The 144,179-nt window shown below is 39.4% G+C and overlaps 2 protein-coding genes, 1 long non-coding RNA gene and 2 pseudogenes across 14 annotated transcripts; 4 read left to right on the plus strand and 1 right to left on the minus strand.

Annotated features, from left to right (window-relative positions):
* The first annotated feature begins 491 nt into the window (after positions 1 to 491).
* Positions 492 to 1,372, plus strand: LOC103235865 (small ribosomal subunit protein uS2 pseudogene; annotated as a pseudogene).
* Positions 1,373 to 23,554: 22,182 nt separating this feature from the next.
* On the plus strand, positions 23,555 to 44,056 carry PRDM8 (PR/SET domain 8). Of its 10 annotated transcripts, none has more exons than XM_037989211.2 (12): positions 23,849 to 23,955; positions 24,270 to 24,373; positions 25,000 to 25,159; positions 31,102 to 31,199; positions 33,722 to 33,848; positions 35,620 to 35,731; positions 35,969 to 36,491; positions 36,585 to 36,838; positions 37,262 to 37,400; positions 39,690 to 39,910; positions 40,898 to 41,129; positions 41,522 to 44,056. In XM_037989211.2, exons 10-12 carry the CDS (start codon positions 39,692 to 39,694, stop codon positions 43,132 to 43,134), a joined length of 2,064 nt encoding a protein of 687 aa, XP_037845139.2. In that variant the 5' UTR covers positions 23,849 to 23,955; positions 24,270 to 24,373; positions 25,000 to 25,159; positions 31,102 to 31,199; positions 33,722 to 33,848; positions 35,620 to 35,731; positions 35,969 to 36,491; positions 36,585 to 36,838; positions 37,262 to 37,400; positions 39,690 to 39,691; the 3' UTR covers positions 43,135 to 44,056. The 10 variants fall into 10 exon arrangements, with proteins under 10 accessions (XP_037845120.2, XP_037845108.2, XP_037845139.2 ...); XM_037989207.2 differs by having other exon boundaries at positions 35,969 to 36,468; XM_073017429.1 differs by having other exon boundaries at positions 35,969 to 36,838.
* A 4,832-nt stretch (positions 44,057 to 48,888) lies between these two features.
* Positions 48,889 to 66,475, minus strand: LOC140712079 (uncharacterized). Its single transcript, XR_012093534.1, has 3 exons — positions 66,316 to 66,475; positions 57,910 to 57,982; positions 48,889 to 49,026 (listed from the first exon to the last, which is right to left on the minus strand). It is a non-coding gene; the product is annotated as an uncharacterized lncRNA (long non-coding RNA).
* Positions 54,476 to 54,962, plus strand: LOC103235868 (thioredoxin pseudogene; annotated as a pseudogene).
* Positions 66,476 to 105,961: 39,486 nt separating the features above from the next.
* On the plus strand, positions 105,962 to 126,669 carry FGF5 (fibroblast growth factor 5). 3 transcript variants are annotated; one of them, XM_007999015.3, is made up of 3 exons: positions 105,962 to 106,615; positions 114,220 to 114,323; positions 125,460 to 126,470. In XM_007999015.3, the coding sequence occupies exons 1-3, from the start codon at positions 106,261 to 106,263 to the stop codon at positions 125,805 to 125,807; spliced, it is 807 nt and encodes a 268-aa protein (XP_007997206.2). In that variant the 5' UTR covers positions 105,962 to 106,260; the 3' UTR covers positions 125,808 to 126,470. The 3 variants fall into 3 exon arrangements, with proteins under 3 accessions (XP_007997206.2, XP_007997207.2, XP_037845160.1); XM_037989232.2 differs by lacking the exon at positions 105,962 to 106,615 and adding an exon at positions 107,925 to 108,048; XM_007999016.3 differs by lacking the exon at positions 114,220 to 114,323 and having other exon boundaries at positions 105,986 to 106,615; positions 125,460 to 126,669.
* Positions 126,670 to 144,179: the final 17,510 nt, after the last annotated feature.

Below are 144,179 nucleotides of genomic sequence, written 5' to 3' on the forward strand. Positions count from 1 at the left end.
TATATTATATATCATTTTATGGGGTTATTTGTATCCATATATCCTCATTGTTGAGTATCTGCTCAAATCATTTACCTATATTTTAATTGAGCTTTTTATTTTCTTACTGTTGAGTTTTGAGAGTTTTTTTTCTATTTTGGACAGAAGTCCTTTGTTGGATATATATTGAAAATATTTTATCCTAGTACATAGCTTATCTTTTCATTTTCTTAACAGTGTCCTTCTGAGAGCAAAAAGTTTAAATTTTTATTAAAATCCAATTTATCATTTTATAAAAGAATAGCGTTTTTGATATCTGTCTGATAACTCTTTGATATCTTGCCTAACTCCAACTCATGTGTTCTTCTAAAAGCTTTATAGTTTTAGGTTTTACATTTAGAACTATGATCTACTTTGCATTAATAGTGATACAGCCTTTCCACGCTACCTACAGGAGGGTCCATACAGCCTAGTTGTGGATTGCCGTCATAACTTAAAGGGAAACTTTCACAATGTCTGGAGCCCTTGATGTTCTGCAAATGAAGGAGAATGTTCTTAAGTTCCTTGCAGCAGGAACCCACTTAGTTGGCGCCAATCTTGACTTCCAAATGGAACGGTACATCTGTAAAAGGAAAAGTGATACCATCTACATCGTAAATCTGAAGAGGACCTGGGAGACTTCTGCTGGCAGCTGGTGCCATTGTTGCTGTTGAAAACCCTGCTGATGTCAGTGTTATATCCTCTAGGAATACCGGCCAGAGGGCCGTGCTGAAGTTTGCTGCTGCCACTGGAGCCACTCCAATTGCTGGCTGCTTCACTCCTGGAACCTTCACTAACCAGATCCAGGCAGCCTTCCGGGAGCCACGGCTTCCTGTGGTTACTGAGCCCAGGGCTGATCACCAGCCTCTCACAGAGGCATCTTATGTTAACCTACCTACAATTGCTCTATGTAACACAGATACTCCTCTGCACTATGTGGACATTGCCATTCCATGCAACAACAAGGGAGCTCACTCAGTGGGTTTGATGTGATAGATACCGGTCTGGGAAGTTCTGCCCATGCGTGGCACCAATTCCCATACACACCCATCCCATCATGCCTGATCTCTACTTCTACAGAAATTCTGAAGAGATTGAAAAAGAAGAGCAGGCTGCTGCTGAAAAAGCTGTGACCAAGGAGGATTTTCCATGTGAATGGACTGCTCCAGCTCCTGAGTTCACTGCTACTCAGTCTGATATTGCAGACTGGTCTAAAGATGTGCAGGTGCCCTCTGTGCCTATTCAGCAGTTCGCTGCTGAAGACTGGAGCACTCAGCCTACCACAGAAGACTGATCCGCAGCTCCCACCACTCAGGCCACTGAATGGGTAGGAGCAACCACCGAATGGTCTTAAGCTGTTCTTGCACAGATCCTTAAGCAACCTGGAAATAAGATTGATGAAAAATAAAAATCAGTTTCTAAAAAAAGAAAAAAGATATAAGTGTACAGTTTAACTTTTCCTTTTGTTATGCTTTGTTTGCATGTGGATGTTCAATTGTTCCAACATCATTTATTTTTTCAAAGAAACCAAACCTATTCTTTCTCTATTTACTTATTTTGCAAGTTTGCCAAAAATCAAATAGTTATACCTCTACTGGTTTATTTCTGGATTGGCTATCCTGTTCCAAGACTACTCTAGACTGACTTATGAGTCTGTTTCTTTGCTAATACCCATTTTCTTGATTACTGTAGTTTTTTGGTATATCTAAAAGTCAGGTGCTATTAATTCTCTAATTTTTAAGACTGCTTTAGTCATTTTTATTTATTTGGCTCTCTAGATAAATTTTAGAATCAGTTTGTCTACATCTACAAAGAAACTCACAAAAATTTCGTTAGAATATTGCATAAAATTATAAGTTTACCAGAATTAACAACTTTCCATTATTCAGATTTTCTTTGATTTCCTTTATCAGTATTTTGTAGTTTTCAGCACACAGATATTGCAGTTTGGTTAGGTTTATTACTACCTATTTCTTCTCTGTAGGGAGTTTTGTAATTTTTTAAAAAACATTGTGTTATCAAATTGTTCATTGCTGGTGTGCATAATAATGATTGTTTTGAGTTTTGACCTTGTAAACAACAAGGTCTGTGTTCTGTGTTCTGTTACCCTGCTTAACTTACATATTCATCCTTGGATTTAAAAAATAAATTCCCGGGAATTTTTATGTTGGAAATCATGTCATATACAAATAAGGACAATTTCTTCCTTCCTTCTCATCTCATACATCTTTTATTGTTTTTCTTGATTTATTGCAATGGCTAGGTTTTCCAGGATGATGTTCAGTAATTTTGGTGAGAATGAGCATTCTTGCCTTTTTTTTTTTTTTTTTTTTTTTTTTTTTTTTTTTTTTTTTTAAGATGGAGTCTCCCTCTGTCGCACAGGCTGAAGTGCAGTGGCCGGATCTCAGCTCACTGCAAGCTCCGCCTCCCGGGTTTACGCCATTCTCCTGCCTCAGCCTCCCGAGTAGCTGGGACTACAGGCGTCCGCCACCTCGCCGGGCTAGTTTTTTTGTATTTTTTAGTAGAGACGGGGTTTCACCGTGTTAGCCAGAATGGTCTCGATCTCCTGACCTCGTGATCGGCCCGTCTCGGCCTCCCAAAGTGCTGGGATTACAGGCTTGAGCCACCGCGCCCGGCCGGGATTCTTGCCTTTTTTAGGAGAAAAACTTTTTTAGGAGAGAAGCTTTCATTCTATTACCAGTAAATAAAATGTTAGCATAGATTATGGTAGAAATTCTTTGTCAGATTGAAGAAGTCACCCTCTATTCCTAGCTTGCTGAAATTCTTTTTTTTTTTTTTTTTTTCCTGGAGTGCAGTGGCATGATCTCTGCTCACTGCAATCTTCACCTCCTGGGTTCAAGCGATTCTCTTGCCTCAGCCTCCCAAGTAGCTGGGACTACAAGTGTGTGCCACCCCGCCCAGCTAATTATTGTATTTTTAGTAGAGACAGGGTTTCACCATGTTGGCCAGAATGGTCTCTATCTCTCGACCTCGTGATCTGCCCGCCTCAGCCTCCCAAAGTGTTGGGATTACAGACGTGAGCCACTGCACCCAGCCTGAAATTCTTTATCAAGAATGGGATACAGACCATATGCAGAATAATAAAATTAGACCCTTATATCATCCCATATACATACATCACCTGAAATTACAAAACTACTAGAATAAAACATAGAGGAAAAAGCTTCTTGACATGGGTCTTGGCAAAGACTTCTTGAACACGACCCCAAAGTCACTGACAATAAAAACAAAAATAGACAAACTGGATTTTATCAAACTAAAGAGGGTCTGTACAGCAAAGAAAACAACTAACAGAGTTAAAAGACAACCTATGAAACAAGATAAGATACTTGCAAACTATATGTCTAATGAGAGGATAATATCCAAAATATGTAAGGAACTCAAACAACTCAATAACAAGAAAACAAATAACGTGATTTTTAAATGGGCAAAGGACCCAAATAGACATTTCTCAAAAGACATTCAAAGGGCTAACAGGCCGACATAGGTTTATGAAACTAATCACCAGGAAAAATGCAAATTAAAGTCACAATGATATATCACTTCACATCTATTATAATGCCTCTTATGTTTAAAAAAAGATAGAAGATGTTGGTGAAGATGCAGAGAAAAAGGAATTCTTGTACATTGCTGGTGAGAATGTAAATTAGTATAGCAATTATGGAAAACAATATGGAGGTTTTTCAAAAAATTAAAAATAGAACTACCATATGATCCAGCAATTCCACTTCTGGGTATATATCCAAACGAAATGAAATCAGTGTGTGGAAGAGATATCTGCACTCTCGTGTTTATTGCAGCATTATTCACAATAGCCAAGACACGGAATAAACTTAAGTGTGCATCAGCAGATGAATAAATAAAATGTGGTACATATGCACAATGGAATACTATTCAGCCTTAAAAAAGAAGAAAATTCTGTGATTTGCAACAACATGAATGGAACTCGAAGACATTATTCTAAGTAAAATTAGACCAGCACAGAAAGACAAATACTGTATGATCTCACTTATATGTGGAATCTTTAAAAGTTGAATTAAAAGATGTAGAAAGTAGAATGGTAGTTACTAGGGGCTGGCTGGGGACAGAGAGAGTATAGGAAGATGCTGGCCAAAAGGTTTAAAGTTGCAGTTAGACAGCAGAAAGAAGTTCTGAAGATCTATTGTATAGAATGGTAACTATAGTTAATAATAGTGTACTTGAGAATTGCTAAGAGAGTAGATTTTAAATATTCTCACCACAAAAAACAAGTATTTTAGGTGATGTACATGCTAAGTATCTTGATTTAATTATTCCAAATGTATACATATATTAAAGCATTATGTTGCATTGCATACATGTAAACAATACAACTTTTTAAAAATATAAACCAGTGCAGTAGCTCATGCCTATAATCCAAGCACTTTGGGAGGCTGAAGCAAGAGGATGGCTTGAGCTGAGCTGTTCAAGACCAGCCCTGGCAACATAGTGAGACCCTATCACTACAAAACATAAAATAAAAAACAGGCATGGTGGCACACACTTGTAGTTCCACCTACTCAGGAGGCTGATGTGGGAGATCACTTGAGCCTGGGAGGTGGAGGCTGCAGTGAGTTGTAGTCACACCACTGCACTCCAGCCTGGGTAACAGAGCAAGACTGTCTGAAAAAAATTATATGTCTATTTCTGTATCAAATGTACATCAATTATTGCCAAATGCTATTTCAGGATCACTTGATATAATGTGGGCTTTTCTTCTTTAGATTGTCAATATGATGAGTTACACAGATTACTTTTCAATTATTGAACCAACCTTGCATTATTTGAGTAAATTGCATTTTTCATTAGTGCTGTTTTCCTATTTTCCTTTTATATAATGCTGTGTCCAATTTACTAATATTTTACCAGGGATTTTGTGTCTATGTTCATGAGGAATATATTGGTCTTTGGAATTTTTTTCCTGTATCATGTTTGTTTGAATTTTATTCCTGGCTTCATAAAATAAATTATGAAACATCTCCTTTCTTCCATTTTCTGGAAGAAAATATGTGGCATTAGTGTTATATCTCCTTTAAACATTTAGTAGAATTTAACTAGCATTCGTGTTATATCTCCTTTAAAAATTTAGTAGAATTTAACTAGCATTAGTGTTATATCTCCTTTAAACATTTAGTGAAATTTAACAGTTAAGACACCTAAGCATAAAGATTTCTTTTTCAGAAAGATTTTTTTTGTTTAACTTTGAGTTCAAGTTTTTAATAGCTGTAGCACTGCTCAGCTATGTATTTCATCTTGGGTAAGTATTGGGAATTTGAGATTTTTCAAGGAATTTGATTTTCCATAATTTGTCAGATTTGTTGCATTTATCATAGTATTAACTTAGTATCCTCTTAAAGCCTGCAAAGTCAGTCATGATGTCTCTTCTTTTATTCCTGATATTGGAAATTTGTGTCTTATCTCTTTTTTCTTTGTAAATCTTGCTAGAGCTTTCTAAATTATATCAATCTTTTAAAGGAATCAGCTTGTGTTTTCATTGATTATTGTGTTTCTGCTTTTTATTCATTGAATTCATGTGGTTATTTTTACTATTTCTTTCTTTCTGTTTTGTGGTTTTTTTTCTTGTTTCTAGTTTAAGGTGGGAGATTAGATTTTTTTTTTTTTTTTTGAGAATGTCCTTTTTTCTCCTCTTTCTCTCTCTCTCTCTGTCCTTCTTTCTCTCTCTTTCTTTCAGAGAGTCTCACTTTGTCACCCAGGCTGGAGTGCGGCACAAACAGGGCTCACTGCACCCTCCGTCTCCCAAGCTCAAGCAATCCTCCTGCCCTGGCCCCCAAGTAGCTGGGAATACAGGCACACAAAACCATGTGCAGCTAATTTTGTATATTTCTTGAGATGGGGTTTAGTCATGTTGCCAAGACTGATCTCGAACTTCTGAACTCTAGCCATCGGCCCAGTTTGGCCTCCCAAAGTGCTCAGATTGTAGGCATGAGCCACTGCACCTGACCTCTTCTTTTCTGATATATGTATCTTGTTATAAATTTTGACCCAAACACTGACTTAGCTGCATCAAAAACAATTTATGTATTTTCATTTTTCTTCATTTCAAAATATTTTCTAATTTCTCTCAAGATTTCTGCTTTGATACATGGGTTATTTCAATGTGTGTTATCTAACTTCCAAGGGTCTAGAGATTTTCCTGTTAGTTTTCTGATATTTGTTTCTTGTTTAATAACCACTGTGGTCAGAGAATATCTTCATATATTTCAAATATTTTAAATTTCTTAATTTTTTTTCTGTTCCAGGACATGCTGTATCTTGGTAAATGTTCCATATACATGTGGAAAAATGTATATTTTGCTGTTGTTTGGGGGAGTGTTCTACAAATGCCAATTAGATCCAGTTGCTCAATAGTGATACTTTTTTTTCTATATCCTGCTTGGTTTTTTGGCCTACTAGTTATTCTGTTACTGAGAAAATAGTGTTTTAGTCTTCAATTATAATTGTAAATTAGTCTATTTACCTTTTAACTTCCGTCCATTTTGGTTTTGTGTAAGTTAATGTACTATTACTAGGTGCAAACTGATTGAAGATGGTTTTATCTTATTGATAATTTGACTCTTTCCACATTATATACTGATCCTTTTATCCCTGGTATTTTTTTGGCTATAAAGTCTATATTGGTATCAATATAGCCACTGCAGCTCTCTATTGATTAATGTTTTCAAGTATTCATTTTTATCATTCTACTATTGATCTACATCAAATTATATTTGAACATACTATTTTGTAGACAGCACAAATTTGTTTTGTAGTGTTTTTTTTTTCCCTGCCTTTTCTATTGGTGTGTTTAGAACATTTGCATTTAATATAATTATTGATATGTTTGCATTTAGAGCTACCATTTTATGATTTGTTTCTGTTCACTGTATCTCATTTCTGTTCTTCTGTTTTCTCTTTCCTATTTTAGGTTAAGCATTTTTAGTATTATGGATTATATGGTAACTTTGTGTTTAACTTTTTGAGGAACTACCTACCATATCTTTGCCAACACTTATTATTATTTTTTTCTTACAACCATTCTAGTGTTGTGAAGTGGTAGCTCATGATTTAGGTTTATCCACTGTTTTTTATTGTATCTTTTTGTATAGCTTTTAAGCAAATGCACTACGGTTTATAAGATAGCATGTTAGTTTTGCACAGTCTACTTAGAATAAGTATTTCACTACTTTAGATAGACTATAGATCTATTATGTCTTTTTACCCCATCAAAAAATATTCTCTCACCTATAATGTGCGCAGTTGTGATACAATATATGTACATAAAATTTACCATTTTAACACTTTTCCTTAAGTGTACGGTTCAGTGGCATTAACTATATTCACACTGTTGTGCAACCTTCACCACTAGCCATCTCCAGAACTTTTTCATTGTTTCAAACAGAAACTCTGTACCCAGTAAACCATAACTCTCCTTTCCTCCTCAACCCACTGTTCTACTTTTGGCCTCTATGAATTTGACTAATCTAGGTACTTCATACAAGTAGAATTATAAAATATTTGTCAGTTTGTATCTGGCTTATTTTCCTTAGTATAATGTTTTCAAGGTTCATTCTTGTCGCAGCATGTGGTGGTATATCATTAGGTTTTATGGGTAAATATTATTCCATTGTATACTTATAGGATATTCTGTTTATTCACTCATCAGTTGATGGCTATTTGGGTTGTTTCCAATTTTTAGTTATGAATAGTGATCCTATGAGCATGGGCATACAAGTTTTTGTGTGAACATATCTTTTCAATTCCCTTGAATGTGTTATCTAAGGATAGAATTTCTGGATCAAAAGATAACTTAACCTTCTGAGGAACTGCCACATCCTTGTCAATACTTGTTATTATCTGTCCTTTTTATTATAACCAACCTAGTATGTGTGAAATGGTACCTCATTGTGGTTTTGATTTGAATTTCCCTCATTACTAATAATGTTGAGCATCTTTTCAAGTGCCTATTAGTGACTTTTAAACCTTCTTTAGAGAAATGTCTGTTTAAATTATTTTGCTCTTTCTTTAATTGCATCTTTTTTATTATAGAGTAGCAAGGGCTCTTTCTATACTGTAGCTATAAGACTCTTATGAAATATATTATTTGCAAGTTCTCAGTGTTTTTTGTTACTTTTTATTTGAATGTCATATTATAGAATTCTTTACAAAATCCAAAATCATGAAGATTTTACCTCTATGTTGTTTTCTAAGAACATTCAGTTTTTAGAACTTTGATCCATTTTGAGTTAATTTTTGTGTATGGTATGAGGTAAGGGTTTAGTTTCATTCTTTTGCCTGTGGATATCCAATTGTCCCAGAACAATTTGTGGAGATTATTCTTTCCCTATTAGTGGTTTAGGACCCTGTTCAAAAAATGAGTTGGCCATGGACATACGGGTTTAATTCTGGATTCTCAATTCTGTTGCGTTGTGTTATAGACTGAATTGTGTTTCCTGCCCCCCGTATACATGTATTGAAGCCCTAGCCCATCTATATTTAGAGATACAGCCTTTAAGAATGTAATGAAGATTAAATGAGGTCATAAAAGTAGGATCCGAACCCATTGGGACAGGTATCCTTATAAGAAGAGGAAGAAACACCACAAGTGCATGCTCACACAGGAGAAGAGAGTGAAAAGGCAGCCATCTGCAACCCAGGAAGAAAGTTCATACCAGAAACCATCCCTGATGACACCTTGATGTTGGACTTTCAGCCTCAAGAAATGTGAGAGAATACATTTCTGTTGCTTAAGCCATCCCGTCTGTGATATTCTGCTATGGCACCTACGCAAATAAACAAAAATATTTGTCTTATTCCAGTATCACTCTGTCATTATTACAATTGCTTTGTAGTAGGTTTTGAAATCAAGATATATAAGCTCTCCTTATTTATGATTTTTCAGGTTTGTTTTGATATTCTGAGTTCCTTGCAATTTCATATTAAGTTTAGAGTCAGCCATCAATGTCAGCAAAGTCAACTGGGATTCCAATGAAAATTGTGTTGAATCTGTAGATCAGATGGGCTATATTGCCATTTTAACAATATTAAGTTTTACTATCCATGACCATGGTATGTTTTTCCCCTTATTTAATCCTCTGTAATTTCTTTTAACAATATTTTGTAGTAACTCAGGGTGTAAATTTTGCACTTCCTTTCTTAAATATTTTCCTGTGTATTTTATTCTTTTTGATGCTAATATGAATGAAACTGTTTACTTATTTTCATATTATTTATTGTAAGTGTATAGACATACAAATTATTCTTGCAGAGTGATTTTGTATCCTGCAAAACTGTTTAACTTAGTTATTATAGTCACTCCAGCTTTCCTGTGGTTGTTGTTTGCCTGAAATTTTTTTTTTTTTGGTAGGATCTCACTCAGTCACTCAGTTTGGAGTGCAGTGGCGCCATCGCGGCTCACTGCAACCTCCACCTCCCAGGTTCAAGCGATTCTCATGCCCCAGCTTCCTAAGTAGCTGCGACTGCAGGTGTATGCCACCATGTCTGCCTAATATTTGTACTTTTAGTACAGATGGGGTTTCACCGTGTTGGTCAAGCTGGTCTCAAAGTCTCGACCTCAAGTGATCTGCCCACCTCAACCTCCAAAGTGCTGGAATTAGAGGCATGAGCCACTGCACCTGGTCTTTGATATTTTCAAATCCTTTTATTTTCAATCTATTTATGTCTTTGAATATAAAGTTTGTCCTGCAGGCAACATATAGTTAGAGCATGTTTTTAAATCAAGTCTGATGATCTCTTCTTTTTGATTTAATTTACTCTGATAAGTAGTTTCTGTTGCACGTATTTCATCCAGTATACAATTCATACTTTTCCATTCTTTTGCATGTTCATAATTTGTTGTTAGAAACTGAACATTTTAGATGATATGTCATAGCAACTCTGGAAACTGGTACGCCGCCCCCTCTAGAATTACTGCTATTATTTTCTTGTTTGTTTGTTTAGTGAGGGCTTTGTTATTTTAGTTGAAGTCTATTCCCCGGCTTCCGTTCCCTCACTTCTCAACATACACACCATTGTAAGCCTCTGATACTCTCTGTTCAGGGAGGCACAGTTCTGAGTGTATCCAGCAATTATCCTGGGATGATAGTGGTACTGGTAAGACTCTCTCCCACCCTTTCCCTGATTACACCTAGCTGTTAAACTCTACTAATTTCTGGCCTATTGCTTAATTGTTTCCAACAGTGCCTTGGAACATAATTTTTTCTTTACAAATAAATCTAATTGGCCAGGCATGGTGGCTTATGTCTGTAATCCCAGCACTTTGGGGGGTCAAGGTGGGTGGATCACCTGAGGTCAGGTGTTCAAGACCAGCCTGGCCGGCATGGTGAAACCCCATCTCTAATAAAAATACAAAAATTAGCTAGGCATGGTGGCAGGCACCTGTAATCCCAGCTACTCAGGAGGCTGAGGCAGGAGAATCGCTTGAACTCACGAGGCAGAGGTTGCAGTGAGCCGAGATTGCGCCATTGCACTCCAACCTGGGAGATAGAGTAAGACTCCATCTCAAAAAAAAAAAAAAAAAGATATACAAATAAATCTAACCATATTGTGACACTTTATATGGGAAAGTTTCTGAGATCAGTGTTTGCTATTTGTATTAACCCCAAGAGAGCTCCTCTCAGCTATCTTATTTCCCAGTTCTCTCTTACAAACTAGCTGGCATACAGTCTAGGCTACATTTTCATTTGGTCCCCAAATTTCTTCTCAATTGCTTTTTGCCACAACTTCTACTGTTCTTCAGAGTGCCCTTAAGTTTAAAATTATCTACACTTTGTTTGGAATAAAGTAGGCTCCCTTGGGGAGAGATAAGGAGTTGCCTGTTTTGTGGCCTGATTCTCTCTCTAGGCAAAATTTCTGAGCTAGAGCTCTGGAGTTAGGGGTAGAAACAATGACAAGCTTCTCTCTGAGTGACACCATGGCTCTAAGAGCTGAATGCTTGGTGGATGGGGTGAGAGAGGAGTGTGGAGAAGCAGCAGTTTGCAGGTCTTTCAGCTTGCCACTCATAGTGTGGAACTTTACTTCAAAGGCCAAGGAAAAGGCTCCCAGGGATCCAGTATTCCTGTAACAGCCCAGTGGGTTCATCTTGCCCACTGCCCAGAAAAGCCAATTCCCTGAAAACAGCAGATACTGCAGCAAAGAAAGAGTTTAAGTATTGAAACCTCAGAAGCTAAGGATAATTTGGTAGGCAGGGGGTGAGGAACTAAGTCCTGCTGATTGGTTCAGGATGAAATCATAGGTGTATCCAAAATGGTCTTCATGTGCTGAGTCAGTTTCAGGGTAGGGGGTCACAGGACTGGTTAAGCCAGTTCCCTGGTATGAGTCACAGATCCAGGTGGCATCAACTGGTCTGCCAAAATGCAAAAGTCTGAAAAGTACGTCAAAGACCAATATTGAGTTTTGACAATACTGTTGTTATCTATAAGAGCAATTAGAGAACTTACAAATCTTGTCACCTTCGGAACTGTGGCTGGTTATCATTTAACTACATCTACATCTTAGCTTAATTCATTCCCCACTCATAATCCTAAGCTTTTGGTCTTTCATTAGTCTTACAAAGGTGGTTTCTGTCCCCAGAGGGAGTCAGATTATTAGAGAGAATATTATCCTTTCTTCAAAGTTAAACTATAAACTAAATTCCTTCCACAATTAGCTCCACCTATGCCCAGGAATGAGTAAACACAGTTAGCTTGTTAAGTTAGAAGCATGACAGTGTCAGCTAGGTTACATTTCTCTCACTGTCATAATTTTTGCAAAGGTTGTTTCATTCTCAATGCACCACACCCAAGGTAGAACTTCCTTTCTACAAGAAAGGGTTGCGTGGGAGAAGGAAGCTTCCTCCTCCCAATTGTATTCACCTAAGACTTAGCCTTAGCAACCGGCAGCCAGGGCAGAACCAAAAAAGCTCAAGTTATGTCCTATTGCAAAGAAAGCCCTGTAGCTGACACCTGGGGAATATAGAGAGTCATATTCTTACCTGCAGCGGTCTGGAGTAGAGTCTCTGCCTCACTGAGCTGGGAGGGACAAGGAAAGTAGTAGTTTCAGTTCAAATGTCACAGACTCACCTCTCTTGCCAGTTCATAGATTTCCTTGAGTAGATATCTCTTTATTTGCCATTTGCCCTTAGGACCATTTCCAGAGCATTTAAATGGTTGTTTCTTTATACACAATTTTCACCAGTTTCACTGAGGAGTGGCTCAGCAGAGTTTCCCACACTGCCATTCTAGAAGTCAATCTATTTCACTTGTATTTATTGTTTAGCTACATATGTTACTTACAAGACTCATCTTTGCTTTCCATTCCTAATTTTCAGTTTTCCTATAGTTAACTCTGTCTCTCTCCATTAAAACAGTGACTTCCAACTTTATATCAGTCCTCTCAAGTTTCAAAATTCTTAGTTTCCAGGAGATTTAGAAATCAGGCTTTTGTTTGGGCTGTTTACAGTGAATACTCAAGACTCTGATATTGGCTATAATTTTTTTTTTTAGAGTTAGGGTCTTGCTTTTTTGCCCAAGCTGGAGTGCAGTGGCACAATTTTAACTTACTGCAGTCTCGAACTCCCAGGCTCATGCAATCCTCCAACCTCAGCTTCCTAAGTATCTGGGACTATGGGCACGTGCCACCACAATCAGATAATTTTATTTATTTATTTATTTATTTATTTACTTACTTACTTACTTATTGTAGAGACAGAATATTGCTATGTTGCCCAGCCTGATCCTGAGCTCTTGGTTGCAAGTTATCCTCCCAGCTCAGTCTCCCAAAGCACTGAGATTGCAGGCATGAACCATGACAACTGGCCTTGAGTATAATTTTAATCTAAGGCTTCAGGGAAGACAGCATTCTTCTCCACCACTGTCCTCTTCCATTATTTGGTCTATGGGTTAGCTCAGGTTCACGATGAAGAGATAAGGATGGCAAAGTTGGAAAGAGAAAATGTTACTTCAATCTAAAATCTACACAGTCTGTGAATTCAAGGGAAGCCATTAGTAGGAGTTCTTACTGCTGTGCGGCTGATTTGTTATGAGGTAGTCACCCTTTGTTGAAGCCTGGCTGGCTTCCTTGAAAACAATCAGCAAGTGACTAACCAGGCATAGCAAGACTGGTGCTGACACAGGAAACCACCAAATGATGAGAGACCTGGGGATACCCAAAGGAAGTCAATAAAAGCATACTCTCAAATTCTTCCAGATTTTGGCTTGCAAAGCCTCCCAAGATTTCTGGAAACCCTTTGTAAATGCTACTAGGAAGGTTCCAGCCAGAGGGCTCTGAGAAATGATTCTTTAAAAGCTTGGATGCTTAAGTTTACAAAGCCCATTAAGTTTTTACTTCCAGTTGAAATTGTACATGAAAAAGATGTTTTCAGAAAGAGTTCTCAGATAATTCTATTTGTGAATAATAATAGTAGTGTGATGGTTATTCTTCATACGTCTCTCCAAAATTCAGTCTCTCTCCTTCTCTCCTGGCTCTATATTGCCAGCAGCTGACCCAAGCAGATTCATTAGCATGCTCCAGAACCTTGCTGGTTAGTTAGTTTCCAGTTGCGTTAGGCCATTGGAAGGCATCAACATGAAATCGGAGCATGCGAGAAGAGAAAAGATGAGTTATTTCTTCCCTGTTCTCTCCTTGCTACACTGTTGCCTCTGTGGCAGTAGCTGTTTCTCTAGATCTCTCACTGGGCCCTTCTTCCAAGGTTCCAGTCCTTAGCAGACTGTAGAAACACTAATTCCTCTCTAAGAGCCTCTTGTTATGCTAGTTCTTGTGTCCCTCACTCTCTCATTTGTTCTCATCACCTGGTCCACATCTTTGTAGTACTCCCTTACCGAGGAAGAGGCAATTATTTCCAAGACCACCGGTGGATGCCTAAAATCACAGATAATACCAAATGCTGTATATACTATGTTTTCGCTGATATGTACATACCTCTGAAAAGAATTGATTTATAAATTAGGCACCACAAGAGATGAACAATAACTAAGATAAAATAGAACACGTATAACAGTATACTGTGCACTCCCATATATATATACACACACATATACATATACATATATATATGAATTTATTCAGTATTAACTTACACAATCACAAGGTCTCACAATAGGCTGTCTGCAAGCTGAGGAGGAAGGAGAGATAGTCCAAGTCCCAAAACTGAAGAATTTGGAGTCCGATGATAGAGGGCAGGAAGCATCCAGCACGGGAGAAAGATGTGGGCTGGGAGGCTGGGCCAGTCTCTCCTTTTCACATTTTTCTGCCTGCTTTATATTTTCTGGCAGCTGATTAGATTGTGCCCACCAGATTAAGGGTGGATCTGCCTTCCCCAGCCCACTGACTCAAATGTTAATCTCTTTTGGCAACACCCTCACAGACACACCCAGGATCAATACTTTGTATCCTTCAATCCAATCAGGCTGACACTCAGTATTAACCATCACAAGTCCACCCCTTGTCAACTTAAACCCACATATATCTCCTGAGATCATACATAATCTTCAAATAAAGACAATAATAAGATCACAGTTATGCGTAAAATAATACAACTGTCTTGTACAACTGGAAATGCACCAATACCCCCATCCAAATACTATTACATAAAGTTAACAATATTTAAATGCTGATATGAAGTCAATTATTCTTATGTCACATGATAAAGGAAAAGGAAATAAAATGAAGATACCTTCTAAGTATAAGTATATACATGCACAAACATATTTTTAACAAAAGAAGGAGGAAATACTCATGACAGTTACAGTCCTCATTTCTGCAGCTGGTCAAGTGGTCATAGCTAGTATTTATGACTACCTTCTCCTACTACCCATTGTGTATTCCCTTTACCTTTAGCAAGCACCTCAGCAGGTCACGTTTTTTCTCCTGGTGGAGTGACCCAAACCTTCATTCCTGAGGGGTCTGGACCATTTGTAGTTCTGCCTGGATTGGGCTGTTGTACTTTCCCACTGACCTTAAACACAAGGCATGGTAATACTAAGAGACACCCTAATGGATCTCCTGTATTCCATGCATATTCTTTCCTTACCTCTGTTGTGGAGTAGTAGACTGATTTCATCATGATAGTCTGGGTCAATAACCCCAGCCAACACTGTAACTCCCTTCTTATTCTGCTGACTTAAAGGTAGGAGGACCCCAAAGTGTCCAGATGGAAATCTTAACTTCTAGTTTAATGGAATTGTTGTTGTGTCTCCTGGTGGCAGCGTTCCTCCCTCCGGAACTCAGACCTCTAAGTCAGCAGAACATGAGGTTATGGGAACAGGAAGCAAAACTTTTGCTAGTGGATCACTAGGGTGATGGTGAGTGGTGCCACTTCCACTTACACCCCTTGATTCCTGGACCCGTGAATCCTGGCTATGGGGGTAGCAGAACCACATATTGGACACTGATTCAGAGCATACATGGCCTTCTAGAGAACTCTGTCCTAGCCCTGCAAAGTATTGTCACCTAGTTGGCATTGTAATTGTGATTTCAAATGGCCATTACACCATTCTATCAATCCAGCTGCTTCAGGATGATGGGTAACATGCTAGGACTAGTGAATTCCATGAGCATGAGCCCACTGTGACACTTTTTTAGTTGTAAAGTGAGTGCCTTCGTCAGAGGCAATGCTGTATGGCATATTGTGATGGCAGATAAGGCATTCCGTTAGTCCACAGATGGTAGTCTTGGCAGAAGCATTGCATGCAGTATAGGCAAACCCAGATCCGGATTAAGTGCCTATTCCTGTGAGGACAAACCTCTGCTCTTTCCATGATGGAAGAGGTACAATATAATCAACCTACCACCAGGTAGCTGGCTGATCACCCCGAGGAATGGTGCCATATTGAGAGCTCAGTGTTGGTCTCTGCTGCTGGCAAATTGGGCATTCAGCAGTGCCCACAGTCAGGTCAGTCTTGGTGAGTGGAAGTCCATGTTGCTGAGCCCATGCATAACCTCCATTCCTGCCACCATGGAAACTTTCTTCATGGGCCTGATAGGGCAATGACAGGGGTGGCTGGGGAAAAAGGTTGAATGGTGTCCACAGAACAGGTCATCCTATCCACTCAGTTATTAAAATCTTCCTCTGCTGGGGTCACTCGTTGCTGAGCACTTACAAGGGATACAAATATCTTCATGGTTTTTGACCACTCAGAGAGGTCCTTCCACATACCTCTTCCCCAAATTTCTTTATCACCAGTTTTCCAATCATGCTTCTTGCAAGTCCCTGACCATCCAGCGAAACCATTGGCTACAGTCCATGAATCAGTATGTAATTGCACATCTAGCCATTTTTCCTTTCATGCAAAGTGCACAGCCAGGTGGGCTGCTCGAAGTTCTGCCCACTGGGAAGATTTCCCTTCATCCGCTGTCCTTCAGGGATGTCCTAGAAAGGGCCGTAGTGCTGCGGTTGACCACCTTCGGGTGGTGCCTGCATATTGTGCAGAACCATCTGTAAACCAGGCCCTTGTCTTCTCTTCCTCTGTCACCTGCTCATAAGGAACTTTCCATGAGGCCATCGGTGCAGGCTGGGGAAGAGAAGGCAGGATGGCAGGAGTGGAGACCACGGGCATTTGAGCTACTTCCTCATGTAACTTGCTTGTGTCTTCAGGACCCACTCGAGGTTGATCAGATATATACCACTTCCATTTGATGATGGAATGCTGCTGTGCACAACCCACTTTGTGGCTAGATGGGTCAGAAAGCACCCATTTCATGAAAGGCAGTTCAAGTTGCATGGTGACTTGATGACCCATAGTCAAACATTCAGTTTCCACCAAGGCCCAGTAACAGGCCAAGAGCCATCTCTCAAAAGGAGAGTAGTTATCTCCAGAAGATGACAGGGCATTGCTCCAAAATCCTAGAGGCCTCCACTGTGATTCACCTACAGGGGCCTGCCAAAGGCTCCAAACAGCATCCCTATCTGTCAGACACCTCAAGCACTATTGGATCTGCTGGGTCATGTGGCTCAAATGGCAGAGCAGCTTGCACAGCAGCCTGGACCTGTTGCAGAGCCTTCTCCTGTTCTGGACCTCACTCAAAACTGGTAGCCTTTTGGGTCACTCAATAAGTGGGCTGGAGTAACACACCCAAATGAGGAATGTGTTACCTCAAAAATCCAAATAGACCCATTAAGCATTGCGCCCCTTTTTGATTGTAGGAGGGGCCAAATGCACCAACTTATCCTTCACCTTAGAAGGAATATCTCAACAGAGCCCGCACCACTGGACCCCTAGAAATTTTACAGAGGTAAAAGTTCCCTGAATTTTAGTCGGATTTATTTCCTATCCTCTGGCACACAAACGTCACACCATTAAGTTCAGTGTGTTTGCTACTTCTTGCTCACTGAATCTAATCACCATAATGTCATCAATGTAATGGACCAGTGTGATATCCTGTGGAAGTGAAAAGCAATCAAGGTCTCTCCAAATGAGATTGTGACACAAAGCTGGAGAGTTGATACACCCCTGAGGTAGGACAGTAAAGGTATATTGTTGGCCTTGCCAGCTGAAGGCAAATTGCTTCTGGTGAGCCTGATGGACAGAAATGGAGAAAAGGCATTTACCAGGTCAATGGCTGTATATCAGGTATCAGGAGATGTGTTAATTTGCTCAAGTAATGAAACCACATCTGGTACAGCAGCCACAATTGGAGTCACCATTTGGTTAAGATTACAACAATCTACTGTTATTCTCCAAGGTCCATCTGTCTTCTGCACAGGCCAAATGGGAGGGTCAAATGGGGATATGGTGGGAATCATCACCCCTGTGTCTTTCAAGTCCTTGATGGTGGCACTAATCTCCACAACCTTCCAGGGTTGCAATATTTTTTTTTGTTTACTAATTTTCTAGGTAGAGGCAGCTCTAATGGATTCCATTTGGCCTTTCCTAACAAAATTGCCCTCACTCTACCAGTCAGGGAGCCAATGTGTGGGTTCTGCCAGATGCTAAGTATATCTATGCCAATTATGCATTCTGGCACTGGGGAAATGACCACAGGATGAGTCCGGAAACCCATTGGACTCACTGTAAGTCAGACCTGAGCTAAAACTCCATTAATTACCTGACCTCCATAAGCTCCTACTTTAACTGGAGGACCACAATGACATTTCGGGGCCCCTGGAATCAACGTCAGCTGAGAGCTAGTGTCCAATAGTCCCTAACATGTCTGATCATTACCCTTTCCCCAGTGCACAGTTATGCTGGTAAAAGGCTGGAGGTCTCCTTGGGGAAGGATGGAAGAAAGATTCACTGCATAAACTGTTGGTAATGCAGTGGGGTCCTTCCTCAAGGATACCTGGCCTCCCCTTCATTCAAGGAGTTCTGGGTCTGTAAACTGGCCCAAGTCTTGAAATTGACTGAGGGGTCATAATTCTCTGTTTTTATAATTCAAATTAGTCTTTTGTCCCCTCGACTTAGAAGATTTCTGCTTGTATAAATTAAATAGGAACACAGTAGGCTTCCTATCAATTTCACTTCTAGGAACACTGCGATTAATTAGCTCAGAGCTCTACATGAGTCAGACTATTCTGATTGCTGCTTTGCCTCTGCCATCCATTACAGTAGCTATACCCACCTTGCCTTTGACAATTGAGTGCTACAACTTGGCCCCTGCCACCTTGGGATCCAATTATTCCCATTGTATTTAAATTTTGTAGTTGAGTTACTGTGGTTCCCACTGTCAGATCTGACATATAAAGAAGAGCAATTACTGGGCTCATCAAAGATGCAGGTGCTGCCCTCACAAATCTATTTCACAAGGCATTGGTCAAGGGTATACCTTCTGGACCCTCCCAGCTGGGATGAGTAGGTCAAAAGTGACTAACCCACTCCATCATCCCAATCTCCCTAAGCCTTTGGATCCCTTCCTCTATGTCAAACCAATGGAGATTAGGCATTTCCAGCTCACTAGCAGTGGGCCATCTTTTAATCCGTATTTCAGCTAACCAAGCAAATAAACTATTGAACCTTTTTAACTCCCCAAGCTGTAATATTAAGTGCAGAGTCCTTACTTAGTGGGCCAAATCAATAAATTCAGCCTGATCCAACTTTATGTTTCTTCCACTGTCATCCCATACCCTTAATATCCATGCCTGTTCTCCAGATTTCTGTTTATATAAATTAGAGAACTCAAACAGTTCTTTTTCGAGTATAGTGTCCCTCCTCATGGGTCACACTCTCAACCTCACCTCTAGGGGCCCTCCGGGACTTCAGTCTAGTTATAGGTCTAGAAGCAAACAAAAGAGTTGGGAGGGGCTGCTGAGGAGAATCAACATTATCTTGCCTGATAACTGCCTCAGGGGAGGCCATCACTGTTGCCTCAGGCAGCACAGGATTTATCTCCTCAGACAAAGGTGGAAAAGCTGATAGCTGCCTGGGTTGGGGAGGGGATGTTGCCACTACTGTGGATAGGGAATCTGTTTCTTCTGGCAAAAAGGTTTATCAGAGTTTATAAACTCAGTGTCCCCAGCTTCACCAGGGTCCTCCCACCCATCCCCATTCCAAGTTCTGGGGTCCCATTATTTTCCAATCAATGCCCTCACTTTAACAGTAGACACCTGACAAGGCTGTGCATGCATCTTTCATTGCAGGTCAGCCACTCGCATGATAAGAGCTTGTGTCTGTTTTTCCACAATTTTAGCTCTTTCTCTACAGGAGATAAGACTCTCACTTAGTACAAGCTTAGCAGATTTGAGACTCAGTATCTGCTTCTGAACTCAGGAGACAGAATCCCTGAGTTCATCATTTCTTTCATCATTTTGTCCACTGAACTTAGGAGCAACCAACCACCTTCATTATGTTCATTGTCCACATATGGTCAAAGGTATTATGTATAGAGTCAGTAAACTCCTTGCCTCATACACACACACACACACACACACACACACACACACACACGGGTTTATTAAGTATTAACTTACACAATCACATGTCCCACAAAAGGCTGTCTGCAAGCTGAGGAGCAAGGAGACCCCAGTTCAAGTTCCAAAACTGAAGAATTTGGAGTCTGATGTTCAAGGGCAGGAAGTATCCAGCACAGGAGAAAGATGTAGGCTTGGAGGCTCAGAAAGTCTCTCCTCTTCACGTTTTTCCTGCCTGCTTTATATTTGCTGGCAGCTGATTAGATTATGCCCACCAGATTAAGGGTGGATCTGCCTTCCCCAGCCCACTGACTCAAATGTTAATTTCTTTTGACAACACCCTCACAGACACACCCAGGATCAATATTTTGTATCCTTCAATCCAATCAAGTTGACAGTATTAACCATCACATACTGTAATAAAAGTTATGAAAATGTGGTCTTCCTTTCTCTCTCACTCTCAGAATATCTTATCATACTGTACTCACCTATTTTCCAACTGCAGAAAGCAGAACTACAGATACAGGGAGACTACTCATCTCTTAATATGATTCATTTGGGCTGAAATCTGTTTCCTCTTGGGTCTCTGAGAATTGCCATATTTTAAAACCTTCTATGTGTATCATGACTTCTAAACCTCATGATAACCCCCCAAGGCATCAACATTAATCCATTTTACAAATGGGGAAATATTACTTAGACAAATAAAATACCCAAAGTCACACACCCAATGAGTCGTAGAATGGGAATTCAAATCCCAGTCCTTGTGACACCATGAGTCATTTTCTTTGTTTCACTTAAATTTGTAAGTACATTCTAATTATACTACTAATACAAATACTAATTTCATCTAAATATAAGATAAATTTTACATCAGCTGTCTTCTGAACATATTAAGACCAAGCCCTTATTTTGAAATGTTTGATAAAATTCACAAAGAAACTGCTGAACTCAAGACAGTATCCCTTTAATCACTATAATGAAAACAGAAAACTTCTATTTAAAACAACGACAAAACTTGATAAGCTATAGTCTTGTTTGATGTTAACATGAACTCTTCTTTGATCTTCACTTTCTTTGTCTGACACCCTTGATTGCATCCCAACAACCATCCCCAATCCCTTATCCCTATCTTTTTATACTTTAAAGGCTAATTTTCCCAGACTCTTTTGCATGTATATGTGGTCAGGTGATCCAGGTCTGCCTAACGAAAGTGAGAGTATTCCTTTCATTGATTAAGCAAACCACAGCTCTTTGCCCCTGTTCCTTTCTTCATGTTTAAAACAATGGTTTGATGCTTGGAATTACAGCAGCTATATTGTGACCATGAGCCAACATATCCAAGGTTGCTAGATTTAGCAAAGAAATATATGTAATGGCCCACTAAAGTTTTAATTTTAGAAAAGGTATGAATAAATTGGTAGTATATGTCCCAAATAATTTATAACATATACTAAAAAGAGTGTAATTTTGTAGGTAATACACACAAACATGTATTATATATATAAATTGAAGACCTTAAGTTAGAGTCAACTTAAACACAAAATTCCACAAACTGTCAAAACCCTGAGTTTTATTGTTGCTTTATTAAATTGTGAAAGGATAAAAGGAATGTAAAATATGTGTATGGCACAAAGAAAAACAATACACTGAACACTTTGTTAATTGTCACCTAGCCTAAGAAAAAGAACAACCTCAAAGGCAATCTCTATCCTGGATTTTGTGTTTAATCATCCTTTGCCATTTTAATAATTTCCTTGCTTTCCTTTGTTCATCTTTATCCCCTCTGAAAAGCTAAGAATGGAAATAAGACCTTTGCCTTTTACGATGCACTGAAGATAGCCTGACAATATTCCTCCCCTTAGCCCCCAGATTACTAGGCTAACGAGAATTACGCAAAATTTAAAACAGGAAGGTGCTCTTCATCTTGATCCTCAGAAAAAAAAACATGACAAAGGTTGACCTTTACAGAAGTAGTTAGGTTTCTAGATAAAAAGAGATACAAGTGACAAACCAAAGACAGAGGGAAATCCTAAACTTAGGGGGTTGAGGTTTTGGTCTTTGTGTGTTTTTAGAGAAGCAACCTCAACTTTCAGGTTTCTGAAAGGGCTCCCTGCTTTTCCTTCAGCTCAGTCCTAGGCAAGCAGACCCCCTGCCCAAGCCTCCCTCCTGAGATCCTGCATATGCTTTCTTGCTAAATGACTCTTAGCACCGTTATCTCCTCACGGGATACATCTGTTGGGTGCCTCGCATCCTCAGCTCCACTTTCATCTCTTCTATCTCAACACATTGTTTCCTCCACTCCTGGTGCCAGGGTGGAAGGAAGCCATCCCGCCCGGCCGCGCTTGGGGATTGGCAGCCAATGAATGATTGGCAGCGGGCATCTCTGTCAGAGCTTTGGCATGCTGCAGAGTAGAAGCCCCGTGCTAATGAATGCCATCTACACCTACCAGATGTGCCACTGGGTGACATGCCAGATCTTTTACATAATGCCATTCTGCCGGACACAAGACAGCTGGGGGGTGGGGAGGGGTGTCTTTTAATGCTTTGGGATGGGAGTAGATCTGGCTTTCCTTATTTCACTTCTTATTCAGACCACCCGCCACCACCCATACACCCAATCAGCTCCCTTTACATTGGGCCAAGGCTCAGGGTATCTCTCTTGGAGACAGTGGCAAAGCAGGAGAGTTTGAGTTCCCAGGACATATGCCCTGTCCTCTGGCTCTCCTCCATGCTCATCATTTCCTTGAGTTCGCTCCCTGCCTGCATCCAGATTCAGGAAAGGGAAATAGCTTTCAAAATTAAAGAAATAAAAGCACTAATGGGATCTGAAATGAAAGGAAGGAAGGGGAAAAACTACACTTCCCATTCCCGTCCCTAATATTCTCTTCTTCCCTAGTCTGAATGTGCAAGGATGAACTTCCCACACCCCACCCCTTTGGCAGCTTCTGTTCTTTCCTCTTCCACCGTACACAGGAAACGGGAGAGTGTTTATCCCCAAGGGTGATATCCTGTTAGTGCCTGTCCCACGTTCTGGCTGAAGTAGCTGTCTTAAGGTGGAGTCGTCCAAAAATCCGTACCGTTTGGGGAGGAATGTTTCCTGGAGTGGGATGGACAAAGTGGGAAGAGAGGAAAATGAGCAAACCACTTCTGACGGACAGCGTGTGCGTGAGCGTGTAGGAGTGCTTGGGTTGTCCTCGCCCACCCAGCTCTCCATCCCCAGAGGGAGAATGACTGGAGGAGGCTGGTGGTTGCCAGGATGGTCCCCCCTCTTTCGCTAAACCTGCGGATACTGGGCTGCCCTGTAATCCGTGGGACTAGAGAAGGGCAGGCCTCCGCTCCTCCTCCCCAGGGGCCATGACCCTCACACACCCCCACCCCCACCCGCCACACCACCCTTCTCGGGACACACACGCAGTACTTGGGGCGACTAGGCGCCACTCCCACGCCAGAGCCCTGCCCCGCGCCCGCCTGGGGCCGAGCCGCCTGGCCCCTTCTCTTGTACCCCCACCCCCGCCCGCTGCCTAGGCTCCAGATGGCGGCTCCTTGCGCTCGGCTCGCGGCCCCCAGACGCCGCCCGGCAGCAGCCGGCGGTCGCTCCCTCCCTCTCAGCTGCTGCAGCAGAGACCGGGGCCATTTCGCGAGGCGGACGGGCTCCTCGGCAGGCTTGGATTGGGGTGGGAGCGCGGCCGCTGAGGGGCCCGCAGTAGCTGCGCTCACGGGGAAGGAGCCCCACAATCCCCAGGTAAGGAAGCCGCGGGGCAGGCGCAGGGTGGGGAAGGAGGAGCCTGAGCGTGCCGGTGCCCAACCCTCTCTCTTTATTGACCTCCTCCCCTCTGCCCCTTCATCCTGGGCGCGGAGGGCGGAACAGTTTCTGGACCGGAGCACCCGCGAGAAGCAGGGAGCGGCCGCACAGCAGCCAGAAGGGGGCGCCAGCAGCCAGGGGCCGGTGCTACCGGGTCGGCTCTGCCGGGGCGTTCCGCCCCCGCCCCAGTGAACCGTCCCTCGGCCGCAAAGATGCCCCCTTCCGCTGGAAAGCGGTAATGCCCTCCGCCCACCGCTACCACCCCTTCCCCATTTTTCTCGGTTCTACCTGTACTCCTCTCTCGTCTCCTTTTTGCTTCTCTCTCTCTCTCTCTCCCACCTCTCTCTCCCTCTCCCTCTCTTCGTCTCTCTATCTTTCTCTCTGCCCTTGATGTCTTACTTCCCCCTCCCTCTCCGCTTGCACCCCGGCACTTTTCCTTCTCTTTTCTGATCACTGGCGTGGGGGGAGGGGTTGTCGCCCGCCGGGAGGTAGTGTGGAGGGGATGGACGTGTTTCACGCTCAGACTCTGGCTCTGGCTCCTCTCCTTAGGTGCCTCCCTGGGTGCTCGCGAAAGCAGCCCTGAGAATGGCAGCTCTCAGAGGTAGAAGTCATTCTTTTCGAGGGACAGGGCACGGCGACTGTTTGATTGGGGGGTGAGTTATGCATTTGGAGCAGCGCTTCCCTGGAATGCAGAACTGGGGATTTCCCTTGCAAGACGGATGCTTGAAGTTCAGTAGCTTAGTACTGAGCCCCTTTCTCCCACCGAAAAGTCATGACAGTCAAGAGTCTGAGTCTCTCTCTCTCTCTCTCTCTCTCTCCCCCCCCCCCGCACCTACCTCTCTCCAGAACCCTAAAGACAGCCTCCCGGGACAGTCTTCACCGTTTTTTTTCAGAAGCAGTTGCGCTGGGGGTGGGGAAGGGGAGGGAAGGGACATTGAAAGGCCGCAGTGGCTGGCATCTCCGGGCCCGTCCGATGTCCTCTCTAATCCCCCAGTGTTCTGGCGCGTGCCCACAGCGCCCCCAGACCCTCCACTCGCCCGTGCGCCGAGGTCGTCGGGTTTTAGACCCAGAGAGCACGTTCTGTAAGCTCCCGGCCCAAATCCCCTCGGAAAAATTAATCACAACGACCAGCGGATGCAAAATGTGTGCCTGTGTTGAGTCTGTCTTTTAATCCCGAACGTAATTCTAAAAAGCAGCATCAGACAAGAGCTTTATTAATCCCTTACACGAGCAAATGCGATCTCTGACCTACTAGACTTGTTTTCCTGCAATTTCACAGAGTTAGCCTCGCTAGAGGAATGTGCAAGGACAGAAGGGAAACTGAGGAGACCCGCGGCTCATTAGCGAAATAATAGGGTGCACTTCAATAAAAATGCAGTCCTGAAGTGGAGTGGACTCACCGGCAAGGAGCCTGGAAAGTCGACAGGGTCGGCGGCAAAGTGAGTGATGGGGATTGGAGAAAGGGGTAGGATTGGAGGAAGGGCCTCAGGCACAGTGTGGTTGGGAGCTGGAGTGGGAACCCAGTTCTGTCTCTTCCGAAGGCTTAGGACCCATGTGACTTAATTTAGGGGCTGTCCCCTTTCGAGGGCACTAGGACAACTGCAGGGGCGCACCTGCCATACGGATGAGTTCAGAGTTTGATCTCTTGGGGCCTGTTTCTCGCACTTGAGATTTCACTATCATGTCGTTCAATTAATCACATTTCCCTTCTCCCATTTTATTCAAAACCATCTTCCAGTTCCCTCATAATCGTAATTTGCGTCATTGCCTTTTATCGTTGATTAATTAGGAAGCCGAAAATGATAATGGAGGGTCAGGCCAATAAATTAGCTTTAGGAACAGACAGACGGACGTCCGAGGTTGCTGCATGGGTGGGCACTGTGGCCGGGGCCACCGTCGCTGCGGCGCTGCGCAGGAAGGGGTTAAGGAAAAGGCGCTTGGTACTGGCTGAATGGAGAGATCCACTCTGAAATAAACCCGGTGGGCACAAGGGAAAACTTCTCACTGCACTAAGTGGAGAGACTCCTGTGACGCTTAGCTTTTCCCGTTTGGTATAGAAAAGGAAGGACTGGTTTGGTATAATAACGGAGAAAAGGAAGGCTGGGGTAGGATAAGAGTCAGACTCCTGTTTCTTTCAGAGGCCTCCCTACTAGTGGGTAAACAGGTTTAAAGTCTGGGCCTTATTAGGAGCCTGGTTTTTTTCCAGAACTGGAATGTTAGATTTACTTTTGCATCCTTTCCTTCCTCTTTCCACTTACCTACTGGTCTGAAAGAGGGAAGAAAGAAGAGAAGAAATGAGGGGGGAAGGAAGAGACGGGAGAGAGAGAATGCGGGCGGAGAGGACGGAGAGAGAGAGAGATTGTTAAGATCAGATCAGTTAACTCCCTGGCCAAAAAAGAAAGTTGCTAATGTGGAGTTACTCCCTGCCCTCAAAGAAGCAGCAGCTCTGGGCGGGTAGGGTCTCCTCTTCTCTCCCTTCATGAAATCGATCATGCCTCCAGAGGGCTAAAGGAGAGCACTTTGCCACTCTTCACAGCTACACCCTGGCCTCTTTAGCTTTCAATTGAAAACCAATTAAAGGTTTCTATAAATCTGTTAGTGCCCTTTTATCTGGGGACCCCTGATGCATGCGATATTGCCCTTTAGATGCCTCTTCCGTGTTTTGTTTTGCAATTGTTGTATCAATATAATGCAGCCTTTCTTCTCCTGTCTCTATAGATACAGATACACAAGGAAAGCCAAAGCTATTCAGGCTCCTCATTTGTCCAGCAGCCTAACAGTGGTGCCCTTTCTCTGCTGCTGCTTTCCCTGCTTCGGGAGCAGCAGTTATGGTAGAAGCAGATGGCTACTGATTGGGGGAGCTTTGTGGCTCTAATACTGAATACTTTATGGAAAAGGACTTTATCATGCTTCGTTGGGCAGAGGAACAAGGGATGAGATTTATGGCCAGGAAAAATAAATCTTTTTCCAAGTTGTGGCTCCTTCTCACCAATGTCTCCTTTGCCCCCGGGGTAGAACACTGAGGAATTGGTTTTATTTTATTCTCCTTTTTGCTAATGGAACCTTTTAGTCAGGATAGTGGACTAAGAGCTAGAACTTTACGAAATACCCCAGGTTGCTGCTGTATCAGCATTCTCTGCCCTCAGGAAAAAAAAAAAAAAGGCAGAAGAACATCATTTTGAATGCTGTTTCAGGCCATGTTTTCTTGGATGTCCTCTTAGTTGATGGGTAAAATATCATTGTCCATTATTTTATTATCTATGAAGAACAGAAAAGAAGGATATACTGGTGTTGAAGGAGAGGGGGAAATGATGGGGCATTTGGTGATGCAGGTATGCTTCTCTACTTTGAGAGGGTCTGAGCTGTGAAGATAATTAGGGGATGTCTGAGAATTTAGGGTTTGGGGCTCCAAATTGAATTTCCAAGGTTTGGGGAATATACAGAGTCCAACCCTATACTGGAGGCCTAATTCGCCCCAAGATAGTGCATATCGTTTCTCCTTTCTTCTCTTCACCTGAGTTTTACTTCTCTAACTTCTCTTGAGTCAGGTTTACTCCGTGTCTGTTGTTGGGTTGTGCCCCTCCTCTATATGCAAGGGGATGCAACCTCCAGTCCTCAGAGTCTTTTCTTCTAGAGTAATGTCACGCCCCCTTCCTGAGATCTATAACATGAAGTCACACAGAAATGCTCCTATAGAGCCCCTAATGCCTACTGGCAACCTGGCACCAAGAGATGGTAGTCAATCCCAACTCTGGGTCTCCATTCCCATTTCAGACAAACTGTTTGTCTCCTTGATTTTTGAAATGTCATTTTCTGTTCAAGAAACATTTGTTGAGTGTCTTCCATGTTCCAAGTCCCTTTTCTCTGCCTTTTCAATGATTTTACCTTGTACCTAAACACTAAAGAGAAAAGGCCAGGAGGACAGGCATTCAACTTCCACAAGGGTCCCCTAACTTTCTGCCGCAAGCTACTTCCTTCCAACTCTCCAGGCACTACCACCCCACACACTGACATACATCTTTGCATCTTGTTTCTCTCCAAAGAGGAAAAAAAGTGGGAGGAGAGAGCTGAGATTTTTAAAATTCTATTTACCCAGCATTCCAAAGCAGAGGACACTGAGATGCTTTAAACTTTGGGCATTTATTTCGTGCTAGGCTGAATGCTCTGCCAGCCTCATCACACTTAATTCGCATGCTGATCCTTTAAGTATGATGTTATTGATGTTAAATATTATAATATCCCTATTTCACAGATCCCCCTGCTTCACAGGAACCAAAAGCATAGAGATGCTAACTAACTCAAGCAAGTGGCCTAGCTGGGATCTGAACCCAGGCTTGACCTGCAATATTCATAACCACTCTATGAAATAGATGTTGTCTTTACTATTTTACAAATGAAGATACTAAAGTTCAGAGAGGTTAAGTGATTTGCTCAAACACACAGGTAGGAGATTATAGACCCAGGGTTGAGACCTGAGTGTTCAAAATCCCAAATATCAAACTCTTAACCACTGCCTCTTGGATCCTTCAGAAGGAAGAGCAACTGGGAACCCACAACTGACCGCTATTACCTGATCCCCAGTCCTAGACTGGGCGGAAAGTTTCATATAACGTGAGACGGTGGGCGTGGGGAAAATGTAAATCTCCCGTTCAGAGCAGCGCCTGCGTGGAAGCGGCGTGGTTTAGGGGAAGGAGGCTCCGCAGGGCTTCGCCAGCCAGACAGGGGGCTCCGTCTGTCATGCGGCCCACAGTGCTCCGCTCGAAGCCAGCGTGCGGGCGCTGGAACAAGGAGTGAGGGCAGCCACAGGGGGAACCCGCCCTGCACGAAGCTCCAGTGCCAATGATGTAGCTGCTGCCTCCGGGCACTAGTTACCTCGTCCTGCCAAGCTCCAGTACTTGGGCGTGTAGGCAAGGGCTGGAGCCATCCACCCGGTCCGCATCTGAGCCACAGCCCTTCACAGGAGTGGGGAGGTCACGCGCGCTGTAGGAGGCCCAGAGCCCTGGTCAGCCTTGGGAGGCCCGGTCCTCCAGGTTTCTCTGCTCACCCCCAGACCTCGGCTTTTGGCTGCGGTGCTGGAGTTTACCATTAACGTGTTCACATGCTTCTCATCCCACGGAGTCGCCCGGATGAGCCTTTAACTGCCTGACTTACTCGCGTTTCTAACGTGGCACCGCGACCCTGACCCTTCGCACCTCCACCAGGCCTAAAGAAAGAACTCGCAAGATGGGCATGGGAGGATGGAAGTCAAATATCAATCTACCAGGCCGGCCTTCCGCAGCAAACTGATTGCTCTTCCATTAAACCTGGGGTGGGGGTGGGAGGTGCGCGGCGCGGGCTGGGAAGGAAGGAAGAGATGACTGCCTTTCCTTCCGTTTCGCCCTAGAAACTTCGGGAAATCCTCAGCCCTCGCTGGGTCACTTGGAAAGTGGGTGGACAATACAGTTCCCAGTTTTCTAATGAGGAAACAAAGGCAGTGTTAGTAACAATAGGCAGCTCTGAAATGGGCATTTAGTATGTACCAAGCCTTGTTCTCTGCTTCCTAAGTATCAACTCAGCCCTAACTTTATGAAAAGGGTCCCTTTTATGCCTTCAGTTCACAGATGAAGGACTGAAGTACAGACCAGTTAAATTACCTGGGGGGGGGGGGGGGGGCCTGGGATTCGAACCCATGCAGTCCTGGTTCCCCTATGGAGTTGTGGGCTTTCCTGAGCCTGAATTGTTAGTCCTTCTTCTTGGGTCAGTTCTCCAGACTTCTAAGGAGAATGTTCATTAATGAAAGCATTGAGACCATCTCGTGTCCAAGACTGAAATGAAACTAGCCCTGGCTTTTGGAAGTGATCCCTTACCATCTGCTCAGCAACTGGCTTTCCAAAGCGCGTTCGCCCTCGTTCCCTTAGAGTCCTCACTGCGATCCGGGAGGCAGCTCTTGCCAGCTTTAGTTCAACCGGAGGAAAACCAAGGCTGAGGTAGGTCACCGGCAGCCCAGCTAGTAAAAAATGGGAACACAGGCTCCTGCCCCGCGAGACGAGATCAGGCGACCAGCTGCTCGAGGTGGTGCACAGAGGCAGGGAGACAGGGTGGTGGAAAGGGTGTTAGGTTCCCGGAGACCCCGCCCTTGGGACGCCTTTCCGCAGGTAAAGTGCTCACCTAGCGGGAAGCAAGTGATGGCATTAATTGCCGATGGAAGGCTAAAGAACAAGGGAAATGTGGCGGGCCTTTGGGAACTGCATTTCCTCCCTGCTTCGCCCAGGGTTCATCTGGAGCGTACCAAGCGCGCAGCTTGGCCCTACACTGCCCCACATTCACGGTTTATGCACTGTGCCCCTACCAGGGCGACGCCGGGCAGATGATGGCTTGTTTTGTTCTGCCCTGGTCGCCTCCTGTGTCAGGGCTCTGCACTCTTTGGTGAATCAGCTCAAATGATGTGATCTGTGTCTGCGCCTCCTGACACTGTGGGGGCGTTGCCCTCCTTGGATCTCTCCCAGGGAAACCTGGTTTGCCCACATTGAAGTCCCTCATTTGACCTTCTCTGCACTCTTAATTCTGTGGCTGTACCTTTCACTAAGACATCGGCACCGGACAATGTAGACATCAAGAAGTATTCGAGTCTAGCAGGCACTTCTGTGCCTTGTCTTGCTTCCCAAACTCAGGACTCAAACTCAGCTGTGTGGGGCCTTGAGGAGGAGCCGCTAATTCAGTCCCGCAGGTTAAAAATAAAACTCGTTGCACTCAGTGCGTTGGCATTGGCTTTCTCGAGGGTATTTTCAAAAGTTCAGGGGAACCCCACTTATCTGGAACACAGATGTCTTAGGACTTCAGTTTTAAACTGACTTTAGAATATAGATAATGCTGTGGGGTAGCTGATCACGCACACAAGATATTAGATAGTAACATTATACTCAGGATATATTCTTTACAACTCTATTCAATTTGCTCCCTTGGGACCAATTGCTGTCCTGAATGATTTCACACGAACTATTTTCTCGATACCATCTTACATGAAAACATCCAAAAAAGAGAACTGGCTTCTTAATGGACAAGCATCCAAGTAAAATGACAGTCCTACAACTTATTTTTAATTGATGCCTTTGACAACATTCACCCCAACCTTCTTAAACACACACCCATACCCATATATGCATAGAGGACCATTTCTGCTCAGGTATAAAGTTATTCAGGCCTAAGTTAAATTCTAGGCCTAGCAAATCTCACCATCTAGGTCAATATATTCAACATGTTTATTCTTAGGAATTTATGAGTTTATTCTTAGGAATTTATTTAGCAATTCTGGGTATTATTTCTTTTAAAAATATGAGTTTTCATTTAAACTTCCTTAAAAGGAGATTATGAATTATATCATGGTTACTATATTACATTACAGATACTATCAAATCAGCCTGGGAGGCAGCTTTTCACTCGGCAAGTTCAAGAGAACACATATGTTGCAATCCTTGCCTATTCTTGCCTCCACTTCATAATGTAAGTCCAGAAGTGTTTATAGTAGTCATGATGTTGCTGCATTTGTGACATGTTGATCTTTCATTTTTTTTTAGGAGACCACGTTTCCAAGTATTAGCAGTGAGGAAAGACTTACATTGGTAGCTTTCAAGTGTTTGTGAAAATCTTCTGAGAACTAACAGCTTTTCATATAATGTTTTGGGAGACATCCCCCATTGATGTTAAATTAATATCCCTGGATTAACTCATAGAACACCTGGGATTAATTGAACTGAAATCATACAGTTTTCACTCAGAGTTCAGTTGGCAATATGAGCAAGGGAGCAGTTCGGGAGGATAATTTGTGAAGAAATTGAACCATATTTCCAAGACTTTTTAACACAATGTGAATCATCACTATTGTGGCTCCTAACTGGTATATACTTCTCAAATCCTCTGTGTCTCTCTCTCTGTCTTCCTTTCTTTTTACTTTCTTTGTCTTGCTTCTCTCTTCCTTGAGAAAATGAAACGTCTCTCTCTTTGGGCCTCAGGAAAGTGTACCATGGGTTTATTCCAAGTACTGGACATTTGTGTCCCCTGCCTAGACCCCTTTCCCAGAAGAGCCATGCTTTCTGCTGCTTTTTCCCCAGCAGCCCAAATTCTCACAGTCCGTGCCTCAGAAAGCTAACTGGGATTAGATGCCAAGAAGTGTAGTCTGCCCAGGATATATATGCTGTGTGTCTATCATTGCCTGTTTATTTAACTCAGGAATTACAATCCACCTAAAACTGAGAGGAAAAGGGTGGCACAGAGTTACTGAATCTTGGGATGATGTCCATTCTCCTGGCTGTGTGAAGAAATTTGATGTAGAGTCTCTCAATGTTGTCACATTCCCAAGGCCTAGAGTTAGACTTCTCAAATTCTCATTTGAGACTGCTGGACACCAATTTGAGACTGCTAGACATCCCCTGATCCCCAGTCTGCCTAAAAAGCCTGACCCAGAGGGTAAGGAGGTTCAGAGTGACTGATGGCTACAACCAGCCAACCCGCCTCACACTGAGATGCATTCAAAGGGTGTGGTGTCTGAGTCTAGGAAGGACTTTGGAACCTATGGATTTGACAGAAATCCAGGTCTTTTCTTGCCAGATCATTATACACTCATCTTGGGAGAAGTATAGAAGTTGGGAGAATCCAGGGGGTCAAAATAGTGGATATTGGATTTGGTTCAGAGGTCACACTCACACAGATGAGTATGAGGCACTTATTTCATATCTCTTGGTAGTTTTGCACAATGTCACTTCGGTTTGCTAGCCCATCTAAAAGCCATAGTCAGAGGCCATTAAGCCAGTTGACTACAACCCAGATCCAGGAGAGGAAGAGAGTAACATATAGCTTTCAAAGACTATCCCATTCTCAGCTTAACTCCAACAGAAGTGTAAGTAAAACTTGGGAACACTCAGAGAGAAAGTTTTAAACTTGAGAAAGGTAGATTATCATTGTAATGATAATGGTGGTAGTAGTAGCTACAGGAGCAGCAGGATTTAAAGCTGGACCATTTATGAGGAAAAGCCCAAGAGAGAAAAGTGTGAGTCAGGAGTAATGATCCCTACAGTTGGGATCCTGAAGTCCTTCCTCACAGGCTACAAAATTACCCAACTCTAAGTCTCTGGCTTTCCCAGGGTCAGCCTGGAAAACATTTGCTTATGTAATACCCAGTGAGCCAACTACAATACTTAGTGTGAGGAACAGACCCAAACTGAGTTTGCAGTGTATACTTATAAAAAACAAGTACCCCTCCCCACACCCCACTCCTTCATATCATTGTTTATTCAACTCAGAAGCATGCCTCTTCTCACCAAGATGTAAAACAAACAAACAAACAAACCCCTCTGTGTCTTTTTAAAAAACCCACCATGTATCATTCTCTTGATAAAGGCAAAGTGGTAGAAAATGAGTTAACAACCCTCTGAACAACATTTTTTGCACAGGCCTGGTGTTTTTCTTAATTGACCAGCCCATCATTTCTGTTTCTCTTTCATGTACAAGTAGTCAATAAGGTTTATCCCCTAAAAAGTTCCTTATTTTGAATGGTGAGGGTAGGTAATGCAATTCTCCTCCTTGAAGATCTATTCTCTGCCTCCCTCAACCCTCACAGCCCCTTCCAGAGACCTCCCTGTGGGAAATTAATAAGCTTAGGAAGGAGCTGCCACTGTCTGCTCCATTGGCATCCTCTTATCTTCCAGTGTGTGGGGTTTTTTCCCCCCTTTCACCATGAATTGCCATACTCTTTTGACAATCAAGCCTTTGCTGGCATAGTGCTTTGGCAATAGAGTTAGAGGTGGGTAAGCCAGAACCTAGAAAGATATAGAAAAAGAAAATCAGTGTGTTTTCATTCTCATAGGATAATAATCTTTATGTGAATTATTCTTGGAGATGTTACCTGCCTCTTATCAAAGAAGTTGAAATATTTTGGGCTCCATTTTTCAACCCTGGGAAGAAAAAGGGTATTCCCATTCTAATACGCACTAAGAATTAAAATTCCCTTTCTTACCCTTCTCACTTAGGTCATAAAAGGCACCTCGGGTATCATTTATCAACCTCTCTCCAGCCCACTCTTCCAAAATAACACTACAGTTTCCTACATGTATATTTTTGCCAGGACTCCAAAGAGCCTTGCTAAAGTGGAACAAGGTGAGCATGCCCACTCTTCATTGTCATTCTTCTAATTTCTTAATTGGAAATAAAATCCTAGGGAAGAGAGCTCCAAATATATGCATAAACCCATTGTTCCATGTGAATTACATAAAACTGTTGACTAGGTACATTTTTATAGTACTATCTGAGGCTGAATAAATGCCTCAACCCTTCATTTAGTATCAGTGAATTCCAGTAAGTATTAATGCAGAGTGATTTCAAAGTAGTTTATGTACCATTTTAGTCCATAAATTTCTACAGAAATAAAAATAATTTGTAGATTTTCTTTATCCCCTATTAATGATTGTCATTTAGGACATTTATATTACCAAGCAAAATGTGTACCACTTAAATTACTAGAAAACTCTCCAAGTAAGAACTTTGATTTAATCTTACTTATATTGTTTTGTTATGTCAGTTATTTAACTCATAATAAGAAGGGTAGGTCAGATTCATAAAATGTGAAGAAATTCTGATATTTAAGGATCTTTATCTGAAAGCAGTAGGAAAAACATTAATTAGAGGGCAAAAAAGTAAAACTGAAATGAAGCATCTGTTGGCCAGTTTCTCAATAAATCACTCCCTTCTCAGATGTATAAAATCGTTGCTGTTTTCTAGCTTGAGACTTAAAAAGGTCAAGCTGTTCCACCCTGAACTTAAGTATCAAAAACATTATTTTATACAAACTGGAGTCAAGGTTTTAGTACCTCAAAAGAAACATAGTTTAAATGGTCTCTATATCTAATAAGAGAAAGGCCAGGTGCAAGAAAAATGCCTTCCATTTAGAGTTTATTTTCTAAATGTCCACATTCTGGAGTAGAGGCTTATATATTTACAATATGTAAGGTAATTTTTTAACGCTTTGCATGGACAGATGACTTTTCTTGAAAGATAAACTTCCAATGCTCTAAATAACAGCAAAAGAAAGCACTAAGGAGTGTTCTGTTCAACAGATTAATGAAATTATGTTCTTAAACACCATTCCTCACACACCATATTGCATTTATCAGTCTGTAGTTTCTAAGGGACCGCATGACTCTCTTATGGCTACTTTTCTTTATTAACTGGAAGTTGTTTACAACCATGCCTCTTCTACCCTTTACTTTTCTTCTTTCTTCTACTCAGAATTAACTTACGTTTCTGGCCACTATTCTTCAAACCTGAGGTTTATTTTCCAGATGTTTGAGACATTATTTTCACATTTCTAATTCTTCCACCCATTCTTTAAAGAAGTATTAGGGGACAATGTGTCCATGCTTTTGTGTGTGTGTGTGTGTGTGTGTGTGTGGAGAGAGAGAGAGAAAGAAGTGAATCTAGTATTCAGTGGAGCAATCAGTTATAAGACAATTGGTAGCTCAGTACAGCTGCAGATTCTTATATACAGACATGTGAGAGAGTCCTCATTGCACTAAGCCTTGATCATTAGGAGTCACCCTTAGCTGAAGTACATAAAATTGCACATAGCCAAAGTATGTAAAACTGCACTTCGAGAAGCTTTCTTTGAAAAGTTAGTAGCTAACCTGAAAACTAAGGAATTCCCCACTTTCTCTCAAAATATGGGGATTTAACAGCCCTTCCTTCTGTGAATTTCAGCTTAGTTCTAGGCAGCAATTCAGAACTTGCATGGGGTACTGACCAGAAAAGAGAAGGAAACACACACACACACACACACACACACACACACACACACACAGAGAGAGAGAGAGGGAGGGAGAACAAGGAAGAAAATGAACTTCATGGGAAAGTCCTTGCACTTGTTTCTCCTCAGGAAAATCCTCCCCTGGCCTCCTGGGACTGCAGTCACCAGGCTGTCAAAGCCTCCATACTCCACTGAGTTCCAGAGAAGGGTCTCAAAGCTGGGAGAGGATCAAACTAACATGGTAAGCTGCTTTTTGCCAACTCCCCAAATACATTATTTCAACAACAACAACAAGGAAAAACAACACCAAGGAGGCTGTCTCCTTAAGTTGTGGTTGTACCTCCTCCACTTTAGCCAGCTGCACAATCCGATTTATCCTAATGCTGACAGATTGCCCACTTCAAAGTAGTGGTGGTGTGGGTGGGGCTGAAGAAGTTGAGAAACTATCTATACCACCCAAAGGCCTTTCTTCCCTTAGGAGTAGAGAATTGAACTGTGAAAAAGAAGCCCGAGATCCGCCAGCGAAATGGTGTTGCAGCCCCGTTGAAGGAGTCAACTTGCAGGCTGTTAAAGACCTCAAGTCATTAGCATCAGCTGCTGCACTAAAGGGGCAAGTCAGCGCCTCTAAGTGGCTTAGCGCACAAACGAGGCTCCCGAGACGGCCTTGGCAACTCCATCCCCTCCTCCACCACCCGCTGGATGCGAAAAGCTTTCCGGAGCCCATCTTGACACTTGATAATCATTTTTATTTTGAATCACCCTTGCCTCGCAACCCCAAGACCTTAGAGTGCCAACAGCACCCATTATAGGACTCCCTCTGGGGCTGTGCAGATTCTGCACGAAGCAGAAGGCAAAAACAAAAAACAAAAAACAAAAAACAAAAAAACCAGGAACTGTTTGAGTCCACTAACCTGCGCTCTTCCCACCAACCTCCGGCACCCCACCTCCGCCCACGTACCCGTGTCCTGGGACTAGGAGGTACCGTTATGTCCCCTTCCGAGGTCTGGTGACATTCTCACTCCAACCTCATCTCCCGAGCCATGGGAAGGCTGAGCCAAGTTCTCACCAAAGCGCATCCTTTCTGAATTTTGCAGGGGGAAGCTTGGTAGTGTTGGTGCTCCTCAAGAGAGACGACGCCCGTTTATCAACCCCAGGCAACTAGCGGCGCAAATCAACGGTGGCTCCAGGGCTAGAGAATCCCTGGGGCTAACCGCACCCCTCTCCCTTTCACGGAACGTGGACTCCGGGGAAATACGCTCGGGGTCCGCACGCGCTGGGTGTCCAGCTCTCTGTCATAGCTTCTCCAAGTGCCTAGTGAAACGGGGAAAGGCCCTCTCCAATCCTTTTGGTACCTTCCTTTCCAATCCTGAAACGATTTTCCCCTCCTAGCCGTCCCAGAGGGCCCGAGCTTTAGGAAGAGGCGGGCCGGGACGCTCTCTGAGAGGCGTTGCCACCCGGGGTAGGCGCTCATGATCTGCGGGGCGCGGGCAGGCCGGAGGAAAAAGCTGCGAGGCAGGCGGCGCCGGAGGGAGCTCCTGGCCCAGCAAAGAGTTAAAGGGAGGGGACGTGGGCTGTCACGCGTCATTGGGCAGATTATGTGCAGCAAACAAAAAGTGTGTGTCTGCGTGCCAGTCAGTCACTGCATCGGGTCCATCTGTACAACTCTCTCCGTTTCTCCGTCTCCCTCTCTCTCTCTCTCTCTCTCTCCCTCCCTCCCTCCACTCCCCAATCTTTTTCTCCCCATCTCTCCATCTTTCTCTTATCTCTTTAGGAAGAGCCTAAAAGCCGGCAACACCAACACCTCTTGACATGGAAATACACTGATACAATAGGCAAAAAGAAACACTCGATTGCATCTTCCGGGTTCCAGGTGGCCTTATTTGGTAGAGTCTATACTGACCTTATTCCTGGTAAGTCTATTTGCATTGATGTGGGAGGGGGATGGGAGGAAGGCAGTTTGGTGGAAAGAGTAGAAAATTTTGTCTTCCGTCTCCTTATTATCCAGAAGAGAGAGAAAAATAATTCTTGAGGGGCTCTCTACTGCCAGGAATATTGTACAAAAGGAGGAGCGGGTGGGGAGCACTTTGCCGGAGAAGCCAGGGACTGGGGAGCGCGCGGCCGCCAGACAATGCCTGACTAGAGGGACGGGCCAGCGGCGGGCAACAGCGACCGGCTTTCAGAAAGCCCCGCCGACTCTGGGGTATATTCCCAGGGCAGGCGGATAAGAACCTGGGCCCAGAGCGGGGCACGGAGCTGTGAAACGTTGGGTGGCAAAGGCGACCGCACGCGGGCGGGCGCTCCTAGGCTCTTGCCCAGCGGTTATTGTGATGGGCTTGAGGCTCTTGGCGGCTGGCGCGGCGACTCCGACCGCTATTAGCGCGGCGGAGTGAGGACCTTTTCACCGTATTGTTAGGTAGAACTGCATTTTAATGACTGTGTCCCTGCTGTTGCCCGAAGTGACGGGGGCGACCTCCCAGCACAATGAAATGCTTGTGTGAAAGAGATTTTTAAAAGGAAGAGAGAAATTGGGGCATAAAACGCTGAATTGAAGGAAATTGAAAAGAGGAGAATAGGATTCCGTTGAAAATGAGATGAGAGGTTATGGGTTTTTTTAAATGTATTTTAATTTGAAATGAAAAATCAGGATGTCTACCTTGTATGGGGTAAAAATGTCCAGGGATAGATGATGTAGAATAATAAAGTTTCTTCTTTATGGATATTTTCCCTCATTTCTGCTGTCTGGTAGATACAGCCCAACACTTGACATTTGGGGGATGCAAGAGGATGAATGGAAAATGAGACGAACCAAAGTTTTAGGCTATGTTAGCTGGAATGGGGTGAAAAAAGCACACCTTGTAGTCACACGTGTAAGATTAATTGGTTAATATAAATTAAAATAAAAACAGACGTCGCTGATATTATTCCATAATGAACAGCTTTGCAGGAAAAGAATTAGATCTACTCTTTCCTGTTACTTTAATTATACAAAACATACATAAATAATTGCCAACAGTGACATTATCAGGGAACAACAAACTTGGAGGAATCTTTTGATTAGTTTGAAATACTAAGCAATGCAGCTAGTTCAAAGCTAGTTAAAAAATTTAAACACCTGTTTCTTTTTTTTTTTTTAATGATAAGTCTTGTATGGGGTGTCCAGAGGAAGGAAAATGTCCCTTTATGACAGCTTAATAGAGAACCCTCCATTGGGGCATTACTTTCTAAATTGCTGTGGATTAAACAGCTGGAGAGCCCACTGAGGAGTGCTCAAGGAGGGCTGCCCCCTCTTGCCCAAAAAGGGTCATATGGGGTAGGGGGAGTGAAAATTTACCAGTCATTACACACAGTATTTCAGACTGGGGACACTTTAGGCCTGTCCTGTACCTGCTCACTTCATGAGCTACATGTGACTCAATCCACCCCCTTGTTTAACAAGGTAACCGGGATTCACTCTCATCCATAAATAAGCATGTCCAGAAAAAAAATTACCTCTGCTTGCTGCTTTTAATTAAAGCCTCAGAGGAACAGTGTTGGATTATGGTAATGAGCAGACATACGTCCCTTCTTGTAGGCTGCAGAGAAAGGTTAGCTGACACAGAATTAGTGGCCCTGACACTCCACTTGAAATCCATTCGCCATGCTCCGCCGTCTCCGCCTGCTCACTAACACTGCTCCCCTCTTTGGAAGAAAAGGAAAAAATCAGCTCCCGGGCACCCAGTTCAATACATAGGCAAAGGCACTTTTCCCCAAAGGTTAGAAGTTTCTTTCAGTAAGGGAAGTCTATAGGCTGGTTAAAATATATGTGCGTGTGTGTGTGTGTATAATATATAAATATATATAATATATAAATATAACATATATATAATATATATATTCTGCCTTGAACTTCACCTCCAAAACCTACCCAATCCAACATCAAGGTAATGCAAAAATGATCTAGTCTTTCCCAGCCCTTTCTTTTCTTTCTTCCAAGCAGTCAGCTCCAGATTTCCCACTATTCTAATTATTTTAACAAGTATCTCTTAGTTTTCATCTTTAAAATATGCCATGTTTATCTCCTATAATTTTGAAATAAGAGCTATGCAAAAATCAGGCAGGTGCAAGGAAAATCTGCCTAGTATTTGAACAGTTCTGCCTAGGTTAATGGCAGCAGAAGCAGTATTGTAACTCACTTTCTTGTGCTGTGTGTCTATCTCCAGTGATGGAGGATACAGGCATCCAGCGAGGCATCTGGGATGGAGATGCCAAGGCTGTCCAACAATGTCTGACAGATATTTTTACCAGCGTTTACACCACCTGCGACATCCCTGAGAATGCTATATTTGGTCCCTGTGTCCTGAGCCATACTTCCCTATATGACAGCATAGCTTTCATAGCTCTCAAGTCTACTGACAAGAGAACAGTACCTTATATCTTTCGGGTAAGTCTCCGCTGGAGCTGTGTAGGTGTATGAGGGTAATGTTCTGTTGGAAATGGACTAAAAATAATTCTAATGACAAGTGGAGATAGGTTTTGCCTGTGGAAAATGCAATAAAGCAAGCAATCCATTTCACACATAAAAAATTAGAAAAGGAAAATTAAACTCAAATTATTGTCAACTGATTTTTTGGAATAAATGACAAAATTTGATTTGGAATGTCAGAAATATCTAAATCAGTGCTTCAGTTCTGGTTTATCCTGGTGATAAACATGACTTCCTAAACTCTGGGAGATTTCATGGGGCGGAGGCTATTTGCATACTAACTAGTTTCTGCAAGTTCTTTGACAAGTATTGGGTATATTTGCCTTCCATTTGAGGAGGCTACTTCATCCCCTAAATATTAGTTTCTTTGGTAATATTAGCTAGTGCCCAGAGTTTGTATTTAAGTAAAAATGTTAATGGTTTTGATAGTAAAGCATCATTAAATCCATATGTCTGAATTGGAAGATAAAAGGCCTCTCATTTCCTATTCTTCTTTACAAAGAAAAGCTATTAATTGTTCGAGCCAGGATTTGGAACATGATTGCCATAGCGTAATTTCTAAGATTTAAGCTTGCTTTATTTCTGAAACAAACAAAATTCTCCATACGTTTGTAATGTGGGATAACTTAGAAGTAAACTCTCAAGACGTTAACACTAAATTCTAAGAAGAAATTTCCTTATTTAGTATTCAACCAATATATAAAAACGGTGACTTAAATGATCTGTATGATTGATGCAGTGTTTCAAAAGATGGTTATCTTGCCTACTGGTTACAAACATGAGGACAGGTCCCAGCTTGGGCCAAATTTTTGGAAGCGTGGTCTCAGATAATTTTTGGAAAAGAATAACATAGAAGAAATGGCCTTGATTCTTCTGATTTCATTCTCTCATGAGAGTCCCTCTCCCCTCTCCTTCTTGTCTTTTTTCATCTATTTCAAACCGCAGGTAGACACCTCAGCAGCAAATGGTTCCTCAGAAGGTCTCATGTGGCTGCGGTTGGTCCAGTCGGCCAGAGATAAGGAAGAGCAGAACCTTGAAGCCTATATAAAAAACGGACAGCTGTTTTACCGCTCTCTTCGCAGGATTGCCAAAGACGAGGAGTTACTAGTTTGGTACGGGAAAGAACTGACTGAGTTACTCTTGCTCTGCCCCTCTAGATCCCACAACAAAATGAATGGTAGGTTGGCTCGCGACCGGCGTGTGGGCCCTTAACTAGCGGGGGAGAGACGCAGGGAGCGGCAGGGGCTCACCCGGCGCGTTGGCGCGTCTTTCTTCCCTTTGGGTGTCTCATAGGAAGATTCTGAGATATAGTTCGGAATGAAGCTAAACAGATAGGTGAAGATAAAGCAAGGAAACTTGACTTGTTTGCTGTATTTCCCCCAAATCAGGAGGGAAAGTTAGATCAGGTTGGTCATTCTTTTCTCAGGCACTCAGGCCCTGAGAAATGAAGGTGGATTTGTCAAGGGGATGGTGGCAAACTGGCTTGGGGGCGATGCTGAGTAATCATGTGGTGTGCGTGTGTGTGTGTGTGTGCGCGCGTGCGTGTGTGTGTGGTGTTTGCTCACTAAGCAGGGTCGTCCCCTTACACATGCCTGGAATGCAGCCAACGTTTCCAGTTTGAGTTCCCCTATGTGGCGCATCTGCGTTTCCGCTGCCCCAAGAGACTTCACAGCGCTGATATAAGTCCCCAAGACGAGCAAGGCGGCGGCGTGGGCACCAAGGACCACGGGGGCGGCGGCGGCGGTGGTGGCAAAGACCAGCAGCAGCAGCAGGAGGCACCTTTAGGCCCAGGTCCCAAGTTTTGCAAAGCCGGTCCCCTCCACCACTACCCAGCCCCCTCCCCCGAAAGCAGCAACCCACCTGCTGCCGCCGGCGGCAGCAGCGCGAAACCATCCACAGACTTCCACAACCTGGCCAGGGAGCTGGAAAACTCCCGGGGAGGCAGCAGCTGCTCCCCAGCCCAGAGCCTCAGCAGTGGTAGCGGCAGCGGCGGCCACCAGGAGGCGGAGCTGAGTCCCGACGGCATCGCCACGGGCGGCGGCAAAGGAAAGAGGAAATTCCCGGAGGAGGCGGCGGAGGGCGGCGGTGGCGCGGGTCTGGTAGGCAGCCGGGGCCGCTTCGCAGAGCGGCCCCTCCCGTCCTCCAAGGAGGATCTGGTGTGCACACCGCAGCAGTACCGAGCCTCTGGCAGCTACTTCGGCCTGGAAGAGAACGGCCGCCTCTTCGCGCCGCCCAGTCCCGAGACGGGCGAGGCGAAGCGCAGCGCCTTCGTGGAGGTGAAGAAGGCGACCCGCGCGGCCGGCCTGCAGGAGGAGGGTACCGCCGACGGCGGGGGCGTCGCCTCCGAGGACCAGGACGCTGGCGGCGGCGGCGGCTCCTCCACACCCGCGGCCGCGTCGCCGGTAGGCGCCGAGAAGCTGCTGGCCCCGCGGCCCGGGGGCCCGCTGCCCAGCCGGCTCGAGGGCGGCAGTCCTGCGAGGGGCAGCGCCTTCACTTCGGTGCCGCAGCTGGGCAGCGCGGGCAGCACCGGCGGTGGGGGCGGCACGGGCGCCGGGGCCGCAGGCGGCGCGGGCGGGGGCCAGGGCGCCGCGTCGGACGAGCGCAAAAGCGCCTTCTCACAGCCAGCACGCTCCTTCTCGCAGCTGTCCCCGCTGGTGCTGGGCCAGAAGCTGGGCGCGCTCGAGCCATGCCACCCCGCCGACGGCGTGGGCCCCACTAGACTCTACCCCGCCGCCGCGGACCCTCTAGCGGTGAAGCTCCAGGGGGCCGCGGACCTGAACGGAGGTTGCGGGTCCCTGCCTAGCGGCGGCGGGGGCCTACCTAAGCAGAGCCCCTTCCTGTACGCCACCGCGTTCTGGCCCAAGAGTTCCGCTGCCGCTGCAGCCGCAGCTGCTGCGGCGGCCGCGGGGCCTTTGCAGCTGCAGCTGCCCTCGGCGCTCACGCTGCTGCCGCCCTCCTTCACCTCGCTGTGTCTGCCCGCACAGAACTGGTGTGCCAAGTGCAACGCCTCCTTCCGCATGACCTCCGACCTGGTGTACCACATGAGGTCGCACCACAAAAAGGAGTATGCGATGGAGCCCTTGGTGAAGCGTCGGCGAGAGGAGAAACTCAAGTGCCCCATCTGCAATGAGTCCTTCAGGGAGCGCCACCACCTCTCCAGGCACATGACCTCGCATAATTGACTCGGAAAGGACCCCAGCTTTCCGCGCGCGCGCACGCACAGTCAAGCCACCTGCAGGAATAAACACGCGAGAACATTCACCGCTTCCTTGCACCCCGAAACACTGCACAAAGACACATACAGTCACCACTCCCCCCCAACACGCACACACGTCCTCCCCTTCTGGGAACTTCATTCAAATATTTACCCGGCACACACACACCCACCCACACACAGACACACACACACAAGAGCCAGGATGGTGGATTTTTGATTGGGTGGGTTGAGGGGGTTTTCTTTTGAATGCACGCATTTTCACTTTCCCCAAAACAAAGGTACATTTTTAAAAATGTCATATATTGCAGCATATTGATGCATTTGTCATACGTTTCTACTTAAATTATTAAGCACTTACGATTTAGATGTAATAATTATATGTAAGGGCAAAATTTATTTTAGATATAAAGTAAAGGAGGAGGGCGAGATGCTTTCTGCATTTCTTGATGATAGTTTGTGTTCTTACAAAAATAAACAAAATGAATAAAAAGGGGTCGCCATTCAATTTGAGTTTCCAGGGGGAAGTGCATGTATAATGAAATGATTATGGACTTCAATGAAGAATGTCATCAATTATGTAAATATGTATTTCCTTTTAATACAAAGTGTAATTTTGTGCCAGTGAAATGGAGTCTGAATAGTTATGTGTGTCTTTTATCCCTGGAAATATTTATTAAACTTTATAGTTTATCGGAGTATGTTGGATGCTTTGACAATAAATGACTATTTTCTTCAAAGCAAATATTTGGAAAGTTTTTAAATTTTATTGTTGTAACTAAGGACTATACTTTGAGTAAGTGTCATTTATTTTCACTGAATTCCTGAAAAGAAGGGAAGAAACAGCATAAGAGAGGAATGATAAACCTGGCACCATTTGCATTTATTTACTCTAAGCCAATTTTGAGCCTAAAAGAAGGTAAGTTTTTATTATCACTTCGAAAATATTTAGCTGGAAAGTGTTGCACCTCTTGATCAAAGACAAATCATTTAGACAAAGATGCCTGCCATGCAGCTAACCTGTCACTGGGACACCAGCATTCTTTTCAGCAGCAGGATAATTAGTATCTTCACAAATGGCCTGAGACAAACAATGTTCAGGCTGGGATCTGTGAGACCAGATGAAAAGCCCACTTTAGGTTCTACTAGTGATGGCTACATAGGAGGGTATCTTGTACTCTAATGTCATTACAATGGCATTCTGTCATAATCTATTTAGAGATCCTGTGGGGGAGTTTCCCTAAAAACCAAGGTGAAATGACCATAGTTTGATCATGGTCTATGTATTGCAAGGCCCAGCTTTCCTTATAAAGGCATTGACAACTGCATAGCCTCTGCAAAAAAAGTGTCCTGAAATGTTATAATACAGAAAAACCTGACAATTTCCCTCCTCTTTCTACTCTTCCCTCTATGAAAAGTACTTCTGTACTCTTTACATACTGATAATAATTCTTAGTTAAATATTGAGTCTACAAAGTCTAGGTGTATGTGATGTGACCAGTAACCATTAGACATAAAACCAAATGAACAATGATCCTTTAGGCCTTAGGATAGCATGCACTTAATCCATAGGCATCTTCATAGTCACTCTGGAAACAGGCACTACACTGGTTTAGCTATCACAGGAGTTGTGTCATTTTCCCCCCCCTTTCTTCACATCCTGAAGACTCTCCCCTATATAGGAAGATGGATACTTGTGAAAAGGTCTGACATGGAAAGTTGTATACAAGGTCTCATTATAGGCTTTGCAATGGTTTTCCCTAACAGGATATTAAAGCCTTCATTATTTTAGGACCTCTACAAAGCAAGTTATGATTAGGGCAGGGAGCAGGTTAAGAGTAAGTATAGAGCAAACTGATGTACCTATTGGGAATGTGACCTAGATTGCTAAAAAAGCAGGTGGGGTTCTTTAATATCATGCAACTTTTTTTTCTTTTTCTTTTTCTTTTTTTTTTTTTTTTTTTTTTTTTGCTACGTTTCTTTGAGGCCTGCTCTCAGTTTTCCTAGGCAACATGTGGATGATCAGAAACACTAATCCCCAGCAAGATGTGGTGAGAACCGTCCAAAATTCTAATTCTACCTCTGCTATTCACAACTAGTGTGACCCTGCATCGTTGTTGACATAATTTGATTTATTTGCAGCTTGGTTTTCTCATCTGTAAAATAAGCAAAGCAGGCTCTACTATTTTTTGAAAGTACTTCTAGCACTGGGAAATATTTTTTTCCCTGATGAGTTAATCAGGCTCCAATTGAACACAAAGAGGTCTTTCTAGAGAAGGGTCAAGATTGTGAAGGATATTTGATGACAAGAAGTGAGGAAGCAAATTGAAGGCAAATTTGGAGGCAAATTGAATCAACAGATCCTTAAATCGCAATGGCTGATAGGCAGACTAAATTGTCCATGTCTGGGACACTAGATCTCTGGAGCAAAAATCTCTCAAAAAGAAACAAACAAGCAAACAAACACAGCTTATCCTAGGCCTTTCACAAAAAAAAAAAAAAATCTTGAATGCCCTTTTCCTTTCTATCTGATCCTTCTGGAATCTCCTTTTCAGGAAAGCAGCTTTACTTTCCACTGAGGATTCAGACAGGGATGAAATGAGGTCTAGAAAAAGGTAAATATTGCTTTTTGAAATTGACTTAGTTATAGGCTGGAATCATATTTTCTCAAGAGTACATGTAGACACTTTGCCACGAGTAGGCACTCGGTGAGCCTCCCCTGTGTTTTCTTTTGTAGGGTCATTAACTTAATCATAGGATCAGGAAGAAAGCCAAGCCTTGGCTGAGCTACTGTCCAGGCGATCCAGGTAGGTGTGTTAATAGCAGACACTTTCGGGCTGGGTAGCTACGCTGTTCAATCTGCCCACAAGACCATTTTGGCGGGAAGTAGTAGAGGAAGGGTGCCCAAAGCTACTTTTGCCTTCAGCCAAGGCAAATTCAGAAATGTTTTATTTTAATGCTGCATTTTCAAGCTTTCAGAGGTATATCATAACCCTCTCCTGCCTCTGAACCTTCTCAGAGGGGAGTTTCTAGGATTTTATAACTCCACCCGTCTGCTAAACTAGTTGAGGTCACTCACAACTGAGGAGAAAATGAGGTCACAGGGTCATGTAGACATGAAGCCAAGTTGGTCCCACGATGTCCAGGCAGGTGGCCAGACTTCCAGTGCCCGAACCTAGGTCCTAAAGACGGGACATTGAAAGCCAAGCGGTTGCTGCACCAGCATTTGTTGCATCCCAATCAGTGGAAGAATGTCCAGGACTGACCCTGCGCTTGGGGTCAGAGAACTCCAGGCGTGTCTGCCCAGAAGATTCCGAGTCCCTGGCCTCATTTGCCTCTCTACTTCTCCGAGGCCTTTGTGGGTGGGGGCCACCTGTACTTCCCAAGATGTGCTTGCAGGGTACCCCTGACGCCCACAGGCATGTGGAAACCGGAAGGCCCGGGAAGGGACACACACATCTTTCTTTCCAGGCCTTGGTGAGCCAAGGTGGAAACCGGACGCTCTTCGGGAAAGTTCCCAAGGTCCCAGCGACCCACTCATAAGCTCTGCGGCCGTGCGACGCCCAAAGTCCAGCTTGTTACAGCCTCAGTCGCGAGCGGGCTAGTTGTAAGCACAGGTGCGCAGTGTGGGAGAGGGAGTCTCTCTCCTGCGGTCCTCACTGCCGGGCTCCCAGCCCCTGGCCCGCGCTGCCCGTTCTTTAAGTTTGTTTTCTTAGGCGCCCTGCCCAGGGAACATGACCCTGATCGGGGAAACCTTGAACACCCAGGGCCAGTCACACTGAGAAAAGGGCTGGGAAATGCAGTTCTCCTCCTCCGCTCCCATTCCAAGGGCAGGATCTCCGAGGCAGCTTCTCCGCGCGTTCCGGCGCTTGCCATCTCTCTCTCCACCGCCGGTCCGCCCGGACTTTCCTCCGCCCTTGTAGGGCGGTGCAGCCTGCTCAGGTGCAGGAGACAGTGCGCCACTCAAGCGCTGGGACCAGAAGAGAGATGCAGCGAGGACGCGGAGCGCCGCGGAGGCTTGGAGTGCGACGAACATCCTTAGGGAAGTGTTAAATTTTCTCTTTTCTTCTCCCTTTGCCCAATCCCATGTCCTGGAATCAATTCTGCTCATTCTATGGCAGCTCCCATTTCTTCTTCCCTTAGATCCTCCGCACCTCCACACTTTTCCGTCTCTGAAGCACTTCTGGAGCTTTTCATCACCAAAGGAACTTTCTGGAAAAAAGTTCCTTTGGTGACTCTTCACCATCCACTAGGCAACTGACTGCTAAGGTTGCGGTACCAGTCCAGAGGGAGACTGCACTGCTGCGCCGTCAATTAGCTGAGCACTAGGATGACCCCAGCACCCAGGGATTGAAAGAGATGGGCAGGCGCCAACGCCCTCCTGCCCTCAAATGCACACACACACTCCACACACCACACATAACACACGACATACCACATACACGCACCACACACCACACACTGACACACCCACACAAACACACCACATACACCATGCGCACACTCCACACACCACACACACACACCACACACACCAAACACCACATACACACACCACACACACACTCCACACACCACACACACTCCCCACCACACACACCACATACTCACACCACACCACAAACACACACTCCACATACCACACACTCCACACCACACACGCACTACACCACACACACACACCACAGCCACACACACCACACACACACCACACACTCCACACTCACCACACACCCCATACTCACCACATATACACACAGACATGACACATACCACATACACCACACCACCACACATACACACCACACCACACACATACACACCACATACACACACCACACATGCACCACACATACCACACACACCATGCATCACACCACACATAGACACACATCACACATACACACCACACACACCACACATACACACACACCACACACATAGACACACCACACACACACCACACACACAGTACATACACACACCACACACTACACACATACACACAAAACCACACACACCACACATACACTGCCCCCCAATACACACACACACATACACACACACACACACACAACCCAGCTGCCTCCTGAACACTTTCTCCCAGCTTGGAAATTTCATTTTCTTCTCCAAGGTGAACTATGACCTCAAAGGGGTGTGGAAAATTTAGCCTGCCCAAGAGCTAAACTAGGATTGGGGTGAGAAGGTGGGCCACTCTCTTTTCCTCCTCCAAATGCATTTTATTTGACAGAAGGCCCAGAACGTTGAGGCAGAAACATATGCCTCAGGCTGGTGGGCCTGAATGATTGCCTTCTGGCTTTGTAACCTGACGGGGCAGGAGCCGTGGAGCTCTTTGCCTCTCTGCTTCATGGATCATATTCCTAAGGCAGCCTCTGCTTTTCCCACTTTAGATATGGAACTTAGAACTTTTTAGAGACCTGTATTCTCCAGGACTAGTGAATAAAGAAACTGAAAAAAAAATTTAATTCTTTTATTTTAATCTTTAGGATTAGAGGTCTGGCACAGGTGTTCTACTTGAATAGCTAACCTGGTTATGCTGATTTATTATTTACCAACTCTTTTCAACTTGTGTGTGAGCACTAGAATATAAATCTATGCATATGTGCAGGCATGTGCCTATGTGTTCAAATATGTAAGTATATATTACAAACTGATACACATATTTATATATACAAACATACGTATACATTTTAATCCACACTCAGGCACATAACTGGCAGGCGTTATTCTATGTGCTTTTCATACGTTGACTTGCCTTAATTCTCACGGCCTACCCAAGGGCTATTGAGAATCCCGCTCCATCATGTTTCAGCATTGTATAGTTGGTATGGTTGTCACCCTGAAACAGAAAGATGAGAATGTAATAACGTAATGAAAAAATAGTGGCTCTTCTGTCAGGAGACCTGTTCCAAATTTTGTGGCCTTTCTATTTATTTATCTTAGCTTCTTTTACTTGAGCATGTGAATAATACCACCTGTGGGCTTATCACATAGCGGTGTCTTGAAAAGCAAATATAATTCTACATGTAGCAGCTTTTTATACTATTGAATATGATTGACTTCCATGTTGGTGAAAGAGATATGCTTTTAGCCTCAACTTATCTTTCTCAGGTGATCAAAATGCTCTCGTACCTCTATAAGAAGTCTTTTATGACCTTGACTTACTTTCATGATCTTTGCTCATTTTTAACCAGAGGTGGGAGTAATCACTGGCTTGATTTTGTGGTTGTTCATGTGATTACTCAGGACTTTTCTCTGTGCCTCAAGCTTACAGGAGAGTCACTGAAAAAATGTTTGATACATAACATCATGTAAGCCTATAGGTTCATTCATTTTGTATATATATATACACACACATACACCACACACACACATGCACCTCACATAAAACTATATATATATATACAGTTATATGTATATAGCTATATATATATTTTTTAGTTGGCTTAGCGGTAATAATCTTAAATTATAAATACAGTGTGTTCCTAGTGCTTAAAAATCGTACGTCAGCCTAATGCTAAGGATGAAAAAGGCTATAAAATGAATTCTAGATATAATTTGCCATGCTGTAGAAAGTATGGTTACAATGCAGGAGAGAAGCTTATCCCTTTTCCTAGTTACTATGTAACAAATGGCACCTTGCTTAGAAAGCTATGCTGTGCTCAGTGCTTAATGAAGACAATGTTCCCTCTACAGATCAAAACGGATCCCTCACTCCAGTTCAAGCTTTTTCCTGTTTTAAATGGATCTTTAAAAATAATTCATAACTTTAAAAATCACAAGGAACTCTAATGTTGCTAAAACATGGAGACTTGAAGAATGCATACAATATCTTGTTTTCCCAAATTATTTAGAGAATAAATTATTTAGGTAAAAAGAAACAAGGAAGGAAGGAAGGACGGAAGGAAGGAAGGGAGGGAGGGAGGGAGGGAGGAAGGAAGGAAGGAAGGAAGGAAGGAAGGAAGGAAGGAAGGAAGGAAGGGAGGGAGGGAGGGAGGGAGGGAGGAAGGAAGGAGAAGAGAAGAGAAGAGAGAGAGGGTAAAGAAAAGGAAAGGAATGAGAGAAAGAAGGAAGAGAGAGATTAGGAAGAAAAATAATCATGGGATGAATTTATCTAACTTTTTGTCCCTTTACTTCTTTTCCCACAAATGTCCAGCCACCAATTCCAAATTCCTCTGACACATTTTTTTTTTTTTTTTTTTTGGCATTTTCTTTGGAGAAGAGCCTTACTGTGGGTTTCAGAGTAGATATCCATAAATCAGTCCCACCATTGACTAAGATCTCTTGTGCACACCTGCTTCTAGGGTTAAAATCTGGACAGGCATACCATGATTGCACTTTTCTCTGAGGATTCATCTCTGAGTGGGTATGTTGGTGTTATACTATTGCCTGTGCAACTTTTTTTGTGTTTTGTTATTTTTTTTGTGAAGTGTGAAACTTTTTTTTTTTTTAAGCCATTTTTTCTCTCCCAAACAAATGAATAAAGACCTGTTTTACACTCTGGCAAAATTTCACTGGGTCTTTGAGAAAGACAAACATAGCCAAACAGTGACACCCAGCTCCCAAATGGATGGAAATCATGTAATTAGAAAAATTTTAGTATCCATAATGTTCAGTTCTTCTTTAGGCTCAGAGGTCCAGCATCAGGGCTAAGAGAAGGTGGAGGAAAGAAAACAAAGGAAATATTCCTGCAAGGTCCTTCCTGGAAAGATAAAAGTCAGCCTTCAGGGAGGTGTAAATTGACTTTTTCATTAAAATGCTTTTGTAGACACTGCCAGTTTACCTATTTGCTTTAGCAGGGCTAGGTGGATAAATGGTGAATGCCATGAAACTTATTTTCATGGACATTCAATCTGCTGTCTAAATTCCATCTCAGAACTTCCCATTTTCAATGGTCTCTTACCTTTAGGCTCTCTTAGATTTCCTTGAGTTCTATCCCCTCCAACAAAGAGTTAGTATCCAAAAGTGCCACCTTTTGGATGTGAATAAACAACCAAAAAAAAAAAAAAGTTTGAATTTACCTGAGGGTATTTTTTTCTGCATTTGCTTTTTAAAGCTTAATTTCTAATTTTGGAGCAGTCTAAGTAAAGATGAAGCATCGATATGCAGAGGTACTTCTCCACCAGGGTAATAATGCCTAAAATTCCTTCCAAATCAGAGGCATTTGACTTTGAGGCTGCATCTGAAAGTATTTATTAAACCTCCAAACATGTCTAAACTTAAAACCAGGGAGATATTTAGGAAACCTAACACTCAAAAATCTAATTCCATGCATAGTAAAGCTAATAGCATGGTAAAACAAGTCTCATCAAGTTATATGATTGCCAGTAGCTCACATTTGAATTTCTTAAATCCTTTAAATATTCAAAATACATTTATTTATAACAACTCAGAAATAGAAACTTGGAATTTTAGATATATATATTTTTCATATATATATTTCAGATATATATATTCACAAGTTACTCTCTTCTCTGGGATGGGGGCTTTCCTTTGAATATATTTCAGAAGAAATTTAAAGTTTAATGTACAATTTCTGAGTGCCTGTCATACTGGCTCTTTACAGCAGCCTGCTCCAAGACCCAGGCACATGGCCAAATAGAACATCAGATAAGGATGCTAAAAAGAGGGGACCTCCGGCAATGACTTCACCATGTTATTGACTCCATAAAGAAAAGACTCAAAAAGAAGATAATTTCCCCCCAGTACTTCCATCCTCAGAAAATTTTATTATAAACCATAGATAATAAGGGCTCACAAAGGAAAGAAATAGTAATACTATCCATAGGACACTGTAGAGATAGATCACACACACATACCTTTCTAAATCACCAATGAAGCTGTTAAAAATGCAGTTTCCCATAGGCACCCTCAGAGACTTGATGAATCTTACGTGGGACCTAGAATCTTGCATTTTCAGCAACCAGCACCAGATGATTTTAGAGTAGATGGTTCTTGATCCTCACTTTTTGAAACACTGAAGAGAGGTTAGAACTAGCCCTATGATAACTTAAATTAAAATGTAAGAGTATATCAGTCTAGAAAATAGCTATGTTCCAGAAATGTTGAGAGTAAACTGAATTATGTTGTTTGTAAATACAGACTTTTTAAAAAACTTCATTTACGTTCTCTTTGTTTCAGATTGATTTTCACATTTTACTCCTCCTTGCCCACTCAAGTTAGGGTCATTAGTAAGAATAAGAAAAATGTAATTGCATGAGCAAGTACCTATTTAAGAAAACGTTTAAGCTAACTCTATGGAAAATTTAGAGTTTCCATCTGTCATCACCCTCTGAGGAATTTTTTTTTTATTTTTTTTATTTTTTATTTTTTGAGATGGAGTTTCATTTTTGTCGCCCACGCTGGAGTGCAATGGTGAGATCTCAGCTCACTGCAACCTCCACTTTCCGGGTTCAAGCGATTCTCCTGCCTCAGCCTCCCAAGTAGCTAGAATTACAGGCGCCTGCCAAAACGCTGGGCTAATATTTTGTATTTTTAGTAGAGACAGGGTTTCACCGTGTCGGCCAGGCTGGTCTTGAACTCCTAACCTCAGATTATCCACTCGCTTTAGCCTCCGAAAGTGCTGGGGTTTTTTTGGATTTTTATACATTCATTTTCTAAAATTGTTTCACAACTTATTTGTATGTGTGTGTTCACGAACTTCAGCAATTCAGGCTCTGACATCAAGCCCCTAAGAGCTGTCTGAAGCTATGTTTTTCAAATGAATAGTAACAGCAGAATTGAAAACTCTTGAGCTACCATTTTGCTCTCAACTCCAGCCTGCTAGTCAACTACTGCTGCTTCTCTGACAACTGATGACTGCATGGAGGCTGCCACTTTCTGATGGTGAGTGATTCTAGGCCTCAAGTGACTCAGACGCCACTGACTCTTGCTGCAGAAATGTCTGGTACTAGGGAAACAGACTCTCCCATTCACTTCATGTCACTTAACTTTCTACTGCACTGTCCATTCACCTAGGACTCAGGCCTGAGTCTGAGGAGGTGGGGCCAAAGGAGCACCAGGTATAATGCAGTATTCACAATCACCCGTCAGTTCTGATGTTGCTTATTATCTCCAAACACAATAAGGGCTCTTGGAATGCAACCCTTATATAAACATAGCTGTGATGATCCTGCCCTCGAGATGTGTCAGCACATGCCTGAAAGAAAGAGTAGGTGCTCTCTAATTCTGGGGCCACAGCACCCCAGTTGCTAAATAAAGTCTCAAGTTCACACAGTTGCTTATAAGTATAGAGAATCCTGCTAAGAAATTAGATTAGATATCAGATTGAACATCTATTCTCATTCTGCCTCCACCATTCCCTAGCTGTGTAACCTTGGATGAACTAACTTCTCTAAACTCCAATCTTCTCATCTGTAAATAAGAGGGTTAGATGAGATCAGAGATTCTCCGACTTCAGAATTTGTAATAATTACTAGGGAGAGTGGTAAATAGGCTTGGCTCTAATTTCTGGAGATTCAGAATGAGGGCAGCAGTGGCTAGGATCCTGAATTTGTTTTTCTTTTTCTGAGACAGAGTCTCACTCTGGCTCACTGCAAGCTTGGCCTGCTGGGTTCACACCATTCCCTTGCCTCAGCCTCCCGAGTAGCTGGGACTACAGGCGCTCGCCACCACACCCAGCTAATTTTTTGTATTTTTAGTAGAGACGAGGTTTCACCATGTTAGCCAGGATGGTCTCAATCCCCTGACCTCATGATCCACCTGCCTCAGCCTCCCAAAGAAAAAAATTAGGCTATTGGTTGGTCCAATAGGGCTGATGTCCTTATAAGAAGAGTAGATTAGGACACAGATAATACAGAGGGGCAACTATGTAAGGATACAGCAAGAAGGTGACCGTTTGCCAGTCAAGGAGAGAGACCTCAGAAGAAACCAAACCTGCCAACACTTTGGTCTTGGCCTTCTAGCCTCCAGAATTGTGAGGAAATGAATTTCTGTTGTTTAAGCTACTGAATATGTGGTATTTTGTTATGGCAGCCCTGAGAAACTAATACACTAGTCAAATAGTTTACTGAAACCTATCTTACTTTGAAGAAAATAATGTTCGTCTAATTAGTTCAGAAACAACATATCTCTAAGTATGGACACAAATACACTAAAATAAAAGCTTAACTATACAAAAATAAGTGATTTTGTAGTTTTTTTCCCCAAAGTCATGACGGAAAACAGGTTATGGAAATAAGTAATGCCTTTTAAAATACCATGACCTAATCTTGAGCATGATGTTTTAAATAAAAGGATTAAGAAGGAGCAGGGAAGCTCGGTCTGGTGCTTTGGTACAGCCGCTCCTCAGACCCCAGCAACAAAGATGGTGAAGCAGATCGAGAGCAAGGCTGCTTTTCAGGAAGCCTTGAACACTGCAGGTGATAAACTTGTAGTAGTTGACTTCTCAGCCACGTGGTGTGGGCCTTGCAAAATGATCAAGCCTTTCTTTCATTCCCTCTCGGAAAAGTATTCCAACGTGGTATTCCTTGAAGTAGATGTGGATAACTGTCAGGATGTTGCTTCAGAGTGTGAAGTCAAATGCATGCCAACATTCCAGTTTTTTAAGAAGGGACAAAAGGTGGGTGAATTTTCTGGAGCCAATAAGGAAAAGCTTGAAGCCACCATTAATGAATTAGTCTAATCACGTTTTCTAAAAACATAACCAGCCATTGGCTATTTAAAACTTGTAATTTTTTTAATTTACAAAAATATAAAATATGAAGACATAAACCCAGTTGCCATCTGCGTGACAATAAAACATTAATTCTAACACTTTAAAAAAAAAAAAAAAAAAAGGAGCAGGACTAGAAATAATTTCAGTGCTTTTTGCTACCAATAATGAATAGCAAACCCAATTTCAATTAAATCAACAAAAAACTACCAAATGCTTAACATTATCTTGTAAGATACAATGTAAATTTTAGTTATGAGCATATATGAAGTGGAATCTATTATTTTAGTTTTGATGCCAGGCTTTTATAAAATCACCCTATCTATTCTCCTCATGTTTTCCAATTTCTTAGGTGTCTTCCTTAAGGTTTCCTCAGTCTTAACTTTCATCGTATCTATTCAAAGTAAAAATACTCAGATAAATTTAATATCAGACCCTGGGAAAGAACAGACTATTAAAGAAAAAGATATATTGCCACCTAGTGGAAGACAGGCAGAATCATCTGCTTATAATTCAAGTTTTAAACCACAGAATGGTTAGCACAAGCAATGTTTTTAAATGGTTTTTGATAGTGTGTAATTACGCTTCGTTATTTAAAAGATATCTTTCCTGTTTAGCTGCTAAATCACTTTTAACTTTTGAGTTACATATTTAGCAATCACTTAAAGGTATATGCTGCTGCTATGTATATATTGAGCCATAAAGTTGAACAGTCTTTCTCAAAAATTTGAGCTAGAATGATAAAAGCACTTACAGGTAAATATAAAAAATATTTACCACCCACAGAATGTCAGTAGTATGGTAAACGGCCAATGTAAACATAGCTGACCAATCATTGGCAAGTCACATCTCTGGACCTGTTTCCTCATCTAAAACAATGGGGTTACACTATACAATTTATAAAATATTTTCAATTCTAATATAATTAGATTATGTAGTTATAATATACACTTATATTTATTACATTTTAGGTCTCTGTAATAGTTAGGTGAGTGATCAAACTTGGTTTAGAAAGTAGTATTGGTGAATTATTCAGTGTACTTCCTTGAAATAACACTTCAGCATAGAACTAAAAAGAAGTTTATTAATGGGAAAGAACTTCCTATCTATTTATTTGGTTGCCAGGTTTCCAGAGTTTTTTTTTTTTTTTCCATGAGAGTAAGGTGACCTGGCTAATTTTAACTTCAGCAATTACACTCTATCCAGCTAAGTTATCCTTGCAACTTTTATTTGGATATAGCATCCTTTATTGTTTCCTGTCCTAAACTTTTAGGAAGTTGTTATTAACTGATCTACTCCTGTTGACCTTTAGCAAATATAGAGGATGATATTAGCTACTGGTAATTCTATAAGAGCCTTTCTTACTATAGGCCAGGAAAGGAAAGGCGAGTTTAAAGACACTTCCCTTTTAGTAGCCCTTGGTATGTCCCAAGAATGTCACAATCCTTAATTAGTTAACCATATGATGTGCATGTCCTCTGAAAAGGTTTTATTTCAGATGGTGTAACACAGGGAGCTTAAGTTTCAAATTGTTCTCGCTCCAATTGTTGGATACAATTTCCTTCTGTATAGTATTAAGATAGAAGTGTCACCAAATGACTTCCCTTTCAAACGGAATGAACTTAATGTGAAAATGTCAATAAGTCTAATAAAAATAAGGAAGTATGGTAAATTAGTAGGTATTTTGACATACTACCGAGAGGAAGTTTGCTATCAGCACTCAACTTTTAAATGATTAGTTGTGAGAAACTGCATATATGATCATTAATAAAATAGAGTACTTAGAAAAAAATTGATATCAAACTTCTGTTTGAGGCTTTGTCCAGAGATAAGGCACACAGGGAGGCTAATTGTAATATTTCTAGTAACTTTTCTCACTTTTTCTGTCTATCCCACCACCACAAAAAAAAAAAAAAGGAAAAAGAGAAAAAAAGGTTAATTTTTCAGTTTACATTTATTCCGAATAAAGTTTGGAAAAATAAAGTTTGGAATAGAGTCCCAAATATGAAGCTAGAAACTACCTGCCTTGTTAGAATATTTAACTGTTTCTCTCAATTGCATTTTCTATACAAATTATATGGTCATCAGATTCAACTGGTTTCATAAGTAAAAGTTTCTGTTTATAATGTGAAATACTCTTTCTTCTATCAGCTTGTATAGCTGCCTCACATCACTTTCCTTATCCGTGGCACCAGCCTTTTATATATTGTATTCAAAGTACTCAAGTAAGTAGCTTCAGCAATTTATATATATATTATATATTATATATAATAATATATAAATATATATTATATAATATATAAATATATAAATATATATTATATAATAATATATATAATATATAAATAATATATAATATAAATATATAAATATATATAATATATAATATAATATATAAATATATATTATATAATATATATGTTTAAAAGAGGCACTACATACCTGAAACAACAGTTGGATGTGACAAGAGCAAATTGAAAGTCATCACACATGTCATTAAAGAAACAATTTCAATAGGTTTGAAAAACCTCTTAGATTGACCTATGTCTTAAATTTCAACATAATTTAGTGTATCTGTTCCTTGAACAGATACATATGTCAACTGATTACCATTATTATTCTCTTTAAGATAGCATTATTTCCTTAAATTTTAGTGGAGCAGTACCAAATAACAACCATAATGATGAGATGATGCCCTACCTAGTAATCTGTGTTGATCTATTTACTGTTGTTTGTACCATAGTGCCTGAAACTAGGTCATTTGTAAAGTAAAGGAACTTATTTCTTACAGTTGTGGAGTCCGGGAAGTCTGAGGTAGATGAGGCACATCTGGTGAGAGCCTTCTTGCTGGTGGGGACTCTCTTTAGTGGGGCGTCACATGGTGAGGGGACTGAGCACGTTGACATCCTTGCTCAGGTCTCTCTTTCTTTTCTTATAAACCACCAGTTTCCCTATCATGTTAACCCACCAATCCATTAATCCATGACTAGATAAATCAATTCATGAAGGCAGAACCCTCATGAGCCAGTCACCGCCTAAAAGACCCACCTCTCAATACTGCCACGTTGAAGATTGAGTCTCAACAGGAGTTTTGAAGGGAACATTCAAACCATAGCATAACCTGTAATTAAAATATTCCATTTCAGTTAAAGAAGGCATCCTAAGTGGAGACCTGTGGAATGGATACTTTAAAAGGTAACTTTGTTCTGACTTTATTTTTTTTTTTTTCATTTTATTACTCAAATGCACATTCATTTGATACACATTTCAGGGAAGGTGAATTTAGAAAGTTAAAGGATCTTTGCCATAGTAAATGAGAAGAGATTTCTGAAGTTATACATGTTAAATTTCATGTATTTTCTGTGGCTTATAATAGTAAGAAGCTGTAGTGTAATGAAGTACTTTGGAAATGCTGCTGCTACTCAGAATTTGGAAAGTGTTAAGAAGAAAAATGTGTAAGAAACATAGGCATACTAAAATGCTTTTTTTTTCCTGGTAAAATATCGGTCTGCTTAGGTGTAAAATGTTTCATTAATCCTCAATTGTATTGTATGCACTTATAAACATGCATGATAATAAGCTTATTTATATTCAACTAAACATTTATTTGGCAAGCAGCCGAGGATATTCTAGTGCTCTAAATTCAAACAAATGCCTCAGAGATTCAAAACCTTTTGTTTCTTTTTCAATATCCCAAAGCATAACAATTCTTTGTCTTTTTGTTGCATTCTAAAAGTATATTAATCGACAACCTATACAAGCCTCTTGAAAGCTTTCTATATCTACATTAAAGGCAGAGTTTTCATTTGGGAATTATATTTGATATCTTTAATATCTTTGTGTATTTGAGTGGATGTATTTGACTTCTAGGTAGACTGACAAAAGTCACAAGTGGCAAGTTTTTGTTTGGTTTGGTTTGTTTTCTTTTAAGTATAATACATTGGTGGGACAGAACTTGTTAAGTCAGGGTTCAGAATTATTGGTTAGGCAGCTAATAAAAATGATTATTCAGATATTGAGAGTCCTGATGCCTTCAGAAGTGACCACTTCCCTTCTTTGCCCCTCTACACTGTCTTAGGAAGTAGAGCAAAAACAGGTACAGTGGAGTCAGAAAGACCGTGGCACTCCTTGTACCATTCAGTGGTTGTGCTCTGTTGGAACGAGTGCTGTTGACAAGCCACCTTACTTATCTGAATCTCAGTTTTCTTCCCTGTAAACTGGGACATTGACAACTATATATAGTTGTAGTAAAGACTAGAGATAAAATGTGGAAGTCCAAGTCACATGATAGGCTGATAGGCACTAGATATATTAAAGGTATTATTTTCATAATCCCCCTCTGTAGGCCTTTGTGAATTTTCTATTGCCTTGCGGTTTCTCAACTTTAGGGCTATAAACCCTTTTGTTTCTTTTGTGAATATAAAGAGAGGTGTTTTCTGTGTTCTTTCTGTTCAGTAAAGAGGATGTTGTTGGGAAACTATGAAAGGAGATGTCCTGGGATACAGCTTGTTCATTTTCATGAAAATGGTAGACAGAAAATTAACTAAGACAAATAAACTTGGGGTGTGAACCATAAACTCCACTACTCCTCAGAATGGAGTCCTTAATTTCCCCAAACATCTTGAGTAAAAACCCATTCCCCCAGACTCGTTTGGAATCTCAGCACTCAGGAGCTCCCTTCCCTGGTGGTCTGGTGGAGCCCAGGAATGCTGGCCTTTAGGGCACACAGCCAGACCCATTTGCTCACTCATGCTTGGAGGGAGCAGCATGGGAGGTCCTGATAAGCTGGCTATTAAAGGATGCAAGATGCATTCTGAGTGGTTGTATACCCTAGTGAGACAAGTCGTCAAATGGTCACTAAGGAATCTGTATTCTAAAAGAATAAAGACATATTATCCTAGGAAAGCCCTAAAAATGATTCTATGTAAAATATTTTCAAATATCTATATGACTTTGGAAAACAACCAGCTAATCCCTGAAAGTAATCTTTCAGATCTCCTCTTTTCTAAAGGACCTAGAATAATCAAAATCTAAGTAGCTATTAATAATGACAAAAAAAAAACCTCCTGGTTTTGCAGTTTCTATCTTACAACAGAGTGAAGTAAAAGAAATCATGCAGAATAGGGTAAATTTTAATCCTTGTTTGATTCAATCCCTGTCTGAATGAAGTTTGAAGTATATATGAAAAATAGAGCTAAGTAATACTAAGCTTACACACCCCCATTTCATATTCGTATTTCTTCAAATAAGAATGGAGCTGAACTAGCAGAAGTTTTCAACAGTTACTGAAATCTCGTTAATACCACAAAATGGCAATATTTAGTTGGGGAAGACCTATAAAGTTCTGCTTCTAAAAAATTCCCTAACCTTATGACAATTTTCCTATGTTAGGAGGAGAATAAAATGATAGTTCAGGATGTTTCAGCATATTTCCATATGCTCTTTAGAACTTGCATGGGATTTTTATGTTTAAATGAAAACATAGTTTGTGAATATATTTCTCTTTTTTAAAAATAAATATCATCTTTTTTTTTACTCCTTGGAAAAGACAGCTATCTTTGTTTTAAAAAAACACATAATTTGTGATGCTTTTAAGAGAAATTGCATCTTTATCTTAATGAAGATCTCTTCTATTTTTACTATTTCATTACACTACCATAAATCAAAATCTTGTTTTCAATGTGAGCTTTGTAAATAGATTTCCTTTAAGATCCTGAAGTGAAGAAGCAACTGGTGCTGGTTTATGGCACTTGTTCAACAGCAGAGGATCTGGACTGCTGCAGAGGATTAATCTTATTTTAGAATTCGGGAAGCCAGCATGTGCTGTCTGGTCAGTCTTGGAGAGGTGTGCCACAGACCAGCTATATGAAAGGCAAAAGAAATGAAACATCAGTCCCAGAAATGCATGTGCTGATGAGATTCCATCACTCATTTCTCAGGAATCTAATCTGTATCTGTCATAGGCCAATTGGAAATGCATTTTTGACCAATAAATATCATGCCATGTGTGAAAGGCAGTTTTTAAAGTTTATCTTATTTTAAATATATTAGATCGTATTAAGGTAATTTGTGAAATCCTTTCAAAGCAATGATTTTAAAATTTGGAAAGCAATAAAAATAAACACGTTATGTTACTAAGAGTGTTTTTAAAATATGTTATCCAGATTCTATTCCCTTAGCCATTTATATTTATAATAAAAACTTATATTTATTCAAAAACTAAAAGAGCTTACTCTATCAGTGAAGCTAAGAGCCCACTAGAGGTCACTTTTTCAACTTATTTCCCTTAATACCTGAAAAATTCAACCTCGATTCTCATCATTGAGTCTTTCTTATATGTCCTTGTTCCCAGAGTTAGAACTTCTGTTTCCTTCCAGAAAGAAAAATTCTGCTATTTCTCAAACTTTTGTATTCTAAAATCCTTCTAATAGTACTCCTAAGAACTTTTTATTTCCTGAGGTCACATTTTATTTTATTTCTTCCAATTTTTTTCAAAACGGGGGTCTCTTTATATTGTCCAGGCTAGAACACGTATAGGTATGATCATAGCACACTGCAGGCTTGAACGGGTGCTCAAGATTCTCCTACTTCAGCTTCTGGAGTAGCTGGGGCTACAGGTGCGCGCCACCTCACTTAGCTTCTTGAAGTCACATATTCTTATCTTTTAAGTATAATTTCTGTTGTCACATTTTAAATGACCTTCTTAAGTACCTAATGAAATCTGCATTATTTTTGCTTACTTAAATGTTATTATTCGAATACTAGCAACGTCTATTTCCTAAAGTTTCAATGGACTTTACAATGTTGTACTAGTGTGAAATAACCAGAAGGTGTGCAGCCTTCTTAAGACTTAGAAGTATCATTTTAATTTCTGTTTCTTGCTGCAAACACCAGTACTGCTGAAAAATGCCCAGCATGAACACCTGTTGAATTGAATATCTATTTTCATCATCTTGATTTAATTTCCCTGGTGATCCATTAGAGCTATGTTTTGAACCACATTTTAAAAAGCAATAGTTCTAAAGTGTGAATGCCTGATGCACTTTACATAAATAAAGGACATGTTATCATTTTTTCCTTACATTTGAGGTTTTGACTAGCATGAAAATGTTCATAAGCTGCTATTACGTTGTTAGTTTCACTACTCGTGCATAAAAAGTAGCATTTCAAACACAGTCTTGCGTGTAAACTATTAAGCCATCTGGAATAAGGTTACGGTGTCCCGGCTTCCTAAATGCCCACATATATTTCCTGTATTCATAACCACATTGATTCTAAAGTATTTTCTCAGTAATTTAAAAAACTTAACAAAATTGCCATTTTAAAACTCAGAAATAGTATGATATCTCATTTATCTATACAGTAGGGGCATTAGTAGGAAAATCACATACAGAGGCTTATTCTTACCTTCCAAGGAATATCTATCGCTTTATGTCATTCATGTATCACTCATCTATCTAAATACACTATAACAGAGGCTACTTTAACATAATTTATACCACTTTTGGAAAGACCTTATTGAAGAATATATTTAATATCTGAAAAAATGAGTTAAAACATCAGATGGGCTTTACATTGTTATACAAATAATAACTAATTTTAACAGTGTTACCTGTTCAGACCTTGTGATAAACATTTACATTCAAATGTGTGTTCACTTAGAATATATATCGTAGTATTTTGTAGTTTTGTGTACACAGGTATTTTAAATAAATGTTACATAACACTGAACAAATTCTCCTATGTGTTTGGTTTTATTCAATAAGAGATATTGGAAATATCAACATGTTGTTTCCTATAAATCTCTCCCATTTTTTCTGAACTACACATACTGTCTTTGAGAATGGATGTACCCATAGTTAACCCATTTTTCCAGTGAAGAACATTTAGTTGGTTTCTACTTTTTCCCTCTTACAAACAATGTGACTGTGTATATCCTTGTATACATGATCAAGCATTTCTCTACAGTACATATTGTGATACAATTGCTGGATTATAAAGAAGAGGCATTTATTTTATTGATTCTGTCAGATAGCTCTCTCAAGTGGTTGCACCTAACAGTTCTTGTAGAATACCAGACAACCTACACCCTTACCAGCATTCAGCATAAAGCTTTAAATTTTTTATTTTCGTGCTATTCACATTTGAAATTGCATTTTCCTAGTTATTAGTACTAGTTAATTTTATCTTCTTTTCATATGTTTATTGGATATATGTACTTCTTCTGTGAACTGCTTATTCATATTTTTGCCTACTTTTTCCTATTGCAACACTTGCTTTTTCTTACTAATCCCTAATTTTAAAAGATTTTGAATATCGAAGACATTTGTTATATTCACGCAAATATTTTTCCAATCCATCTGAGCTTTAATTTTGTTTATGACTTCTCTGCCTTAAAGAAGTTTTTATTTTGATAATGCCAGACATATAAATTCTTTCTCCTGTAATTTCAGTTTTGACAGCTTGCTAAAGAAGGCTATCCCTATCTTCAAAAAAGATGTACCTCTGATATTTTCCTCTAATTATTTTACAGTTGTATTGTTATTGTTGTTTAGATCTTCTTTAGATTTTCTGAGATGTATTTTCATGTGTAAGGTATGAATGTAACTTTGTTCTTTTTCCCAAATGAATATCAGATATTCCTGACACCATTTGATGAATAGTCCACATTTTATTACTAATTTAAAATTCCACCTTTATCATCATGAGAACTTTCCTTATGTGCATAGAATCATTCCTGGGCATTTCACTATTAATTATTATTGTTCTATTTATAGTAGATATACTATTATTACTGTTGTTTTTGTATTTCTGTGTAACCCTGTATTAAAAAAGTAATACCTGTTTTGGTAACTAGCAGATCAAACCCTTTCTTTTTCATTTTTATCCAAATTATCTTTGCTACTCTTTCTCATGTACTCTTCCAAGCAATTTTAGAATCAGCTTGTTAAGTTATATTGAAAGTGAGAATTACACTGTATTCATGTATTAATCTTAGGGAGAAATTGCATGCTGAGTCTTCTTACAAACAAATATAACGTATCTCTGAACTTATATGTCATATATGTTCTTCAGTTAACATATTTTTCTGAGTCAGGCCTGGTCAGGTTTATTTCCAGTCATGCTACAGTTTTTTTTTGGTTTTGTTTATTGTTGTTTTTATAAATAGAACTTTTTATTCTTTTTCCATTTCTTATGGTTGCTTGCATAAAGGAAAGCTACAGATTTTTAAACACTGATCTTTCATCTGTCTACCAGAATGGATTAATTCTAATTGTTAATTCTAATAGTTTGATGGGTGATTCTCTTAGATAGTTCTTTTATGTCAGTGATCATATCATCAAATAATGACAGTTTTGTTTATTTATTCTTCAAATATAAGCCTTTTATTTAAACTTTCTGATTTATTGCATTAGGTAGGACCTTAAAAATGTTGAATAGAAGAAGTATTGGGCATCTGTGTCTTTTAATGATTTTGATGGGAAAATATTAATATCTTATTAAGATTTTGCCGAACCGTTGTGACAACCACTGTTTATTAAGTTAGAGAACACTGTATTAACTTTAAATTTGCATATAACAATAAAATATCATTCTTGTCAAATAGGATAATTACTATTTTGAAAGTGTTCAGCTATAATGGATTGTTTTGTTGCCTGGAACTCCAAATAAATTACATACAATATGAATTAGTCTATTAGATATCTAATGTGAGTAAAGCTGGGACTAATCCTAAAAAAAATTCAGATGGCCGGGCGCGGTGGCTCAAGCCTGTAATCCCAGCACTGTGGGAGGCCGAGACAGGAGGATCACGAGGTCAGGAGATCGAGACCATCCTGGCTAACACGGTGAAACCCCGTCTCTACTAAAAATACAAAAAACTAGCCGGGCGAGGTGGCGGGCGCCTGTAGTCCCAGCTACTCCGGAGGCTGAGGCAGGAGAATGGCGTAAACCCGGGAGGCGGAGCTTGCAGTGAGCTGAGATCTGGCCACTGCACTCCAGCCTGGGCGACAGAGCGAGACTCCGTCTCAAAAAAAAAAAAAAAAAAAAAAAAAAAAAAATTCAGATGCAGCTGAAACAGCTAACCTTTAGATTCTCTCTTAATTGAAATTAATTTTTCTAAGATTGCTTGTCAATGAATTATATTGCAGCAGATGAAAAGAATATACCACTGGTGTTGATTAAAATATCAAATAAAATGCACTTTTAAACTACATAATACTTTGTCTAATTTTCCCTGAGAAGACTAATGCTTAAGATTTACTAACTAATAGGTAGTCCAATATTGATCTTGACATTGCTACAATGAATACTTCTAACCAGTGACAATATAGGGATTCTGTAATTTATTAAACAAACATTTACAGAATGCTCATTTTGTGCCAGGAATAGAAAATAAATAGTCACGAGTTGCTTAATGATGGGGATAAATTCTGAGAAATGCATTATTAGGCCATTTCGTCATTGTTGCAGCATCCCAGGGTATACGTTCATCAACCTATATGGTACTATGCACCTAGGCTATGTGTTACAGCCTATTGTTCCTAGGCTATAAACCCATACAGCATGTTACTGTTCTGAATAGTGCAAGCAACTGTAACCCAATGGTGTTTGTGTGTCTAAACATAGAAAAGCTAATGTATATATTTTAAACATAGAAAAGCTAATGTAACATTATATGATGTTACAATGGCTATGTCATCACTAGATGATAGGAATTTTTCAGCTGTATTATAATCTTATGGGACCACCATCATATACGTAGTCCATTGCTGATGTAAGTGTTGTTATGTAGGGCATGACTGTATTGAATGTCAGAGGAAAATTATGCTTCTGAAAAGCTGAGGCATTGATTCAACAGTCACTTCCATGTTCTAGAATTGAAATAGGCATTTGTTTTACTCACCAGGCAAAATCTTAACCCAGGTTAAATCCAGCTCCCCACTTACTACATGCCAGCACAAGCACAACCAAACATGTTTGGAAAAAAATATGCAACCATGATGACTGGTCTCACTATAACTTCAGGACTATTAATCTCCTGTGGCTTAAGTGCTGCCCAGCAATCCTGTTATGTTTCTGTGTCTGATTCATATGCACATTGTCTCAGATAAACCATCTGCATCTGTGGTCATATATCCTGCTTTGTAGCTGTTCCTTTTGATGAATTATCTCTGCATCTCTCTGAGGCCAAGCTCTCTAGATGTGTCCTCCTCTCATTCCCTTTTACTGACACAAGGACTTGCCACTGAAATTATTCTATCGCTCTTTAATCATCACATTTTCTCTCACTCCTAGATTATTTCCATCAGCAAACAAAAATGTGACAATATCTCCCTTCAAAAGTAAAAATTTTAAAAAATATTCCTTTGGCCCATATCCCCTTTTAATTACTGTCCCATATCCCTGCTTTCTTTTGCAACAAAACTCATTGAAATACTAGTTTTTACTTACTTCGTCTTCCCACATGTTTTCTTGACTCCATTGCATAAGACTTTCTTCCACGCCGCTTCTCTGACACAGCTCTTGGCAAGGACAGTATTGAATACCACATTGCAAAATCCAATGCTTATTTCTCAGCTTTTAATTAACTTAAGCTACTGACATTGCTATATACTCTTTCTTCATGAAACATTTTCATTTTCTTTCCTTTTTTTTAGCTGACAAGTAATGAGTTTTTCTTCCTTATGTTTTTGTGACAGAAATGAACACATCCACAAGGCATTCAAACCTTCTTGTGGTTTCCTTAGGTTAAATTCCTAGCCGTGTATGGGTGCCTATCACAAGCGGCACTTGGAAGGTCATTTCCTACGTATGAGTTGTGTTTCTTTTTCTATTAAAGAAAGATTCCCTCATGAGACATGTTCTTCTTTTGCCTTCTGGAACACCCCTCTCTGAGTACTCCTCTAACTTCACTCAAAATGTTTCCATTTCCTTGTTGCTTTACTAGTATTTTTATCTCCCTGAGTTCTTAAGTGTTCCAGGGTTCCGTCCTGCATCACACTTCCCCTATATCTCCATTTACTCATCTAGCCCCATTTTTAAAAACATGTCCACAGATGGACAAATCCAGTTTGGATCTCTTCCCCAAAGTCCAGACACATGTGTATCCAACTCTTATTTGACGTCTCACTCAGTTGTCTAATAGACAAGTAAATTTGACATGATGCAAACATAATTCTTAAATTGCAGCTTTTTCTATCAAGCACACTCTGCCACTAGTTCTCCTCATCAAAATAAACATAAATTCTGTTCTCACAATTTCTTACGTCAAAACCTTGAAATTACTCTGGATTCCACTATTTCTTTCCAACTCCACGTATAATCCATCAATAAATTCTGTTGATTCTGCTTCAAAATATATCAGAATATGATTCACATCTCACCGTCTTTGCCATTACCAACCTGTCTGGTCTAAGCCATGATGATCTCAAGCTTTCGTTATTATAATAAACTTCCAATGTTTTTTCCTGCTGCCACCCTATTCTGCCTTCAGTGACTTGATCTGATTTAAATTTAAAATAGTTACTCTGGCAGCTGTGCTGAGAACAGGCTATAGAAGGGGGCAAGAATGAAATCAGTGTGATCAATTGCAATAATTCAGGTGAAAGATAATTGTAGCTCCACCTGGGCTAGTGATAGTGAAAGTAGTGTCAATAGATGATTAAATTCTGGATACTTTTATAATGGGAAATTTCAAACATATACAAAAATACAAAGAATAGAATAATAAACCCACATGCACCCACCTTCCAATTTTAATAATGATTTACTTATGACCAATTCTTTTTTTTAATCCATGACTTCCCACTCCTTGCTTTACAAGCTTACTTTGAAGCAAGTTCCGGACAGCAAATCATTTCACTCATAAATATTTCAGTATGTAATCTTAAAAGATAAGGAACATTTTTAAAACAAAAATAGACTACCACATTTTTCAAGTAAGATTAAATTCTTAACATCATCAAGTATTAAATCAGTATTCAAATTTTCTTTATTGCCTTATATTGTACTAACTTTTTAATTAGATTGAATTAATAACTAAATTGTAACTGATTTGTAAGTCTCTTAAATCTTCAAAAATCTATAAATCTCTTCTTAGTTTTTTCCTTGCAATTTATTTTATAAAGAAACTGGGCTATTTGTCCTATGAAATTTCCGATATCCTGGATTTCTTCTGATTACTTTATTATAGTGTCATTAAATCATGTTCGTCTGCTAACTTTAGTTCCTGTTAATTGGCTGTCTAAAGACTTGACCAGAATTCTTCATAGGTGGTTTTTGTGAACACCTATCAGCAGTTACATGTTTGGTTATCTCTTTTAGGAACAGTAATGACCATTTCTGGTCACTGCCTTGACTCAGTATTTCATTAGATATTTTTAAAATGGGAATTTTCTTCTTCTAACAATTTTTCTTCGATTATTAGCTGGAATATTTTTATTTTTTCCTCATTTACTCCAGAAAGTAGAGCCTGAGACAAAGACTTGGATGCTGATAATTTATTTTAAAAGGTGATTCCAGGAAACAAGATTGGGAAGAACGGAGGAGGGAAGGAAGGCCAACAGAATGGTATGCTGTTGAGTTGGCCACCACTCTGGGCAGCTGAGATACAGTCTTACTGGATTTCCTGAGTCTCTGTGTAGAATGTATTTCACACATTTCTTTTCAAGGACAGAATAGGCAAATGTATCCTCTGGTTCTGGTCCTCCATTAGCCAGGAGCCAATTTATGGGATATTACCTTTTTTTCTTCTAGATTGTGTATGTACTGAGTGCCAGGAAGATTTCAGCAAGTGTTCCACACTGAAGTGACTGAGTCTCCCCAGAGAAAACAGAAAGAGACTAGTGGTGCAGCTGAGGCAATGTGTTTTTAGATTACAGCTACCTGAAGCAGTCCTGAGTAATGGCCAGAACAGAAAGTAAAGCAAGAGGTTATGAGACAGTACAAAAAACTTGTGTGAGAAGAAAATTTCCCCAATTAACTATTTGATTATTTTGAGGTACAGGAAAATAAAACTTGATCTCACATTCTTATTTTTTACCAGCTTTCAAAATAATGAGTTGGTTTGCTAGCATCCTCTACAGATGACTGGCCAAGGTGTGTTACTATGTGTGTGTGCTTTTTAGAGGTACCATAATAAACTGGTGATATAAACATGTTTGGTAGGTTTCAGTCCACTGTGTATATAATTCTTATTGATGAGAAATTACTGTGAGTTTTGTCAATAGCTATGCCTTCAAGTTGGCTCCTATGTCTTTAATGGTCTTTGACAGCTTCCTCGCACTCTGGTTTAACAAGATAGCAGAATTTCTGCTCCAGACCTTCAATCAGCCATGTCTCTAAGGAGCTCTGGTTCTTTTAATAAGGAATAGTATTTAGAGATTACTTTCTGAACACTAAAGATGGATATATTTTAAAAACTCCAAAGTTTTTAGTTTGTTCAACTGGAAGAATAGAGCCACCATCGAGTGAGAAGGGGCAGTTTTCAGGTCAAGCAAGTTTGGGAAGTGAAACTGGAGGTAAAATTTTTACATGGTGAGATTCAGGAGATCGAGACCATCCTGGCTAACACGGTGAAACCCCGTCTCTACTAAAAATACAAAAAACTAGCCGGGCGAGGTGGCGGGCGCCTGTAGTCCCAGCTACTCGGGAGGCTGAGGCAGGAGAATGGCGTAAACCCGGGAGGCGGAGCTTGCAATGAGCTGAGATCCGGCCACTGCACTCCAGCCCGGGCTACAGAGCAAGACTCCGTCTCAAAAAAAAAAAAAAAAAAAAAAAAAAAAAAATTCAAGTGTGGATATGCAATTGGATATAAGAGCATGGATTGGATTCATGGACGTATAGGTAAATGTTGGGAACCATGAGAGTTGTTGAATTCATCAACAAAGAACATTTAATTAGAGATAAGATGAGGACCCATGATTAAGCCTTCAGATAGTCCTTATGACAAAAGTAAGAGGTTGGTGAAATAAGTTGGTACCAGAAAAGATAACTGGAAAGGAGTGTCTAGTGACTTAGGAAGCAAACCAATGTGTTATCCTGGAAGCCAAGTGAAGAAGGTGCTTCCATGTGTAGGTTATGATCAATTGTGTCAATGCTGCTGAAAAGGGAAGAAAAACCAGGACTGAGAATTGTTCATTATATTTAGCAAGTTGACATCATTAAGGATCTTACAAGTAGTTTCAGTGGTATTTTAGGAATGAAAGTAGAATTGGATTGAGCATAAGCTAAATATGCATACGCGCTGCTGGTCTCTCTATTCTGTTTCACTGATTCATTTATCTATGCCTGGGCTAGTACTGCACAGTCTTAATTACTATGACTTAACAGTAAATCTCACTATCTAATAGAGCAAATTCCTCTTCTTTATTCTTCAGAAGTATCTTAACTATTCTTAATCTGTTAGCCAGCTATAGATATGTACATAGAAAATCCAAAAGAGTCCACAAATAAATGACTAGAACGAATAGAAGAGTTTATCAAAATGACTGGATTTCAGAGCAATATATATAGAAAGTCAATTGTATTCCTATATACAAGCAGCAAAAGCTAGAAAATATAATGAACTAAAAGACACTTTTATAAGAATCAAAGTGAACACCAAGGAATATCAAATATCTAGAAATAAAAGTGTTTATGCAAGACCTATAATAGGAAAATTATAAAACATTATCAAGAAATGTAAGAGAAAGCCTAAACAAATAAAGAAATATATCATCCTGATAGAGAGGAAAATTTAGTGTTATACAGAAGCCAGTTCTTCTCACTATATTATACCAAGATTAATGGAGGAGAGAAGAGGACTAAGGTACGGGTGCAGAGAAAAATTGCACTTGGAGGTGGGAAGAAGCAGAGGAGTCAAGCAAGAATTTCTGGAAGATGTAAAGAGCCTTCTTCAAGGAGTGTTATGAGAGAGTGCCTTGGCAAACAAGGATAAAGAACATTCCAGAAAGATTGAATAGTCAGTAAAACTTGATTATATCAAGGCTGGATTTAAAATGTTCAGATTTGGCAATTAGGAAGTTATCACTGAATTTTGAGAGAAGAGTTGCAAGGAGAGAAGTGAATGGGTAGGAGGGAAATGGAGACAGTGGACTCAGAAGATGAAAGAAAGGACAGAAAGAGATGTTAGCCTGATGAGATACAATAGTCAATAGAAGACTTCAAAATTAAATTTTTATTTCTGGATAGAAAGATTTTAGCTTAAATACACAGAGAAAAACACAGCAGACCAATAGTGACTATTTGTTGACCACAGGAAATAGTACAATAGGCTGTTTACCTAAGCTTATTTTTCTTAAAACTGTCAGAAAATATCAATTTTTACTTCATCCCTGTAAACCAATGAAATATATAAACTTTATAGTTTCTAGAAAGCTTATAATTTTAAATATAGCTGTAAGCTATGCAATTTTGTTGGCTTTCCATGACATTGCTTAGTGTTAAAATGCTTCTTTTAGAGTTTACAAATGCCTTCCTCACATACTATCTTATTCAAACCTCGGAACAACACAGTGAGTTAGTTTGGTTAAGTAACATTGCTGTATATTACAAATAAGGAAGCCTAATTTTTTTTTATTTCAAAGTTTTAAAAAAGTTAACTTTCATGAAGTATTATAGCAGCAAACTAAGACTGAGTAACTTAGCCATAAAAAACTATTGTGTTGCCAGTGTTCACAGTTGTGTTACTGAGGACACAGGGAATATGGATAAGTCAAAGGATAAGTATGTGCAGCATCACTCGATCATGGCTAACTTGGCTTGAATATTCTGAATGTCAACCAGACAGGACTGGGCCACAGTATATATAGCTGGGATGTGAATGAGCAAGCAGGAATAATTATGAACGTCAACCAGACAGGACCGGGCCATAGGATATATAGCTGGTATGTGAATGAGCAAGCAGAAATAATTATCAGTGTAACACAAGAAGCACCAAACTTAGAAATCTGTTCCTGACTCAGTTTGAGAATTTAGGTAAGCATTTCCCTCTGCCTTATTTTCCCACTTGACCATAAATGAAGAAATTATGGATGTTCTTAAAAATTATAGATGTTTTAACTCTTCCAGTTATATTTTGCATTGATTATAGGATTGAAAGGCTAGAAGGAAACCCAATTAACCAATGTTCTTAAGAAATTAGCATAATTGGTTTGAGCTGGTTTACAAAGAACAGTTTTTAGAAATATAAATGAAAAAATTACAGGATGAGATAGTTTCTTCAATTTAAAAAAAATAACAACACAATCAGGCTATTTTAATATCATTCAATGAATTCAAAATGAGTATGGCTATTATTCTAATTAACCCTAAGTTTTAAAACATTTCTAAGGTAACATGAATATACACCCAAAATGAGTATTGTAAAATACCAAAAAGTATATACAGATTTTACATTTTCTTTTGACTTTGATTTTTATATATTTTCATTTCAATTGTTATTCAAAACATTTAAAATTATATAATTGTATCATCAATAATGCAGTTAACCTGTAGTTTTGTGACTCCTAATTTATCACCTAAGAAATCGAAAACAGAATGAGCATGTGAGTTTCCTTCTCCATGTTACTTGGGCACTTAACTTTTGAACTTTTTATTTCTTATATTTTCATTCAGTCTCTCTAGAAAACATTTTTTTTCTCTATTATAGTGGAAATAATATAATCTTTGCTGGCACCTGAACTGAGATTCAAAATCCTGCCACTTTACTGACAATGTGACTTCAGGAAATTTACTTAATCTGTAAGCTTCTTTTTTCTTGTTCTTAAAATGACAATTATTACATATACCTTATGAACTGGTTGTGAGAAATTAGAGGAATAACATGAACAGTGTCCAGTACTCAGCAGGTGTTTAATACACAGTAGTGCTTTCTATCCTCCATTTACTTCTTCCCTAAACTTTTACTTGAGGATTTTAATTGTAGAACTGGTCCTGTGAAAAAGTGAAACAATTCATCTCCTCCAGCCTCAATTCTTTTCCCTTTCAGATATCAAGAGTCTTTTTCTCTAATAATCTCAACATCTCTAAAGAGTTCTACAATTTAGTCATTTTTATGTGCTTTATACAGATTTAGTTTCAGATTCCATTGAGCTTGAGGGGGACTTACAGATAGATAATTTAGCCCATTTTACAGTTGAGGCAGTGAAGGGCTAGGAAATGTAAATAATTTTCCCAGATACATGTGGTGACAGTGCTAGAACCTGATCACTCTTTTTGATATCAATTCCACTACTATTTGTATTGCATCTCTTTTAGCATTTTCAGCTTCTTGGTAATTATTGAATGATAAGCTTTGTGTTATCTTAACAGAGTTTGAGGTCCCAGTAAGTGAACGGGTATTTTAGGTTACAGTTGAGAAGTGGTGCAGACATATCAGACTGATCTGGTTACATAATTTTCAGGGCCCAGTGCAAAAATAAAAGTGTGAGATCTCTTTTTCAAAAAAAAAAAAAATATATAGAAAAAAGGGTACCATTAAAGGTATTCAAATATGAAGTTTTTTCTTCTATTTCTGCTTCTTTTTCAACTTATACTGGTTTTCATTAGTATTTAATTTTGTTCTAAGTAGAAAATCTTTTAAATTTAAAATAATTAGCACAAATTTTACAGCTTATCTTCATGTTGTGCAATACCAATTTTAGATGTAAATATAAGGCCATTTGACCTGTATGCAGAAATCACCAAAATTTTACAGTTCTATTTTGTATTTTGTGTGTATTCTATTGTTACCAGAACAGTAGAAATCCGCACAAAGCTAACATGTTTTTTTTCTTTCCTTTCTTAAAGAATACACATTCTACCAATACATTCTACTTTTGGCTTACTGATAAGTAAGGAAGGAAAGCAAAAGGAATTGTGGGCCGTCCTATCTTTCCCTTTTCTGCTACTTATTTTCAACATAGGTGGTTGGCTAATATGAAAAAAGCAGCCCAACACCATTGCCTTCTTTCTGCATTCCAAACAAGTTCTAGTTGAAACTGAAAGGGTGGCCTCCCAGGGACCTCAGTGAGTCCCCCCTACAACCCCACCCCACCCTTAGTCAATCTTAGATATAACAAACTGACCTCATACTACCTTTATGTCTCACTGAACTACTTACTACACATTTTGAGTCCACTGGGATTCTATGCTCACGGGGCATCACAAATGCTATATATAAATGTGGCAGCAAGGAATAGTGGTGGACACTTATATTGAGGTATCTCCTGTGCACACTCCTAGTCTCCATTGTCCCATTAGATTTCATTTCCAAAACATAAGTTAGAGATAAATTTATTTAAAATTTCAAGATGGCAATGGCAGAGCTTTAAACCTAACATGAGGTCTTCCTAAGCCTAGGACCCTGTGACGCTGCACAGATAGCATGCTCATGAAATTCACCCTACTTCAAAGGTTCTTGAAATCAAAGAATTAGGCCAATACCTGACTTGCCTATGCAGCAGGGCAAACCTGTTCTACTTTGTGTTACCTCTTCTCTTTTTCCCTTATTCTTTCAAGAAGCTTTTATCCAGAAACTCTTCCTTCACACCTGACACTAACTTTTTACTGCTAGTTTCCACTGCTTACAGACCTTTTATTTTATATTGCTGTGTTTTAATTTTACTTAATTTCTCTTTAGCATTATTATTCACCAGTCATATGAACTGTATGAAGCAGTCTGTCACACTTTCCAGTCTTTTCAAAAGTATTTAACATTGTACATTACAACAAAACTATTGCTTGTCTGTTTTTTATTATTCTTTCTGAAATATGTCCTACAAATACAAGTTATTTCTGTACAAGTTTTTATCCAGAGTAAACTAATACCTTTTCATGTTTGGTGGGTGATTGTCTCCTTATAAAAGTAACAGCAGTAAACATTTTGCCTCTTGACACTTTGCTAAACATTTCTTTGCTTTCCCTTTTATAGTGCTTTCACAGTGTTTACTAAACTTCACATTTTTTCCTAAATGTGCAGGAACTGAATTGTTTTTCTTCAGCTGTATTTTATCATTTAACATTCTTGTTTAGTTGAAGTATCAGTAATGAACATCTACAATGACTCATTTCAGGAGAAATATGAATAATAATACAGTTTAAGTTTCTTTAGTGTTTTTATAGTTACCAAAACACTTCACATATGTTTTAAATTTTGATCTTATGGCAACCCTGGGACTGATCTACAAATATTTTTTAGTCTTAAAATTACTAAATAATACATTAAATAGCATATTAACCTGTTCATTTCTTCCATCCTAAGGTTTAAACTTTTATTAGAACTTCTTTGAAAATTATACATTAGTCTCCCTTCTAAAAGCCTCTAAAGGGGAATATCAAACCTTCATGGTAAAGAAATAAAATAGTCATTTCGGAGTCATTACAGTCAGTTGAGTTGGTAGCCAACTGCAGCTAGTCACAATGTATAATCACAATTAAATAACTTTAAAATAAATGATTCTTTATTACAATACATTTTTAATTTGCCCTGTGTTATATACTAGTCTAATGTAGAGCACAGGAAAAGAGGAGGCTGAGTAATTAGGTTCAGTCCTTTTGTAGAGGCCTCTGGTGCTAAGCAAACTTAGCATTTTGATGTTATAAAACACAAAACCAAAAATATCATAAAACCAAACCCAAGCCCCACTTTTTTTTTTTTTTTGAGACAGGGTGGAGTGCAGTGGCATGATCATGGCTCACTGCAGCTTTGACATCCCGGGCTCAAGCAATCCTCCTGCCTCAGCCTTCCAAATAGCTGGGACCATAGGCGCATGCCACTATGTCTGGCTAACTATTTTTTTAAATTTTTTTGTGGAAACGGGGTCTCTCTTATGTTGCCCGGGCTAGTCTCAAACTCCTGGACTCAAGTAATCATCCTGCCTCAGCATCCCAAAGTGCTGGAATTACAGATGTAATTCCAGACATACAGTCAGCCCCAATTTTCTTGAAAATATTTTATATATTACCTTCCTTCAAAATTTAAATTATATATACTCATTCTTGAAATCAGAATTGCTGTAAAATATTTTTTCTCACTATGGTAAAATCCAAGGATAATTTGGAGAACAGTTCAACCTTAACTTCTAATCAAGTGAATCAACATTCCCTGTTTACATAGTAGAATAGCTCACAGAATTCTAAACATAGTTTTATTCTGACTATGTCCCCTGTTGAACTTTCTTGGAAATTATTTTCGTATAACATATCATATCTATAATTACATGATACACAATATATAAATATATCTTTATACTTAAATAATTTGTTAGAGTCTCAGCTATCTATTCTTAGGTAAATTTCAACAGACACTTCACTGCTTGCTGCCTTCTTTAAATTTTATTCTGATGACCAATTTCTATTTTAAATTCCTATTTCTTTTCCTTCTGCTAACTTTCCATAACTTTAGCTAGGACACACCAATAGCTGGAATACTTTTTAACACCCATCCTTCCTCTCTCTGTGGTTTCACTTTCCTTCCTTTTCCTCTCTCAGGTGTTCAATTTCTCTACTCTTAGGTCCTTCCATACCCTCTCCCTTCCTGCTCCTTCCTTCCAGTTGGTATAGCTGACTGGGAGTCATCAATTCCCAAAGAGAAGAGGGAGGAAGCACGTTCATACCCTATACTTTTTTGACAACTTTCCTGTTGTTACTCCTTTTCTACTTCTCTCCACCCTGTCAACCCCACCTTTTTTCCACCTCCAAACCCCCTGCCTTCCTCTCTGTGACTGTTAACTTCTTTTCCAGCACATTCTCCCCATTATTTATTTCTCATAACTGGTGCTGGAATTCTTTTAATCATTATCTAGTTATTTTTCCATGTGGTGCTCTTAATGTTACAGCTGAAGAATAAAGGCTAAAAGATTCAATTATTGTTAAAAAGAAGAAACATCAGATATTAAACTCACTGAGTAAAGGTCACACTGACCATTAATACTGGGGCTTAGGCAGGAGACTGGCAACCTCAGCCCCAGGCGGTTCTAAAACTTTTATACTTCTTGAATATAAAGAGTCATGATGGTGGATTCTGGCTTTCTACTGCCAAAATGCAAACTAGAAGGAAGTGCTCTGCTTTTGGTGTGACGCCAATAACGTATAAGATAACTATGCATTGGCCAGGCGCGGTGGCTCACGCCTGTAATCCCAGCACTTTGGGAGGCCGAGGAGGGCAGACCATGAGGTCAGGAGCTTGAGACCAGCCTGGCCAACATAGTGAAACCCCATCTCTACCAAAAATATTTTAAAAATTAGCCAGATGCAGTGGTGCACACCTATAATCCCAGCTACATGGGAGGCTGAGGCAGGAGAATCACTTGAACCCGGGAGGCAAATGTTGCAGTGAGCCGAGATAGTGCCACTGCACTCCAGCCTGGATGACAGAACAAGACTCCATCTCAAAACAAACAAACAAACAAACAACAACAACAACAACAACAACAAAAAAAAACAAAGAAAAACTATGCATTCATGGAAGAAACATCTGTTCTTCTGTTCTATCCAATATTTGTGGAAATTGTTAATGTCTTAAGAAGCATGTCTGTTGCAAGCCTAAAGATGCCTTCAGGATGTATATTCTTGCTTTAACTCACACAGAGATAAAGATGTCTTATACTTTATTCTCCTGGGCTCCCATGAAAATTATTCTCAAGAAAAATTCACTAGTATATCATTAAAAATGATTAATTCAAAAAGAAGAAGAACTTGAAGGACATGTCTTCAAGTAGTTGAAGTGTTATGAAATGGAGTAGCAATTAAATAAATAATTAAACTTATTTCCAGAAGATAGCAATAGGACCAAAAGTAAAAGAATATTTTTACTGCTATAAGGAAACTGGGGGAGAATTTTGCCTAGTTGTACATGTTTCCCTATCTTTAGGTTATATCCTTTTTTCTATGGCTTAGCTACTCTAAGGGAAAGGAGTCTTTTCTCCGTTCTAGGGGAGATCCTGTCATAAAGTCCTTCAGATCTGGCCTGATAGCTTAAATAGAACTTAAAGAAATTTATCAAACCTTCGATCACAGTGGTTTTTAACTAGGGGTAATTTTGTTCACAGAAGACATTTGGCAGTTTCTGGAAACATTTTTGGTAGTCACAATTTGGGGTGCTGTGCTACTAGGCAGAAGCCAGAGATGCTGCTAAACATCCTGCAAGACACAGGATGGTACCCTACAACAAAAAATATTCATTTCTAAATGTCAGTAGTGCTGAGGATGAGATACCCTGGTTTATCAAGACTATATCCTGGTTAATTAGTCCTGCTGCCTAATCCCATTTTGCACGTTAGAAACCAAATACAGTGGTCTCTATTTATCCATGGGCGATATGTTCCAAGATCCCCAGTGGATGCCTGACACTGCTGATAATACTTAACCTTGTATATACTGCATTGTTTTTTCCTATACAAATATACCTATGATAAAGTTTAATTTATAAATGAAGCACAGTAAGAGATTAACAACTTCTGTTTGGCATATACTTGGCTTCTCTTTGACATATTTGAATTGCCAGCATCACTACTCTTGTGCTTTGGCACCTTTATTAAATAAAATAAGAGTTGCTCAAACACAAGCACTAAGTGACTAAGGGCAGGTAGCATGCACAGAGTGCATGCTGGACAAAATGATGATTCACGTCCCAGGCAGGATGGAGCAGGATGGCATGGGATTCATCACACTACTTGGAATGGCATACAATAGAAAACTTATGAATTACTTATTCTGGAATTTTCCTTTTACTATTTTTGGACCAGGACTGACCATAAGTAACTGAAACTGGGGAAAGCAAAACCATGGACGAGGCGGAGGATACTGCTGTATTACTTCATTCTTTCTCTCATCCTTTCTATAAATCCTTACCATTGCTTCCCATACCCAGGCAGTTGAATATTTTGGGCAAGCTTGATGAACGGCTCACAGAAAGAAATGAGAAAAGTGTATTTACAATTTTCCAAATATGGTCCTTGTTAGAAATGTCTCACCATTAGAAATTAGTGACAAATAGGTTGTTAATATGACTGAATAAGAGCTTGAGCTATTAATTTAAATTCCTTTAGCCCTATATTTCCTCTTTCTATGACCTCCATACAAGCAAGTGACTGACTCTTCACTTTATTGAGTTAGAGAAACTATACGGTTGTGTAGAAACAAGAGCAACATACAATATTTTTGGGATTTGTAGTTAAAACCCTAACACTTAGAAGAGGTTAAAGGGTTTGTGGATGAAGACAAAGAGACAAGGGGATTCACAGATATCCGTTGGGTGTCTTAAAGACTCAAAAGCAGAAACTAAAAAAACAACCCACAAACTAACTTCCACCCACAAACTAAAAGAACAACCTCTGACATTGTAGAATCATTCAGACAGGAGGCAAACATATGAAGAAAGAAATATCTTGGGGCTGTAAAACTCTGGTAGCTTTGTCCGAGAGGAAAAAGACAGAGAACAGTGTCTGGCAGATTCCTACTGCAGATACAGTACACATATAGCACAGGTTTAATAATTGTTAAGGAATAGTTTAGGACAATAACCATTCCACTGGCAATCAATATTAACAAATGGCTAATAATTGAGGTCCCCTAAATTACCTTAAGCTTGCCCCAAACCTGGAGGGAGGGATGGAAAACCCAAGAGAGACTCACTGATATCTGGTCAATCTGACATAATGAAGAATTAGAGAACAATGAACATTGAGTTTACATCTCGGATTCTTCATTATGTTGGATTCGCAAAAGTTATGTTAATGAGTCACTCTTGGGTTTTCCATCCCTCCCTCCGGGTTTACTCAATTATAAACTTTTAAAAATTACATTGCTCACACCTGTAATTTGGAAATTCTTATTTCTTACAACAGAGTTGTACTTAGTTCCCTACTAGTGAAAAGTGTTTAAGGAAAAAGCATATTTCCCCAACCATTCACAATTTCACCTGCACACAATCTGTTTAAAATTATATTTTTCAACCTGCGAAGCATGGTCTATTAGTGGGTTATGAAATCAAATCAGTAACTTGCAACATTTTAAAGAGAATAGTTCAGATGAAAAAAGAAAATAGAATATATCAAATGTATGACACATGCTTAGCTTAAGTATTACTTGGTGCAAGTGTGCACTGGAAGTCACATACAATGTACTGCTTAAAGCAAACTGTTTTAAAGACACTGTTTCAGGAAACCATCAGGACTCATCCCATCATGCCCTACATTCCAATTTACTACATCATCATAAGAAATCTCTCATCTCCATATAATTCTGAGCATTTTCTCATCTAACCCTTATTTTCCCTTTCTTCCCTCTTATTTTCCACTGTGCCTTCTGGAACTCACTTCCTCATGAGAAAAATCCATTGTATCTTCAGTGACATTTAAAAATGCCCCTTTATCGTCTTGTCCTAACTTAATCCTTGCTCGCCCTCAATGATCATGCTTCCCCTACAGACCTTTCAAGTCACAGCTGTTTCTCTCATGCTTCTTATGCCATTTAGGCCAGAAGAGGGGTAAGTACTCTTCCAGACCACTGTCCCTCACTTCTTCCTAAAACCCCCAACTTCAGACCTCTTGCCATCAGATTATACCACTTGCTACCCTCCTTATTGGGGACAATACAGATGCTCAAATCTCTTTATTTCTTACATATATTATTTCCTGGTTCTCTCTCTCCCTCATTACTTCTGTTCTTTCTCTTCATAATTATTTCTATATCCATATTGTATATCCTTCAGTACTATCGCCTCTCAGTTTTTTTTTAATCTGCTTTCTTCTGATGATCATATCCTCCACCTACAACCGTAGATATAATGCCTTAAGCATGCTGACTGGTTTTTACTTTAAATTTATTACCATTACCTTTAGCTCTTTGGCAATTGAACTATATCTCCCTAGACTATTCACCCTCCCACTCTCCTAGATGCTGCTCTTCTTCTCTCCAATCTCCAATGCATTTTATTTTCCATTCTCATTCTCAAATGAAACAGAAACAATCAGAAGTAATTTCATATATTCCCACTATTACATCTTCAAGGTTACCAGTATCCATGACCATTTTACCTGCTTTTCCTCCTGATATGATAGACGGACTCTCTGTACCTTTACCTAAGAGCAAGTCATACACAAATGTTTCTCAACCGGGAGTGATTTTGTCCCCCAAAGGGCAAATGTCTAGACACATTTTTGGTTGTTACAACTCAATGATGGGGAGCAGGTGATTCTGGCATTTAGTAGGTAGAGGGCAGAGATACTGCTAAACATCGTGCAATATAGAGAAGAGCTCCCACAACAAAGAATTGTCTGGTCGAGGGTCCAGGAAGTCAGTAGTGCCAAGACAAAGAAACCCTGTCTTAACGATAATGCACTGGAACCTGCCCCTCAACAGCACCTCTCCCCTCCTCTTTTACATCCCCAAGTTTTCTTCTTATTGGATCATTTCTACCTTCATACAAACATACTGTTGATATTTCCTATTTTAAAAAGATTTTTCTCATTGCCATATTTCCTTCTAGCTACTCCCCCTTTCTCTGATCCCAATAAAAAACAAAATTCATGAATGAGAGAATTTTCTGCTCAAGAAATTACCAAATCTTTTCTTTCTGCTCTGTCTTGAGCTCAGAGAGTTCAACCAAACTTTCTCATCACTCACAATAATAGTATATCATTGTCAAATTTAATGGTCAGTTCTTCTTATCTGACAACTATTAACATTTAGCATGGTTGATTACTTCCTGCTTCTTGAAATATTTTTTTCTCTTGGTTGCTGGTCACCTCTCTCAGTTTGTCTCTTACCTTACTGACTGGGGATTTTCAGTGTCTTGCTTTCGTTTCATTCGTGGCTTAACTTTAAAATCTTTTGATCTCTTTTCTAACTGTACTAGTTTCCTGGATGACCTCATCTAGTCTCATGGCTTTAAATTTCATCTATATGCTGATGGCTTCTGAATTTATATCTCTAGGATCAATTTCTAACTCCAGACTTTTGTAATCAACACCTATTTAACATTGTCATGGATTTACCTAATCGGTAGCCATAACAGAACTCCTAATTTTATCCCCTAGACCTATGCTTCCAGCAATCTGTCCTTTCTAAGTTAATGGACCCATTCTGCAAAGTAGCTTGGTGTCATTCCTATCTTCCTCTGTTTCCTTTGTACTGTACACTTTCTATCAGTCACTCCTGCTGCTCTATCTTCAAAATGTATCCAACATCCAACCTTTCAATCGACTCCAATGCAAATACATCAGTCAAAGCTGCATTCTCTTAGGACTGGATTATTTCATAGTCTCCTAATAGAACTTCTGGCTTTCACCCTTGTGTCCAGTACAGTCTATCCTCTACCCAACTCCAGAGAGATAATTTTGAAAATTAATTCAGACCATGTGATTTTGCTCAGAACCCTTCATTGGTGTCCCTATCTTTCATAATAAAACTTGCAATCCTTGCCATTACCTGTAAGGTCACACATGATAGTGATCACTTTTTCCTTTAACCTCTTCTTTTACCAATCTTGTTCTCTCTTACTCTTTGTCAATCACATTGACTTCCTTGTTCTTCCTGGACTACATCAAGCATTTTATCTTTTCCCAGAACATTTTTTTCTCTCCATGGCTGTGCAACTTGCTTCCTCACTTTCCATGTTTCTGTTCAATGGCAATTTGTTAAAAATGCCTCCCTTGACCACCAGTTGTTATTTAACAACACTTTCTCCTCCCACCTGATATCTCCATCCTGCTTACTATGAAAAATGTTTTGTTCTATTCTATTCTATTCTATTCTATTCTATTCTATTCTATTCTGACAGGGTCTTGCTATGTCACCCAGCTGAGTTCAGGGGCACAGTCACAGCTCACTGCAGCCTCAACCTTCTGGATTCAAGTAACTTTCCCACTTCAGTCTCTCAAGTAGCTGAGACTACAGGCATGTGCCACCATGCCTGGCTAATTTTTTTATTTTTTGTAGAGACGGGGTCATGCTATGTTGCCCAGCTGGTCTTGAACTCCTGGATACAAGCAATCCCCCTGCCTGGGCCTCACAAAAGGCTGGGATTACAGACATGAGCCACTATGCCAGGCTAGATTTTTTTTTTAAAGTGATTTATTTATCATTTGCCTCGCTCTATTGGAATTTAGTTCATGAAAGTCACAGCTGTTTTGTTGTTATTGTTATTTATTATCATATCTCCAGCCCCCAGAATCATACCTGGGTACTATTATTTTAGTAAACACTTTTAGTACATTTAAAAAATTTTGTCATTACAAGTTGACATTTTAAAAACAACAGCTTTCAAATTATTATTGTCTCAGAAAACATATCGTAAGGTAATGAAATGAAACTCTGCTTTGCAACTCAACCTTCCCCTGAGCAGGACTGACGCTTTTGGAATACTATTCTCCTTGAGGACTACCTTCTTGTGTGAGACAATTTGTCAAGGCAAACATAATAAAATATTGATGGAATTCCATCACATTGAATTAAAATGTCTGCACATTGTACTGTTACATAGTGTCAGGGCAGAACCCAAACCCAGCATTGCAGGAGTCCTCAGTGACTTGGTATTTTGTTAGAAGTTTAATGCAGCAATCTGGCATCGGTAAATATTAACTCAATTGAATCATATGACAGAAGTACTTTACAATCATTTGTAATTAACCATCTTGATATACGGTCTCAACATAGCTATAGAATTGGGGCTCTAACAACATGTTCAATCTCTGATTTCTAGGCTAAGAACTCTGGGTTCTTAGAGTATTTGGGGATATACAAGGGCTCCTTTTGGATTATTGTCCCCCAAGTGGAAAAAGAGGAAAGCATCAACAATAAATGAAAAATAAAATATTGCTAAGATTCATTTCTCTTTGTTTTCCACTCTCCATGGTGACTGCAGTGTATCACCTGGCTTCGGGCATATAAGCTCTAGGTGACTCTCGGGTCTGCTGGAGTACTGCAGGCTTCCCTGTCATCGTGGTGTGATCCTCCCAAGCCAATTTGGGGCTGCAGACCACCACTTCCACTCTCATCACGTTCCCTGTTTGTGCTTGTTTGGGGGGGGTACCTATCATCCTGCTATGACAATCTGTTCTGCCCTGCTTCTTTATCCCCATGCCACCGTCTCTGCAATTTCTCTGCTATCACTAGTTCCTGAACTCTGGTTACCGACAGCTTGCCAACAGCACACTCTGTGCCCTTGTCATCTCTAGCCTATCACACCTGCTGCTGCCACCTGCTCCAGTACCTTGCCAACATCTCCCCTACTGCCTTCAATGCCAGCCCTGCTCCTTCAGGAGGAGAAAGGACTTTTTCTAATCAGTGGCTGCTGCTGGACAGTGACACACTAAACAGTGACATCTGGGAAATATCAAGTCATCTGTCCTTGAGATGGTGTATACTCTTATTGTTGCCAAGATATTTTGCCATCAAATTCTGGGTTCTGTGGTGTTTACTGTTCTAATACCTTCTTTTCCTGGCTAAGACCTGCAAACTCTATTAAAATAAATTCTAACCATTAAACTATTCTATTGTCTTGCTTTCAAAGTCTTCTCCTTTGATTGTCATACAAAAATTTAGTTATGGGGGAGGGAGGGAGGAATATGCAGTGGTTAAAAGTTTGGTTCCAACATCACTAACATTATCTAGGATAATAGAAATATATCAAAACAAAGAGCTCTCTTTTATGTTTACAGGTATGCCTGAATTAAACATTTACATGTTAACACGAATATTAAGTCGGTAAATGATCTGTAAAAGATAACTAATTAGGATATTGGTAACTGTATTACATACTTCTAGATAAATAATATGTCCCATAATATTCGATTTTTCCAGAGCGTCAAGGACAAGACTGGAGATGTGTATGTGAAAGAGAGAGAAAGAATATGGGAGAATATTTTGGGATTAATATAAATTTTCTATTTATATCAATATAAACTAAAATTGTTTTTAAAATGTCTATCTATAAAATAACAGATTAGTGGGGATCCATAGATAAATGGAAATCAAGATATATTAATGTTCTATATAAACAATAAATTATAGTGTAAATATGAAGATGATTAATAGGTTATTTCCAAAGCACAGCCTCCAAAATAGTAAAATAACTTATTAATAAGGCAGTCTATGTCATTAATGAGTGGCTCTAATGCTAGAAAAATTATACTAAGCCAAAAGCTACTTTCTTTTTTACTAGTTCTACATACTGAGTGACACAAAATAGTCTAATCTCATTTGCAAAGCTTGTTAAATAGTTGAAGACACTTTTATGAAATTGTAAAATCTAGAAGAGCCATGTTCCTTTAGAAGTGAGGAGTCAAGAGTTTCATGCATTGCTCAAGGGGTTTGTGGAGAGCTTTTTGAAAAGTAATCTGGCAATATATAGTGTAATATAAAATACACATGAACTTTGACCCAGCTATTCCAGTTTTAGGAATCTATGTCACAGAAATACAATCATTGGTACAGTTGAATGCACCAATGTATATTAATGCATTGTAAACAAATGGTAAAAAATTATTGGAAACAACTTGAATGATTATAAAATGAAGATATATTTATTCTGTGTAACTCTACTGAACATAAAGCAAATATTTAAGAAAGAGAACTGTATCCATATGTATTGATCTAGTTTGCCCTTAGTATATTTTTACGTGAGGAAAGCATAACTACGTGTATTATAAAATCCAGTTTCTTAAAACTAACAATCCAAATATATATTTGGGGATAATAGCATAGAAAAGACATGGAAGAGGATAGTACACACTGCTAACTGTCCATTACATTTTTAAAAATATACATCTCTTTTGTTTGAATAAGTTTGCATTTCTTTTAAAATTAAATTATCGAATACTTAAAATGTAAATCATTTTAAAAATAAAGCTCAATCTATGCTGTTTCATAACTGCCTGAAAATATATTTGCTTCTAAAATTTCTTGTGGTTTGAAAATTGTATGCTCATTTTCTAGTCACAGACAAACTTATACCCAAGAAACCCTTGGTTTTCATACATTAATCACTAAGGATCTTGTTAATAGTTATTCAACTTTAGTAAAGTTATTCAACTTTAATAAAGTTATGGCAATAAATCCTCTGTTATTTTAGAAGTACACACTTTCATATTTGAATCAAAAGTGAGAATACATCTAAGTAAATGTCAAAAAGTTATATCTGCAAGAAAAGGTAAGGTCCCCCCAAATATTTTATTTTCTAGGCTAAACATCTTTCGAACAAACAAAACATTCTCAGATCCTTTACATCATGTTAATTGTCATTCTCTGGTTCCAGTTTAAGATATGTTATTCTGCTTTGGAGACATTTATCTATATCTTTCTTAAAGTATACCAATATTGCAACTGATTTTTAGAAGACTTATCTCAATGAAATTTACACGAATAGTATAGCAAATGTTTGTTGTATTGTAATTGTGAATGTTTTAACACAGCCTTGTTGAATCCTCTATTATCTATTTTGTGTTTGAGCAACTTGTGTTTTTTTAGCCTAAATGCAGGACTTTAACATTATCCATTTTCCATTTGATGATGTTCACTATGTTAAAATTAGAAAGGAACTATATTGTACATACAGTATGGTTACCGCTACATGAAAAATATACCTACCTGTTAAAATAAATCATGCTTACAGTGGTGCTATTCACAATAGCAAAGAGGTAGAAGCAATCCAAATGTCCATCAATGGACATACAGTAGAATATTATTGGACTTTGAATGAATATACAGTAGAATATTATTGGACTTTAAATAGAAAGGAAATCCTGTCATATGCCACAGCATGGATAAACCTTGAGGATATTATGCTAAATGCAATAAACTACTCACAAAAAGACAAATATGATTCTACTTGTATACAAGATCTAAAATAGTCAAATTCACAAAAACAAAGTAGAATGGTGGTTACCAGAAACTGAGGAAAGGGCAGGATAGGAGTTGTTTAACAGGTATAAATTTTCAGTTTTGCAAGATCAAAAAGCTCTGGATATCCATTTCACAACAATCTGAATGTACTTAACACTACTGAGCTATACACTTAAAAGTAGATAATATGAGAAATTTTATGTTAAGTGTAATCTACTACAATTTAAAAAGCAAAAGGAGCAAAACGTATTGATACAGATGTGAGGGACTGAGGGATGTGGATACACACAATAACTCAAAGCATCCTGCCTTGGGCAACTTGGTAATGGTGATTGCATTAATAGGAAAGTGAGGCTGGGCATGGTGGCTCATGTCTGTAATCCCTGTACTTTGGGAGGCTCAGGTGGGAAGATCATTTGAGGCCAGGAGTTTGAGACCAGCTTGGCCAACATGGTGAAAAACTCTCTCTCAAAATACAAAAATTAGCCAGGTGTGGTGGCATGCCCCTGTAATCCCAGCTACGCAAGAGGCTGAGGCAGGAGAATAACTTGAACCCAAGAGGCAGAAGTTGCAGTGAGCTGAGATTGCACCACTGCACTCTAGCCTGAGTGACAGAGTGCAAAACTCCATCTCAACAACAACAACAACAACAACAAACACACAGAAAACAAAATGTGAATATATATGGGGAGGAGCAATCTGAAGTAAAGGTTATAATAGACACTGTGGTGCTTTGCACCATCTCTTCTTTGCCCAAGTGATTTCAGCACTGTCTGGTAAGCAGTTCCATGCACATTGCTAGGGTCCCATCTTAATGAGAAGATGTGCATCATTGCTTTCTTATTTCAGGGCTTTCTTCTAAGACGCACGTATTCCAAACCAACACACAGATGCAGCTTGGAATTGAGAGGAAGAGGAAATAATGGATCATTGCTCCTACTTCCCCATCCTACAGGGGTAATGCTTTCAGGCAATTTCTACAGGGTTCCCAATATGTCCCAGTGGATCTGAGCCCCAGCTGCTGTTGCTGGTAACCAGTTTAATAATGTACCCCACTCCTGCCTTTTTTGTCTTTTTTTTCCCCCACTTCTGGTTTCATTCTCTGAAAGCTCTTTTTTCGTCCTGATTCTTAGAGTAATCTTCCAAATAAAATATATATTAATACACCCAATCTTTGTCTAAGGTTTTCATCAAAACTACAGACGGTTTTCAAAAGAAGACATACATGTGGCCAACAATCATATGAAGAAAAAGTTCAACATCACTTATCATTACAGAAATGCAAATCAAAATCACAATGAGATACCATCTCACAGCAGTCAGAATGGCTATTACTAGAAAGTCGAAAAATAACAGATGCTGGCAAAGTTGTGGAAGAAAAGGAATGCTTATACACTGTTGGTGGGGGTGTAAATTAGTTCAACTATTGTGAAAGACAGTGTGGCAATTCCTCAGAAATCCAAAGACAGTACTACCATTCAATCAAGCAATCCCATTACTGGATATATACCCAAAGGGATATAAATCATTATATTATATGGACACACACACATATTTATTTGTTCATTGCAGCACTATTCACAATAGTAAAGACAGGAATGCCAACCCAAATGCCCATCAACCCAAATGCCCATCAATGATGGACTGGATAAAGAAAATGTGGTACACATACACCATAGAACACTGTGCAGCCTTGAAAAAGAATGAGGCCAAGTCCTTTGCAGGGACATGGATGGAGCTCGAGGCCATTATCCTTAAAAAACTAATGCAGGAACAGAAAGCCAAATACCCCACTTTCTCACTTATGAGTGGTAACAAAATGATGAGAACACATGGACACAGAGGGAAACAACACACACTGGGGACTATTGGAGAGTGGAGGGTGGGAGGAAGGAGAGGATTATGAAAAATAACTATTGGGTACTAGGCTTAATACCTGGGTGATGAAATAATCTGTACAACAAACCCCCATGACATAAACCTATGTAACAAATCTGCACAAATACCCCTGAATTTAAAATAAAAGTTTAAAAAAGGAAAATATATAGAATATTTAGGACATGCAAAGTTTTAGGAATCTTTGGGAAATTTAGTTGAAGATGTTCATTAGAAAGTTAGAAATTGGCTGGGTATGGTGGCTCATGCCTGAAATCCCAACACTTTGGGAGGCCAAGGCAGGAGGATCGCTTGAGCCCAGGAGTTCTAGACTAGCCCCAACAACATAACGAGACCCTGTTTCTATATCTGTATCTATATCTATATCTATATCTATATCTATATCTATATCTATATCTATATGTAAAATTAATTAGCTAGGATGGTGTCTCACATTTGTAGTTCCAGCTACTTGAGAGTCCGAGGCAGGAGGATAACTTGAGCTCAGGAGTTCGAGGCCTGCAGGACCTATAAACCAACTACTGCACTCCAGCCTGGGTGACAGAGCAAGACCCTGTCTCAAAAAATAAAAAAGAAATTAAAAACAGAAAGTTAGAAATCAATTAGTGTCACCTCAAAAGTAGTTGTCTTTTCCATTTCTTGATCCATTCTGCTCTTCATCTTCCAGAAACTGCTTTCTGCCACTCATTTACATTTGTCATTGTTTCTGTGCTTTTTCTCATATTTTACTAGTTTTTTTGTGTGTTTTTTTGTTTTGTTTTGTTTTGTTTTGGTCAGAAAGCTTAAGAAAGTTCACTGAATAGAAAGTTTGTCTAAAATGCCTCAACTTTCTCTTTCTTAAATGGATCATTTGTGACTAGATAAAGCTCTAGTTTTCTTTCAATGACTCTTCTGTCCGTCATGAGTTGCTGGCCATAGGGCCATACCTAATTTGCTTCTCAATAGAATTGCTCTGAATAATGGTATGTTATCTACCTTCTCTGAAACTTTATTTCATCAGGAAAACAAACAAACAAACAAACAAACAAACAAACAAAAAACCAGTATCCTTTAAATAGAATGTGAAAAATCTTAAAGATATTTTGGCTCAGCCTGGTCTTGTCAGTCTAAGAGAGGTTTACTCTTATAACAAAGAGGTAGGTTTTCTTTTCTTTCTTTTTAAATACCTCTAGGAACCCATTCTGTCCATGTGTCATATCTTATTTGATGCACGATGTCAGAAATGTGGTTGAAATCTGGAAAACATCCTGGATCTTTGGCACTTTTCCAAAGGCTAAAAGAAATCTTTGCAGAACTGAAAGCTGTCATTCGTATCTGGGGAGAAGTAAAATTGTTCTACTTAAATCCAAAATTGTTGTTTCAAAGAGAACAAAAATGAAAAGTTTGGAAGATAAAATGGTGACTAATCCACTTTTGTAAGTTAGAGTACTCTTTTTCTTTTTGTTTTAGTAGATGCTGTGATCGTGTTTCCTTACACTAATCCTCCTGCAAGCACAACGATCCCCATCTCCTGGGATATCATTTTCCCCCTATGCTTTGTTTCTCTCAGTTTTATACCTACCTCTATTGTATTTTTCAGAAACATTTTTTTCTATGAATTGTATCTTCATCATAAAGTTTAGAGGACTGATTAATTTCACTTAAGTTTAAAAAGTATCATTAGAAATTGGACAGTTAAAAGACATTAATTCAAGAATTTTCTTTTTTTTTTTTTTTAGACGGGGTCTGACTCTTGCCCAGGTTGGAGTGAAATGGCGTGATCTCAGCTCCCTACAACCTCTACCTCTCAGGTTCAAGCAGTCCTCACACCTCAGTCTCCCAACTAGCTGGGATTACAAGCTTGCGCCACCACACTCGGCTAATTTTTGTACTTTCAGTAGAGACAGGGTTTTGCCATGTTAGCCAGGCTGGTCTCAAACTCCTGACCTCAAGTGATCCATCTGCCTTGGCTTCCCAGAGTGCTGGGACTACAGGCACCATGCCTGGCCTAATTAAAGAATTTTCATAGTTTTAAATAAAACCTGTAAAAGAAACCGGAATAATCTGATGTTGATGTTGAAAAGTATCAGAAATATCTTCATTATTCTCCTAGGTTTACATATAAGAAAATGAAGGTCTATGCAATTTAAATAATATGTCCAAAGCCATATATCAATAATCAGCATTACTAGAACTAAAACACATTTTTTCTGTCAAGTTAAATAATAAACAAAATAGAGTCTCCAATGGCATAAAGTTCATAGTAGGCCATCACTGGGCTGCTACATGCCAATGATGATGGAAATAAGAATTCAAGAGCATTTCATTGTGGAGTAGCAAGAATTCCTAGTTGATAGAACCTTCAGTGCTGATGTGGCCTGTTCCCCCTAAAACACATACATAGTGGTAGTCTTATGTTTTTGTTTTTTCAGTTTTTTATTTTTATTTTTTGGCTCCACTTACCCCATTAGTACTTTAAAGGACTGACTAAATCAACATACTTTGCACACACCAACCGATATGAAGAACTTAGGAAGAAATAAGCAGTCACATGCAGTCCTTCATAAATTCATGTGATGCATGCTCTTTACTTATTTGTGGGTTCTGTAGTAAAGCAAAATGAAAGAAACCTTTGCTATTATCTGAGTTGCCTCTCTTGCCAGTTTTTGAACCCAGGCCAACTTTTGTGGGCCAGCCTAGCTTAGAGCATATTGTTCAGTAAAAGCTACTAAAAAGTGCAGTAGACTGTAGACTAACTCTAGAGGGAGTGAGACTAGAGGCAGATGTTGTGTCATTTGTTAGTTGGGCAATAAGTTGATATAAAGAAGGTTCCACATGTAACTTTATTTACATGCTTTATAAATCACACTGTTGATTTGCAGTTATACACTCTGACTCTTACTTCTCACAGCTTTTATCTAATTACCATAGAAGTGGGTGGGTGGTTAATTTAAAATTTAATGAAAAGAATTAGGCTTTTTTTGACCTAGTACCTTAAAAGAATTGTTAAAACAAATGGTGTTCTTTAGAGAGAATAGAGGACCAATGAACATTCGACTCCTTTATTAGCTGAGTCAGTGTGGGAGACAGACATGAGACAAATTATCCAACAAAAGCTATATATATATACATATATACACACATATACATATCTATATAGATATAATTGTGGTAATAAGGGATACTTTAAAAAGAAGAGAACACTTAGAAACACATCATGGAAGAACTTAGGTGTAGATTCATCTAGATTTGGGGTAGGGGATGAGTCAGGGAAGGCTGTTGTGAGAAAATGGCTTTTAAGTTGAGATATTAGAAAAATAAATAAAAGAGAAGAAATCAATAAAAAAATTGTGAGAAGTGGATGCTTCATTGCAGAAGACAGAGCACATTTCAGAAGACAGAACTTTCCTCTAATATTTTTCCCCATTCTTCATGTTTTCCATTTGAAGGACTGAGCCAGGCACACTTTATCATTCAAATTATGCTACATATTTCTTAGTGCTAATTGAAACCAGATTAAGATATTGATTGTGGTGATAGCTACACGACTAAGAATTTGTCCCAACTCAGATCCACACGCCAAAAGAATGACATTTACTACATATACATTTTGAAAAGAAATAAAACCAAAATAAAAGAAAATACAAATTAAGTTTACATCATTGACTACTGTTGTCCAGTTGCTCTTTCAGCTTCATACTGAAAAGCAACAAGTAAAATATAAGTGTGCACAGGATTATGTGTGTTTCATGGAAACTCTAATCTCCCTCTTGCTATTAAAATGTTTGCTCTTGTCTGATTTTTTCCATTTCAAACACAAAAGGGACTCTTTAATATGGCTTTAATATGTAGACAGGCTAGGGAAATTCCCAAAAGAAAAATGTGTTTTGTGACATACTGATTTGACAAATGGAGTGTCATTTTAAGGCTTTATTCTGGCACTACCTGACAGGCACCTTTGTTATCTAGAAGAGATATGGCTACACTTGCTGGTAGAACACATAATGGAGGTACCAGAAAGTCATCACTCCAGTAATGACAAGATGCCAGAGATCATTATTTCCTAGCCTGAAAAAATTGTGTACCATTGTTGTTAAATTGGAGGCCTGTCATTTTACTGTATGTCATCTGATGACATTATCTCTGATATTTATGACAAAGGAGACACCTTGTGATTTTTTACCATTCAAATTTTTTACCATTCAAACAGCATTTTTTAATCTTTCACTGGATTGAAGAAATCTGACTTACGAAGGGAAAGCCCATTTGGACACATTTGTTGACTTGCATTGGAATGTGAATCCCTCTCTCCTCCAGAATCTCCAAGGGGGAGAAAGAGGGATTCTGTTTTGACAGTGAAGCTTACAAGGTCCCAGAAATTGACAGTACTGATTTGTTTATGGGCATTAGCTCCTTAATTTTCACAACAATAATTGAAACAGTACTCCCCGCGGCAGAGGTTATTGGCGTTTCAATTTTGCAAAAGAGGAAATTAAAGTCCAGAGAGGTCAAGAAACTTGCTCCAGGTGGCAGAGCCAGGAAGTGTTCTGAGAGTTGTGCATGTCACGGAGGCTCGCGTGCTTTATCTTCTAGGGTCGGGTGTGCTGCTGGAGAGGGATAATGCTGCATAGCTCACCCGAGCAGCTGCCAGTGCTGATGCTTAGATGTGTGCTGATTTCTTCCTGTCAGATGCTTGAATCTTGTGTCAATTCATATTAGGACCTTAGTATTTCCTGCTTCTCAGCATTAACATTCCCTGTAAGAAGCTTTTCGTGATTCCCTTTAAGGAGCTCCAACTGAAGAGTCCCCAGAGTTTTGCTTAGTTAATAATCCTGCTTTCAATGGCAGTGTATTAACTATGAAACAATTGCAAGGGAACAGTGTAAGAGTTTCCCTCTGCCTTATTAATAAATAAAAAGGTAATAGTAATACAATTTTTTTTTTTTTTGTGAGAAAGCGTGTTGCTTTGTTGCCTAGGCTGGAGCTGGAGGGCAGCAGGTGCAGTCACAGCTTACTGCAGCCTTGAACCCCTGGGCTCAAATGATCCTCCCACCTCAGCATCCTGGGTAGTTGGGACTGCAGGCTCATGCCACCAGGCCAGGATAATTTTTTTAAAAAAATCTTTGGTAGAGATAGGTGTCTCACTATGTTGCCCAGGCTGGTCTCTAACTCCTGGGTTCACAGGATCCTCTTGCCTCTGCCTCCCAAAGTGCTGGGATTACAGGCGTGAGCCACCACATCCAGCCACAAATTCTTAATAGCAATTTCGAATGTTAGTAACAAAACAAACCAATGGTGATCTTTCACATTGATATAGACTTTTTTTTTTTTTTTTTTTTTTTTTTTTTGAGACAGAGTGTCACTCTGTTGCCCAGTCTGGAGTGCAGTGGTGTGACTTCAGCTCACTGCAACCTCTGCAGTAGCTGAGATTGCAGGTGCTTGCCACCACACCTGGCTAATATTTATATTTTTAGTAGAGACGGGGTTTTGCCATTTTGGCCAGGCTGGTCTCGAACTCCTGACCTCAGGTGATCCGCCTACCTTGGCCTCCCAAAGTGCTGCGATTACAGGCACAAGCCAGTGTGCCCAGCCTGATATAGACTCTTTATGATTCTTGTTTCTTAAAACATGTAATCTTTTTAATTTTAATCTTAGCCATGCTCAAAACTTTTACTAATATGACTTGTTATAGTAAACATACAGTCCTGTTGCTTATCTTTCTCCAACAAATCAAAGCACATAGTAGATGAAGAGGCCTGAAAGTACTTTTTAAAACTTTAAAAAGTAATCATATATGAGGAAAACAAAGTTGAGAAGGTTGTATCTTGGTTTTACTAATGGAGAAACAGGTGAAAACGGGTTAAAGTTTGTTGCAACTTAGCCACTGCAAAGTTTAACTCAATCAATGTGAGGTTGTTTTAAGACACACAGCTTTAACTACCGTGGCATGAGTGTATCTGCTACAAAGGTATCCTGACATGGAAACCTGAAGTGAACTACCTTTCTTTTAGAGAGTTTACAGCTTATCAATATGGATCAGAGTCAAAAGAGATGACAAGTTGGTGATACTTGCCACCTTTATATGGTTCTGGCAACAGCAACAACAATACTACTATTTGAAGAAGATGGTTGAAAATGCAGATGCACTTCTTTAATTACCTTCCTTTCCTTTAGTGTTGTCCTTCAAAATAAGGTAGATAAATTTCATTCATTCTATAATCCACAAATGTTCACTGGAACTGTCTTTCAGCTGCTGAAATGCCAATACAGAATCATATCAACCTTGTAAAAAGCTACTGGACCAAGCTCTTCTGCCACAAAAAAGCAAAGAAGATGATGAATTTGATTTGCTTTACTGTTTGCATTTCCCTAAGACAAAATGAACTGATTAAATGACTTTTATACTCATTCATTAGGCTTTTTTATAGATTAAGGTGCATTATTCTGACATACTTACCACATAATTATATTTATGTAATGATTTCACATTCATAGTCACACTTGTGTTATTTTTTCTCACAACAAAGAATACCAGAGTAAAAGTTACAACTCCCATTTTTACAAAGAACAAAAATAAGGCTTTGGAGTTTGACCATGGCTATGCAGCTGCTTTGTGTGTGTGTGTATGTTTATATGTGGCAGTGGGCTATAGAATTAGACTTCATGTATATTGGTTTATACTAGCACTTTCTATATTCCTCGTGCTGGCTTTACAAAATGAACTAAGTTTTGAAGCACCACAGGCTTCTACTAGACCCTGCTGGCATTTTCAGGAGATGTAGATGACAAGGTTTTCTTTGTTCTGTTTTCAATTGTGGGTACCTCAAAGAACCAGTGGCATTTCTGGCAAACAGTCCAATTTTCTGATTCAAAATCTCTCTATCTATCTGATGTTGTTACTAGGAAATTCAAGTAGAAAATGACGTTAAAAGGTTAAGTGGTTTTGGTGTGTGTAAGAACAAGGTTGAACACCCTACTACTTCTCCTTTTTTTCCTGGATCGCATTTACCTACTTCATTTATGGGATAGAGAGGGATAGGTGGACTTGTAAAAGAAAAAATAAAAGCAGAGGGAAATAAGAGCAGCAGCTCTGAGGAAATTTCCTGCATGCAAAAATTATAGGCTGAAATAAAACGTCTGGATTAGAATGCTGTTTCTCCTCATTCTACTCTGCCTGAAGCCACATGGAGTAAAGCTGAGGTTCTTGAGAAGTGAAAGTTCTGGACAATGAACCTGAAACAATGTATCTCAAGATGGAGAGTAAAAGCTCAATCTTGAAGTTTATTATTTATTCAAAGTGTGTACCAACAATGTGTCAAGCATCATTCTCGCTGTTTGGTAAATACTTGTGAACAAAAGATAGATTTCTACCCTCAGGAAGCTTACATGCTAGCAGGGAGAAACAGACAATAAGCAATAAATGTAATACAGAAGAATGTTCCCTTGTGGGTTAGTAGGTGATAAGTGCAGCAAAACAAAGTTATAAAAGCATTACTCCTAGAGCCAGACTGTCTGAATTCAAACCTTAGCCCCACCACTTCCTAACTGTGTGACTTGGGTAAGTTTTTTACCCTCTCTGTGCCTCGTATTCTTGTGACCTATAAAATAGACAAGACAATAGTGCTGGAATATCTGCCTTATAGTAAGAACTCTGTAACTGCTTATTCAAAAATAATTGCTGTGGAAAAATTTAAAAGATAAGCAGTATGGATATGAGGGACTGTATAGAGGGTGTAGGTATCGTTTGAGGGGAAAACATGTGAGCAAAAACTTAAGGAGGAGACAAATATATCAGGAATGACAAATATATCGGGAATGAGTAGTCCCAAAAGAGGACATGGCCTTTATGAATGTGGATAGATGAGAGCCTAGCTGCTGAGTTTGAAGAATGCAAGGAAGCAAGCATGGTTTGAAAGGAGTGAGCCAGGGGAGCAGGTAGTGGTTTCATAATCACTGAAAGACTTCAGCTTTTGAATAACATAAGAATTGATTGGCTGGGAGTGCTGGCTCATGCCTGGAATCCCAACACTTTGGAAGGCTGAGGCGGGTGGATCACCTGAGGTCCGGAGTTTGAGATCAGCCTGACCAACAAGAAGAAACCCCATCTCTACTAAAAATATAAAAATTAGCAGGGCTTGGTGGCGCATGCCTGTAATCCAAGCTACTTGGGAGGCTGAGGCAGGAGAATCGCTTGAACCCGGGAGGTGGAGGCTGCAGTGAGCTGAGATCACGCCACTGCACTCCAACCTAGGAAACGAGAATGAAACTCCATCTCAATAAATAAAGAAAGAGCTAAGAATTGATTGATGGTTTTAAGAAGAGGAGTGGGTTGGGTTCAGTAGTTCATGCCTGTAGCCTGTAACTTCAGCATTTTGGGAGGCCAAAGTGGAAGGATTGTTTGAGCCTAGGAGTTGGAACCATGCCTGGGCAACATAGCAAGATCCCATCTCTAAAAAAAATAAAAATAAAAATATATATCTGGGAATGGTGGTGGGAGCATGTAGTCCCAGCTACACAGGAGCCTGAGGTGCAAGGATCACTTGCTTGAACTTGGAAAGTTGAGGGTATATTGATCTGTGATTCCATCACTGCACTCTAGCCTGGGTGATGGAGGGATACCATGTCAAAAAAAAAAGAAAAGAAGAAAGAGGAGTGACAGAAACTGACTTTTATTTTTTAAAGGATTATTTTGATTTCTGCATTAAGAATACATTTTAAGGGCCCAAGGCCAAAAGCAAAGAGACCGATTATTGCAGTCATCCATGTGAGAGGTGATGAGGGTTGCAGTGGAGATGGTAGAAAGTATTTGGATTCTGGATATATTTGGAAGATAAAGCCAAAGGAGTTTCCAATGGATTGCATACAGAGAGTGCAGGAAAAAGAAAAACCAAGGATGAATCCAAGATTAGAAGTTCTCTTAATGATTTCTCCTGCTTGTCCTCCTTCCTGCCTACAGGTTTTTTCATCCACCCACAATTTCCCTTTGTATTTAATGCTAAGAGACCCCCCAAGACTCGGAAAATAATAATATAAGGAAAGGAGAGTGGCTTTATGAGAGACAATGGGGCAGAGGAGAAAAGCAATCTCCGTCTGGAGGAAGAATTCAGGCTGGCAGCTCCTCCCACAGAATATTGTGGAGAGTAGTTCCAACTGGAAAGAGATACAGATGGAAAAGCTCAAGTGCCTGATCCTTGTAACATCCAGCTCTGTGGGTAATCTTTCACAGGATCATGGAGGTTCAAGAAATTTCCCTAAGCTACACCCCATAAATATATGTACCTACTATGTACCCACAAAAATTGAAAACAAAAATAAATTTAAAAAAGGAAAATTTTCCTGAGCCAATATGGATTTCTATGTATCTTAAGCATGAGCAACAAAAGACTAGGATTTCTAAAGATAAACACTGGTACTAAAATTTATCTTTGAAAAAATGTGAGCTTTTTTTTTTCTCTTTCTCTTTCCTTGCCAAAGATTTGTTTTTTGTTTTTTGTTTTTTTTCCATTTTGTTTTCCTCCATTTCCACGTGTAGGCATAAACCACATTTAAGTATCTAAACTGTCAAGGGAATTGATAAAGACTTTTCCAGGGATGTCTATTTTACTGGATCTATGTCTATACACAGAACTAGCCCAGTACCACTAATGCACTCAAAATGGTCACTTTCTGAAAGAAATGATCACATAGAAAAAAATCATCTTTGTCCCTTTTTTCATGTCAATATTTCTTTGTTTCCTCTCCCATTTCTTATTACTTCCCTCTTTCACTCTTATCAGCTGTATATTCTCCTATAAAAGGCATTTAGATTTTGATGCCTCAAAGTCCTCATATCTCTTAAACTATTTCCTTTAAAAAGCAATTTTCCTCAAATTTGGCCACATTCAATCATTCGTTAACAGATGTTGTGGCCACAGGCTGCATTTCTCAGAAGCAGGCAGAGGAAAGGGAATGTATTCATAGACATCTTCGGTCAGAAGTCAATAAGCTGTCATTTGACCCTCCTGGGCCCTAAGCAGGTGCTCCTTCCTTTCTTTTGACAATTGCAAAGTTTCCCTAGACCCCCATGACAGCTCCTGAGTTAGTACTTAGTGGCTTCACTGACAGGTGTTTCTCTGTTTAACCAGACAAGAGGTGTTTGCCCAATGCAGCCTGCCAAAAGCCAGGGATTCAGAGTAGAAAACAAAGCCTATTTGCAAAAATGATTACTGTAATTAAGAGCCATGGTGATGCGAACGATGAAAACACTTGTACGTACACCCCCTACACACATACACACTCACACTCACACTCTTTCAAATCCTCACTCCCCTAGAAAAAGGAAACTGCAGGCAGAAGAAAAAAATCATTCACCATTACAATATACTTTAAAATACTGTAGAGTCTCATTCCTTTGGGGGAGAAAATTTAAATAATTATTAAGTCATCTTTTGAAGCCACTCCTTATAAGGATCTTCATTTAGGATTTCAGTTAATTGTGCATTTGGGGGATTAAAAGGCAGTGTAAACTGACAGATTTCCTTTGAGGAGCTTAAGATTTACTTGAGACCATATATATCATAAGAAAAGTGAAACAGCTAAGCAAAATAAAATCACAATATGTTTGATGGTGGCCCCGGTTACAACGTGGAGTTCCACTGTGTGCTCCTCTAGCTCCCAGAAGAAAATTGCCTTCTTTATAAGGAAGAAAAGTTGTACTATAATATGCTGTATGCTCCTAAATCCCCCCCTTAAGGATTACACAGGAGCTTCAAAGATAGGGTAGACAGCAGGGTGATTTGCATGAAGTAAAATCTTTTTTTAAAAAAAAATCTGTGAATGTAAGATTAGTCACTTTTTTTTTTCTTTTTTTAGGAGCTAAGCTAGGACCTTCTCATTGCTCTGACCTGGGCCAGCTACTGAAACGAAAAGCAAATGGACCAAGGGTGTGGACACAGTAGATATATGAGAAGTCATAGAATTTATTAGCATGATGGTCATAATATGAGCAAATGATCACAACATTAAAACTAAGTTGTATGTGTCATGTCTTTCTACTCCATTTTAAATCTCATTTTGTGTGTGACTGCATGGGAGCCAAAGTGGGGACCTGTAGTAAGTTTGATTTTAGTTGTTATATACCATGATTATCAAATGCTCCCATACTGTGCTTATTGAATAAATGGTCCAAGATTGTTGGGCTAGTTAATTTGCAATTTGAAAAAAAAATGATTAAAGGTGACAAAAAGTGCAGTTTACAAATAATTCCCTTTTAGGAGGCCACAGGAAAAGGAATTCTTTTCTTTACTTCTCTCTTTTTCTTTCTCTCTTTCTCTCTCTCTCTCTCTCTTTTTTTTTTTTTTTTGTTAACAGCTTTTGTTTAAGTCAAAATCATTTTTTTGACTTCACACAAAGTGTCTGGTTTCAGAAAAAGTATGCAAGGAATATTTCTCTAGAATGTGATGCCTATACTTTTCCTCAAAGAAAACAGCAACAAAACACACCAAAAACTAAACTGAAGCAAATTATCCACTTGCTATTGTTGAAGACATCTTTCAGATTTGGTGCACCCCTACCACAACAGTTGCATCTCCAAGTATTGTCCCCCTGAAGAAAACTAAGCACTTTATTTTGAAAAATAAATAAATAAAACATAGTCTGTGTGTTCTGGCTCTCAGACTTAGTCTGAAAAGTCACATTTGATCAAATTATTTTCTGAACAAACAGCCTTTGAATGGGTTGGTGAATGAATAGCACATGCATCATAGTTCCAGCAGCTTCCTACCTGTTTTCTTGCTGGTACCAGGCTTGGTCTCACTTCTGTTCTCTCCCTACCCTTCCCATTTTGCACAGGAAAGATGTTCTAGAAGAGGACACACCTTTTCCCCCCATCCTCTACTCCCACTTTTCTTGAATGAGTACCCATTTGCTTATGGTCTGTCTCTGGATACAAACCAAATGCTAGAGCTATTCAAATAGCAACTATGCTAATTTATCTTTTTTTCTTTTCTTTTTTTTTTTTTTCTTTTCTCATAGATAAGAAAAGTCTGATTTCCACCCAAGGCACTCCTTTAGAGGAATTAAGACTGGAAGTATAGGCCGGGCTTGGTGGCTCATGCCAGTAATCCCAGCACTTTGGGATGCCGAGGCAGGCAAATCATTTGAGTGCAGGAGTTTAAGACCAGCCTGGGCAACATAGTGAGACTGCCCCCCACAAATCCCCATCTTTATGAAAAATACAAACACTAGTCAGGTGTAGTGGTGCGTGCCTGTAGTTCCAGCTACTCAGCAGGCTAAGGTGGGAGGATCACTTGAGCATAGGAGATGGAAGCTTCAGTGAACCCTGATTGTGCCACTACACTCTAGCCTGGGAGACAGAGTAAGACCCTGTTTCATTAAAAAAAAAAAAAAAAAAAAAGACTGGAAGTACTGCACCCATCCACATATGTTTAGAATTTTCCCTTTGGCATTATTAGATACAGACTGTGCCAGTAAGAAAACCCATTGCAAAGAGCAGAGAGGACTTTATTTGGGGGGCAGGGAACGGTGGTATGATTTTAAATCATGATTTTCATATGCATGCGTAAGGAGTACAGGGAATTTTACCCTTCATCTTCTATGGCTGGCCATAGATAGGATAAAAGGCTTCCAGTTCTCAGGAGCAAGTATTTCCCTACAACTGGATAATGCATGCTAAGATAACTGGGGGTCTATAGTGCTTTGGGACTTAGTGCATGGATGTACCAGAAGCTAAAACAAAAACAGTCACTGGGATAATTGGAAAGCACAGGAGTTGGGCTTTGTGAGAGAAACTGATTGCATTGAGTTCACTTAGGTCACAAAGTACCTCTCTTTAGTAGCAATTGCTGCTTTACTTTCTGACTTCACAGATATAATGCCTGGTGGCTATTGGCCATTTGCAAACAGGCCTCTCCTCAGAGAAAAGGACTGGACCCTCGAGGAAGGAGAAATCTACCCTCAGAACTTGCACAATTTCTAACTATACCTTCATCAACCCAAAAGTAGACACTGCACACATTCTTCTGCCTCTCTTGGTCTTTGGTTCTTCCTCACACAGCCGGCCCTTCCCAGCTCAGTGCTCCTTTATCCGCAGGCTATTTGTTGCTGTAGTTGCTGCCAACTTGGCTGGTGAGAAGCCAGGCCTGGAGGAAATAGAGGGTCCTGGCAAGAACATGGACTGAGGGCCCCCACCAGGTTAGCTTCCGAGTCCTGCAATGCACTGTGCTTCTGTCTCAGTTGGCTTGGGCTGCTATAACAAGACAACCATGGACTGAATGGTTTAAACAACAAACATATTTCTCTTCGTTCTGGAGGTTGGGAAGTCTGCCATCAGGGTGCTAGTATGGAGGGAACCCTTCCTTGTTTCCTCATTTGAGGGATTGGAGTTGTGAGAGGAAGCAAGCTCTCTCCTCTTTTTATAAGGGGGAGGGAGAGGGGCATGCACTAATCCAACCTCATGACCTAATTACTTTCTAAATCCCCATATCAAAATAGTATCACATAAAAGAACAGAGTTTTAACATGAATTTTGGGTGCCCAAACATTCAGTCCATAGCAGTCTGTATTAAAAAGTGTATGCAATTAGAGGCCATCGTGGGGCTCCCAGGACCTGATTAACAAAAGATGGTACTATCTGGGTATAGCCTGAGAATATGAAAGGGTGATAGGAATAGAGAGTTGGGTAGGGGTGAGGTGCAGAGGCCTTTAGGGGCACGTTTGAAACAGCTCTCCCAGGAAAGCATTCTAAAAATCCTTGGGCTTTCTTTGGATCAAAAAAAGAAAACTTGGTCTTGCCTTCAAACTGTACAGGCATCTTAAAGCTCAGAACAGGCAAATTTCTCATAGCACCTGCACCTCCAGGAGTAGAGATTTTGGGGTGACTGAAGCTCTTGGAACAGAAGTCTGTGTAAGATTGGCCTGGCACAGTGGCAACCTGGCTCCTGAGTCAGACAGCTTCCCAGAACAGTGGCTTGCATTGCCAGGGTTGTTCATCCTACTCCATCATCTGTCTCTCGTCCTTCCTTCCACCCCAGCATGGGACACTGTAGGATGAACAGTCTTGCCTTCAGGACTCTTGCCTCAGTGAGTCCTGGCCTCAGTTTAAACCCAGGGGAATGTTGTAAATATTGAATTGTCTCCAGAGTGAAGGAAATATTGGGCTTATACACTTATACACCCTGACTTCTCTTTTCTTAGGCTTCTGGGTTCCAACAGGAGGTTGCCGGTAACTTCATCTTCTTTTGCATTGATTTCTGTCTCTAATAACCAGATCACATTTCTAGTTAAAAGGGATAGAGGAAATTCACCACCAGTTTTCCACACAGAAATAGGGGAGGCCCGGAAAGAAAGTTCACATGCTGGGGTCCAGGAAAAGTGAGCCTGAGGGGGTTGGTCTGGGAAATGTGAGGACTAGCGGGTGAGAAGCTGCTGAAATGGAACCCAAGAAGAGGGGTTGGGGACCTTGGCCGAGGCCCGTGCACTCACGGCCTGGCGCCTTGGTAACTAGTGGAATCTGTGATTCTGTTGGGTAGTTGTTCTGTCCTCTGTCAAGTGGCCATGAGTGGAAACTAATCTTCGGGGCCGTTTGTCTCACCTCTGCAGGAAGCAAGGCGCATGCGCCTTCTCCCAAACTTGCTTTCTTAGTTGGGAGAACCGAGCTGTGGGCTCGAATCCGCGCATGCCCTGGAGATCCGGACCAAGCTCCGACCCAGGCTTAATGGTGAAAGCTGAGATGTACCCAGCAGGGGACTTTGGGTGACAAACTTTTCGGAAAGTCGCCAGATGAAAGTGTGATGCAGGCTTGCGCTCTTTTGGGTGGAGTTCACAGGACTAGGGCTCGAGGTAGCCACAACAGTGAATTGAGATTCCTCCCCGCCCCGCACTCTCCATAGCAGATTTGCTGTTCTCGAAGACCGGCTGCTCGGCGTGGTAGCAGGATGTAGACCAGGGCGGGAGCGACCCTGGCGCATAGCGCCACCCTTTCCTCTCTCAGCGGAGCTACGGAGGAAGGGGGCTTGGCAACTCAGCTCACGAAACAAGCACAGTGCTGTCTTTCATGTTGCACTGTTCAGCTTTTGCAACTTTTAAAAATGGCCTTTTTACAAGGTTTACCCTCTTGTAAAAAAAATTAAAAGTTTAATAGCATCCACCCTACACGCTTATGAGCACCAATGGAGATTTTAAGCCCCGCGCATGTGGGCACATTCCTCTGCCCACCCCCAATCCTCCCACCCCAGTATGGAAGACAGTTGGGCGTTGAGGACTGATTTGCCAAATTCAATCACTGTCCACAACAGCTGGCCACTTGTCTCCTGTTGGTGAGCCCTTGGTTCTTTCTAAGTTCTTGGAATCCAGAAGAGTGTATCTCGCCATCCTCCAGGTTGAGGTAGACTAAAGTCTGAGCAGGTGTCTTTGCCTTCCTGGGTCATCCCTAGGCAAGGATTTGATCCCCAGTTTGGCTCCTGCAGGAGTCAAGAGGGAAACAAGGATGGTTATTTCAGTGCAGGCTGGGCTGCAGAAACCGAAAGAAGGGAGCAAAGTCAAGAGGCTGATATCAGCTCCAGAAACTGGGCCCCAGAGTCCTCTTGACCTCCTGGGTTTACACAGGGGGCTGATAATGCAACTGGGGCAGGAACCACTCTTGTCCTCTTTTAGCAGACTCCTAGGGAAAAGGAAAGGGAGAAACAAGCAACTGAATTTGCTTTGGAGAATCTTCATCACTTGAGGAATGGGTTGTGTATTTGCATGGCATGGGGGAACTTACAAATGGCATTCAGCAGTAGCAATGTGGCTTAAACCCTGACAGCTTTGCCACAGACTGAAGAAGGAACAGCACCCAGGTTCAGAACCGTCGTACAATCATCCACCCCAGAAGAAGGTGATTTCAGTCAAGTAGACCATTCTGAGAGATACTGTGACTGTTCTCAATGTCTACTTTTAGGGTTGCCTTGTAAGGATCTGCCTACCCACCCTAGTTAAGGGAAAAGTATATAACTTGAGCCTAGAACAGTGGGGAGGGGATGTGTTCAGCCCTGGACAGTATCACATATAGTGTGCCCATGTTATGCACATCTATGTGTGATGTCCTCTTTATCACAGTGGTTTTACTACACTTTCCAGGTAACCTTCTGTTTTACAAGTTCTTTGATGTTAAGTACTCTGGCGGTGGAAGATTACAAACCTGAAAATTCTACATTCGTTTTATATGCTTTTCATTATAGAGATGGAAAACCTTAAGCAGGTACTCAATAATGGATAAGGCCGTTTCTTAGCATCAGCTTTGGCTCATTTGAATTGACCTTATCAGTCAATAACACGGGCCGTTTCATAAACCAATGAATAATGTATCATAGCTTAGTTTAAAGTTTCAAGTATGTTTTTAGACAGAAACATTCCAAGAATGCAAGTCAGGTGTATTTCCCAGATAAATAACAGTCTGGGGGCGTTGAGTACAGGGAAATTCTCCGTTCTCAGGTTTCCTAAGGTTGAAATCCAGCGCGCACATCATTAATTATTCGTTGGGGTCGGTCCCTTGGTCAATGGCAGGTCTGAGTAAGCTAAAGCGAGCAGTTAACTAATCCTTCCTGCCACGGGGATCCTCGGGCGAAAGAGGACAACTGGGCGGTCAGTCACATGTGCTGGTGGCCAGCCCCTGCCCCTCTTTCCCCTGTCCGGGCGCAGGGGTGCGTGTGCCCTCACTGTCACGAACACAGACCGAGAGCTTCCCAGAAGGAAAAACAAATTCGTCATAATGTTCAGCGCAGCGGAGAGTTTCCAACAAGAAAGCAGCTCCAGTCGTGGCCTGATGACTCAGGGTGGCGTTTTAAACGCCGAATAAACCCATTCCTTAGCTCTTTAATAAATCGGTAACAACAACAACAACAACAGCAACAACAACAACAGCCTTCTCCCCCAACCGCGCCACACCAAAGGCTTCCCAAGTTGGGCTGCGAATCCCTGTTTGGTTTTCCAACGCCGAAAGCCTTAGAAGCAGTGAGATCTCCTGGCGGGACGCGGTTCTCAAAGGGCTCCCGGGGAGAGGACAAGATAGCAGGGTTTACAGGGCAAAGAGAGGAGAACCTGAAAATCGTGTCCTGGGGAGCAAAAGTGCGTCGCCCAGTCACAAGTGTGCTGTAGAGGTATGAGAGGACGAGGATCCATTTCCACATTTCAACACCCCCGTTTCTGCAGCTGCCCCTGGAGGACTCAGCTGCTCACGCCGAGCTCCTTTCCACGCGGCTCTGGCCCTAATAGGGGAAGCCGGGTGACTGCGCGACCTGTGAGAAATGTTGGGGCGCGTGGCTCTGGTATGGGCGCAGCCAGCGTCCGGGGCGCAGGTTCTCTCAGCCCAGCTTCTCCTCCCACTGACTTGCTCGGATCTCCTCCCTCCTTCACATCCCCCGCCCCCGGGACCGCGAGGCTCCCTCCCCGCACCGGCCAGTGAGTACACAAAGCCGCGGGTGAGGGGAAGCTTCGCAGGCGTGCACGGAGCAGTGAGATCACTGGCGTTATAAATATCCCGGTGCCAGCGCGGAGATCCGCTCGGGTGGCCTCTCTCTCTCCCTCTCCCCTTCTCTTCCCAGAGGCTATGTCCACCCGGTGCGGCGAGGCGAGCAGCGCCAGAGGCACGCAGCCGCAGAGGGGCCACAGAGCCCAGAATCAGCCCTGCAAGATGCACTTAGGACCCCCGCGGCTGGAAGAATGAGCTTGTCCTTCCTCCTCCTCCTCTTCTTCAGCCACCTGATCCTCAACGCCTGGGCTCACGGGGAGAAGCGTCTCGTCCCCAAAGGGCAACTCGGACCCGCTGCCACTGATAGGAACCCTAGAGGCTCTAGCAGCAGACAGAGCAGCAGTAGCGCTATGTCTTCCTCTTCTGCCTCCTCCTCCCCCGCAGCTTCTCTGGGCAGCCAAGGAAGTGGCTTGGAGCAGAGCAGTTTCCAGTGGAGCCCCTCGGGGCGCCGGACCGGCAGCCTCTACTGCAGAGTAGGCATCGGTTTCCATCTGCAGATCTACCCGGATGGCAAAGTCAACGGCTCCCACGAAGCCAATATGTTAAGTAAGTTACTCGCTCTCCTACAAAACCCGTCCTAGGCGGGCAGTGGAAGATTCGGGAGGGACAGCAGGTATTCCCCTGGCCACAGGCGCACCTTCCTGAGCCCAGGCCACTGGGACCAAGTGATACTCAGAAACAGCCGGGCGGGTTGGGTGGAGATGCATCTATATGGCGTTCGCACACGCACCCCTCTCCTGGTCATGAGGAATTGCGATTTCTGAGGTGTATGTTACCTAGAGGCTGGTGCCCAGACGGGTACCTTGTTTCCAGTTTGCCCTAGCCTCAAAGACGAGTCTCCAGCCATGACGAGAGAGAACAAAAAATCTCATTTCTTCTCGCTCAATTTGTTTACCTTCTGCTTATGAACTAGCCTGGCATTTTTCATTAGGCATCAAAGTTCAGCCCTTCTCCCTATCCATAACTGAAGTTATTTTTTAAAAAGAAGAATCAAATCCCAAATACTTGCCTCTTCCAACCGCTACCATAAACCTCAAATTAATATTGTATATGTATATGTATATATGTGTATGTATACAATGTATATACATAGGTATATAGAGACACAAGATAGATATAGATAAATAGATAGATAGATAGATAGACAGATAGATAGATAGTTAGATAGATAGATAGATGACAGACAGATAGATAACTAGGGGACACCAGACAGACATTCCTGCTTGGAAGAAGATTGTGCTCTGGAAAACCGGACACGTTTAGAGAGGGAGACGTGATGAACATTGAAATTACTAACTCCAGAGTTTGGATTTAACAACGTTTAGTATCTTGAGACCGTGACTACACCGTGTTAGGAGAGTGGCCAGCCTTTGGTTCCCAAGAACAGTTAGGGGAAAGTTCTTTATTTTAGAACAAACGCAGAGGTTAAATTTGGTAGGGGTGCAAATTTTATAGGACTTTTTATAAACAAAGTTTTAAATTTTCCCTCTGAGTTTTTTTCTTTTAGCATGCGCTCTTTTTTCCTTTCTCATCTCCTCTTCCCTTCCACCCCATCTGTTTCCAGACCATCGCAGCCACTCCTCTGGTTTCTCTTCACTGCCTCTAGGCAGCTGGGGGCAGAGGCGATTTGGGGTTGTGTGTAGGAGTGGAGAGATCTCTGTGGGGCTTTTGTTCAGTAGGGCCAGATCGCTCTTCCAGCGCAGGTTGGTCCACCAGGCAGAGCTCCAGCCAAGGCCTGTTAGGTACCCAGGGAGAGCGGAAATGTAGCCAGGAGACAGCAGCGCGCACAGTCACCTGTCTTTCAGCGTCAGCCTGGTTGCTCCTAGATATTCCTAACTTGCTCCATCTCAGACCAACGACTCCACGGGCCACTGGGCTCTTTCTTACTACACAGGCTCCAGAGGAGCGTGGACGCCACTGGCGGGCTGAAAATTTGGCAGCCAGCAGTCTTCAGAGCGGGGTCGGAGGCGCGCAAGTGGGTAAGGCGGTAGGCTGGCTAGCCTCCTCCCGTGGGTTAAGGGGGCCTAATGTGGAAGACCTGATGGTTCATGCTGAGAGAAAAGCAGGTCTATGCCCGCCCCCCTGCGCCTGTCTAGTCTATCTGATCTCGCTGATTCGGCAGCCTGCTGCGCACGTGGTGAGGGGGCCTGGAGCGCCCAGCTGGCGAGAGGGCCCTCCGCGCACGCACCACCGAGCCCCAGGGCCCCCCTCACACTCCCGAGAGGAACCTATTTGCATATTTTAGAGTTTATTTCGCTCATCGAATAACTGCTCGTTTGGGGGATAAAGGGCAAGATCTGTTGGGGTGAAGGGGAATTTTCTGAGATTTGAGGAATAACCAGGAACATCTATTTTTTTCCATTCATCTTTCTCACTTTGTCTCAACCATCTCTTGATTCCATTAACCATCACAGCTTATTCCCACTTCCGGCAACCTTTCCTTCTCTCTTACAAGAAAACTTTCTCTCTTCTGTTCTTCTTGTGATTTATCCAGGAATCAACATCAACAGAGGATAACATCTGTGAGCTCAAGGGAGGACCCCTAACTACCATGCAGCAAGCAGCAGGTTGGAGCCCAGGGAACTCAGATAATGCTTCTGGGGAGGCTTTAGGTGTGCTAGAGATCTCGGGAAGCAAGGCTCATTCCCAGGATATTAACCATCTTCTCTAAGAAGACACGATATGAGACAAAGAGAGTTTTACAGCTTAGGCCTTGCTAGAGGGGATGTTGTAGAAAAGCAAAGGGGGGGAAACAAGAGCAGATCAAAAAGAATACACCCAGATAAACAAGACATTGACCACTACCCAGTATGTAAAATGTACATTTTCTTTTAAAATCCATGTTGAAAGTTATCTACAAGAGAACAGGGATGTGCCCTAAAACAGTGCCAACAAAAAACTTAATTTAAACTTTTTCCTAATTTATTCCTGTTTACAATAACCTTTCAGAGTTTAGTTTCTGTGTCTTTCACATGACTTGCTTTCATTCATGCCATAAATCATGTACCCAATATAAGATACCTATCTCATTAAGCACGATATTTTGGTTACTTTTGTGTTTGTCTTCCATAGAGGTTTTTTTTTTTTTTTTTTTTTTTTCCTAGAAGAAAGCATAGCAAATATTCAAATCATAGTGATTTTCCGCTTTGTGCTTTTTGGAGTGTCTAATACTACTTCATAAAAGTTTTACTACCATTGATCAATGCAGAATTTGCATGTAATTTGGGAATTTAACATGGATCTCTGCCATTATCTAGCTGTAAAAGAAAAACAGAAGCTAGCTAATTACAATCGGTCATTTACCTCTTTGAAGGCAGCATTTGATGTTTCCTAACATTCATGTAAACTAAGGTGTTGGCCATGACCTTTCTTAGAGTATGTGAGGAAATGTGTTTAAATCTCCTAAGAGAGGCTGAGAGGGCTGGGTCAAGGGCCATAGAGGATACCTCAGTTTGATCTTATCCTCTAATTCTACTGTCTGTGAGTCAGCGATGACAGAAAACATATTCTTTTTGTTACAAACCTGAGACTTCAGAAAAGTCAAAGCTTTGCCATGAAACTGCATTCTAACAAGTTATTTTAAACCTAATAATATTCTGTAGTATTTGTCTGATAGAACAGATAATCATGTGTTTCACAACTATTATTTGACAGTAAGCCTTTTTTTTTTTTTTTTTTTTTTCAAATTGCAAATATTTTCTGGTTTCACCATGAGAAGTACACCACGGCCATGGACTTTTAAATATAACTTGTTTAGTTTACATGGACCAATTAATATATTCTTAACTTCTCTTATACAATAGTTATCCCAAATTTTGAAGACAGAAAATGAAATTAAGCTCATTGTATATAAATCCTTATTATGAGGAAATACTGTGGAAAAATGAAGAAATATGAACAAGAAAAGATAGATGACCCAACTATTGCATGGAAAAAAGGGTTTGCATTAATTTATATGCCTTCAAGTTTAATTTCAATACAGTGCTTCTGTTGACTTACCTTGGGCCACTGAAGAATAGGCAATCAAGTAGTTTTCAGTTTAGGGAAGAAAAGTTTAAGGCTTTGGCTATACAGACTCAAAGCGTTTACATAAAATATGAAAATTCCAAGCACATATTTTGGCTAATAGAATTATCAATATTACTACTTTTTAAAAAAAAAAATCTAAATTCACTACCAATTTTAGGGTCATGTGGAGTCATTAGACAGTCCCCTAAGCCTAGATAAATCAGAATCTATATCTACTATGCAGAAAAATCAAGTGGAAAATTTCAGTTGCTAATTTAATCAGTGAAGACTGCTAAACTGAATATTTCAAGATTCAGATTTGATAACTTGGCACAGCATATCTGTTACTTTGTGGATGCAAGTAGAGAAACTTCAGTTTTAAAATATTTTTCTCTGGGGATTTTCAGATGGGTTGTTGAAAGCTTCTGAATACATTGAATATCTGTGCTTTTCTATATTTTATTCATTAACAAAAGAGAGAAAAAGGAAAAATTTGTATAATTGTATCAACCACTATCAATAAAGCCCTATTATATTAAGAAATCTGCAGAGGACTAAGTCAAAAATCTAGAATTTTTTTTAATGGAAGTAAACTTACATCATAATGCATAAGTGGAATTGACTGTGTGTATAAGCTGAGAGACCCCAAGACATTCTTGCCTTCTTCAGCTTAGGTGTCAATGCTGAAATTCCACAAAGAGAGAATAATTCCTTCTGTTAAGCATGCTCCTCTTCCTTTGACCCTCTTAAATGGGAATGCCTTAAGAAAAATAACACACTGTCAGTAGCACTTTAGTGTGAATTTATTTACACTGAGCCACCCCTCCACCCCATGCCTTCTCAAGCAGGAGAAGGCCACAGTAGCAGGAGAGTACTAAGACACCTGTCCATACTTGTGTATGTATAGGATGTCCTGATGAGAGAAAAGAGAGGTAGTGAGAGGATAAAAGAAGGCAGTCAAATTTAGCAAACAGTCATTGACTATATACTATCTATGAGACAAGCTTGGCCTTCCACAATTTTGCTTAGAAATACTGCCTTGGCATCCATAAGGAGAATTGTTAGTTTCCATCAAATTTAATATATGTGACTCCAGATGATAAAGGTCAGAAAATTGCTGAAATTAAAAAAAAAAAAATCAGTGTCAGAGAAATGTTTTCTGAAACTTATATATTTGTGATTTAAGGCACATGTGTTTAAAAAATTACGTAGAATTCCTGAATGAGTTACTTAGATTTGTCATAGTAAAATCAGTAGGCCTGTGATATTTTGGGGAGGAGGGCAGGAAACTGAACTGTGAGACTCGTTGAATCTGCTCCAGAAAACAAGGCATTGTGAAATCACTGCTGACATTACTTTGGAAATTATGATCATAACAGTGTTCTTAATATTGCATCATAATTATAGTAAGATTTAGAAGATCAATACCAAAGTCACGCATATGAAAAATAATTCATTCATCTAATCTCATCTCTTATATCTCTTTCATTCTTTATAATATTAAATAGAGTGATATATGTAAAGTGTATTTTTAAGCTTTCAGTTAAAGATAATTTTCTTAAAGTTATAAAATCCTTTAATTCTCAGGCAATATATCATTTTTATCCTGGAACTTTTAAGAAGAAACCCTGCAATATGTAACACAATAATAACACTTTCACATATATTATTTCATCTTCCCCATATTTAAAATACATTACATGCAAATTGTATATAATATTTACACACAGAGTGTACACTGTATTGAAATACAAGTTAAATGCATCTAAATGGATATTTGTTTAAAAAGAGAATAAGCTAATTATCAGAAGCTATTTATTTAAGCAAAGCAGTAGTATTTCTATTAAAACAAATATTTATAAAGCCTTTTTATCTCAACATCTTAAAAGTTAGCATACAAACACATACACTTATGAGACTTTTATCTTTTACTCTACCATGTATTTTTTCATTAATATACAATATATCTGCATGTTCAAAACCAGATCATTTTCCAGAGAATGGAATTAAAAGCTTCTAACAATTTAGCACCATGAGTAAATTGGAGTAAATATATAACCAAATCTCTCATCTATTAACTCCGTGTTGCCCCTTTTGTATCTATCATTCCACACATACACAATTTCTCACTTTCTTTCTTTCCCATTTTTGAATGTACATGTTTACATAAATATTCACAACCACATCCCCCATCTCCCAAATATCTAAAATCATTAACGCTATTCTCAATATAATTCCATAATTTTGATAGAAATTTAACTTGGTATCACTGTCATAGTCATGCTTTAGTAATAATATTATTATAACATATTACATCTGTGTAGAGTATTTAACTTCACAAAGCATTTGGTGTGTTTTGTTAATATTTGATAAAATGATACTGCTTCTAAACGTTTAGAAGCACACTCAAATAATGTTTATAATAAACTCTATTATAAATAGCATTTAAAAAACATTTTGAAGGAAAGGATTTATACGACACTAGTGGTTCTTTTTTTCTTTTTTCTTTTTTTTAAGTTTCCTTTTAGCAGCAAAAGTAGCTTCCAATAGTTTTTGGTTTTTGTTTTTCAATTTAAAGAAACACCTATTAATGAACTGGTACTTGCAGTTTCCCTAAGGTGTGTTTTATTTACTTTGGGCTAAAAACATTTATTTTTAAAAAAGTTGTTCAGTTATCCCCTTTTCACATAAACTTTCTAATCAAGTTTTTTAAGAAAACATGTTGAATAAATAAACAGCAATGCTTGCTAGAATTATAGATGTTAGCTCACATTGCACAATATAAATGCTCAATTTTATAAAATATTTCTTATTTTTGGTAAGCAGAATAATTTTATATGTGCCTCAAATACTGCAGGGAGAGTTTGCTATTTCAAGAAAATCTGATGAATTTCTCTTTTTGGCAGAGTCCTATTGAGATATCCTAATTAGTATATATGCTCAGAATATTATAGATGGAAATATTGAGATGTGCTTTTTTCCTTCCCTTCTCTTCTTTATTTCCTTCTTTTCTTCCTTCTTTCCTTCTTTTCCTTTTTAAAAGTAGATATGCAGTGTCACTATTTTGACCAGAATGGTCTTGAACTCCTGACCACCTCAGCCTCCCAAAGTGCTGGAATTACAGGCGTGAGGTACCACACCTGGCTTCCCTTTTTCCTTTCTAAGACAGGTCCCTTTTTAGCTCTATTGAGCTAAAAATCTCTTTTTAAAAATTTTGAAATAGACAACTAATAAAAGACATTGTGCTCTTTTCATGTTCATATAAAATACATAATTTATGTTAAATAAGCAGGCTTTCTAATTAAGTGCAGACTATGTGTTTTATCTTACTAAACTACTCTATGAATTTGGTGTGTAATTCGCTTGATCCAGTGGATGTGAACTTTGAAATTACTGTAGGAGACAGGGAACATTGACTTCATAATGCTAACTATGAAATACAAAATATAAACAATAATGTAATAAATTATCTCATTAATTTTTTTCTAGGAAATGATTCAAAATGCCAGATGTCTCAAAGCATAAGCCATTAAACATTTCATTGAACCAATAATTTTAAGTTATCTATAATGTTTTCAGTATCTTACATGTAGCCTTTAAATACAGTCACTAAAAGACTGAGTATAGTATATGTTTATTTGTAACTACTATTATAACCATGATAATTAGAGTAGAGGAATTTATTTAATGTAAATAAGTATTATTTTCCAGACTTTCAAATAGTTATACTAGTCTTGAGCACAGATTTGTGCTTTAATATTCAAAGTAGTGTATTATCTTTGATGAAGAAATAATGGAGAAGAATTATTTTGCAAAACATTTTTTAAATGTCTTTTTAATTTCTTTAGAACCTGAGAAAACTTCATGCTCATTGTTTACTAAAAGTGACTTATTTGTCCAAATAATTACAGATGAAGTAGAATCAAATTTTTGAATCTTGAAATTATTTTAAATGAACACTTGAATCCTAGCCTTCTTTGTTTTTAACATAGTAAATGTCATGAAAAATAAGGATGTTAAATACTAAGTTCTTTTTTTAAATCACAATAATAAAGAATGGAAAGAATCTATGTAGAAATTTAATTCTTCACAATGATATAAAGAAGAGCCTGTGTTTTATTTTGGGATTTCTGTCATCCTAGGTATTTTGGAAATATTTGCTGTGTCTCAGGGGATTGTAGGAATACGAGGAGTTTTCAGCAACAAATTTTTAGCGATGTCAAAAAAAGGAAAACTCCATGCAAGTGTAAGTAGAACCACTTTATATTTGTTAAAGGTGCTATAAAGATTTTACATTTGTAAAACAGAATAATTTTCCAAGTTGGTAGGTAAGACAATTTGCCCAAAGAACTTAATTATTTAAAAAGCATATTTACATTTAACCAAGAGAATTTTGTATGCTTCTAGAAGTAATAATTTAAATATTTAATTTACTTAAAAAGATATTATAGAGTCTACAAAAAGTTTAAGCCTAAGTGTATTTGAAAATAGCGTTCTCAAAGGGGTAGCCATCCACTTATTTCTTAGAAGTGGCCCACATAAGAAGAAATATGGCAATAATATATTTCACCACATTTTAAACTTACAAGTTTATAGTGATTGTGTTTGTGCTAAGTAGATGAGGTTCTTACTTAATTTTACAAGCTACTCATAATACCAAAAATCGGGTCTCAGTAATGTAAAATATTTTCATATTAACAAGTAGGGAGGGAAGAAACCAATAATTAGAAGACTGTGACTTTCATAGACAAATTTTAATTAATTTGAAGAATTTTTATCTTGCATTTTTGTCACATCAAAAATAACGATTTCTTAATACTATGAAAACTAATTTTGCATTCTCAAAAATTTATTCAGACCAGTTTTATATATTGTGATCCGTTCACAAACTATTTATTTGCTTTATTATGAAAGTTTCCATTACTTGGGAAGTATTAAAACATTTTAAAGATAATAAAATATGTTCAGCTTAGTTTTCCCACTCACAGATTCTATTTATTTGTATTAGTATATACACACGGAACTTAAAGGTGCTTTATGGTTTTTCTGTGGCATACTTATTTTCTTCACATTAAAACATTTTGAAAGCAATTATTCTTTAAAGTTAGTCATTTAATTCTGATTCTTTGTAGTCTTTATTAAATAAATTATTGGAATATCACTTTTTCAGTTTTCAAAGTTATAGAAAGTTTCAACTGATAGCAATCAATTGAAACTTACTATATATAATTTTATTTTATAGATCTTTAAAAACTTCAATGAAAACGCCACTTGGTTTAATGTGTAAGACTTTTATAATTTTACTTTTCTTAATATCTAAAGTGATTTGTTAATATCTTTTGGAAGAGACAGAATTTGAGCAATTTCTGTAGTTACTTGAGGATTCGATGAGATAATACATGCAATGTGCTAAGAATACTATCTGGTGTGTTATAAGTGCTCAATAAGTATTGCCTATTATTATAGGGTAACAATCTAAATATAATCTAAACATAATAAATTGCTAAAATATCAGTTTAGCAGCATAAATGGAAACCCTTTGTTAAATTCTTAAATCGCCTATTGCAAGAACTATTAAACAATTTACCATTTCATTTTTTGAGCTGGTTACTATGCTCTAGCAAACTGTAATATAGTATTCATAGAAATATATTTTTAAATTTTTTTCATTTATTTAAGGGACAACATTCTGCATCACTGTGAAAAAAGTAGAGTATTACATTTTTAATTTTATTTTTTATTTCAATAGGATTTTAAGGAGCAGGTGGTATTTGGTTACATGAAAAAGTTCTTTAGTGGTGATTTCTGAGATTTAGGTGCACCCATCACCCCAGTAGTGTACACTGTACCCGATGTGTAGTCTTTTATCTCCAACTCCCTCCCCTTTCCCCCTGAGTCGCCAAAGTCCAATGTATCATTCTCAGGGCATTTAATTTTATTTTAAAATATTATTTAAAATTCACATACAGATGAGTTCTCACAAGAACTGGATAAAAGCAAAAAAAAAAAAAATCCACATACAGAATAGAAAACAATGATTAAACACATCTGAACGGAATAACTTTTCCTCAGTCTACTTTAAGTTTGTAAAAGATTAAAACACCTTCAAAATCTAACCTCATAATAATACACAGTGCATGCAAAGAAACTTTCTCTTACTGGTTTGTTTTGAGTGAAAATCTTAACTTTTAAAATATTCTGATTTATGCCATAGTACTTGCAAAAAAATAGACTAAACTTGGAACAGCTTAAGGATAATTGCCCCAGAAAGTAACATATTACAAATGGAAGCCAATTAGAAAGGTCAAACTGAGAGGTTAAGATACATGATTCCTCTGTCAAATGCAAGTAACAAATTTCTAGAAATTTGACCCAAATGTCTAAGGATGGCTGGTTGAAATAATGCAGATAATGCAAAAACAGCATCTGTTATTCTTTCTCATCTTGGCAGGCTAAAGTTATTTCATAGAATAATGACTTTTAAACAGTACAAAGCAAGTCTTGCTCTTGTCACTCTCTGAAGCTCTTTGATATAAAAGTCATTCTGATGACTTTGAGCTAAATTGTAGATAAAAATATTAAGCCCTATGATTATGTGGATTCTTTTTAAACCAATTATCCAAGCCCACTTTCTCTTATCTGAGCTTTTATTAGCACTTTTCCTTTAGGTGAAAACCTAATTAAATTATAAAGTGATTTATTTTTTAAAGACGTTAAATTTAGAAATAGCATTAATGCTAGTAATTACCAGTTTTATGCCCACTTGGTTTCTTTCCTGTTTTCACATTCTAGTTAAACATGTTGGGAAATTGTTCTTGTAACTCTAAATATGACTATTTGATTTAGTTAATAGTTTTGATTTTTACAGCTTTACGTCATCCCCAAAAGGTTAAAAACTCATAGACTTTTAGGATTAAACTTGTAATTTGTGAGTTGCTTTAATTTAAAAATTTTGCAGAGGCATTTAAAGAGTACTTTTAGGGTTCTATCTACAAAGCAAATGTAAACTAAAAATATAAAACATTAATAGAATTCTGGGAAAAGTAATCCCCCATTGTACTGAGAAATATTCATTGATACTTGTAGATATTCAACTCAGTTTTTGTAATAATAATCAGAGTACTAAAAATTAGCTACTAGGCAGAGATAATGTACTTCCATAGCTCTTTAAAAGCTCTTTTGCTCACATTATCTCATTAGATAATGAGGTGACGAAAGAGTCTCCTAGTTGTTAAATTATTTTCCCAAGGTTACACAGTTAACAAGTGATTGAACCAGAACTATAGCCTCCCAGAATTTTCTCTTTCTCTTTAAATGCTATAGTGCTTGGTAAATAAAAGTTAGCTTCAAAGAAGATACTAAGTTTTGTTTGGAACCAATTACATTGTTTTCACCTCTTAGTGTATAGAAATTAATATGTGCATGAAAATATTTTTGTATTACAAATAAAAATGAATACTGTGGGACATCATTAGAATATTTATAGCACTCTATTTAATAGGCAAATAAACAGGCAATTTGAGATTTATAGTTAAAGTTGCAAATTTCCTCATTCTAGGTACATGTTTTTCTCTTTGATTCACATCTCTTTTTTGAACTGGCGTTTCCCCCATCTCCTGTGTCTCCAGTACTTCACTTTAGAATCTAGAGAAGAGGGGATGTGTTGCCACAGAATTTTACAAATGTTGGTTATTCATTGTCAATGACAGTTGCATAGGGAACCCCTCCCTCCCAAGATAAACTTTCAAAACAGAAAAGAGACCTATTTTGCTCACAGAAATCTTCATTTAGTAAATATTTTACTGTTCATAGACACAAATATGACACACTGAAAGGGTAGCCCAGAGCAGATTCAGGCAGCATTGATGCTGATTCCATTTTTGTGCTAAATTTGTTAATCCCATCAGAGAAGTTTTATTTGAGCTTCAGTGATCTAAATGTGTGGGGCTCCCTGGACTCATTCAAGCCCCAGGAGCCTGGCACATTTAAATGTAGCAAACCTGCACATTGTGCACATGTACCCTAGAACTTAAAGTATAATAAAAAAATAAAAAATATATTAAAAAAGTATGTGTGGCTCCCTGGACTCATTCAAGCCCCTGATCTACAGGCAGCTCTCCTTCAAACTTTTATTGGCATACTCTACATAGGCAGTGCAACTAAATTCCTATCATGCAGGTTTTTCAGCATTCTTCACAAGGATGAGGATGTATGGTCTTCTCTTTGTCCAAATGTATCAAAAATCATCAAGAGCAGGAGGAGATAATTGCTTTCCAAAGATCCATGAGGGCTACTCCAAGCCACAGCTGTGGCCTTTACCCTCTTTCTCAACACATTCCCATGCTAAGGTACCTTCTGAGACTGAGCACTCTTTCTGCCTTAACCGTCTGTCTGTCCCTGCTCCCTCCTCAGGTTGGCATCCTTACTGAAAGCCCCACAGAGAGCCTTTCTGGATTTATCTGAGGTGGGTCCAGACTAGGAGTCAAAGGCCTTGAGTGTGATGGTAAAGACAGTTAGATTGCCCCAGGCTGAATCCTACTCTACCACTTCCTAACTGTGTCATTTTACTTCATCTTTCTACTCCTTGGTTTATCAACTACAAAAGAAGGAAAATTGAAGTCACAATCTATTGGGGTAGTTAAGTATTTTAAACAAGATAACGCATATAAAACAGAGTACTGCCTGAAAAGTATTCCACACTTAATGTTTAAACAGATTTTCCTGAATTTGCTCTCAGGCAGCTGTTTGACAATCCTTAATCTCTTTCTTTCTGATTTTGGGGTCAGGCAGCTGTGACCCTTAAATTATTCAGACCAGCCCCAACTCTGATTTATCACTGATCTTTTCTTCCCCACATCCAAACTTTGTGTGCTTATAGGTGTCCCTTATCTACTAGGTTTTCCTTTCTCCCAGGAACCTAATTTCAAAGCAAAATTTCCAAGCTCAACCTCTTAAAGAGGCATGGGTTTCCTATGGTCATAATCTTGTGATTTTTTTTTCGTAGCTCTGTTGTCCATCTTGATTTTTCCCTAAAAAACATAAATCTTGGAAAAGGTGATTATCATGTATTCTTCAGTATACTTCAGCATACTTCATAAAGTATGCAGAAAGCTCATTGCTTATTGGGGAAAAACATGTTAGCTTATTTTAAAGATGCAGAGAGAAGCATGTGGTGGAATTATTTTTGTTTCTCAGGGTTTTAGGGGATCATGTTTGAAAGGAAAGCTAATTGCAGAGTTTACGAAACAGGCATGGAATGTGTGCTTGATCAGTCCTAAGCAAGGACTAGAACATCCTCCTTTCCTGGTTTCAGAGTGTGCCAGCTGGCTTGCCTGGGATGAGACTCCAGACTGGACTTCTTGCACTGCAGGCAGAGTGAAGAGGTGTAGGCAGCCCCTAAAGCTGAGCATATTTACTGAAAGGAGAAATGGAGGCTTGAGCAATACTTACCATCCTCATTAAAAAATAACTTACTAAGCACTCCACTCTGCCAGTCAAGACCATGCATGAGCTAGATCAAGGCATTTGAAAAGAATTTTTTTCTTTTTTTGCCCTCTAAGGACTTTCAATATACAGTAAAATTGAATGTCTAACTACTCAGGCATGAAAATAGGTTCAAACTCTGCCTTTGCAGTAAATGCCAGTTTCTCCTCAATTTTGCACTGTGGACGTCATTAGAAGACCTGTTTTATTGAGGAAATCTGGGTGTGATGAATTGCCTTGTAGATGCGGAAATCCATTTTAGCAGAAAGTGAGAGATAGTAATATATTTCTTTGATGATTTGAAGAGTGACACTTGTCATTCATCAATATTTTAACAGGAAGCAACTTCAGAGCAAGTAAGACTGTATAAGAAAAGCCTAGGAAATAGCTTTGGTTTGTATAGTGTTATGGAGAGACCCTTAGTCTAGGAATCAGAAGATGCAATTTAAATCACAGGTCTATTCTGGCACTTGATAAATGCAGGGTGAAAGATGGATCATATTCTATACTTCGCTGGCTGAAAAAATCAGATAATACTATCCTAATAGCAGCCATGGAATTACTGTGAGTTAAATTATATATGTAAACCACCTGACCCACAGTAGTCTCCAATAGTCCAGCTTTGTGAAGTTATTAAGGTCCTCAGAAAGAAAGTCAGGCTATTCCATGTTTTGCCTGGTGTGGTCCTTACTTCACAGGTGTCAAAATCACATAGGATGCTGGTTAATGATACATCAAGCCCAGGGTCTCACCTCAGACTTACAAAAACACAGTCTCTGGAAACAGGGCTTGGGGAACTGTATTTGAGCCTGCTCTCTAAGTAATTTGAAGGGAAATTATATAAGTGAAGAAAAGAAATCCTATAGTTGATATTCTTTACTACATTATCTCAGCTTGGGTAATATTAAAACCAACTTGTGTATTTTGTCTGTTGCTCAGTATGAGGAACTGAGATATAGAAGGAATGAATGGTACCAAGCAGGAGATATGGCTGTGCCTGGGAGATAGCATGGCAGGGCTACAACTGGCCATTACACAGTTTATATAGTAAAGAGTAAGAAGTAGCCCTTTGGGTGCATGCTGCCCTGTACCAGGGCACAAGTATAAAAAATGAGCTGAGTTTAGGGCACCTGTCCTAGGCGGCTCCATTAGGAGGGAAGGGATGGGAATTAAGCAGCTCTAAAAGGAGGTAGGGGAACTAGAAGTGATGAATGTGGCGAAGAAACTTAGTTTGTAGCAAAATTTGGTCTATAGTTGTTTTTGTTACAGTCTATGATAACCTTTTTGTTATTTAATAATATTAGTCTAGAACAACGTTTTAATTATTTAGATTTGGCTTTTTTTTCCCCCCTTAACTTTATAAGGTTTTTCAGGAGAAAGAGGCAAATCAAAGAAAACAAGCTGAAATAAATAATTAAAATTGATTAAATACACACAAATTCCAAGGTTTATACTGGTGTCGGTTCAAATTCACTCCTATTTCCATATCTCATATACTACATGTTTACTTCTACAGTTGCACACGAGAGTCGGTAATTGCACAGCTTTAATTCATACTATACAAGGTACTCAATCATCATAGATCGTGATATTTACTAAGGAACAAAACTACAAGAATAGATTTTAGAGAGCTTTTTTTAAAACAATATCATTTGGGAAATAATTTATTTGGTTTAATTGACCTGTTTAATTTCAGCTTGGCAGAATTAGTCATTTCTGGAATATTGTAGTTAATTGGAGTTGTGCTTTCTTTGAATTCAATTTGACCTTTTAAAAAATATCTGTTCTTTAAAACGGATCCTTCACTGTGAGAAGGGATGAGTAGAGCCACGACAGTTTACTTCTAAGTTCTTATTTCTCTTAATAGCAGTGTGTTTCCTCTCCTTGTAATAATTTAGATATTCAAGAAAAAAATAGTTCAATTTGTTTAAAGTTTTTTTTTTTGTCAATTAGGAGTATATACTAAACTACAAAAAATGATGATTTTAAACATTTATTTTAATTTTGCAATTATGGTTTATTGAATGTAACCTGTTTTTATTCTTGCCAGATCAAGGAGAAATTAAAGAGATTTTAATGTAATTTAAGTCAATGAAAACATGGGCAGGACTATGTCAATATTGTTTTCCACTGTAAAAGTGGCTCCTAGCACAGTGCCTAGCATGTGATATCTGTGGAATAAATTAGTGAAAAATGAATATGAAACATTTTTAAACAAATATTTAAACAATTGCTTTCACTGTAGTGGCTGATGGTGGTAAGGCAATTAGATGAAGGAGTCTTGATTTCAGCAACTTATCTGAAATTTGATTCATGCCTCTGCATCATACTCTTAACTATAGAAAAAGTCTGTTTGTTAGCTTCAGTTTTTTTTCTAGAAAAATAATGGAGTTCTATTATTTTAAAAGTGTATATTTTATTAGAGGACTTCTTATAATTTTAAAAAAAGATTTAAAAAATAAAAATCAGCCTGGAAAATTTATTGTCCAAAATTTTCTAATGGTAAATGTATGTATTTTAGTACCTCTAGCTAAGACCTATGACTCTTTGCTATAAAGATGGTCTATGTACAACACTATATACAGAGATGTACTGCTTAGGGTCACCATCTTGTCTGAGCCAGACCGGGAAGACTAACAGGAAGAGTCGATCCTTCAAGATGAATAAATTCACTGAAATGTTTGCTTCAAATGATTCTGTGTTCCATCACAGCTGGAAGAATTTTGCAGACAAAACATTAAATTAAAAGTCAATTAAGAAAGTCAAAACAGTCTAACTGCGTTTACTCCTGTATTAATGTAGAATGTAGGATTTGGACAGCTGAGGGGCTGTGTGTAGTGTGTGGGTCCTTAGGACTCTGCACATTTCTACCCTGGATAACAGTTAGGTGACCTCTGAAAAATCTGAAGTCCGAATAGCCATCTCCTTAAAGGGGCTCCTCTTAAGAAAGAACTTTAGAATATGAATCTGGAGGAAAAGAGGAGGAAAAGAGAAAGATTTCAGATGAAACAATTGTAGCGGGTGGGGCAGGTGGGTTTCACTCATATGAAAGACCCTAAAATGGAAATGACATAGATTTCTGTTTTTTTTTTTTTTAAAAAAGAAATGCTGTGGTGTGTGTCTGCACATGCACCTGTGCATGTGTATGTGTGCCTGTCATCTACATCAATTAAAAACGGACATGTTCGTTCTTTATTTTCTTGGGCACTGTTGGGGGAAAATATTAAAAAATGAGGTACATTTTAACAACCTAACTCTGTCAAAATTGAGTAAAGCAATCACCGCTATTTTTGTGAAACAGAGGTAGAAGTCAGGTCAAGGCGTAATGTATTACACATTTTCAAACATGTCATTCGACTACATTGTAAGAAAAAAAAAAACCTGAGACAAGGTAAATATACTAGATACTCTTTTTAATGAAATGTTTCACACCTTTCTAAACTTCTTATTATCCATTTATAGAGCCAGAAACATTCTAGATGTCTATAGCTTTTATTTTGAAATAAAATATTGGGATTATCTAATTAAATGGGAAAGCCACTTTAAGAGCTAAGCAGCTGTAGACAAATCTACAATGAATTTGTAAGCAAGTCTTTCTAATAAAAAATAGGAATAGTCAATGTGTGATCTTTGAAAGTGGTGTCAGCATAGCAGTCCTGGCCTAAATGTAGGCTGGCAAGGTGTATCGTAAGACAGGGTGAGAGGGATGCCATACATAGGTGGTGATTCTTTAAAATACCTGCCTTCGGCTGGGTGCAGTGGCTCACACCTGTAATCCCAGCACTTTGGGAGGCTGAGGTGGGCAGATTGCCTGGGGTCAGGAATTCGAGACCAGTCTGGCCAATATGGTGAAACCCCCACCTCTACTAAAAATACAAAAATTAGCTGGGCATGGTGGCACACACCAGTAATTCCAGCTACTTGGGAGGCTGAGGCAGGAGAATTACATGAGCCTGGGAGATGGAGGTTGCAGTGAGCCGAGATCATGCCACTGCACTCCTGCCTGACCAATAGAGCAAGAACCTGTCTCAAACAACAACAACAACAACAACAAACAAAACAAAACAAAACAAAAAACACCTGACTTCAGTCTGCTTGAGATCATATCCAAAGATTTGCCAGTAAACTTGTGAAAGATCTATTTATATGGCTTCATAACCCCCAAATAGAACTTTTTTGATTGAACTACACTTAAATATATGTAACTCCAGTAAACTATTGTACATAAAGTTAATGTGCTCTTGTAAATGCTCTGATATTGGTTGGCTTCTAATACCGTCAATATCTTGCACTACTCACAAATTCCATGTGGATTTCAACAGTGGATCTATGTAGATTGCCTTGCAATATTCAGATTTTTAGATTTCAGTGTTATGATCAGTATTCCAAAGAAAAGTTTGGCATTATTAGAAAAAGCAAGGAAAAAAGGCCATTTTATTCTCATATAAAACTTCTTGATTTGATATAGAAGTATTAGCTTTTAGTGTTTTTATACATAGTGGACAAAATGTTTGGTATTCTGAAGCACAGGAATTCTGTGTAAATAGTACTCCTTGAAATTATGAAACCTGGTAGTCTGAACTAGTACAGGAATTCTTAATTCTTTGGGCGTTATGGACTCTTTCAAGTTTGATGAAAGTTACAGAATCCTCCTTTGGATTCTCATAAAAGCCCTGTTGTTGTAAGTGTTATGGATAAGGAGGCTAAGGCTAAGAGCTTAATTGGCATCACTGGTTTTTGATTGTATGTCTGATACCAAGTTCACACTCTTCCCCCATTCTCCCGCATATTGCTTCAAATTTCACAACATGGCAAAGTAAGTCCTTTCAGAGCTGGTGCTGACCTACATTGTCAGGCTCATCTCCTTATTTCCCAGGTGCATCCTAGGTAGAGGTCACGCTGAACTACTTACAGGTATTTGAAAGTGTCATGTTGACCTTTCAACACCCTGTTCCCTCTCCCTGAAAATGCTTTCTTATTTTGTCTGCCTCTCTAATGTTAGAGTACATTCCTAGTTGTACTTGAAGACTCAGCTCAAATGTCACCTTTTATAGGAAGACTTTTCTGCCCTCTTCTTGGCCACCTCCACCCTCTTAGATGTCCTTCCTCTATGCTGTCATTGTACCCTCTGCATACCACTGTCATAATTCCATTTATCAAGCTGCACCATGACGGATGTCTACTTGTCTGTTTTTCCACTATTCTGTAAGTATTTCAAGGGCAGATATTCTGTGTGTGTGTAAGATATGGCCAAAGCATAGTAATTCCAGTGACTTTTTTCTTCTTGGAGTCAAATATACTTTCCTGTAATGCCTGAGTAAAGATACATTTTTTTTTTCTAAAGAACTCTAACACCTGCAATATTAATGGGGGCCATATGCTATTTCTCTCTCAGCAGCCTCAATCACACTGATAACATTGAAAAAATGCATGCTTGTTTCAAAGGAATAATTTTGACCCCATTTCTATGAACAGGAATTTATATTTTACCAGGCAATTGTTTCTTAGTAATATAGTTCTATTTATTTTCTTGGTGAGTTAGGAGGAAAAATAGTATGTTAAAATATTTGTAACTATACATTTCAAAGTATTTAAACAATAGTAACAAGGTTTAAATATATCAAGAGTTCTGGTTACTTTTATATTCATCGATACTATGTCACCAAATAGGTAGTGAACAGAAATGTGTTACAAAGATAAATGAAGTAGAAACATAAAAAGAAAAATAGTAATTTTAAAGCAACTTTAAAATAAGCAAACATGTCTTTATAAAAAGGAATGGAGTAGGAGGAACAGAGATCGACAAAATTATTATTATTTTTTCCTGCAAGAACTTATATTTTATTACATGCTGAAAAGATTGTCACAACTTACATTTCCTCTTTTTTTTCCTCCCTAGGCCAAGTTCACAGATGACTGCAAGTTCAGGGAGCGTTTTCAAGAAAACAGCTATAATACCTATGCCTCAGCAATACATAGAACTGAAAAAACAGGGCGGGAGTGGTATGTGGCCCTGAATAAAAGAGGAAAAGCCAAACGAGGGTGCAGCCCCCGGGTTAAACCCCAGCACATCTCTACCCATTTTCTCCCAAGATTCAAGCAGTCGGAGCAGCCAGAACTTTCTTTCACGGTTACTGTTCCTGAAAAGAAAAAGCCACCTAGCCCTATCAAGCCAAAGGTTCCCCTTTCTGCACCTCGGAAAAATACCAACACAGTGAAATACAGACTCAAGTTTCGCTTTGGATAATATTCCTCTTGGCCTTGTGAGAACGATTCTTTCCCCTCAGGAGTTTCTATAGGTGTCTTCAGAGTTCTGAAGAAAAATTTTTGGACACAGCTTCAGCTATACTTACCCTGTATTGAGGTCACGTCATTTGTTTCAGTGTGACTGAAACAAAATGTTTTTTGATAGGAAGGAAACTGGAATTCTTTGTACTAATACAGGGAGCACACTGCTTCAGGTCAGCAAGACATAAAGCCTTTTGCTTTATGCTTGAGGGATATTTAGAACTTTGTATTTTCGGAAAGTTAAATAACATGGACTATGTATTTTTCTGACTTTTACAGATCAACCTGAAAGAACATACATGATACATTTTTATTTTTGGTTTCCAAAGAATATTTTGATGCAGATAAAATATTTTGTTAACTTTTGTTTTTTTGTTTGTTTTCTTAAAAGTACCTCTGCATTGAGCATATTTTCTTACTTTTATTATTTTAATTAATATGACATAAGCAATCATTTTATGCTGTTTATGAATTATAAATGTGTTTATATCTCATTTGTAATGTGGAAATCTTTTAAATTTTTCCTATTCACTGCACTTTTTTATTGTTTTTATTTCTAGCCATACCTCAGATAATATGTTTAGTTTTACATTTTAAAATGTTTAAATTCTCTTTCACAGCACCAAAGGCTCAGCTTGGATTTGTGTGTATGTGTATGTAAATTCATGACTTTATGTGGAATCCTACACCTTTGTGGCTGGGATGTGATGGGTTATAAGCAAGGAGAAAATATAAGGACTTTTTAATAGAATTAAATGTGGGAGGTAAGGAAAAGGATTTAGAGGTAAACGTACACTAAGTTTGCAACATTGATTGAGATCTAAGTCTGTCTTGCCTTCATTTCTCTTTTTATCCCCTCCTTGCCCTCATTCTTGAACAGCTGGAGGAATACATTTTATTCTGTCCGTGAAGCATACACCATGAAATTGGAGTGCTTAAAAATACTTCTATGATTCTCTGCTATCCCACTGTGTAGGTCCACAGGGAGCAAACACTTAGAAGCGATAGAGAACTGAAGGAGATGAATGGTTTAACAGTTATCCATGCCAAGTCCCATTGTCAGAAATATTCTTATTACTCAGGCAAACACTCTTTGAGCTTCCCTTCCTAAAGGTAACCATTCCAGTGAATAGATGTGCACTTTTATAAGGAAACTTCTGATGTTTATTTAAAAAACTGGCCTTTTGATAGAGGTAAATTAATCTGGGAATTCAATGTGTTGAAAGTGGCATTTAATTTCAACTTAAATACTGACTGCTGGACATAAATCACAGAAAATTTAACTTAAGACAATTTACAAAATCTATTATCAGTAATCATTTTAATAAAGTTCTGCAAGATACAAGTATTTACATTACATTCAGAAATGTGGCAAAAAAGATATAGCTAATGGTTAAAAGTATGACTTTTGCAGTAACAGAAGAGTTCATGGAAATTTCATGGTTTGCATTTAAACATGTTTAAAGTGTACTTATAAACTATTTTTTCCTTAAAGCAAACTAGGATTTATTTTGGTGCAAATACAAAATGGAAACTTGTCAAAATTGAGCTAGCTACCATATAAGCAGATTGCTTTAATTTGATGGGAAAATAGTACACACACATATATAACAAATAATATATCTAAAAACCCATCCATCAACTAAAACATTATACGTCTACATTAGTATAGTGTGTTATTTAAAGTCAATTATCTGATTAAACATTCTTTCCGCTTAATGCATAATTTTTAAATAGTATAAAATGAAATGCTACACAAAATTGAACTAATTTATACTTTAACGTATTTCTGGGTTAAATGGAACAATGAAATTTTTTAAACAAAGATACGCCCAACTCTCATTCAAATGGCATATCACCGTGTTTACACAGTATAAAGCTAAAGATATTACTCTAGTTTATTCTAATCTATTGTTAAGTATCATGCGCTGTATACCAAGTTCTTAGGGCACATGAAAAATTTTAGTTGCCAAACAGAAACTAGTAAACATATGTTCCTAATTAGTGAACAGAAAGATAATAATGATGGTCAACAACAGGCCACGTTAATGAATAAGTTGTATAGGCTAAATGTTGCTTGTAGGCTACATTAAACTCAAATGTAATAGTTTATCTTATACTCCTGGTTTGATTTGATTAGCATATGAACATGAAAGTAGGATAACTACCAAATATATATTATGCAAGTCAGGAATCATTAATTTCAAAATTTAAAGCCATGTTAAAATTAAAAAGAAAATATTAAATTACACAATTACACTTCTCTTCACTGGCCATACACAATGATTTTTTTTTTTTTTTTTTTTTTTTTGAGACAGTCTTGCTCTGTCACCAGCTGGAGTGCAGTGGCATGATCTCGGCTCACTGCAACCTCCGACTCCCTGGTTCAAGCGATTCTCCTGCCTCACCCTCCCAGGTAGCTAGGATTACAGGTGCGTGCCACCACGCCAGTTCATTTTGTATTTTTAATAGAGACGAGGTTTCACCATGTTGGCCAGGATGGTCTCAGTCCTGGCCTCTTGATAGTCCTGACCTCATAATCCACTTGCCTCAGCCTCCCCAAATTGCTGGGATTACAGGTACAATGATGCTTAATGAATGTTTAGTGAAGCATAAAGTTACCTACATCAATTAATTAAATGAACCTATGTACAGAAAACGTGTATAAATATAAGTCCATACTATTGCTTACAACTTTCTAAGAGGGTTCTTTCTTACATAGCTTTTTATTATTTTAAGTAACTAGAACCACCAAATATCAAAATTATTTGATTATGGTTATGTTCATCTAAACACAACAATAAATTTAGTATTATTATTTAGGAGTCTATTTTGCCTATAGGTGACAAACATCTCCAGACTAACATGTCAGTTTTATCAATTATATTATATTTAATTATTTAAGATTTCTTTATATGGAACATCTATAGAGATAAATAGAGGTTTTCAATAAGATGTAGTAACACTGTGATTTTTCTGTCACAGAATCTCTCTTCACTTCCTTCTAAAGAGACTAATTTGAGAGTATAGGTGTATATTAATTTTCTTGATTCTTTCAGCTGAATTACACTGGTCCAGAAGTTCAAAATCATGTGACAACAATAAGAGATACTGACAGAAGTTATTTCCAAGTTTGTACATATATTTAAAAAATTACATATATAAAACTGAGACTTTTATTTCTGTTATTTTAAAACTTTTATTTCTTGTAGCTAAAAATAAAACATAAATCTGGTAGGTAAATTTCTTATGAAATCGATCTTGAAACAGAAAATGTACTGATTTTCTTACCATTAACATTTTTTTACCCTTCCAAAGAAGGGAGGTAATAAATCATGACTTATTCCATTTTCAATGACAAAATGAAACTATGGCACTAACCAAAAACTTGCATTCTGGCATCATTTTTACAATTGCAGAGAATTGTTTCTGGGCTCATTAAAAATATATGATTCCATTGCCGCAATGGAAAGCAAACAATAACTTCTTAAAGGAGTTCTACACCACCTTTAAGATTTATTTCTTTGCTACCTCTAAATTCTGATAATTTAAAATCCATTTTAAGGTGACAAAATTTTTAAAAATTTTGGAGGAAACCTCTGTATAAATGGACAAGGCCTTTTTTTTTTTTTTTTTTTTGTAGTCAATCCAAATGTACTGGCCACTTTTTGAAATAAGATTATATGATTAGGTATTAGCAGAGACAAAGAGTTACCGCCTCCATCTTACTCTGCCCTATTTGAAAGTCTCAGGGGAGAGAAGGGAACAAGATGCCGACCTAACCTGAGTGGAGTCAGGTGAGGCATCTTTACATCTAAGAATTTTTATGACATTGAATCAGTCAACTGGGCTACACATCATCAATCAGTATTTCAGCAATTTTATACAATAAAAATAACATTAGATTATAAACCAAGAACTCTCATTTATGTTTTAGTTTATTAAATGGTTTCTGTCTTTATTCAGACATGAATCACATCACTCTCTAGCACCTGTTTTGTCCTTCACCATTTGATCTCTAACATGATTTCTAGCTTTATTACCAGTGATTGTAGGAGTCTTACGATGTTGAAAGTTCTATGAGGTCATAAAAAGGGACATGTTCCCTCCTGTAATGAAACCAAATTTAAATTTATGTCCAGATGAAACTGGACAACCACATGAGAAAAAAAGCTGTCAATGAAGTTATAAATATAGATCTTTTAAAAATATCTTTTCTTAGTTTAAAAAAAAAATGCCACTAAGTAAGTGTGTGAGATTTGATCAAGACATTTACAAAGCTGGGATCGATTTTGGGCTTAGCATTTTATGAAGGATGTAAAAAATTTGAATTAACCTGGAGGGGGAATGGTCAGAGTGGTATCATTGTTGATAACAAATAGCTCTACTTAATTAAACATGCAATTTTAAAAATACTTCTTTTGTGATTAAAGTTCCCCATTCACCATGAAGCCTTCTAGAAATTCTTGAAGAAATATGAGTAATTTCTTCTTGACATCATGCCTCCAAATAAGGATAGCTCAGGATACAATTTTCTGTCACCATTCCCTTACTTTCCCCAAAATTCAGGAAGTGATTTCTGAGATCCCTCCTTGCACAAGGCACTCAGCTAGTAAGACATTCTTGGACTTGCTCAGTGCTTGTTTAGTAGTTCTTTGTAGATATTTACATCAACGTACTATAATATTTTGAACTTCTGGAGAAAATATACCTGCCCTTGTTGCACATTTCCCATGCTAAAATCAGGCTAATAAAATTAACTTAATAAATGCTCTTAGCAAAAAGCAAATTTGAATGATGTGTTCCTCTGGCTTAAACACTTTGTAGAGGCTATTGGATATTCTCGTTATTCACTAAACTTAGTGTATAATTATAATTATAGGTTCCTGGCATATGTTAGTTGCTCAGAAATGCTTTTAGGATGTATACAGGTGCTGAATAAGTTTTATCGGACAAAAATGATGATGATAGGTAAGATAATTTCATGTTAAATATGAAATATATCCTACAATAAGAGTAAGAACATCCGCTGCCCCTCCTACTGTACTTGAAGTTCTCAAACATACATTTTTAGACCAAACTAAAAATATCAGGCACTTGCAGCTGCATTTAATTATCAATACATGTCATCATATGACACTTCAATTTCACTGGCAATCATAAAAATAGGTTACTATGCAAATCCCAATGCTTTTGCTATTTGGAGGCCAAACAAGCAGTCTGGTAGGATGCCAGTAGGTATCAGTGGGAGAATAAAGGCATTTCTTTTTGGTAATTTATTTCTAGATGTGTTTGTCCCTTTCCCTAGATAAACTCTCTCAGAGAAGACTGACATTTTTCTGTACCCTACAGAGAGATTAGTGAATGCATAATCACACAGTGACAGGTCCGGCTCCAATGTGTTTCTCATTAAATTCTCTGTCGTTCCCTCTGCGGGAAACTGGACAATTTATCAGATTTTCATACAGGGAGGTGAATTTCTGCTGAGGAGGCAACACAATGTCTTTTACTCTCCGGAGTGCAATTATGGCTGAGCTTCCCCGACAGTACTCCATTTTATGATAGGGCTGTCGTTGTAGGACGTATGCATTCTATAACTCGTTTCTATATTCTGACACCGGTTATATATTTACACTTTTTAAAGTTAGCTAGTTTTCCTACATTCGCCTTAATACAGAATGTCTGAGATTAAGCATACCTATATACTAGAATACTAATTGTACAAGGAGAATATACAAAGACTTCTCTAACAGTCACCATCTTAATGGAGCATGTGAGAGAATGAGTTTCAATTTTGGAAACAGAAAATAGTGTAAAAGCGTGTGTTCTCAGTCAATTCTTGTTTTTTCTTTTTGCATAAAAGATGAATTTCAAAGGGGAGAAAAAATATGTTTTCTGCTTAAGTAATGAAAGAATAACAATTATGGCAATAATTACCATAAATTTTACCTGAGATCTGGAGTTCCTGTAAGTTATGATTAGGAGGAAAAGTCATGCCCATTTATTTATGTTGCCACATTAGTTGTATCACTGTGTAAAACAACAGATCAGCTCTGACAGAGAGTTTGTTTTCACTTTAGATATCATGTTGCCTAAGATTCTCAGCCTTTACCATTTAGTGAGCAAGCGAACAAATGAAAAAAATGGACACGCATCCCACCTCGCTGGTGCAGAGCAGAAATCACAAGATTTTGCTACTAGTCAAGAGAGTTTAATGATTAATGATACAAAATCAACTCAGTCTAGCAAAACTCCAAGGTCCAAAGGAGCCAAGCAAACGAAAAGAATAATGATTTCTTGATTGCTAATAATTTATGGCAGAAACCACTAATAAGTTGCTTTTCTTTTTGTTTGGTATTAATTTATTTGATCCTCATAACCTTCCATCATGCAGATACTATACTATATTCCTACTTTACAATTGAGGAAAATAAGGAATAACTGAGCTTTTGATGACCAGTCAAAATAGGCAGTACCTGCCCATGGTATTAGAAGACTCTATCCTAAAGTTTGTTCTTACTGTGCATTTTCTCTCTTTCTTCTCCTTCTTTCTTTCTTTTTCTTTCTTTCTTTTTTTTTTTTTTTTTTTTACAGTTTACACATGATTTCATATATATATATATACACACTTTAAGTTCTAGGGTACATGTGCACAACGTGCAGGTTTGTTACATATGTATATATGTGTCATGTTGGTGTGCTGCTGCACTCATTAACTCATCATTTACATTAGGTATATCTCCTAATGCTCCCTCCCCCCTCCACCCTCCCCCTACCCCACGATAGGCCCTGGTGTGTGGTGTTCCCCACCTTGTGTCCAAGTGTTCTCATTGTTCGATTCCCACCTATGAGTGAGAACATGCAGTGTTTGATTTTCTGTCCTTGCGATAGTTTGCTCAGATGGTGGTTTCCAGCTTCATCCATGTCCCTAAAAAGGACATAAACTCATCATTTTTTATGGCTGCATAGTATTCCATGGTGTGTATGTGCCACTTTTTCTTAATCCAGTCTATCATTGGTGGACATTTGGGTTGGTTCCGAGTCTTTGCTATTGTGAATAGTGCCGCAATAAACATACATGTGCATGTGTCTTTTCAGCAGCATGATTTATAACCCTTTGGATATATACCCATTAATGGGATGGCTGGGTCAAATGGTATTTCTAGTTCTAGATCCTTGAGGAATCGCCACACTGTCTTCCACAATGGTTAAACTAGTTTACATTCCCACCAACAGTGTAAAAGTGTTCCTATTTCTCCACATCCTCTCCAGCACCTGTTGTTTCCTGACTTGTTAATGGTCGCCATTCTAACTGGTGTGAGATGGTATCTCATTGTGGTTTTGATTTGCATTTCTCTGATGACCACTGATGATGAGCATTTTTTCATGTTTCTGTTGGCTGTGTAAATGTGTAAATGTCTTCTTTTGAGAAGTATCTGTTCATATCCTTTGCCCACTTTTGTATGGGGTTGTTTGATTTTTTCTTGTAAATTTGTTTAAGTTCTTTGTAGATTCTGGATATTAGCCCTTTGGCAGATGGTTAGATTGCAAAAAGCATGGTACTGGTACCAAAACAGAGATATAGACCAATGGAACAGAACGGGGCCCTCAGAAATAATACCACAAATCTACAACCACCTGATCTTTGACAAACCTTACAAAAACAAGAAATAGGGAAAAAAAGATTCCCTATTTAATAAATGGTGCTGGGAAAACTGGCTAGCCATATGCAGAAAGCTGAAACTGAATCCCTTCCTTACACCTTATACAAAAATTAATTCAAGATGGATTAAAGATTTAATTGTCAAACCTAAAACCATAAAAACCTTAGAAGAAAACCTAGGCAATACCATTCAGGACACAGACATGGGCAAGGACTTCATGTCTAAAACACCAAAAGCAATGGCAACAAAAGCCAAAATTGACAAATGGGATCCAATTAAACTAAAAAGCTTCTGCACAGCAAAAGAAACTACCATCGGAGTGAACAGGCAACCCACAGAATGGGAGAAACAACTAATAAGTTTCTAATAAAAGCATTCAGTGTTCATTTAACCCCTTATACCTGGCATTATGCTGGGGTTCTGGCAATATAATTAAACATATTGGTTTCAGGGAAATTTACCTTCTTGCTGATAATATTAGGGAAGTGAACCATAGCTTTAGAATGTGATATTCAGTTCTTGGTAGGATAAAAATGACACTTACTCTTGCCAAAAAAATTTAGTTTGTTGGGTCACTGTTTACCAGGATAGACCCAAAAGCTTAAGCTATAGTTTACATTACATGTTTTAGAAGCAACTCACAAGTTTCTTTGATGCTCCTTTTGGGAATTTATAGCATTTTTAAATTGATTATTAACCTACAGTATCTTATCAAAGATGCAAGATATTTCTATGCTTATATTAAGATAATTAGGGATCCAATAGAACGTAAGAAAATTGTGTGTAGGCTTTTCTAATTCTATCTGCTATAACAAACATTTACCTTACAGCTGGGATTGGAAAAGCAATACGATCTGATTTCAGGATTGCTCAGAAATTGGAAAAAAACTGACCTGTGCTTCCCAAATTTATTTCCCAAGACAAAGATGTCTATAGCACAGAAACGTTTGCATGAATTAAAAAATCAAGATGTATTATTAAATATGGTCCTGAGTATTGCTTAACATTTCAGTTCTTTTTCTACCTGTTTGCTGGAAGCGAGAACATTGTTAACAATTTAGCACCTTTTTTTATTGAACACCACCTCCCACTGTTGGTCTTAAATAAAGGATTATATATATCAGACTTCCTTTGAGAACAGCTGCTGCTTTTTGGACTGCTAGGATTAGTGCAAACAAACCTCCCCCAGGACATTTAAGGGGGTTGGCAAATGTTGCTGTGTCTACTTTGGTTGTTATAGAGGCACCCTTGCAGTGGTTTCAGCCAGCGTTCCTGTAACATTGGCCTGCAGTCAATAAATATTTCATGTCTCTTTCCCCTAGGGTGTGCTCAGAAGACCACCCTGCAAGTTTCTGCCTCTGTGGTCACAGCTTCATGCCGTGGGCGTAAAGGTGGGTGTGCAGCCAGAGGCAGGATGTGCAGGCAAGATCCAATGTGGTTAAAATTTGGGATCACTAGTCTGGCTTTAGGGAATCTGGAGACTACTTCATGTTAACACTCATTTTAAGAGAGAAAGCATGTCCATCAGAGGACTATCATTAAGCATCAGTGTGATTCACTCAAGGGTTAATAGAAGGAAACATTCATAAGAGGCGAGGTTTCAGGTTAAGAGAGAAATAGAAGCCTCTTGTTCTTCTCACCAGAGTGTAGAATGTCTTCTTCCCCTTAGGAAGAAGACCCTCAAAGTTTCCAGAAGGTTCCAAAGGTTCCTAAAGGGACCCAAGTGGGAAAGGATCTATGTCTCCTTAGCTCTTTAAAACATGTCATGACTCATGCATCCAAACAATAATGCACTCAGTGACTGAGTGAACATCTAGTGAACCGAATGATTCAGAGATTGGTCAAGATTTATTAATTACCTAAAACAGAGACTCAAAGGCCAGGGAGTATAGAACCAGTTTTGCTTTGCTTAAGAAAATAAGAGGAAAAATAAAAATGATGTCACACGTTGATTTTGAGGCCTAATATCACTTTCCCTCCGCCCTCAGGGAGGGTAGGTCTAACTGTTGTTAGTTTCCATTTGGATGGTTTGCTTAGTTATTCCCTGTCTGTTTTCCATAGACATTGCTTGAGTACCTACTGCATGCCAAATATGCCCCAAGTGATGGGTGCAGAGATAAATAAGACCTGGTTTCTTCCCTCAAGAAGCTTGTAGTCTAGATGAGAAGATGAACAATTAAAAAAATAAGCTCTATATATCCCACGGGGGCGGAGCTGGACTACTGTAATAAGTACTGCCACCTTACTTTTGAACAGTCCTTTTTAGTTTTAATGTAGCACTTAAAGCATTCAGAATATATTTACCTGCCCTAACTAATAAGATACAGTTATTAATAGGAAATGAATGGCTTCTAAGAAGTTAGCATTTAAACCTAAGATACCTTGATGCTTGGTCCAGATTCCCTCTTTAGTGCTCATAACTCAGCTGCTGAATGTGCAGCTGCTCAAGGCTGTGCCTCTTACCCTTAGGCAACTGCCAAGGTTACATTCATTCCCAGGGTACCCTGAGGCCAATAACTAGCTGATTCAGAAATACAATGGCCTGACCCCCTTGCCACGACTTTTAATCAACACGAAGGGCCATAGCAGCTTCAAGGCACCCCTAGGATCAGCTGAGGCCTCAGTTGCTGACATAGAGAAGATAATTTTCTCCCTCCACCCTGCCTTTTTCATTTCCTTACTGGTAGGGACACAGATGCAAGACAATACTCTCGGTTAAATTTGAATTCTAGGTAAACAATTCATAATTTTTTATATAAGTATGTCCCAAATATTGCATAGGTATCCCATATGTTTATTTGCTAGGTCTGGCACTACTATGTACCATCGTAACTTTGAAGATCACTCCCTGTGAACCAACTGTGTGCTACTCTCAGCCTCAGAGTGTTGCTGGGGAATCCATTCTCTGGGAAAAGGTATTGTGGTCAGGAAGCACAAGGGAGGGCCTGGGCTGCCAAAGAAAAGTGTGAGGGGAATAAGAAGAGGATCCTCTTTCTACAGTCAGAGATGAGGGCATATTTCAACATTCTCATGGGCATAAAGAAGTTTATACTCATAAGCAAGGCAAAATTCAAAAGTTTCAGTGGTTATACAAAGCCTAAAATATTCTTTATCCAAAGCGTGATCTTGAGGCCTTAATTCTTTGTTCAGCCTCCCAAAACCTTAGCTGTATGTGTTTGTACATATAATACTAAGGCACACAGACTGTCTTTTCCTAAATTATGCAAGGCATGTGATCAATTTGGGACTTATTACTGATATTTCTTAAAGTCTCTCAAAAAGTTGATCACCCTTTCTTCATAAAACACATTTTTTACGTGTTTTACAAATTGCCACATGCACCTGGCCTTTCTACTACCTCAGCAGCTATTTCTTCCTGTCTCTTTGGCTAGCTCCTCTTTTACCTGACCTGTAAACCTTGCGGGACCCCAGGGCTCAGTTTTTGCCTCTTTTGTATTCTCTCTGTAAACTTACTTCCCATGTGATTTCACCTCTGCCTTACATACCAGATACATGCTGATGACTTCCACATTTAAATCTGCAGCCTCAACCTCTCCCAGAATTCCCCGTTCACGTAGCCAACTGCCTGTTGTAGCAATTCTGTATTGCTACAGGATATCTAACAGGCATCTGAAGCCTGACATGTTCACAACTCAACTCTTGTTCCCAAACCAGTTAAGCCTCCAGACTTCTACAGTTTAATAAACAGCACAATGATTTATTCAGTGACTCGAGCCAAAAATCTAGGAATCATCCTTGTGCCTTTCCTTTCTCTCATAACCCTCATCCAGTACACCAGCAACTCCTTTTGGCTAAACCTTTCAACAAATTCTGAGTTCTGTCACCTTTCTCTGTCTCTACTCCCTACCTCATCTTTACTTGATCTGTTGCTGTAGCTTCTCAACTGGTCTCTCTTCTTCTCACTACAGTGGATTTGACAGAGAAGTCAAAGTGAAATTTTAAAAACAGAAATCATGTCTTTTTCCTGCTCCGAACTCTTCAGTGGCTTCCCAGCCCACTAAGATGGATCTAGTCCTTTCCTCGCTCTCTTGTTCCATCCCCTAGTCTCTTCCACCTCACTAACTCTGCTTTAACCCAATGCCTGGAATGCCTTTCTCCCAGTTGTTCAGCTATTATACTCTTTCCCTCCTCAGAGATGCCTTCCCTGATGACTGTTTGAAGTGTCTTCCCTCACTTACTCCATCTCATCGCTCTTTTTATTTTTGTTAGTGCATTTTTCATGCTCCTTGATTATCTTGTATACTTTGGTGTTTACTGATTTCCTCAGGGTTATGTAAGTAGTCTGTTTCCCCCCATTAGGATGTAAACACCTTGTGTAAAGACACTTGGCTTGGCTTCTTCACTGCAGGATTTCTGGTGCCTGGTGTGAACCTGTCACAAAGGAGGTACTCGATATTTATTTATTTATTGGAATGACAATATTCCCTATTCTAGAAAAGGCTCGAGGGTTGAAAGTAAGTGAACTATACAATTAGCCAGAATGATTAGTCAAACTTTAATTCTAATAAGCTCTCCAACTGGAATGCGAAGTTTATCTGAAAATGCAATTCATTTTCTGGCCAAGCATGAAAAACCTCACAATGATTTACCGATTTTTAAGTAAGGTAAATTTTGTAGAAGGATTAGGAAAGCCTTAAACCCTAATATGGTATCACCATGTTTGCAAGCTCCCCTAGACAATTTATCTGTGCCCTTGCTGGATGTGGTCAAGAGTCTAAGGATCTGCCTTATGATCAACAGTTAAGAGTTGAACACAAAATAGCATATAATATTAATAAATACCTGTAAGGCCTAAAACTGAGACATTCACGAACAAATATGCAAATACATAACTACTCTTTGATTATTTTTAGGATAATCCACCAAAAGTAATGTGAATATCATACTTTTCTTTTTTTCCAATATTAAAAAAATTTTAATTGACACATAATTGTACGTATTAATGGGATACAATTTGATATTTCAATACACATATATAATGATCAAATTAGGGCAGCTAGCATTTCCATCATCTCATGTATTTATTTTTTTTTTGTGGTGAGAACATTCACAAGCCTCTCTTCTAGATATTTTGTATTATACAATACATTATTGTTAAGCATAGTCACCCTATTGTGCAACAGAACACTAGAACTTATTCCTTCTATCTAATTGCAACTTTGTACCTGTTGACCTACCTCTCCCATGATTCTTTCCTCCCTCCCCTCCCCACTCAGTCTCTGGTAATTACTGTTCCACTTCCTGCTTCTACAATATCAACTTTCCTATTTGTTTTTGGGTTTGACTTTTTCACATAAAATTATATCCTCCAGGTTCATCCATGTTGTCCAAACGACAGGGTTTCATTTTCTTTTATGGCTGACAACTATTTCATTGTGTATATTTACCACATTTTCTTTACGTGTTTATTCATTGTTAGACACTAATTTGATTCCATATCTTAGCTATTGTAAATAGTGCTGCAATAAACATGGGAGTGCAGATACGTTTTCAACACGTGTATTTCTGTTGGCTACATCCCTAGTAGGGGGATTGCTGGATAATAGGGTAGTTTTTAATATTTCGAAGAAATTTCCTACTGTGTTTCATAATTGCTATACTAATTTATATATAATCCCAAAAACCATGTGTAAGTGTTCCCTTTTCTCCACATCCTTGCCAATAGTTTTCTTTTGTCTTTTTTGATAATGGCCATTCTAACTAGAATGAAGTGGCATTTTGTTGTGGTTTTCATTTGTATTTAGCATAAACGATTAATGACATTCAGCATTTTTTTCATATACCTGTTGGTCATTTGTCTTCAAAGTCTACTGAGGTCGTCTGCCCACTTTTAAATTGGACGACGATGATGATGATGATGATGATGATGATGATGATGATTTGCCGTTGTTTGAGTTTCCTTTATATACCGGGTATGAGCTCCATGTCACATGTATAGTTTACAAATATTTTCTCCTATCCTGTAGGTTTTATTTTCACTCTTGTTTCATTCGCTGTATGAAAGCTTTTTCATTTGATGTAACCCCGTTTTTCTATTTTTGCTTTTGCTGCCTGTGCTTTGAGGTCTTACTTAAAAAAGTTTTGCCCAGTCCAATGTTGTCAAGTGTTTCTCCCAGAAAAATTATGCTGTGAAGCATTTCTTCCAGTAGTTTTAATAGGTGACAAAGTGCTAGCAGACCTCACTCTCAGCGCCTCCTCGGCCTCAGCGTCCACTCTGGCGGTGCTTGAGGTGCCCTTCAGCCTGCCGAGGAACCGTGGGATCCCCTCTCCGGGCTGACTGAGGCTGCAGCTCCCTCTCTCTGCTTGCCAGGTGGTGTGGAGGGGCAGGCGCGGGCGGGATCCGGGGCTGCCCGCTGTGTTCGCCTGCCGGTGTGAGTTCTGGCAGGCGCGGGCTCGGCGGGCCCCGCACATGCAGTGGCCGGCTGGCACCGCCGGCCCAGGGAGTGAGGGGCTTAGTACATGGGCCAGCAGCTGCGGAGGTTGTGCCCAGTCCCCCAGCAGTGCCTGGCCGGCCGGCGCGGCACTCAAAGTCTGGCCAGGCCCTAGCTGCCTCTCTGCGGGGCAGGGCTCTGGGACCTGCAGCCTGCCCTGTTTGAGCTCCGCCCCCTGCGGTGGGCTCCCCCGCGGCCTGAGCCTCCCGCCACAGGCGCAGGCCCCTGCTCGCTGGCACCTCATCTCATCAACAGCCCAAGGGCTGAAGAGTGCAGGTGCCACTCGGGACTGGCAGGCAGCTCCGCCTGCAGCCCTGGTGCAGGATCCACTGGGTGAAGCCCTGAACTGGATGGGGTCTTGGAGAACTTTTATATCTAGCCAGAGGATCCTATGTGCACCAGTCAGCATGCTGTGTCTAGCTCAGGGTTTGTGAATACACCAATTGGTACTCTGTATCTAGCTAATCTAGTGGAGACTTGGAGGACTAGCACTCTGACTCTGTCTAGGTCAAGGATTGTAAATGCACCAATCAGCACTCAGTGTCTAGCTCAAGGTTTGTAAATACACCAATCAGTACTCTGTGTCTAGCTCAAGGTTTGTAAAGGTACCAATTGGTACTCTGTATCTAGCTAACTCTGTATCTAGCTAACTAACGCTTTGTGACTCTGTGTCTAGCTCAAGGATTGTAAATGTACCAATCAGCACTCTGTCAAAACGAACCAATCAGCTCTCTGTAAAGCAGACCAATCAGTGCTCTGTAAAGTGGACCAATCAACTCTCTGTAAAATGGACCAATCAGCAAGATTGGGTGGGGCCAGATAAGGGAATAAAAGCAGGCTGCCCGAGCCAGCCGGCTGCAACCAGGTGGGCTCCACTTTTATAGGGGGTTTTGTTGGTCACTCGGTTCATGCTGTCTTTATGAGGTGTAAGGCTCATCAGGGAAGTGTGCAGCTTCACTCTTGAAGCAAGTGAGACCATAAACCCACTGAGAAGAACGAATAACTCCAGAGGCACAGTTTTTAAGAGCTGTAACACTCGGCAGGGTGCGGTGGCTCACGTCTGTAATCCCAGCAGTTTGGGAGGCCAAGACGGGTGGATCATGAGGTCAGGAGAGCCAGACCATCCTGGCTAACATGGTGAAACCCCATCTCTACTAAAAATACAAAAAAGGAGCTGGGTCTTGTGGCGGGCACCTGTAGTGCCAGCTACACGGGAGGCTGAGGCAGGAGAATGGCGTGAACCTGGGAGGGGGAGCTTGCAATGAGTGGAGGTGGTACCACTGCACGCCAACCTGGGTGACAGAGTGAGACTCCGTCTAAAAAAAAAAAAAAAAAAAAATAGAGCTGTAACACTTACTACGAAGGTCTGCAACTTCACTCCTGACTGGAAGACCACAAACCCGCCAGAAGGAAGAAGCTCCAGACACATCTGAACGTTTGAAGGAACAAACTCCGGACACCCCATCTTTAACAACTGTAACAGTCACCACGAGTGTCTGTCGCTTCATTCTTGAAATCAGTGAGACCAAGAACCCACCAAGTCCTGACACAGTTTTATAGTTTCAGGTAGTATTTATTGATTGATTGAGTACTCAGTTTTACTACAACAGTTGTTTCGAAAATCCTAATTTGGTCCAACTCCATTGATTGATTAGGAAACAATTTGAGCGTAAATGTAAATTTTTTATTGACGCATACGCAATTTCATCTGTGAGAAACACTAGATATTTCAGCTGAACTGAGCTATGTGGGAATACATAATATATACATCCATATCATGAGCTCAGTGAGCCATACCTATTCATATCTGTCATTACAATTTTCCATCAGATATCCCTCCTTCGAACCTGTTGTGGACTAAATTGTTTCCCCCAAAAATTCATATGTTGAAGTTCTTACCGTTAATATAACTGTATTGGGAGATGGGAGCTTTAAGGAGATAATTAAGGTTAAATGAAATCAGAAGGATGAGATACTGATCAGTTAGGACTGGTCCTTAAATCAAAGGAAGAGACACTGGAGGTCTCTTTTCCCTCATGCACAGAAAAACAGCAAGTGAGGACAAAGCAACAAGGCAACCCTCTGTAAGCTGGCAAAAGAGCCCTCAACAGGAACTGAATCTGTTGTCACTTTGATCTGGGACTTTCAGCTTCCAGAACTGAAAAAATAAATTTGTTGTTTAACCCACCTAGTCTGTGGTATTTTGTTATGGCAGCCTGGGAAGGCTAATACAAACCACTTGACTATACCTCACAAGCCGCAACCCTTTCTATTGCTACCCTAGCCATGCAGCCCAGCATGCATCCTATTGATGTCCCTCTCTATGCTTTTTTGAATTTTTTCTGTTTTATCTTTTCTTTTTCTCTCTTTATCTTTCTTTTGTGATAGCTTTTTTTGCTCAGTTTATTTCTTCTCTTCTTGTTTTACACAGAATACACTAGAAATTTAAGTACAGGCAAACTTCAGACCATTTTAAAGGTAAGATGCCCTATTTATTTGTATATTTCTTAAACTTTTAACATGTTTAAAACTATGTGTACTTTTTATTGGGCTCTTACCCTTTTTTCCATGTCTCTGACGAAGGTTTGTTTGTTTTTTGAAATGGAGTCTGACTGCGTTGCCCAGGCTGGAGTGCAGTGGTGGGATCTCGGCTCACTGCAAGCTCCACCTCCCAGATTCATGCCATTCTCCTGACTCAGCCTCCTGAGGAGCTGGGGCTACAGGCGCCCGCCACCATGCCCGGTTAATTTTTTGTATTTTTAGTAAAGACAGTGTTTCACCATTTCAGCGAGAATGGTCTTGATCTTCTGATCTCTCGATCTGCCCACCTTGGCCTCCCAAAGTGCTGGGATTATAGGCGTGAGCCACCGCGCCCGGCCAGTTTTGTCTTTTAATTTTATTTATTTATTTATTTATTTATTTATTTTTATTTTACTTTAAGTTCCGGGATACACATGCAAAACATGTTTGTTTGTTTACGTAGGCTTGTTACATAGGTATATGTGTGCCATGGTGGTTCGCTGCACCTATCAACCTATCATCTGGGTTTTAAGCCGCGCATGCATTAGCTATTTGTCCTACTGCTCTCCCTCCCCTTGCCCCCAATCCCCAACTAGCCCCAGTGTGTGTCGTTCCCCTCCCTGTGTTCCCATTGTTTAATGCCCACTTATGAGTGAGAAAATGTAGTGTTTGGGTTTCTGCTCCTGCATTAGTTTGCTGAGAATGATGACTTTCAGCTTCATCTATTTCCACGCAAAGGACACGATCTCATCCCTTTCTATGGCTGCATAGTATTCCATGGTGTGTTTGTACCACATTTGCTTTATCTAGTATAGTATTGATGGGCATTTGGCTTGGTTCTGCGTTTTGTCTATTGTGAATAGTGCTGCCTCATGAAGTTTTTGAGTATTAATCCCTTAACCCCGTTTTCTTATGAGTCCTGTGGTGTTTATTCCATAATTTTGCATTTTGCAGTGATTTTTTTTGAGAAATATATGTTGAGCTATAACAGAAATGACTGGCTTTTACCCTCACAAAAACTTAGTAAGGCAGAAGAATGTATCCTTATTTTACAGATGAAGCAGAAGATTGAAGCATTAGGTATAAGCCACAATGTGTTCTTTACTGTGCCGAATATACTTTTGTCTTGAATCTTCTGATATTAACTTTTATTTTTTAATGTTAGTAACTAGCTTTCATCTGATCAACTTTTAAAAAATCGTATTTTGTAGTATATTTATCTTGGCACAAGGAAATGAGGACATGGCCTAGATAATTTAGGTCCAAAGTCAACCATTAACCATATAATCTAGATTAAAATTTTAAATAGTATGCTGTTCTTACTGGACTCAATTAACTGAGTTGGCAATTGCTTGATGCATGCTTCATTTTATCTTGCGTGTCATATACACATTATTAAATAATATCAGTTTCAAATTAAACAGACAGCAGCAATTAAAAATTAATTATATTAACATAAATAACCATTTTAAATATAATTTTAAGAAGCTATGCATTTTGTTAACAGCTAGTATTTATCAAACTTACTATATACAGGTGTATAAAAATGACTAGAGAAGTCTTATTCTTTCTCTGGTTATTCCATGTGTTTTGTCTTATTGGTTGTACAAGTTTTCTACAGCTGGGAGCCATTTGTGTTCTCTGCTCTATAAAGGAAAGAACTGGGACTGGCCATAGAAATTTATTCTTGAACTT

The sequence above is a fragment of the Chlorocebus sabaeus genome, chromosome 7 (assembly GCF_047675955.1).
Source record: "Chlorocebus sabaeus isolate Y175 chromosome 7, mChlSab1.0.hap1, whole genome shotgun sequence".
Classification (NCBI taxonomy): Eukaryota; Metazoa; Chordata; class Mammalia; order Primates; family Cercopithecidae; genus Chlorocebus; species Chlorocebus sabaeus.

Bases quoted from the DNA above. Each gene is read 5' to 3' on its own strand.
- PRDM8 (XM_037989192.2), top strand. The intron at 39,911-40,897 runs GTAAGTCTCCGC...TTCAAACCGCAG, and splicing joins CAGTACCTTATATCTTTCGG to GTAGACACCTCAGCAGCAAA. The intron at 41,130-41,521 runs GTAGGTTGGCTC...TTGCTCACTAAG, and splicing joins ATCCCACAACAAAATGAATG to CAGGGTCGTCCCCTTACACA.
- FGF5 (XM_007999015.3), top strand. From the start codon at position 106,261: ATGAGCTTGTCCTTCCTCCTCCTCCTCTTCTTCAGCCACCTGATCCTC. The intron at 106,616-114,219 runs GTAAGTTACTCG...CTGTCATCCTAG, and splicing joins CCACGAAGCCAATATGTTAA to GTATTTTGGAAATATTTGCT. The intron at 114,324-125,459 runs GTAAGTAGAACC...TTTCCTCCCTAG, and splicing joins AAGGAAAACTCCATGCAAGT to GCCAAGTTCACAGATGACTG.